This window comes from Coregonus lavaretus (assembly GCF_964263955.1).
Source record: "Coregonus lavaretus genome assembly, chromosome: 1".
Classification (NCBI taxonomy): domain Eukaryota; kingdom Metazoa; phylum Chordata; class Actinopteri; order Salmoniformes; family Salmonidae; genus Coregonus; species Coregonus lavaretus.
The window spans coordinates 46,311,845-46,456,023 of record NC_139988.1 but is presented as its reverse complement, the minus strand read 5'-3'; the positions used below and the strand labels follow the sequence as shown (position 1 = coordinate 46,456,023).

At 42.8% G+C, this 144,179-nt stretch overlaps 2 protein-coding genes across 2 annotated transcripts; both read right to left on the bottom strand.

The window, feature by feature from the left end:
* Positions 1-21,747: 21,747 nt before the first annotated feature.
* Positions 21,748-40,808, bottom strand: LOC311145729 (sialin-like). Its single transcript, XM_084182016.1, has 11 exons — positions 40,495-40,808; positions 32,355-32,548; positions 31,635-31,868; positions 31,372-31,459; positions 30,844-30,930; positions 30,335-30,453; positions 26,370-26,531; positions 26,149-26,278; positions 25,758-25,905; positions 25,472-25,562; positions 21,748-23,743 (listed from the first exon to the last, which is right to left on the bottom strand). The coding sequence occupies exons 1-11, from the start codon at positions 40,571-40,573 to the stop codon at positions 23,591-23,593; spliced, it is 1,485 nt and encodes a 494-aa protein (XP_084038142.1). The 5' UTR covers positions 40,574-40,808; the 3' UTR covers positions 21,748-23,590.
* A 9,397-nt stretch (positions 40,809-50,205) lies between these two features.
* LOC311133284 (ras and Rab interactor 2-like) lies at positions 50,206-135,056 on the bottom strand (the record flags this gene model as incomplete). Its single annotated transcript, XM_084166772.1, has 16 exons — positions 50,206-53,893; positions 54,001-54,164; positions 54,501-54,632; positions 58,051-58,359; positions 64,305-65,882; positions 72,256-72,347; positions 79,194-79,266; positions 81,188-81,299; positions 83,013-83,223; positions 85,637-85,737; positions 104,100-104,186; positions 126,168-126,226; positions 126,695-126,854; positions 126,942-127,186; positions 134,355-134,367; positions 134,820-135,056. 16 exons carry the CDS (start codon positions 135,054-135,056, stop codon positions 53,438-53,440), a joined length of 4,029 nt encoding a protein of 1,342 aa, XP_084022898.1. The 3' UTR covers positions 50,206-53,437.
* Positions 135,057-144,179: the final 9,123 nt, after the last annotated feature.

Here is a 144,179-nt window from a genome sequence, read left to right as displayed (position 1 = left end):
CGAAGCACAGGCAAAATCCTAGAGGAAAATCTGGTTCAGTCTGCTTTCCACCAGACACTGGGAGATGAATTCACCTTTCAGCAGGACAATAACCTAAAACACAAGGGCAAATCTACACTGCGGTTGCTTACCAAGAAGACAGTGAATGTTCCTGAGTGGCCGAGTTACAGTTTTTACTTCAATCTACTTGAAAATCTATGGCAAGACCTGAAAATGGTTGCCTATAAATGATCAAAAATCGATTTGACAGAGCTTGAAGAATTTTGAAAAGAATAATAGGCAAATAGGACAATTCAGGTGTGGAAAGCTCTTAGATACAGTACTTACCCAGAAAGACTCAAAGCTGTAATTGATGCCAAAGTTGCTTCTACAAAGTATTGACTCAGGGGTGTGAATACTTATGTAAATTAGTTATTTCTGTATTTAATTTTCAATAAATTAGCAACATTTTCTAAAAACATGTTTTCACTTTGTAATTATGGTGTATTGTGTGTATATACAGTGGGGAAAAAAAGTATTTAGTCAGCCACCAATTGTGCAAGTTCTCCCACTTAAAAAGATGAGAGAGGCCTGTAATTTTCATCATAGGTACACGTCAACTATGACAGACAAAATGAGAAAAAAAAATCCATAAAATCACATTGTAGGATTTTTAATGAATTTATTTGCAAATTATGGTGGAAAATAAGTATTTGGTCACCTACAAACAAGCAAGATTTCTGGCTCTCACAGACCTGTAACTTCTTCTTTAAGAGGCTCCTCTGTCCTCCACTCGTTACCTGTATTAATGGCACCTGTTTGAACTTGTTATCAGTATAAAAGACACCTGTCCACAACCTCAAACAGTCACACTCCAAACTCCACTATGGCCAAGACCAAAGAGCTGTCAAAGGACACCAGAAACAAAATTGTAGACCTGCACCAGGCTGGGAAGACTGAATCTGCAATAGGTAAGCAGCTTGGTTTGAAGAAATCAACTGTGGGAGCAATTATTAGGAAATGGAAGACGTACAAGACCACTGATAATCTCCCTCGATCTGGGGCTCCACGCAAGATCTCACCCCGTGGGGTCAAAATGATCACAAGAACGGTGAGCAAAAATCCCAGAACCACACAGGGGGACCTAGTGAATGACCTGCAGAGAGCTGGGACCAAAGTAACAAAGACTACCATCAGTAACACACTACGCCGCCAGGGACTCAAATCCTGCAGTGCCAGACGTGTCCCCCTGCTGAAGCCAGTACATGTCCAGGCCCGTCTGAAGTTTGCTAGAGTGCATTTGTATGATCCAGAAGAGGATTGGGAGAATGTCATATGGTCAGATGAAACCAAAATAGCATGGGGGTGGAAACATCATGCTTTGGGGCTGTTTTTCTGCAAAGGGACCAGGACGACTGATCCGTGTAAAGGAAAGAATGAATGGGGCCATGTATCGTCAGATTTTTTGTGAAAACCTCCTTTCATCAGCAAGGGCATTGAAGATGAAACGTGGCTGGGTCTTTCAGCATGACAATGATCCCAAACACACCGCCCGGGCAACGAAGGAGTGGCTTCGTAAGAAGCATTTCAAGGTCCTGGAGTGGCCTAGCCAGTCTCCAGATCTCAACCCCATAGAAAATCTTTGGAGGGAGTTGAAAGTCCGTGTTGCCCAGCGACAGCCCCAAAACATCACTGCTCTAGAGGAGATCTGCATGGAGGAATGGGCCAAAATACCAGCAACAGTGTGTGAAAACCTTGTGAAGTCTTACAGAAAACGTTTGACCTGTGTCATTGCCAACAAAGGGTATATAACAAAGTATTGAGAAACTTTTGTTATTGACCAAATACTTATTTTCCACCATAATTTGCAAATACATTCATTAAAAATCCTACAATGTGATTTTCTGGATTTTTTTCCCTCATTTTGTCTGTCATAGTTGACGTGTACCTATGATGAAAATTACAGGCCTCTCTCATCTTTTTAAGTGGGAGAACTTGCACAATTGGTGGCTGACTAAATACTTTTTTTCCCCACTGTAGGTGAGAAAAAACTAACAATTTAATCCATTTGGAATTCAGTTTGTAACAACAAAATATGAATACTTTCTGACGGTACTGTACCAGGGAAATTGTGTTTTAGATGGGGCTGACAATGAGCAGAACATCCTCTGCATAATCAAAACAGTCGCTTTGTGAGAAAGTGTTACATTTCCCAGTTAGCCATTGTTTTGTAAATGATGCTGGAGCCATGGGCCAGTGAGACATGGGTGCCAGCCCGCGTAGATGGAAACAAAAAAGTCAGAGTGTACCCATAATGAAAAGTAATACAGTATATGGCCATTATTATAAAAAAATGTGACATATATTTTAAAATATCTGTTCATATATTTAAAACCCATATATAAACGTGACATATATTTCGAAACCTTAATGACTTGGAGAAGATCTGCAAAGAGGAGTGGGACAAAATCCCTCCTGAGATGTGTGCAAACCTGGTGGCCAACTACAAGAAACGTCTGACCTCTGTGATATCCAACAAGGGTTTTGCCACTAAGTACTAAGTCATGTTTTGCAGAGGGGTCAAATACTTATTTCCCTCATTAAAATGCAAATCAATTTATACAATTTTGGACATTTGTTTTTCTGGATATTGTTGTTGTTATTCTGTCTCTCACTGTTCAAATAAACCTACCATTAAAATTATAGACTGATCATGTCTTTGTCAGTGGGCAAACGTACAAAATCAGCAGGGGATAAAATACTTTTTTCCCTCACTGTATGTTATCGTTTGTATGCATGTGTCTGTGCCTATGTTTGTGTTGCTTCACAGTCCCCGCTGTTCCATAAGGTGTATTTTTATCTGTTTTTTAAATCTAATTTTACTGCTTGCATGAGTTACTTGATGTGGAATAGAGTTCCATGTAGTCATGGCTCTATGTAGTACTGTGCGCCTCCCATAGTCTGTTCTGGACTTGGGAACTGTGAAGAGACCTCTGGTGGCATGTCTTGTGGGGTATGCATGGGTGTCCAAGCTGTGTGCCAGTAGTTCAAACAGACTGCTCGGTACGTTCAACATGTCAATACCTCTCACAAATACAAGTAGTGATAAAGTTAATCTCTCCTCCACTTTGAGCCAGGAGAGATTGACATGCATATTATTAATGTTAGCTCTCTGTGTACATCAAAGGGCCAGCCGTGCTGCCCTGTTCTGAGCCAATTGCAATTTTCCTAAGTCCCTCTTTGTGGCACCTGACCACACGACTGAACAGTAGTCCAGGTGCAACAAAACGAGGGCCTGTAGGACCTGCCTTGTTGATAGTGCTATTAAGAAAGTAGAGCAGCGCTTTATTATGGACAGACTTCTCCCCATCCAAGCTACTGTTGTATCAATATGTTTTGACCATGAGAGTTTACAATCCAGGGTTACTCCAAGCAGTTTAGTCTCCTCAACTTGCTCAATTACCACATTATTCATTACAAGATTTAGTTGAGGTTTAGGGTTTAGTGAATACAATGCTTTTAGTTTTAGAAATATTTAGGACTAACTTATTCCTTGCCACCCATTCTGAAACTAACTGCAGCTCTTTGTTAATTGTTACAGTCATTTCAGTCGCTGTAGTAGCTGACGTGTATAGTGTTGAGTCATCCGCATACATAGACACACTGGCTATACTCAAAGCCAGTGGCATGTCGTTAGTAAAGATTGAAAAAAGTAAGGGGCCTAGACAGCTGCCCTGGGGAATTCCTGATTCTACCTGGATTTTGTTGGAGAGGCTTCCATTAAAGAACATCCTCTGTGTTCTGTAAGACAGGTAACTCTTTATCCACAATATAGCAGGGGGTGAAAAGCCATAACACATACATTTTTTCAGCAACAGACTATAATTGATCATGTCAAAAGCCACACTGAAGTCTAACAAAACAGCCTCCACAATCTTTTTATCATCAATTTCTCTCAGCCAATCATCAGTAATTTGTGTAAGTGCTGTGCTTGTTGAATGTGCTTCCCTATTAGCGTGCTGAAAGTCTGTTGTCAATTTGTTTACTGTAAAATAGCATTTTATCTGCTCAAACACAATTCTTTCCAAAAGTTCACAAAGAATTGGTAACAGGCTGATTGGTCAGCTACAGTACCAGTCAAAAGTTTGGACACACCTACTAATTCAAGAGTTTTTCTTTATTTTGACGATTTTCTACATTGTAGAATAATAGTGAAGACATCAAAACTATGAAATAACACATATGGAATCATGTACAAGCATTTCGCTACACCCGCAATAACATCTGCTAAACACGTGTATGTGACAAATACAATTTGATTTGATTTGATGTAGTAACCAAAAAAGTGTTAAACAAATCAAAATATATTTTATATTTGAGATTCTTCAAATAGCCACACTTTGCCTTGATGACAGCTTTGCACACTCTTGGCATTCTCTCAACCAGCTTCATCTGGAATGCTTTTCCAACAGTCTTGAAGGAGTTCCCACATAATTTATGCTGAGCACTTGTTGGCTGCTTTTCCTTCACTCTGCCGTCCGACTCATCCCAAACCATCTCAATTGGGTTGAGGTAGGGTGATTGTGGAGGCCAGGTCATCTGTTGCAGCACTCCATTACTCTCCTTCTTGGTCAAATAGCCCTTACACAGCCTGGAGGTGTGTTGGGTCATTGTCCTGTTGAAAAACAAATTATAGTCCCACTAAGCCCAAACCAGATGGGATGGCGTTTCGCTGCAGAATGCTGTGATAGCCATGCTGGTTTAGTGTGCCTTGAATTCTAAATAAATCACAGACAGTGTCACCAGCAAAGCACCTCCACACCATAACACCTCCTCCTCCATGCTTTACGGTGGGAACTACACATGCAGAGATCATCCGTTCACCCACACCGCGTCTCACAAAGACACGCGGTTGGAACAAAACATCTCAAATTTGGTCTCCAGACCAAAGGACAAATTTCCACCAGTCTAATGTCCATTGCTCGTGTTTCTTGGCCCAAGTAGGTCTCTTCTTCTTATTGGTGTCCTTTAGTAGTGGTGTCTTTGCAGCAATTCGACCATGAAAGCCTGATACACACAGTAAAAAAATGTTTTTGCCACATGCGCCGAATACAACAGGTGTAGACATTACCGTGAAATGCTTACTTACAGCCCTTAACCAACAATGGATTTAATTTTTTATAAAAAAGTAAAATAAAACAACAACAACAAAAAAGTGTTGAGAAAAAAAGAGCAGAAGTAAAATAAAATAACAGTAGGGAAGCTATATACAGGGGGGTACCGGTGCAGAGTCAATGTGCGGGGGCACCGGCTAGTTGAGCTAGTTGAGGTAATATGTACAGTTGAAGTCGGAAGTTTACATACACCTTAGCCAAATACATTTCAACTCAGTTTTTCACAATTCCTGACATTTAATCCTAGTAAAATGTCCCTTTCTTAGGATCAACACTTTATTTTAAGAATGTGAAATGTCAGGATAATAGTAAAGAGAATGATTTATTTCAGCTTTTATTTATTTCATCACATTCCCAGTGGGTCAGAAGTTTACATACACTCAATTAGTATTTGGTAGCATTGCCTTTAAATTGTTTAACTTGGGTCAAATGTTTCGGGTAGCCTTCCACAAGCTTCCCACAATAAGTTGGGTGAATTTTGGCACATTCCTCCTGACAGAGCTGGTGTAACTGAGTCAGGTTTGTAGGCCTCCTTGCTCGCACACACTTTTTCAGTTCTGTCCACACATTTTCTATAGTATTGAGGTCAGGGCTTTGTGATGGCCACTCCAATACCTTGACTTTGTTGTCCTTAAGCCATTTTGCCACAACTTTGGATGTATGCTTGGGGTCATTGTCCATTTGGAAGACCCAAGCGTTAACTTCCTGACTGATGTCTTGAGATGTTTCTTCAATATATCCACATAATTTTCCTTCCTCATGATGCCATCTATTTTGTGAAGTGCACCAGTCCTAACGATGGTCATTATGGCCAAACAGTTCTATTTTTGTTTCATCAGACCAGAGGACATTTCTCCAAAAAGTACAATCTTTGTCCCCATGTGCATTTGCAAACCGTAGTCTACCTTTTTTATGGCGGTTTTGGAGCAGTGGCTTCTTCCTTGCTGAGCGGCCTTTCAGGTTATGTCGATATAGGACTCGTTTTACTGTGGATATAGATCATTTTCCTCCAGCATCTTCATAAGGTCCTTTGCTGTTGTTCTGGGATTGATTTGCACTTTTCGCACCAAAGTACATTTATCTCTAGGAGACAGAACGCATCTCCTTTCTGAGCGGTATGACGGCTGCGTGGTCCCATGGTGTTTATACTTGCATACTATTGTTTGTACAGATGAACATGTTACCTTCAGGCGTTTGGAAATTGCTCCCAAGGATGAACCAGACTTGTGGAGGTCTACAAATTGTTTTGAGGTCTTGGCTGATTTCTTTTGATTTTCCCATGATGTCAAGCAAAGAGGCACTGCATTTGAAGGTAGGCATTGAAATACATCCATAGGTACACCTCCAATTGACTCAAATGATGTCAATTAGCCTATCAGAAGCTTCTAACGTCATGACATCATTTTCTGGAATTTTCCAAGCTGTTTAAAGGCACAGTCAACTTAGTGTATGTAAACTTCTGACCCACTGGAATTGTGAGACAGTGAATTATAAGTGAAATAAAATGTCTGTAAACAATTGTTGGAAAGATTACTTGTGTCATGCACAAAGTAGATTAACCGACTTGCCAAAACTTTTTTGTTGACAAGACATTTGTGGAGTGGTTGAAAAACGAGTTGTAATGACTCCAACCTAAGTGTATGTAAACTTCCGACTTCAACTGTACATGTGGGTAGAGTTAAAGTGACTATGCATAAATAATTAACAGAGTAGCAGCAGTGTAAACAGATGGGGTGGGGGTGTGTGGGCAGTGCAAATAGTCCGGGTAGCCATGATTAGCTGTTCAGGAGTCTTATGGCTTGGGGGTAGAAGCTGTTGAGAAGCCTTTTGGACCTAGACTTGGCACTCCGGTACCGCTTGCCGTGCGGCAGCAGAGAGAAAAGTCCCCTCTGAACAGTTGATGTTGGGATGTGTCTGTTACTTGAACTCTGTGAAGCATTTATTTGGGCTGCAATTTCTGAGGCTGGTAACTCTAATGAACTTATCCTCTGCAGCAGAGGTAACTCTGGGTCTTCCATTCCTGTGCCGGTCCTCATGAGAGCCAGTTTCATCATAGCGCTTGATTGTTTTTGCGAATGCACTTGAAGAAACTTTCAAAATTCTTGAAATGTTCCATATTGACTGACCTTCATGTCTTAAAGTAATGATGGACTGTCATTTCTCTTTGCTTATTTGAGCTGTTCTTGCCATAATATGGACTTGTTATTTCACCTAATAGGGATATCTTCTGTATACCCCCCCCTACCTTGTCACAACACAACTGATTGGCTGAAACGCATTAAGAAGGAAAGAAATTCCACAAATTAACTTTTAAGAAGGCACACCTGTTAATTGAAATGCATTCCAGGTGACTACCTCATGAAGCTGGTTGAGAGAGCGCCAAGAGTGTGCAAAGCTGTCATCAAGGCAAAGGGTGGCTATTTGAAGAATCTCAAATATATTTTGATTTGTTTAACACGTTCTTGGTTACTACATGATTCCATATGTGTTATTTCACAGATTTGATGTCTTCACTATTATTCTACAATGTAGAAAATAGTAAAGATATAGAAAAACCCTTGAATGAGTAGGTGTGTCCAAACTTTTGACTGGTAGTGTATTTGAGACAGTAAAGGGGGCTTTACTATCCTTAGGTAGGGGAATAACTTTTGCTTCCCTCCAGGCCTGCGGGCACACACTTTCTAGTACGCTTAAATTGAAGATATGGCAAATAGGAGTGGCAATATCGTCCGCTATTATCCTCAGTAATTTTCCATCCAAGTTGTCAGACCCTGGTGGCTTGTCATTGTTGATAGACAAATCGCCTTACAGCATGTTAGTAATACAATTAGCCAGACTAAGCAAAAAACATACGCTGCAGCCCATTGGTCAATTTGGGATCCCCAACTTCCAAACAGGGATTTCAACCAAGTTGCAAGCGTCCACTCTAGCTGTGGGGAATTGTTCTTAGCCACAGTAGCAAAGTATTCGGCAAGATCAGCAACATTAGAGTACCGATCTGGGACAAAAGTGCAACACATCTCCAATTATTGCACAAGTTACCCCTTGACCTGCCAAAAGATAGTCAAGGACCTCTCTATTTTGCAGAGCCAACTTACGCAAATCTTTTAGGTCCCCATTCAATTGTTCCAGGTCATTTCGAGTAGCACGAATTTGGTCTAGGGCACATGCAACTCCATACCCAGGGAAAAACACACCAAAGAACCTGGAGGCAGGTGCTTGAGTGTGAGTGATGTCAGCCAGAGACCTCTTATCTCTCCTCATTACATGAGGTTTGTATTCTCTAAACAGAGCCTTTAGATTCTTGTCATTGTTTGAAACAGTTCTCATAGCTACCACCACAAACCCAACAGTACAAGTACCAATTCAGGGTAAGGCTATAGAAAGCCATCTTACCACACAACCAATAGGTGCCATTTGGGGCTCCTCTCAAAGGGATAAGAACATTATAGACTGAAATACCAGAAGTAACAGGTATTCACCCAAATGATGATCTCCTTCTCCTCTAATACACCAAATGGCTGTCATCACTACTGCTACTGAAATGGGTGTGAGTAAACTATTATCTGGCCTAGCAAAAGATGGTGGGCCTGTGTGGTTGTATAATGCAAAAAAACGTCATGGGGTCAGGGTTACGTGGTAGCTCTACTACGAATGGTACATCCATTTGCATAGTCAATTTTTACCCCTATGGGGAACTCCCACAAGTGGTAAACCTGCTCCTACCTTAACTGCGCCACTCGGGAGAGTGGAACAGATTGTCCTCATGGTTATGAGGGCCCAGCAGGGCTCTCCTTCTCCGATGACCATCTACTTCTGGGCTACTACTCTGGGCCTGTGTTGGTCCCTTTGGCTCAGGACTCATCTCACCCTCTGTCAGGTTTCCTACAAGAGGACAACCTACTGTTCTTATTAGCCCTCCTGTGCTAATGCACAGGAGGGCCACACTGCACCACCGTAACTGGCGAGGCCCCATCTTCTCCTGGATCAGGAACTCGTCTGCAGTGCGACACGTGGATCCAGGTATCTCTCTCAGCATTGTTCTGCAAACACAGTAAAACCTACTGTACACCTATATTTATTTACAAGATCCACCATCCCTCTTGACTCATGGTCTTGAGCATGTGACAATTTGGCAAGGAATTGGAAAGTACAACGGGGCATGGCAGGTCCCTCTATTCTTCCACAATGTTCCAAAATCATGCACTACACTAAACGCATATCTACTTTCAGTGTAAATGTTAACAGAGCTGTCCTTTCCCAAAATGCAAGCTCTAGTCAAGCCAAATAGTTCTGCAGCCTGGGCAGATAAGTGTGAGGGGAGTCTAGCACTCTCCACAATGGTTCCCCTTTTTCATTTCTCTGAGCAGACACATCTACAAAAAACTCAAAGTCTGAATTGTCTAACGGGTTGTCTCTCAAGTCCAATCTAGGGCTACAGTCAACTTCAATAGCTAAGCGACAGTCATGGTCTTCACCAGCATCTGCTGTAGGGAGATGAGTTGAAGGGTTAAGAATTGGACATTGTTTCAGAGTAACATGGGACATTGTCAACAGAATGTTCTGATAGTCTAGCACTCGCAGTTGTCAAATGAGCCGTTCTTGCCTGTGTAATAATTGCGTACACAGCATGTGGCACATGTACGGTTAGAGGAAATATTGCCACAATATCAAAACATGCCAAAACAGCCTCAGTAGCAGCCGCTACCGATCTCAAACAGGAAACCATTCCCCTGATCACAGTATCCAGTCTTTTAGAATAATAACCAACAGGTCTATATCCCACCCCATGATACTGTGTCAAAACTGCGGACATAAACCCACCCGTCTCCGAAACAAAGAGATGGAAGTGTTTAGTATGGTCTGGCAAACCCAAGCAAGGGGTAGACATGAATGTTTGTTTCAATTTTACCAATGCCACCTCAGCCTCATCAGTCCAGACCACAACTTCACTCGCCTCCATCTTTCTCCCATAAATACAATCCTACAGCGGTTGAACGATCTCTGCATAGTCTTTCAACCACGGACGACAGTAACCAGCCACACCCAACAAAGACATCATGTGCTACTTGGTAACAGGTTCAGGCAAAGGTTTAATTGCCTCTAATCTATCTTTGGAGAGGGCGCAAACCGCAGAAGTAATGTCATGACCGAAATATTTAACGGAGCTCCGGCATAATTGCATCGTACTGGGGGAAACTTTGTGACAATTTTCTGCCATAAAAATCAACAATGCCCGAGTGTCCTCGGGACATTGTCCTGCCCTCACTCTAGCCTTCTTCTAAGCCTAGTTCTATCCTTCTTCTAAGACTATGGTACATTTCTAAATTTTTAGGTTTAGTTTTATTTCTTAATTTTTTTATACAAATTCATTTAAATTGACTAACTGAAATTCAGTAGACGTGTCCCTCAGAGGTTCGCAGATCAGGTATCTGTCTTTGGTCAGATTGGAATTTCCCTCACGCCTTTACACGGAATGCGCCACCGGTGTTCCCTCGCAGACCTTCACTGGGATGCTCCACAGGTGGAATCACTGATCCTGTTCGTTGATGCCAAGAATGTGGTGGAAATTCAACACCAGGGACACCTCTTTATTATCAGTCAACTGGAGAGGTTACAACAAACACACATACAAAGTACAAGTCTGCCACAAGCTCCGCCAGGGCGGTCCCTTGAGTCCTCTTATATACTGCTACACAAAAAAGCTACATAGGCATGCATGTTTCATAGGGTTGGTTCCTGCAGATGACTGGCTGTTATCGTGCAGCCTCAGAAACTGAGCAATGTCTCCGATCTTAACTTCCACAACATATTCTGGGCGTTCTGCCAATTGGTCTGAGGAAGAAGTCACCTGCACGAACCAAGATAGGGTGAGAGAAGATGCATACCGTGTACATTCAAGGCTATCTCTTCAGACTATAAAATGTTCCCTTACACCCTCTTTATACTTCTATTGCTAAATTTTTAAGCTAGGACAGCCGGGAGGTGTGGTGCCCCAGTACAGTAGGTGGTGGTAATGCACCATAACGTTGGATGCCAACCTCTGATAAACCCCACAGAAGAAGAAACGGTGAGGGTGAGGTGCTTTGAAGAGCCAGGGGAGAGCAATGGCGGAAGCGGAAGTATTGTGCGATTCTGTTGGCGTGAGTCAAGTTGGTGAGAATGAGTGGACGACGGTGAAGAAGAATGGAGCTAAAAAGGCTAAAGTTGGAAATGAACAGCAGTTTATTGTTGGAGTGCGATTCACGAGCAAGGATGATTTTTTTGTGACCCGTTGTCAAAGATAGTGAAGGACGAATTGGGAAAAGTGGAATCGGTCAGAGTGAACAGGAGTGGTATGATGCTGATTTTGTGTTTGTCAAAAGAGCAAAAGGAGAAAGCTCCATGGCTCTACAAGCTACAAAAACCACTGCAGTGTTTCAATTGTAAAAGGTTTGGACACATGGCAAGTGTTTGCAAAAGGAATACATAAAGTGCCATGCAAAAGTATTCATCCCCTTTGGCGTTTTTCCTTTTTTTGTTGCATTACAACCTACAATTTAAATTGATATTTATTTGGATTTCATGTAATAGTCCAAATTGGTGAAGTGAAATGAAAAAAATAACTTGTTTCAAGAAATTCTAGAAAATAAATAACGGAAAAGAGGTGCGTGCATATGTATTCGCCCCCTTTGCTATGAAGCCCCTAAATAAGATCTGGGGCAACCAATTACCTTCAGAAGTCAAATAATTAGTTAAATAAAGTCCACCTGCGTGCAATCTAAGTGTCACATGATCTGTCACATGATCTCAGTATATATACACCTGTTCTGAAAGGCCCCAGAGTCTGCAACACCACTAAGCAAGGGGCACCACCAAGCAAGCGGCGCCATGAAGAACAAGGAGCTCTCCAAATAGATCAGGGACAAAGTTGTAGAGAAGTACAGATCAGTGTTGGGTTACAAAAAAATATCAGAAACTTTGAACATCCCACGGAGCACCATTAAAATTGAAAGAATATGGCACCACAACAAACCTGCCAAGAGAGGGCCGCCCACCAAAACCCACGGACCAGGCATGGAGGGCATTAATCAGAGAGGCAACAAAGACACCAAAGATAACCCTGAAGGAGCTGCAAAGCTCCACAGCAGAGATTGGAGTATCTGTCCATAGGACCACTTTAAGCCGTACACTCCACAGAGCTGGGCTTTACAGAAGAGTGGCCAGTAAAAAGCCATTGCTTAAAGAAAAAAATAAGCAAACACGTTTGGTGTTCACCAAACGGCATGTGGGAGACTCCCCAAACATATGTAAGAAGGTACTCTGGTCAGATGAGACTAAAATGGAGCTTTTTGGCCATCAAGGAAAACGCTATGTCTGGCGCAAACCCAACACCTCTCATCACCCCGAGAACACCATTCCCACAGTGAAACATGGTGGTGGCAGCATCATGCTGTGGGGATGTTTTTCATCGGCAGGGACTGGGAAACTGGTCAGAATTGAAGGAATGATGGATGGCGCTAAATACAGGGAAATTCTTAAGGGAAACCTGTTTCAGTCTTCCAGAGATTTGAGACTGGGACGAAGGTTCACCTTCCAGCAGGAGAATGACCCTAAGCATACTGCTAAAGCAACACTCAAGTGGTTTAAGGGGAAACATTTAAATGTCTTGGAATGGCCTAGTCAAAGCCCAGACCTCAATCCAATTGAGAATCTGTGGTATGACTTAAAGATTGCTGTACACCAGCGGAACCCATCCAACTTGAAGGAGCTGGAGCAGTTTTGGCTTGAAGAATGGGCAAAATTCCCAGTGGCTAGATGTGTCAAGCTTATAGAGACATACCCCAAGAGTGCAGGTTAAGTGTATAAAACATTTTTCTTTTCGAGGTGAGGAGGATTATTTAAGATACTGTTTGAAGAAGTAGGGTTTCAGATGTTTTCGGAAGATGGGCATGGACTCTGCTGTCCTAGCTTCAGGGGGAAGCTGGTTACACCATTGTCATGCCAGGACAGAGAAGAGCTTAGACTGGGCTGAGCGGGAGGGCAAAGAGACCTGAGGTGGTAGAACGGAGTGCTCGGGTTGGGGTGTAGGTTTGAGCATAGCCTGAAGGTAGGGAGGGGCAGTTCCTCTTGCTGTTCCGTAGGTAAGCACCATGGTCTTGTAATGATTGCGAGCTTCAACTGGATGCCAGTGGAGTGTGTGGAGAAGCGGGGTGACATGAGAGAACTTGGGAAGGTTGAACACCAGGCAGGCTGCTGCGTTCTGGATCAGTTGCATGGGTTTGATGGCACAAGCGGGCAGCCCAGCCAACAGCGAGTTGCAGTAGTCCAGATGGGAGAGGACAAGTGCCTGGATTAGGACCTGCGCCGCTTCCTGTGTGAGGTAGGTTTGTACTCTACGGATGTTGTAGAGCATGAACCTGCAGGAGCGGGTCACTGCTTTGATGTTTGCAGAGAACGACAGGGTGTTGTCTAGGGTCACGCCAAGGTTCTTTGCACTCTGGGAGGGTGACACTGTGGAATTGTCAACCGTGATGGAGAGGTCTTTGAGTGGGCAGGCCTTCCCCGGGAAGAAGAGCAGTTCCGTCTTGTCGAGGTTGAGCTTGAGGTGGTGGGCCGACATCCAAGTTGAGATATGACAGAGCCGAGTGACTTGGTGTATAGAGAGAAGAGGAGAGGGCCTAGAACCGAGCCATGGTGGACACCAGTAGTGAGAGTATGTGATGCAGACACAGATCCTCTCCCCGTCACCTGGTAGGAGCAGCCTGACAGGTAGGATGCAATCCAAGAGTGTGCATAGCCTGAGACGCCCAGCCCTGAGAAGGTGGAGAGGAGGATCTGATGGTTCACGGTGTCAAAGGCAGAGGATAGATCTAGGAGGATGAGAACAGAGGAGAGAGAGTCAGCTTTGGCAGTGCGGAGAGCCTCCGTGACACAGAGAAGAGCAGTCTCGGTTGAGTGACCCATTTTGAAGCCTGACTGGTTAGTGTCAAGAAGATCGTTCTGAGAGAGATAACAAGAAAGTTTTGGAAAGAAAGTGTTTTGGAAAGAAAAGAAAGAAGGGATACAGATCTATATTATTCGACGTCAGATGAGTCGAGTGTTGGTTTCTTGAGGAGGGGAGCAACTCGGCCATTTTGAAGTCAGAGGGGACGCAACCAGTGGTCAGGGATGAGTTGATAAGGGAAATGAGGAATGGGAGAAGGTCTCCAGAGATGGTCTGGAGAAAGGAGGAGGGGATGGGGTCGAGCGGGCAGGTTGTCGGGCGGCCAGACCTCACTAGTCGCAGGATGTCATCTGGAGAGAGAGGGGAGAAAGAGGTCAAGGCGTAGGGTAGTTCTGTGTGAGTGAGACCAGTGGACTCAATAGGCTGAGTGAAAGAGTAGCGGATGTCGTCAACCTTTTTTTCAAAGAGGTTGACAAAGTCGTCCGCAGAGAGGGAGGAGGGAGGGGGTGGATGATAAAAGAGGGAGGAGAAGGTGGAAAATAGTTTCCTAGGGTTAGAGGCAGACGCTTGAAATGTAGAGTGGTAGAAAGTGGCTTTAGCAGCGGATACAGAGGAAGAGAAAGTAGAGAGGAGGGAGTGAAGGGATGATGGGTCCTCCAGAAGTTTAGTTTTCCTCAATTTTCGCTCAGCTGCCTGCAGCCCTGTTCTGTAAGCTCGCAATGAGTCACTCAGCCACGGAGCAGGAGGGGAGGGCCGAGCCGGCCGGGAGGAAAGGGGACAGTGAGAGTCATAGGATGCGGAAAGGGAGGAGAGTAGGGTCGAAGAGGCAGAATCAGGAGACAGAAGGGAGAAGGATTTAGCAGAAGGGAGCGATGATAGGATAGAAGAGGAGAGAGAGAGCGAAGATTGCGACGGCGCATGACCATCTGGGTAGGGGCTGAGTGGTTAGGGTTGGAGGAAAGGGAGACAGAAAAGGAAACAAAGTAGTGATCAGAGACCTGGAGGGGAGTTGTAGTGAAATTAGTAGGTGAACAGCCTCTAGTAAAGATGAGGTCAAGCATATTGCCTGCCTTGTGAGTTGGAGGGGATTGGGAAAGGGTGAGGTCAAAAGAGGCAAGGAGGGGAAAGAGAGAGTTGGAAAGAAATTAATCGAAGGCAGACGTCGGGAGGTTGAAGTCGGCAAGTACGAAGAGTGGTGAGCGATCCTCAGATAATTAGCTTATCAAGGTGTCAAGCTCATTGAAGAACTCTCCAAGGGCACCTGGTAGGCGATATATGACAATAATGTTAAGCTTGAGTGGACAAGTGACAGTGACAGCATGGAATTCAAATGAGGAGATGGACAGGTGAGAGAAAATAGAAAATCTCCACTTAGGAGAAATGAGTGTGCCACCACCACGACGACCAGATGCTCTCGGACTATGAGAGAAAACATAGTCAGATGAAGAAAGAGCAGCAGGAATAGCAGTGTTCTCTGGGGTATTCCATGTCTCCGTCAGGGCCAAAAAGTCAAGGGACTGAAGGGTAGCATAGGCTGAGATGAACTCAGTGTTCTTGACTGCAGATCGGCAGTTCCAAACACTGCCAGAGTGTCACGCCCTGGCTCTGGGGACTCTTAAATGTTGAGCCAGGGTGTGGAGTTTCTATGTCATATTTTCTATGTTGTGTTTTCTAGATCATGTAGATCTATGTTGGCCAGGGTGGTTCCCAATCAGAGGCAGCTGTAGCTCGTTGTCTCTGATTGGACACCATACTTAGGCAGCCGTTTGGCACCAGTCTGGGTGGGATCTTGTTCCGTTAAGGTTTGTTTTGTGTAACCTAGGACTTCACGTTTCGTTTGTTTGTTGTTTTGTCGTGAGTCAAGTACTTAATAAAATGTACGCTTATCACGCTGTGCCTTGGTCCGTATCTTCCATAAACGATCGTGACACAGAGACCGGAATTCCACATGGGTTGTGCGCACAGGGTACACTAAATTAGAAGGGTTGCAGCCAAGGGGTGGGGAGCGTCTGTAAAGCCTACAGGGAGAGGTGCGAACAGGTATAGAAAACACACACATAGTAGACAAAGCTACAATAGAGCAAAATTAGATAATCAGTAAATAACTAGGTAAGATACTCAAGTGAGAGTATCTTGTGGGGGGAACAACATTCCCAAGTTCCCTGTAAGGGTGAAGGAGGTCATAGTAGCTAGGATCAGGGCTATCGAGCAGGTCTTTTATGTGGAGGCAGTACAAATAGCTGAAGGAGCGAGTGGAGTAGAGATGGTAGTGGATGCCCCACAGCCTGTAGTGAATGTCGTTCATAAAAGGGATCCTGAAATACTACTAGTTAAGATGGACTTTGTTGCGTTTATTGCACAAGTGATAAATTGCAAAGGACAAATTAATAAAAAATTGAAGAAACTTTATTGTGAAGGCGTAGAAAATATTTTGGTATCTCCAGGACTTCACGGCTGAAACAAAGATGAAGATGTTCCCCCTCTCATGCTCCTGAGCCTGTGTAGGGATGTGAGTAGACATTTGAAATCCGACTGAAGGAGTACATTTTTTTGTTTCCATGTTTGCTTTTGGAATATTTGGAGTATGATTTTTCACCCTTCCCCTGTAAAAATGTTAAAGTTTCTCAGTTTTCACCCCATCAAGTAGGCGGCGGCATGCACCTCTAACGTTTGTTTGCGGACCGCCATAATAACATAGAAGAAGAAGAAGGCGAAGAAGAAGAGGCGGTGAGGACGACAACAGTAGACATGCAGGAACAAATGGGATGCTCAATGGGCGTGAACCTATTCAAGTAAGTCAATACATCTTGAAAATGTTTTAAAAAACAATGTACAGCAGGCCACTGTGTGTAGGCTAATGAGCTGCTAGCTAGCTAGCCAACTTTACATATTATAGCTAAGTGAAATATCATCAGCTACCTAACTTCATATTATTAGCTTGTTATCTTGATGTAGGCCTATTTATCATTGTAAATTAAAAACACATGTTCCATATGCATTTGTAGATAAAAGCAATGGAAGAGGGTGAAAGGATTTGCTGCTCCAGCTGTCAGAAAACGGGAGTAGGTGTACTAGTTAGATAGGGTTGTGGGATGACATTATGAAAATATTCTCCAGTTCTAGTCCTTAGAGAGGAAAACTATGAAGACAAAGAGAGAGATAATAGTCAGGGTTGTCTAATTGTAATATAATGAAGCCTGTTTCTTTGTGATGTTGTCTGTCCACAGATATGGAGAGCTGCGAAAGCCTGTCTGAACATGAAGAGGTCCCAGTGAATGTCCCAAGAGACATCCTTGTATGCCATGGGTTGTATGTGTACTTATGTTAGCAAATGTTGTTTACAACAAGACAGTTAAAAGTCACACACAATGTAGGCTACAAACTTATTACAACTGGAGCAAGCCGATCCTGCTCCTGGAGGTATGCTGGGTGTGCAGGCTTCTGTTCCAGCCCAAAACTAACACACCTGATTTAACTTATCAAACCTAATACGTTGATAATAATGTGTATTATTGCCGGGCAGGAATAGGTCTGCTCACCTAGTAGATCAGGGAGTGGAGCGAGGTTGGCCACCTCTGGTATTGACTATTTTTTGTTCACCCGAAATTATGCTTTAGTAATAATAGCTTACTTACTAACATTTTACATTTTAGTCATTTAGCAGACGCTCTAATCCAGAGCGATTTACAGGAGCAATTAGGGTTAAGTGCCTTGCTCAAGGGCACATCGACAGATTTTTTCACCTAGTCGGCTCGGGGATTAGAACCAGCGACCTTTCGGTTACTGGCACAACGCTCTTAACCACTAAGCTACCTGTCTAACATTTACAAACGAGTTAGCTTATTTGTACATTTTGAAATTATATGTTGATTAATTGAAGTGTTCAAATATGTTTTAAAATGAACTAGTGTTAACCCTGTCAGTCCCGAGACCCCAGCAATAATCGGCTTTTCATTTATCTGCATGTCCATCCCTTATATTTAGCCTCACAATGAAGTGTTTTACCATTTTCTTTTCAGGACAACCAGGGCTACAAGTAGAATACAAAACAATTTGACATGAATAGTTATATTCATGAGTTCTATTGACAAATGTCAATAAATAAGGTCCGCCAAAGCAAAAACCTGAGCTAGCTATATGGTCTCAATTTAAAATGATACCAGTAGATATGAGGCTAACCGTAAGCCAGATTTTTTCGGACATTAAATTGTTCAGTGCAAATCCAACCCTTGTATTCTAGGTACAGTACTGTAAATAAATATAAGGAGCTGACAATTTATAGGGTAAATAAAAATGTTGAAAAGGAGCTTGGGGCGCGTAATTCTAACTCGTTTATTTGCTGAGAATGATTTTAGAATACAAGGTCAATGGCATGGAGGAGGATTGCAGAGATTTTTGGTGTTGACAATGGGTGAAGAGAGCTTTGCACAATGTTTGCAAGTCAAAGCCACAATTTCCATCACCTAAAGTACCCATTAATGTGCATTTTACATGTAGGCCTATTTATTTTACAGGAAGTGAGCTATAACACAGGTATCATGAAAGAGCCATAAGCTATAATATATGAGAATCATGATGTTAAGATACCATAATTCAATTGCTAGCATATTACATTGGAAATTCATGCCCGGTGTTTCATTTACAATGTTGTGTGTGTTACTGGTGATTTATATCCTTTGGTGGACTAATTTAATTTAATTTAGTCAACAGATTCACAAATGGTGGCTTTGATCACAGTTTTGAGGTTTAGATTGATTGAGGTTCATAGCTAGCTAATAGCACAAGCAAACATAGTTGTGCAAATCTCTCTTCACCCACCATCAACACCAACAATATCTGCAATCCTCCTCCATGCCATTGACCTTCTGATTTTGTCTGTATTCTAGCAAAGCGACATCATATAGAATTGGAAAACCAGACACAGCAATGATTGGCTTTCCACCATCTTTTTTGGTTTTCCTAATGGCAGGCGGAACTATGTTTCATGAACGTAAGATTTTCAAGCAAACATACAGTACCAGTCAAAGGTTTGGACACACCTACTCATTCAAGGGGTTTTCTTTATTTTTACTATTTTCTACATTGTAGAATATAAGTGAAGACATCAAAACTATGAAATAACACATATGGAATAATGTAGTAATAATAAAAGTGTTAAACAAATCAAAATATATTTTATATTTGAGATTCTTCAAATAGACACCATTTGCCTTGATGACAGCTTTGCACACTCTTGGCATTCTCTCAACCAGCTTCACCTGGAATGCTTTTCCAACAGTCTTGAAGGAGTTCCCACATATGCTGATCACTTGTTGGCTGCTTTTCCTTCACTCTGCCGTCCGACTCATCCCAAACCATCTCAATTGGGTTGAGGTTGGAGGATTGTGGAGGCCAGGTAATCTGATGCAGCACTCCATCACTCTCCTGCTTGGTCAAATAGCCCTTAGACAGCCTGGAGGTGTGTTGGGTCATTGTCCTGTTGAAAAACAAATGATAGTCCCACTAAGCCCAAACCAGATGGGATGGCGTATCGCTGTGGTAGCCATGCTGGTTAAGTGTGCCTTGAATTATAAATAAATCACAGACAGTGTCACCAGAAAAGCACCCCCACACCTCCTCCTCAATGCTTTACGGTGGGAAATACACATGCGGAGATCATCTGTTCACCCACACCGCATCTCACAAAGACACGGCGGTTAGAACCAAAAATCTCAAATTTGGACTCCAGACCAAAGGACACATTTCCAACGGTCTAATGTCCATTGCTCGTGTTTCTTGGCCCAAGCAGGTCTCTTCTTATTATTGGTGTCCTTTAGTAGTGGTTTCTTTGCAGCAATTCGACCATGAAGGCCTGATTCACACAGACCCCTCTGAACAGTTGATGATGAGATGTGTCTGTGACTTGAACTCTATTAAGCATTTATTTGGGCTGCAATTTCTGAGGCTGGTAACTCTAACTTATCCTCTGCAGCAGAGGTAACTCTGGGTCTTTCATTCCTGTGGCGGTCCTCATGAGAGCCAGTTTCATCATAGCGCTTTATGTTTTTTTGCGACTGCACTTGAAGAAACTTTCAAAATTCTTGAAATGTTCCGTATTGACTGACCTTCATGTCTTAAAGTAATGATGGACTGTCGTTTCACTTTGCTTATTTGAGCTGTTCTTGCCATAATATGGACTTTGTCTTTTACCAAATAGGGCTATCTTCTGTATACCCCCCCTACCTTGTCACAACACAACCGATTGGCTCAAACGCATTAAGGAAAAGAAAATCCACAAATTAACTTTTAAGAAGGCACACCTGTTATTTGAAATGCATTCCAGGTGACTACCTCATGAAGCTGGTTGAGAGAATACAAAGATTGTGCAAAGCTGTCATCAAGGCAAAGGGTGGCTATTTGAAAACTCTCAAATATAAAATATATTTTGATTTGTTTAACACTTTTTTGGTGACTACATTATTCCATATGTGTTATTCATAGTTTTGATGTCTTCAGTATTATTCTACAATGTAAAAAAATAGTAAAAATTAAGAAAAACCCTTGAATGAGTAGGTGTCCAGACTTTTGACTGGTAGTGTATGCTCCTCACCTGATTGGTTAACGGCAGCTGTGGCCACGTGCAATTTGCATTAAGTAGAGCAGAGCTGAACTTGTTCTACTGCTTTGCTAGTAGGGTTCTCACCGCTCGCTGCTCACCTTCCCACAATCCCATGCACATTGTTCCGCGTTCCCCCTTCGAAAATGAATGGGGGCGGGACTTTATCTGACGAATTCAGAAGTGGTGAAAACGATATGTTATCAAGTACCACTTCCTCCCGATTCGGCCCATACCTGGAGCGAACTCGGGACATTTTCCTTACAAGCACACGTGACTGCCCTCCTGAAGCGTCTTACCAGTCGGCACCAAGCAAAAAACTAGCTATTCTCTGGCGCAAGTGGGGACACTTCAGGCTGTGGAGAAGTTTCACACATCCCCATGTGCTACACTTGCATGCAGAGCAACTCTTACAAGCACCATATATTTTTTTTTACAACTACAAAACTTTTGTAGCTAAATTAGTGACAAAAGTCGAGTGCGCAGATTCGACATCGGCAAATGTAGTTCTGCTTCACAGAAGATTCATCAGTCGCAAGTTCAGTGAATGAGTTGCATTCATTCTCAAATTGAGTTGCATTCTTGCAAATCTTATTGAATTTATTCACATATCAAGTGACATGTTTGCAAGTGTTGTTGGATTTATTTCCACATCATGTTGCGTGCTCGTGAGTTCTTGCATTTATTCACAAAAGCAGGAAATGTTCTTTAATAAATGCAAAATACGCTCAGCCTCATTGTAACATGTGTAGAAGAGCATGATATTAGCTATAAAATTGCACATTTTCCTCTTTGCCCCATGGCAACATTTGGAGAATTGTTGGAAGTTAGCGGTCCCCCCCCCCAAAAAAAATCCTAAATTATTATTTTGTATTTTTGGGGTGGGGAGGGGCTGCGAAACTGCGGTATGCCACAGAGTCCAGCAATATATGACTGCTCTCCATATTTTTGCACAGCAGGTACATGAGCAAACATTATAGCCATACCCTGGTTGGCTTTAGAATGACCCCAAATGAACCACTACCTGCTGTCAGTAATTAAGGGCTAAATGAAGAGTCAAGACACCATGCATATTCAATACGATTTCATTAAAATGTTTTATTAATATAAACTTTTACATTGGTCATTGACTGAAACAAATGGTTGAAATACGTGCTGTTCTTTATTTTGCTTTTTCTTTCTAAAAGATCAAGCATCAAATTCAGCCTGGTATGCCAATATTCACACTTAAATTAAATGTCCCATATTGATTACTTTGAGGTGTACAAACCTTATTCAGAAACAGACCATTTGAGGTCTCTCATAAACATAAGAAGTACAGTTCCTTTAGGTGGGGGAAACAAAGCCTGTGCAATAAATATCGCCCTCACAGAAATTGGCCATAAGAGTAATATACCATGATTGACATAGTATGTAGTGTGTAAAGAATGTTGGTGTGCAGAATATATCTGATGAAAAAATTTAAACATTATCTTAAAAATAAAATAAAAATAAGTAGCTAAGTCCCTTAAACTCCTTCATTGTAGTTGGACCAGCAAGTGACCATAAAACACAATTGATCAGTAACAAAAAACAATTTATGACATTTGCATGGTAGACCGATTCACACAGGGAACACTGCTGTTTGTATCTGTTTTCTGTCACGTATCGATTAGATGAGATATATATATTTTTTTATATACTGGGTTGATGATGGTCATAGTCCTATACACTCTAGCCCAGTGGTTCTCAACCATTTTTGAACTGTTGCACACCTTGATGGGCAGAAAAATCTGTGGCACAAACTTCTCCTAATAATTTATTGTGTGGTAATGACCTCCATCTCATCTAATCCATACTGTTAATCATCCATTTTCTGTGGCAAATATTTTTCATGGATTAAATAAGGTTTATTTAAAATATTTTCATAGTTTCTTACTCATTATGGTTAATTTGTATGTAAACCTTCAAGAGCGTACCACAAATCTCCAATAGAAACAAAAATGTAGGCTAGCTCCGGTAAAATAGGTCTTACTTTTGAACAAAAAGGTCTAGAGACAAGTGGTTTTCTGCATTGTAAAATGTGCAACCACAGACACAAAAGCCACTCTGTTTTTTTCTATGGCAGAGACTGTGGTACTGTTAAGCCTAATCTAATCTAACCTAATGGTTCTCACAGGCTAAGTAAAATGATTCAAATTATAAATGTAAAAACAGATCCATCGCACCAGACTTGAAACAACAATACAGATGTAACCATCTGTGCCATTCAATGGATTTCTGATGGATTTTCTTTGTAACTGCACTGGTGCTCAAGTCAAAATCCCACTTTTTTTTTTATCACCAGTTGAAAACCACTGCTGTAGCCATCACAATAAGGCACAAGCGGAAGGCCAAAAAAATGAGTTTCTCACAAGTAGAGAAACCCACCAGTGGATGAACTGCACTTGGATTCTATCCTCAGAGATTGTGCTCTTTCAGTTGGCACTAACTGTGCTACATACAAGATCCTTAATTCATATGGCTTCTTGTTTTTTCTGAGCATCTAGCGGAGGAAGCAACAAATTATGACTAAAAGTGGAAATGGTACTTGTCTGATGTCAGTCCATGTAAGACTTCATCAAATGTAAGTGATTTTAGGCACGAGTCCACTAAATCAAGCGCAACCCCCTACCTGTAAACAAAGTAAAAAACTAAAGGGGTTATCATATCACACAAAAAGGCCCCACATAAAGAGTAATATCAATATGATCATTGATAAAAAATGTACTTATCATACCCATTATATTGGTCTACTTACCAAAAATAAACATAAAAATCTTAAAACGTTTTCTTTACAAGGCTGTTTTCCCAATAGCATTGTGCGTAGAGCATCTGGGTTAAGACTGACACAGGAAATTGTGCCATGGCTGTGAGTCCATTTTGGTCCACAGGGGGTCACGCTTTGTCCCCCTCAGCTGCCTTGGGTATGGGGATTGTGGACACCCAGGGTTGAATCTCGCCTCGGCCAAACACAGTATAGAAAGCTGCTCCGAACAGGTTGATCCCAGCAGAGATGTAGAACACTGACTGCCATTCCTCTATAGTGTTCTACAATAGGAAGCAGAGGCATCTGTGAGCCCAATGAAGTAGGTTGAAGTTGCTCCTACCTAAACACTGGTCTAAGGTCAGTGTTGCCTTGTTCCCCATAATACTAGTTAAGGATTTGATGAGGGTATCTGATCTGATCCTAGATATGGGATAACTAGAAACTTCACCCTGGTCTCAGAGCATTTTGTATTATTCTGTACATAAATCTGAGAACTCCATTTAGTATGGATGTCCATCACCCATTTCGAATGATATGTTACGAATTTCAATTCGTATCATATGTTACGAATTTGCAAAACGTTTCATATATGTTACAAATTCTAGCTAGGTGGCTAACATTAGCTAGCTGGCTAACATTAGCTAGCTGGCTAACATTAGCTCGGCTAAGGATTAGGGGTATGTTTAGAAGTTAGGTAAAAGGGTTAAGGTTAGGGAGGGCATAACATTTACTTTTTGGTCCACCAGCCACTGTGGCAGGTAGATATAAAAAAATCTACCAGCCACTCAGATTTTTTACCAGCCCAAATAAAATAAAATAAAATAAAATAAAATCTGCTAAAATTACACCAACAAAACACCAAAAAAACTGATGAGCATACTTTGTAATGTTTAGAAAACAATACAATGTTTTACTAGTAAGAAGTAATGTGGTACAGTATATTGTTAATTTCTTTTTTTTGTGACCCGAGTCTTTTAAGCAAAATATCACAGATGAGACAAACATTTTCACCTGCCCCTTTTACTGGCGGGAGGTTACCGTGGTAGCGTGACTCGAGTTATGTTTGTGCCTGTGAGATTGAGTCTGACTAGTAGAAGCGTTGTCTTCTCTTCCCTAGCAGTTGAAACTCAAACATAGAAAAAAACCTAGCTTGTAAACAAAACAATGTAAATAGCCAAGAAACACAAGGACAAAGTCTCACTTCAGAAGAAATTAGTTTCAAGTAAATTAGACCAACTTTTATGCCTGTGCGCAGCGCTTCTAAAAATGAATCTTTCACTCAGCTCTTCATGTGCGCACAGCCAACAGCCAGGCAGTGTTGCAGCGCGAGGTGGAATAGGCTATAAAGGATTTGTACATCTTTGACTTTGTGAGATTAATTTACCAACTATGAAACAAAACGGCAGAAATACCTTTTACTATAAATGTGATCATACTTGACTATTTTTATTCACAAATGCGAGTGAAATGCTCGCACTGTGGAGCCCTGACCACACGCCAATAGACATTTTACCCGCCAATGCCAAAATCTACCCACATTTGGCAAGTGGCGGGTGTTAATTTTAGGCCCTGAGGTTAGGGGAAGGGTTAGCTAACATGCTAAGTAGTTGTAAAGTAGCTAAACATTGGTAAATATTTGAAAAGTTGCTAATTTGCTAAAATGCCAAAGATGTCTGTGAGGACATTCGAACTCGCAACCTGCCATCCACCCCGACCAACCACCCTACTTTCGTTTTTGCCTTAAGTAACCATCTGTCTTATGTAACCATACCAAACGCAACATATCATACTAATTTGAGTGTCATGGATTTACATTTACTATGTTACGTCTAGTCTATGAGACCAGGCTGGCAACTTTTACCTGCATCCTGAGCCCATCATGTCTTAAATTTAACTTTGCTACACTTACAACAATCATGAGTTTTGAAAAGTGTTTTATGATACTGTACTTTCATTATCTGAAAGATATTAAATGAAAACAGATATACGTGATAAAAACAGATTCTTACATGTTTGGTCAGGGCTCTTGCTATGACTGGTCCCACCATACCAGGTATCGTGGCAAAGGAGTTGGTGATTCCCAACAAAATTCCAGCATAGCTAAAAGGGAAAAGGAACATTCACACAGATTTTAGACAATTACACACATCTCACAACAAGACAATAATTCAATGGCTATTACTCTGTTATAACCATTTTACTATGCTATTTCTAAGTACATTCCTGGTCATTTCTCTCTCTAAAAATTAAGTGCTACCATAGTAACAGTATCAATAGTGATGAGCAGTATCTTACGGGGGGGCAATGTCGAGGTGATTGATGTTGAAGCCGGAGGCTACGAATCCTCCCAGGGAGGAAGAGATTGTGAGGAAGGCAACTGCCAGGATGTAGTTACAGCCTGTATATCCAGCAGCCACGATGAACACCGCCGGCCCAATCATACCTACATACACCCACCGAATATGGTAAACATAGGATACATGGATGTACTAGATTTATCCAAATATAGAGGTAGAGGTAAAGTGAGATACAGCTAGAAGATAGAGACAGTGTTGGTATTTGAACGTGTTTGAATTTGTGGATTGTGAGCATGTCTTGTGTGAGCATGAATGTATGTGTGGGTGAGTGTGTATGTGTGCTCATCTGTGAGTGTCTCTCTCTATCCCCTTATAATGCTGCTCCTCACCTATGAGACTGAAGGCCTTCCTGACGACCACAGTGCGGTAGAAGTTCTCCCTCAGGTAGTCAGCTAGCTGGCCCCCCAGCACAGCCAGCAGCACACAGCCGATGTAGGGCAGAGCCGACAGGGCACCGTTCTAACAGGGGACCACATACAACAAACAACACTGGGTTAATGACAGAGACTGTGTGGGTGGGTGTGTGACCAGAACAAGCATATAAACTCACCTCTTTGATACTGAAGCCCAATACATCATTCATGTATGTGGGCAGCAGAGTGAGTAGTGTGTAGAAGGTCCAGTTGTAGGAGAAGTGAGCCACCACTATGGCCCACAGCGGCATGGACTTCAAGATGGACCCCCAGGGGATGTGGTCCCCCGTCGGCGACATCTGAAAAAGAGAATATCAAAGATGGCCATCTTAAAATACCACTAGACTTGCACATGTGAAATATCACTTTTATCACAGGCTTATTTGAGTGTGGCTGAGAAAAGCGCTTTGTGGATGTTTGGCTAGAAACACTTTTTTTTTCAATGTCTCAATGTCTGCCAAGTGTTGTACAACAAATGTGAAGTAAAAATATAATACAAGTTATGTGATCGCAGTAAAAGGCTTGCATATAACAGGTTGCATATACAGTGGGGGAAAAAAGTATTTAGTCAGCCACCAATTGTGCAAGTTCTCCCACTTAAAAAGATGAGAGAGGCCTGTAATTTTCATCATAGGTACACGTCAACTATGACAGACAAATTGAGAAAAAAAAAATCCATAAAATCACATTGTAGGATTTTGAATGAATTTATTTGCAAATTATGGTGGAAAATAAGTATTTGGTCACCTACAAACAAGCAAGATTTCTGGCTCTCACAGACCTGTAACTTCTTCTTTAAGAGGCTCCTCTGTCCTCCACTCGTTACCTGTATTAATGGCACCTGTTTGAACTTGTTATCAGTATAAAAAGACACCTGTCCACAACCTCAAACAGTCACACTCCAAACTCCACTATGGCCAAGACCAAAGAGCTGTCAAAGGACACCAGAAACAAAATTGTAGACCTGCACCAGGCTGGGAAGACTGAATCTGCAATAGGTAAGCAGCTTGGTTTGAAGAAATCAACTGTGGGAGCAATTATTAAGAAATGGAAGACATACAAGACCACTGATAATCTCCCTCGATCTGGGGCTCCACGCAAGATCTCACCCCGTGGGGTCAAAATGATCACAAGAACGGTGAGCAAAAATCCCAGAACCACACGGGGGGACCTAGTGAATGACCTGCAGAGAGCTGGGACCAAAGTAACAAAGCCTACCATCAGTAACACACTATGCCGCCAGGGACTCAAATCCTGCAGTGCCAGACGTGTCCCCCTGCTTAAGCCAGTACATGTCCAGGCCCGTTTGAAGTTTCCTAGAGTGCATTTGGATGATCCAGAAGAGGATTGGGAAAATGTCATATGGTCAGATGAAACCAAAATATAACTTTTTGGTAAAAACTCAACTCGTCGTGTTTGGAGGACAAAGAATGCTGAGTTGCATCCAAAGAACACCATACCTACTGTGAAGCATGGGGTTGGAAACATCATGCTTTGGGGCTGTTTTTCTGCAAAGGGACCAGGATGACTGATCCGTGTAAAGGAAAGAATGAATGGGGCCATGTATCGTGAGATTTTGAGTGAAAACCTCCTTCCATCAGCAAGGCCACTGAAGATGAAACGTGGCTGGGTCTTTCAGCATGACAATGATCTCAAACACACCGCCCGGGCAACGAAGGAGTGGCTTCGTAAGAAGCATTTCAAGGTCCTGGAGTGAAAGTCCGTGTTGCCCAGCGACAGCCCCAAAACATCACTGCTCTAGAGGAGATCTGCATGGAGGAATGTGCCAAAATACCAGCAACAGTGTGTGAAAACCTTGTGAAGACTTACAGAAAACGTTTGACCTGTGTCATTGCCAACAAAGCGTATATAACAAAGTATTGAGAAACTTTTGTTATTGACCAAATACTTATTTTCCACCATAATTTGCAAATAAATTCATTAAAAATCCTACAATGTGATTTTCTGGATTTTTCTCCTCATTTTGTCTGTCATAGTTGACGTGTACCTATGATGAAAATTACAGGCCTCTCTCATCTTTTTAAGTGGGAGAACTTGCACAATTGGTGGCTGACTAAATACTTTTTTCCCCCACTGTAACAGTGTTCATAAAAAGTTAGTTCCTCCTGTTGAGATTGTTGTAGCACCAAATAGTGTGCCAGTTTACACTGGTACTGTACGGAGGACAAAAATAAATACAAAATTGCTGTACATACATGACCAGTCAAAAGTTTGGACACACCTACTCATTCACAGGTTTTTCTTTATTTGTATTATTTCTACATTGTAGAATAATAGTGAAGACATCAAAACTATGAAATAACACATATGGAATCATGTAGTAACCCAAAAAGTGTTAAACAAATTAAAATATATTTTAGATTCTTCAAATAGCCACCCTTTGCCGTGATGACAGCTTTGCACACTCTTGGCATTCTCTCAACCAGCTTCACCTGGAATGCTTTTCCAACAGCCTTGAAGGAGTTCCCACATATGCTGAACACTTGCTGGCTGCTTTTCCTTCACTCTGCCGTCCGACTCATCCCAAACCATCTCAATTGGTTTGAGGTCGGGGGACTGTGGAAGCCAGGTCATCTGATGCAGCACTCCATCACTCTCCTTCTTGGTAAAATTGCCCTTACACAGCCTGGAAGTGTGTTGGGTAATTGTCCTGTTGAAAAACAAATGATAGTCCCACTATCACTGTCCTGCTGTGGTAGCCATGCTGGTTAAGTGTGCCTTGAATTCTAAATAAATCACAGACAGTGTAATCAGCAAAACACCCCCACACCATAACACCTCCTCCTCCATGCTTTACGGTGAGATCATCCGTTCACCCACAACGTGTCTCACAAAGACACGGCGGTTGGAACCAAAAATCACCAATTTGGACTCCAGACCAAAGGACATATTTCCAACGGTCTAATGTCCATTGCTCGTGTTTCTTGGTCCAAGCAGGTCTCTTCTTCTTATTGGTGTCCTTTAGTAGTGGTTTCTTTGCAGCAATTCGACCATGAAGAGCATGGCGTTTGCAACGCCAGGGTTGTGGGTTCGATTCCCACGGGGGGCCAGTATAAAAAATAAATAAAATATGTATTCACTAACTGTAAGTCGCTCTGGATAAGAGCGTCTGCTAAATGACTAAAATGTAATGTAAAATGTAAATGAACGCCAGATTCACACAGTCCCCTCTGAAAAGTTGATGTTGAGATGTGTCTGTGACTTGAACTCTGTTAAGCATTTATTTGGGCTGCAATTTCTGAGGCTGGTAACTAATGAACTTATCCTCTGCAGCAGAGGTAACTCTGGGTCTTCCATTCCTATGGTGGTCCTCATGAGAGCCAGTTTCATCATAGCGCTTGATGATTTTTGCGACTGCACTTGAAGAAACGTACAAAGTTCTTCCGATTTTCAGTATTGACTGACCCTCATGTCTTAAAGTAATGATGGACTGCATTTTCTCTTTGCTTATTTGAGCTGTTCTTGCCATAATATGGACTTGGTCTTTTACCAAATAGGGCTATCTTCTGTATACCCCCCCTACCTTGTCACAACACAACCAGTATGAAAATGTATGCAACCACTAACTGTAAGTCGCTCTGGATAAGAGCGTCTGCTAAATCACTAAAATGTAAAAATGTAAATGTAACTGATTGGCTCAAACACATTAAAAAAGATTTTTTTTTCACAAATTAACTTTTAAGAAGGCACACCTGTTAATTTAAATGCATTCCAGGTGTCTACCTCATGAAGCTGGTAAAGCTGTCATCAAGGCAAAGGGTGGCTATTTGAAGAATCTCAAATATAAAATACATTTTGATTTGTTTAACACTTTTGGTCACTACATGATTCCATAGTTTTGATTTCTTCATTATTATTCTACAATGTAAAAAATTGTAAAAAAATGAAGAAAAACACTTGAATGAGTAGGTGTCCAAACATTTGACTGGTAGTGTAACTTCACCGCGTATATGACCACTGTATTCTACATTTATGTACTTAATGTTCATGAGCCTGACACAACCATAGTCTGTTTACAAAGAGATTGGGCCTTAGAGATAAAGTTCAGACACTACAATTCCCAGCTGCTTTTGCAACATACCTCCTTATTCAGGGTAGAAGTGATGTAGAGTCTCTCCTGTTCTGAGATCCGCGGATGTGTGCTGGGAGTGTTACTGACAAGGAGCGCCCACAGGATGAACCACACAATCCCCACAATACCTAAACACACACACAGACACAGTCAAATAATGCACTAATGGTCAATAATGCACTACCTGTACGTTTCTCTGGATAAGAGCGTCTGCTAAATGACTAAAATGTAAACAGACACACACGGACATGCGCACAAGCTTTGCTTGTGACATGCACTTAAATTCCCCCCAATTATATTTCCCACTAACTGTTTTCCACTTTATGTTCCCTAAAAAAGGAATGCATTAAGGAAATAGTGTCTGTATTCATTGCATTGCATGAGCAAAGAAAAAACTGTCTCTCCAGACAAAACTGCACAAAGATGACACTACGGAAAACCTGTGTGTGTGAAATGGTTCAAATGCTGAAACGCCCAGTTTCACATCTTCTCTGTTTCAAACCCTCTGCCGGCCTTACCAAATATATAAAAGACCCAGGTCCAGTCGAGGTAGAAGCAGATCTGACCAGACAGGGGAAGGGCGACCACGGTACCCAGCTGAGCACCTGGAGAGAGGAGTTTTTTATTAAGTTGCCTTGTGAAGAAAATCACCTCACAGTTCGCCTAATTTCAGTTTATGTGACAAAACAAGCACTGTAGAGAATCATTGTACCATCTAAACCACTGTGAAATATATTTTCATTAACCAACAATATTGTATTTTCAGCTGTTTGAAGCTGGTGTACAAAACCTAAAGTAAAAGTAAAATTAAACTTAAGCACGGGAAGCATCAAAATAGCGCACATATAACAGCTCTACCGCTACTTAGACTTGCTTTCAATGAGAATGACAGATCTATAACTCACATTTCTATGTCAATTTGGTCAGGTCGCCCAAAAAGTTATATATTGTAGCTTTAAGAAAGATAATATGGTACACATGTAAACATGAGTGAGTCCCCAGAATAAGAAATGTTGTGTGTGCAGGGTGGGGTAGGTGTGCAATACCAGTGTAAGCGATGGTGAGCAATCGGCTCCTCTCCATTGGTGGGGCCCAAGATGCCCACATGGCGTGCATGGCTGGAAACGTCACTCCCTGTTGACAAACACAAAAATATCCCTGGTTACGACTGGACACAGACTCAGGACACACTGAGAAGTAATCCGATTAACATTGCAAAGGAACTACTTTAAAACATATATATGTAATTAGAGGTTCTCATGAGTACTTAACAGAGCTTATAGCAGTCTTGCGTGTACAAACACAATACCTCTCCGATGCCCTCTAGCACTCTGACAACGATGAGGTAGCCTGCGCCCATGTCGGCAGCCACGGGGGTGAGGAGGGTGAAGACTACAGTTCCCAGGATTCCTAGGCCCAGCAGCCATTTGGCCCCATACTTGAGTGCCAGGTAGCCCCCTGGGATCTGAGTCAGGATGTAGCCATAGAAGAAGGAGCCCAGGATCCAGCCCTGGGTCTCAGAGTCCCAGTTGTACACACTGGCCTACCAGACACACACAAACACACAGATAATCCTTACGTCTGACAAGAGCAAACAGGAGAGTCAACAGTTATGTATGCTCATTTTAGTCATTTAGCAGACGCTCTTATCCAGAGCAACTTCCAATTAGTGAGTGCATACATTTTTCATACTGGCCCCCCATGGGAATCGAACCCACAACCCTTGCGTTGCAAGCGCCATGCTCTACCAACTGAGCTACAGGAGGGCCATCATGTGGTGTTGTGATTAAGCGTTACAGTCACAGTGAGGTTGTGTAATGTGTGCAGTCATAGTGGTTGCAGTATTACATTATTACTCACAATGTGGTTGTGTTTAGTGCGAGTAGGGGTGGTGGGACTCACAGTGTGGTTGTGTTTGGGGTGAGCAGGGCTGGGGTGCTCACAGTGTGGTTGTGTTTGGGTTGAGCAGGGCTGGGGTGGTGGTACTCACAGTGTGGTGTTTGGGGCAAGCAGGGCTGGTGGTACTCACAGTGTGGTTGTGCTTGGGGCGAGCAGGGCTGGAGTGTGCAGGACACACTGATGTGCTGGTGTTGCCGCTGGCGTCTGTGTTGTTAAGCATGTCAACCATGGCAACGCTGAGGTTGACCCTAAGGGCATAGGCCACAAAGAAACCATAACAGGAGAGCAGGGACAGACCGTACCTCGACGAGCAGCACGCAGGGGCTGAGGGAGAGGAGAGATAGAAGGAGAGGGTGGGGGGGAGACCAGAGAGTTGTAAGATGCCATAATCCATTGGAAATGGACCAGGCACAGTAAAATATCACAAGAATCAATTATTATTAAAGATGTTGTATTGTCACATTCACCTAATGTTGATCATAGAGGATCAACATAATACTATATACTCGTTGTTGGGGTGGGATTGGCATGGGGTGTGGGGGGTCTGTGGGTGGCTTTTGACAATTAATTAGGATTCCTCAAGTCTAATTCATATTGTTAGAAAAACAGTTTGGTCCAAATCAAATGTTAGGTACTATATTTATTGAATATTATATGAATCCTATAAAATGGCCAATTTGGGTGCAATTACCTTCACTTCTCACAGGTGAAATTATATTTCAACAAAATAATGTTGCGGGAATGCTAATCTTATCTGTTTCTAACGACAGAAACAATTCCAGCACAATCTGAGATGGCGGGTGTCGAAATCCTCTTTCTTGTGTTTGTTGAGGTGGAACGAACCGTGAACTAATCTTGGCATAAGACCAAGGTATGAAAACATCTGACAAACTTTGATTTCGAAGTGAACTTTGACTTTAAAGTTTCTTAACTAGCCCTAGCTGATGGTGATGCTTTCTTTCCATCAGCTGATTTTTGTCAACAAAAGGTACAGTGGCTTGCGAAAGTATTCACCCCCCTTGGCATTTTTCCTATTTTGTTGCCTTACAACCTGGAATTAAAATGGATTTTGGGGGGGTTTGTATCATTTGATTTACACAACATGCCTACCACTTTGAAGATGCAAAATATGTTTTATTGTGAAACAAACAAGAAATAAGAAAAAAAGAAAAGAAAACTGGAGCGTGCATAACTATTCAACCCCCCAAAGTCAATACTTTGTAGAGTCACCTTTTGCAGCAATTACAGCTGCAAGTGTCTTGGGGTATGTCTCTATAAGCTTGGCACATCTAGCCACCGGGACTTTTGCCCATTCTTCAAGCCAAAACTGCTCCAGCTACTTCAAGTTGGATGGGTGTACAGCAATATTTAAGTCATACCACAGATTCTGAATTGGATTGAGGTCTGGGCTTTGACTAGGCCATTCTAATACATTTAAATGTTTCCCCTTAAACCACTCGAGTGTTGCTTTAGCAGTATGCTTAGGGTCATTGTCCTGCTGGAAGGTGAACCTCCATCTCAGTCTCAAATATCTGGAAGACTGAAACAGGTTTCCCTCAATAATTTCCCTGTATTTAGCGCTATCCATCATTCCTTCAATTCTGACCAGTTTCCCAGTCCCTCCCGATGAAAAACATCCCCACAGCATGATGCTGCCACCACCATGCTTCACTGTGGGGATGGTGTTCTTGGGGTGATGAGAGGTGTTGGGTTTGCGCCAGATATAGCGGTTTCCTTGATGGCCAAAAAGCTCAATTTTAGTCTCATCTGACCAGAGTACCTTCTTCCATATGTTTGGGGAGTCTCCCACATGCCTTTTGGAGATCACCAAACGTGTTTGCTTATTTTTTTTCTTTAAGCAATGGCTTTTTTCTGGCCACTCTTCCGTAAAGTCCAGCTCTGTGGAGTGTACGGCTTAAAGTGGTCATATGGACAGATACTCCAATCTCCGCTGTGGAGCTTTGCAGCTCCTTCAGGGTTATCTGTGGTCTCTTTGTTGCCTCTCTGATTAATGCCCTCCTTGCCTTGTCCGTGAGTTTTGGTGGGCGGCCCTCTCTTGGATGGTTTGTTGTGGTGTCATATTCTTTCCATTTTTTTAATAATGGATTTTAAATGGTGCTCCGTGGGATGTTCAAAGTTTCAGATATTTTTTTATAACCCAACCCCGATCTGTACTTCTCCACAACTTTGTCCCTTACCTGTTTGGGAGAGCTCTTTGGTCTTCATGGCGCCGCTTCCTTGGTGGTGCCCCTTGCTTAGTGGTGTTGCAGACTCTGGGGCCTGTGTAGCTCAGTTGGTAGAGCACGGCGTTTGCAATGCCAGGGTTGTGGGTTCGTTTCCCACGGGGGGCCAGTATGAAGAAAAAAAAAAAAGTATGCACTCACTAACTGTAAGTCGCTCTGGATAAGAGCGTCTGCTAAATGACTAAAATGTACTTTCAGAACAGGTGTATATATACTGAGATCATGTGACAGATCATGTGACACTTAGATTGCACACAGGTGGACTTTATTTAACTAATTATGTGACTCCTGAAGGTAATTGGTTGCACCAGATCTTATTTAGGGGCTTCATAGCAAAGGGGGTGAATACATATGCACGCACCACTTTTTCGTTATTTATTTTTTAGAATTTGTTTTAAACAAGTTATTTTTTTCATTTCACTTCACCAATTTGGACTATTTTGTGTATGTCCATTACAAGAAATCCAAATAAAAATCCATTTAAAATTACAGGTTGTAATGCAACAAAATAGGAAAAACGCCAAGGGGGATGAATACTTTTGCAAGGCATTGTACACCCACATTGCTAAAATAAAATACAGCCACGTTGCTAACTTCACCTAGCACCCAGGCTACTTCATCAGAGCCTTGGGTAAGAAAAGTTGTGAGGCACCTATGTAGCCTCGCAGGGGAGTGTCCCACTAGCCATGCCAATAATAAATGTCAATGGGCTGATCAAATAAGTAAATCAGTCGATCCAAAAGGTCTTAACGAACAGCTACAGTGCATTCGGAAAGTATTCAGACCCCTTGACCTTTTCCACATGCTGTTACGTTACAACCTTATTCTAAAATTGATTAAATAGCTTTTTCCCCCTCATCAATCTACACACAATACCCCATAATGACAAAGCAAAAACAGGTTTAGACATTTTTGCAAATGTATATATATATATATATATATATATATATATATATATATATATATATATATATATATTTACATAAGTATTCAGACCCTTTACTCAGTACTTTGTTGAAGCACCTTTTGGCAGCGATTACAGCCTCAAATCTTCTTAGGTATGAGGCTACAAGCTTGGCACACCTGTATTTGGGGAGTTTCTCCCATTCCTCTCTGCAGATTCTCTCAAGCTCTGTCAGGTTGGATGGGGAGCATCACAGCCCAGCTATTTTCAGGTCTCTCCAGAGATGTTAGATCGAGTTCAAGTCCGGGCTCTGGCTGGGCCACTCAAGGACATTCAGAGACTTGTCCCGAAGGCACTCATGCGTTGATTTGGCTGTGTGCTTACGGTTGTTGTCCTGTTGGAAGGTGAGCCTTCGCCCCAGTCTGAGGTCCTGAGCGCTCTGGAGCAGGTTTTCATCAAGGATCTCTCTCTACTTTGCTCCGTTCATCTTTCCCTCTATCCTGACTAGTCTACCAGTCCTTGCCGCTGAAAAACATCCCCACAGCATGATGCTGCCACCACCATGCTTCACCATAGGTATGGTGCCAGGTTTCCTCCTGAAGTGACACTTGGCATTCAGGCCAAAGAGTTCAATCTTGGTTTCATCAGACCACAGAATCTTCTTTCTCATTGTCTGAGAGTCGTTTAGGTGCCTTTTGGCAAACTCCAAGCAGGCTGTCATGTGCCTTCTGTGGCTTCTGTCTGGCCACTCTACCATAAAGGCCTGATTGGTGGAGTGCTGCAGAGATAGTTGTCCTTCTGGAAGTTTCTCCCATTTCCACAGAGGAACTCTGGAGCTCTGTCAGAGTGACCATCGGGTTCTTGGTCACCTCCCTGACCAAGGCCCTTCTCCCCCGATTTCTCAGTTTTGCCGGGAGGCCAGCTCTAGGAAGAGTCTTGGTGGTTCCAAACTTCTTCCATTTAAGAATGAAGGAAGCCACTGTGTTGTTGGGGACCTTCAATGCTGCATAAATGTTTTGGTACCCTTCCCCAGATCTGTGCCTCGACACAATTCTGTCTTGGAGCTCTACGGACAACTCTTTCGCCCTCATGGCTTGGTCTTTGCTCTGGCATGCACTGTCAACTGTGGGACCTTATATAGACAGGTGTGTGCCTTTCCGAATCATGTCCAATCAATTTAATTTACCACAGGTGGACTCCAATCAAGTTGTAGAAACATCTCAAGGATGATCAATGGAAACACAATGCAGCTGAGCTCCATTTTGAGTCTCATTGCAAAGGGTCTGAATAGGTACAGTGGGGGAAAAAAGTATTTAGTCAGCCACCAATTGTGCAAGTTCTCCCACTTAAAAAGATGAGAGAGGCCTGTAATTTTCATCATAGGTACACGTCAACTATGACAGACAAAATGAGAAAAGAAAATCCAGAAAATCACATTGTAGGATTTTTTATGAATATATTTGCAAATTATGGTGGAAAATAAGTATTTGGTCAATAACAAAAGTTTCTCAATACTTTGTTATATACCCTTTGTTGGCAATGACACAGGTCAAACGTTTTCTGTAAGTCTTCACAAGGTTTTCACACACTGTTGCTGGTATTTTGGCCCATTCCTCCATGCAGATCTCCTCTAGAGCAGTGATGTTTTGGGGCTGTCGCTGGGTAACACGGACTTTCAACTCCCTCCAAAGATTTTCTATGGGGTTGAGATCTGGAGACTGGCTAGGCCACTCCAGGACCTTGAAATGCTTCTTACGAAGCCACTCCTTCGTTGCCCAGGCGGTGTGTTTGGGATCGTTGTCATGCTGAAAGACCCAGCCACGTTTCATCTTCAATGCCCTTGCTGATGGAAAGAGGTTTTCACTCAAAATGTCACGATACATGGCCCCATTCATTCTTTCCTTTACACAGATCAGTCGTCCTGGTCCCTTTGCAGAAAAACAGCCCCAAAGCATGTAGGTATGGTGTTCTTTGGATGCAACTCAGCATTCTTTGTCCTCCAAACACGACGAGTTGAGTTTTTACCCAAAAGTTATATTTTGGTTTCATCTGACCATATGCCATTCTCCCAATCCTCTTCTGGATCATCCAAATGCACTCTAGCAAACTTCAGACGGGCCTGGACATGTACTGGCTTAAGCAGGGGGACACGTCTGGCACTGCAGGATTTGAGTCCCTGGCGGCGTAGTGTGTTACTGATGGTAGGCTTTGTTACTTTGGTCCCAGCTCTCTGCAGGTCATTCACTAGGTCCCCCTGTGTGGTTCTGGGATTTTTGCTCACCGTTCTTGTGATCATTTTGACCCCACGGGGTGAGATCTTGCGTGGAGCCCCAGATCGAGGGAGATTATCAGTGGTCTTGTATGTCTTCCATTTCCTAATAATTGCTCCCACAGTTGATTTCTTCAAACCAAGCTGCTTACCTATTGCAGATTCAGTCTTCCCAGCCTGGTGCAGGTCTACAATTTTGTTTCTGGTGTCCTTTGACAGCTCTTTGGTCTTGGCCATAGTGGAGTTTGGAGTGTGACTGTTTGAGGTTGTGGACAGGTGTCTTTTATACTGATAACAAGTTCAAACAGGTGCCATTAATACAGGTAACGGGTGGAGGACAGAGGAGCCTCTTAAAGAAGAAGTTACAGGTCTGTGAGAGCCAGAAATCTTGCTTGTTTGTAGGTAACCAAATACTTATTTTCCACCATAATTTGCAAATAAATTCATAAAAAATCCTTCAATGTGATTTTCTGGATATTTCTTCTCTCAATTTGTCTGTCATAGTTGACGTGTACCTATGATGAAAATTACAGGCCTCTCTCATCTTTTTAAGTGGGAGAACTTGCACAATTGGTGGCTGACTAAATACTTTTTCCCCCCACTGTATTTCTGTTTTACATTTTGTAAATAACTGTGCAAACATTTCTGAAAACCTGTTTTCACTTTGTCATTATGGGGTATTGTGTGTAGATTGATGAGGGACATTTTCTATTTAATCAATTTTAGAATAAGGCTGTAAAGTAACTAAATGTGGAAAAAGTCAAGGGGTCTGAATACTTTCCGAATGCACTGTATCTTTCTCATCTTTCTAGCAAATGTTTTATTTTTGTTCATTTCTCTTTATTTTGTTATTATTCAAGTGGAATGTATGTGTAGGACTCTAGTTTAGTAACTTGTTAGATCAGCCCATGTCCATGAGCTATTATTGAAGTATCCTGGGGTAAGGAATGTTTTGGGGATTTTCAAGTCCCTCAGTCGAGCACCAGCATGGGGTGTATTCACTAGGAACCAAACAGAAGCAAACTGAATGAAACAGGGAGGAACGTACCTGAATTTGTCCAATAGAAACTGTTGTTTTCGTTGCAAATCGGAACTGTTTGCAACAATTTGGACTAATGATTACATCCCTGGGGTGCAATCGTTAGTCCAAACCGTAGCAAATGGAAAACATTTTGCAACGAAAACAATTCAGTTAGTTCCCTCCCCGTTTCGTTCCATTTGCTTCCAAGTGACTATACCCCTAGGGCGCGTTCAGCAAGACACACCATTTTGGAATGTTCAGATAAAAATATATTATGTAGAACAAACAACATGTTAAACAAGGAATCATTTTATTATTGCCATTTCTATCTGCAATGTTCGACAAGTGAACGTGGCACAGATTCCCTTTTTTGTTTAAGATGGCCTGAATCGTATTTGGGTATGCTTTCTTTCCATCAGCTGATTTTTGTCAACAAATGGTTAGACAGTTTGCAAGCAACAGAGGCATTAGTTAGCTAATGTTACACACAGAATTTAGCCAAGTAAATGTTTTGAAATTAGCTAGAAGCATAGCAGTGGGAAGTAGTTTGGGGGTGGGGGGGGAGTAGTAAAGGTCCTGCCCTTACAAAAAAGATAGCAGTTTTGAAACTGCAGTAAAAGTGCAGTAACTGCAGTCAACTGTGGCATTTTGGACACAGTAATTGCAGATAAACTGCAGTTGAACTAAAGTTATAATGCAAAATTACTGCATTACATTTTCCATTTTGAACCTAGTATTTTCAACATACTGCAGTTATACTGCACTCTAACTACAGTTATACTACAGTGTACTGCAGTTATACTGCACTCTGACTGCAATTTGTTTTGTAAGGGTGTGAGCTACTTGTGAAAAAATTATTGTTTTTAATAAAATAAAATACATCAGATTTTTCAGGGGGTGCTGCAGCACCCTCAGCACCCCTACATCCCGCTGCTATGTACATAAGGCTCATTCACTACAGAGCAGCGTTAGTGCCGACTTTTCGGGGTTAGCCCCAGAAATATGATGCCAAAATAGCCAGTGTGAAACTGGGGCAAGAACAACACCTAGAATGCTCACTGTCCAATCAGAAAAGCTGCACTGTCACTTAATTTACATATGCTCGTGATGACTGTAATGCGTTCTGTACATTATTTTGATAAGTAAATGCAGAACTATTTCCAACTGAGGACAAAAAAACTAAATACTTTCATCCTTGCTAAAACGTTCGTTGCTATGAATTACAAAAATGGTTGCTATGCAGGATGGCAAACGTCTTCTCACTTAGCCAACTTGTAAAGCTACAAACTCTTCAACTGGAAGGGCAGCAAACGCGCCATTTTCGTCTGTTTTCATAGCTTTTCTATTGACATTTAATTGGGTATAACCATTATAATAATGTTTAATGATTTCGCCTGGATCATAAAAGTTGTTGTCTCGTTCTTGCACATCATTCTGACAGGAGCGAGGTCGAATTTCAAAAGTGAAACATTGTTTACGATGTCAGACTGGCAGTCAGCAAGGTTTATACAAACCATCACTGTTGGAAATCAAATGCTAGGGCAAGAGGTCATGTGTTAATAAATGTCTTATTGCTTTGCTTATAACATTGGTTGCGTGTCAGAGATAGAATGTTGGTTGCATGTGTTTGTCCGTTAGCCCAGGGCTTTGGAATCAAAGTGTGTATTAGCCCAGTGCTAAACCTTAGCCCAGGGGTAACAAATGGCTAAGCTATTTCAGGGCCAGTCTAGCCTGGGGCTAAGATTAACGATGCAGTGTGAAAAGGCCTATAGACGGCTATTTAGAGAGCACAAAGTCAGATTGCTTCAAGCAGCTGTTTCAGCACGCACTCACCTCTTTCAACTTTATCATCTTGTCGACTGAGCAACAATGGTCGTTCTTGGTCATCGGTCTCCGATGCATATCGGTCCATTGCACATCAGAGTTCAATGTTTGTTGTACGAATGGACGGCAACTACGGAGTTGTCATCCCCTGTTCATTGCAGTCAAGTCAGCATTGAATCACGAGAACTGTGAGCAGTAGTTTTGAGGGGAACCCACTGTGGTATGAACCCTTGGCGAAATTTCCGCCTCGTTCATGTACCTATCGGAACTAGGAAACTGACATTTCCGACTTGGTAACTTGTTGTATTTATACACGTGCTGCGTTCAACAAGTTAGCAAGTCGAAAATGTCCGAGTTTCCTAGTTCCGACTAACACGAGAACGTGGATTTCCTTCCGTAGGAAGGCGGTGCCAAATTTGATGAATATCCATGAGTCTCGACATAGAACCCGTCGGGTGATTAATTGAGCCTTCTTGGGGGTGTGACATCACTCTGAGCCCTTACCAAAACATGGCATACAATTTCTCTCGCTTCGGATCTGAAATCAGTACAGTAGTAACCACCAACTTCAATGACAGTTAACATAACATTTAAATAAGAATCAGAAATTCCTGCGCCCCAATGACATTGTCACAGAGGAGGGCTTGCTAGCTCAATAGTGTACAACTGCAGCCCACAATTCTGGGCGTTCCTGCATGTGGGCATTCCCCCTCACATTCTCAAACATGTAACTGATGAGCTGTGAAAAAAAAACATTTTGTAGTTGTATTCGCATTTGCAAACTTGTAAGTTAATATTTGTGAACAATAATTGCATTTGTACACCTACACGTGTACATTTTGCACGTTTAGAGTTTGGGCAGTACTTTAGCGCCCTACCATGACAAAAATATTTGTAGATGTTCAAACCAGTGGCGGTTGGTGCCGTTTAAGAGGGAGGACGTTGCACACTCTTAGAATTCTCTCAACCAGCTTCACCTGAAATGCTTTTCCAACAGTCTTGAAGGAGTTCTCACATATGCTGAGCACTTGTTGGCTGCTTTTCCTTCACTCTGCGGTCTGACTCATCCCAAACCATCTCAATTTGTTTGAGATCGGGTGATTGTGGAGGCCAGGTCATCTGATGCAGCACTCCATCACTCTCCTTCTTGGTAAAATAGCCCTTACACCGCCTGGAGGTGTGTTGGGTCATTCTCCTGTTGAAAAACAAATGATAGTCCCACTAAGACCAAACCAGATGGGATGACATATCGCTGCAGAATGCTGTGGTAGCCATGCTGGTTAAGTGTGCCTTAAATTCAAAATAAATCACAGACAGTGTCAACAGCAAAGCACCCCCACAACATAACACCTCCTACTCCATGCTTTACGGTGGGAAATACACATGCAGAGATCATCCGTTAACCCACACTGCGTCTCACAAAGACACGGCGGTTAGAACCAAAAATCTCCAATTTGGACTCCAGACCAAAGGACAAATTACCACCGGTCTAATGTCTATTGCTCGTGTTTCTTGGCCCAAGCAGGTCTCTTCTTATTATTGGTGTCCTTTAGTAGTGGTTTCTTTGCAGCAATTCAACCATGAAGGCCTGATTCACATAGTCCCCTCTGAACAGTTGATGTTGCGATGTGTCTGTTACTTGAACTCTGTGAAGCATTTATTTGGGCTGCAATTTCTGAGGCTGGTAACTCTAATGAACTTATCCTCTGCAGAGGTAACTATGGGTCTTTCATTCCTGTGGCGGTCCTCATGAGAGCCAGTTTCATCATAGCGCTTGATGGTTTTTGCAACTGTACTTGAATAAACTTTCAAAGTTCTTGACATTTTCAGTATTGACTGACCTTCATTTCTAAAAGTAATGATGGACTGTCGTTTCTCTTTGCTTATTTGAGCTGTTCTTGCTATAATATAGACTTGGTCTTTTACCAAATAGGGCTATCTTCTGTGTACCCGCCCTACCTTGTCACAGCACAACTGATTGGCTCAAACGCATTAAGGAAGAAAGAAATTCCACGAATTAACTTTTAAGAAGGCACACCTGTTAATTGAAATGCATTCCAGGTGACTACCTCATGAAGCTGGTTGAGAGAATGCCAAGAGTGTGCAAAGCTGTCATCAAGGCAAAGGGTGGCTATTTGAAGAATCTCAAATATAAAATAAATTTTGATTTGTTTAACACTTTTTTGGTTACTACATAATTCCATATGTGTTATTTCATAGTTTTGATGTCTTCACTATTATTCTACAATGTAGAAAATAGTAATAATAAAGAAAAACCCTTGAATGAGTAGGTGTGTCCAAACTTTTGACTGGTAGTGTGTGTATGTATATATATACATATATATATATATATATATATATACACAGTGGGGGAAAAAATTATTTAGTCAGCCACCAATTGTGCAAGTTCTCCCACTTAAAAAGATGAGAGAGGCCTGTAATTTTCATCATAGGTACACGTCAACTATGACAGACAAATTGAGAAAGAAAAATCCAGAAAATCACATTGTAGGATTTTTTATGAATTTATTTGCAAATTATGGTGGAAAATAAGTATTTGGTCACCTACAAACAAGCAAGATTTCTGTCTCTCACAGACCTGTAACTTCTTCTTTAAGAGGCTCCTCTGTCCTCCACTCGTTACCTGTATTAATGGCACCTGTTTGAACTTGTTATCAGTATAAAAAACACCTGTCCACAACCTCAAACAGTCACACTCCAAACTCCACTATGGCCAAGACCAAAGAGCTGTCAAAGGACACCAGAAACAAAATTGTAGACCTGCACCAGGCTGGGAAGACTGAATATGCAATAGGTAAGCAGCTTGGTTTAAAGAAATCAACTGTGGGAGCAATTATTAGGACATGGAATACATACAAGACCACTGATAATCTCCCTCGATCTGGGGCTCCACGCAAAATCTCACCCTGTGGGGTCAAAATGATCACAAGAATGGTGAGCAAAAATCCCAGAACCACACGGGGGGACCTAGTGAATGACCTGCAGAGAGCTGGGACCAAAGTAACAAAGCCTACCATCAGTAACACACTACGCCGCCAGGGACTCAAATCCTGCAGTGCCAGACGTGTCCCCCTGCTTAAGCCAGTACATGTCCAGGCCCATCTGAAGTTTGCTAGAGTGCATTTGGATGATCCAGAAGAGGATTGGGAGAATGTCATATGGTCAGATGAAACCAAAATATAACTTTTTGGTAAAAACTCAACTCGTCGTGTTTGGAGGACAAAGAATGCTGAGTTGCATCCAAACAACACCATACCTACTGTGAAGCATGGGGGTGGAAACATAATGCTTTGGGGCTGTTTTTCTGCAAAGGGACCAGGACGACTGATCCGTGTAAAGGAAAGAATGAATGGGGCCATGTATCGTGAGATTTTGAGTGAAAACCTCCTTCCATCAGCAAGGCCATTGAGGATGAAACGTGGCTGGGTCTTTCAGCATGACAATGATCCCAAACACACCGCCCGGGCAACGAAGGAGTGGCTTCGTAAGAAGCATTTCAAGGTCCTGGAGTGGCCTAGCCAGTCTCCAGATCTCAACCCCATAGAAAATCTTTGGAGGGAGTTGAAAGTCCGTGTTGCCCAGCGACAGCCCCAAAACATCACTGCTCTAGAGGAGATCTGCATGGAGGAATGGGCCAAAATACCAGCAACAGTGTGTGAAAACCTTGTGAAGACTTACAGAAAACGTTTGACCTGTGTCATTGCCAACAAAGGGTATATAACAAAGTATTGAGAAACTTTTGTTATTGACCAAATACTTATTTTCCACCATAATTTGCAAATAAATTCATTAAAAATCCTACAATGTGATTTTCTGGATTGTTTTTTCTAATTTTGTCTGTCATAGTTGACGTGTACCTATGATGAAAATTACAGGCCTCTCTCATCTTTTTAAGTGGGAGAACTTGCACAATTGGTGGCTGACCAAATACTTTTTCCCCCCACTGTATATATATATATATATATATATATATATATATATATATATATATATATATATATATATATATAGACACACACATATACACACACACACAGTTGAAGTCGGAAGTTTACATACACTTAGGTTGGAGTCATTAAAACTCATTTTTCAACCACTCCACAAATTTCTTGTTAACAAACTATAGTTTTGGCAAGTCGGTTAGGACATCTACTTTGTGCATGACACAAGTAATTTTTCCAACAATTGTTTACAGACAGATTATTTCACTTAGAATTCACTGTATCACAATTCCAGTGGGTCAAAAGTTTACATACACTAAGTTGACTGTGCCTTTAAACAGCTTGGAAAATTCCAGAAAATGATGTCATGGCTTTAGAAGCTTCTGATAGGCTAATTTACATCATTTGAGTCAATTGGAGGTGTACCGGTGGATGTATTTCAAGGCCTACCTTCAAACTCAGTGCCTCTTTGCTTGACATCATGGGAAAATCAAAAGAAATCAGCCAAGACCTCAGAAAAAATATTGTAGACCTCCACAAGTCTGGTTCATCCTTGGGAGCAATTTCCAAACGCCTGAAGGTACCACGTTCATCTGTACAAACAATAGTACGCAAGTATAAACACCACGGGACTACGCAGCCGTCATACCGCTCAGGAAGGAGACGCGTTCTGTCTCCTAGAAATGAACGTACTTTGGTGCAAATGAATCCCAGAACAACAGCGAGGAACTTTGTGAAGATGCTGGAGAAAACAGGTACAAAAGTATCTATATCCACAGTAAAACGAGTCCTATATCGACATAACCTGAAAGGCCGCTCAGCAAGAAAGAAGCCACTGCTCCAAAACCGCCATAAAAAAGCTAGACCACGGATTGCAACTGCACATGGGGCCAAAGATTGTACTTTTTGGAGAAATGTCCTCTGGTCTGATGAAACAAAAATAGAACTGTTTGGCCATAATGACCATCGTTATGTTTGGAGGAAAAAGGGTAAGCCTTGCAAGCCGAAGAACACCATCCCAACCGTGAAGCACGGGGGTGGCAGCATCATGCTGTGGGGGTGTTTTGCTGCAGGAGGGACTGGTGCACTTCACAAAATAGATGGCATCATGAGGAAGGAAATTATGTGGATATATTGAAGCAACATCTCAAGACATCAGTCAGGAAGTTAAAGCTTGGTCGCAAATGGGTCTTCCAAATGGACAATGACCCCAAGCATACATCCAAAGTTGTGGCAAAATGGCTTAAGGACAACAAAGTCAAGGTATTTGAGTGGCCATCACAAAGCCCTGACCTCAATCCTATAGAACATTTGTGGGCAGAACTGAAAAAGCGTGTGCGAGCAAGGAGGCCTACAAACCTGACTCAGTCACACCAGCTCTGTCAGGAGGAATGGGCCAAAATTCACCCAACTTATTGTGGGAAGCTTGTGGAAGGCTACCTAAAACGTTTGACCCAAGTTAAACAATTTAAAGGCAATGCTGCCAAATACAAATTGAGTGTATGTAAACTTCTGACCCACTGGAACTGTGATGAAAGAAATAAAAGCTGAAATAAATCATTCTCTCTACTATTATTCTGACATTTCACATTCTTAAAATAAAGTTGTGATCCTAACTGACCTAAAACAGGGAATTTGTACTCAGATTAAATGCCAGGAATTGTGAAAAACTGAGTTTAAATGTATTTGGCTAAGGCGTATGTAAACTTCCGATTTCAACTGTATATATATATATATATATATACAGTGTGGAGAACAGGTATTTGATACACTGCCGATTTTGCAGGTTTTCCTACTTACAAAGCATGTAGAGGTCTGTAATTTTTATCATAGGTACACTTCAATTGTGAGATACGGAATCTAAAACAAAAATCCAGAAAATCACATTGTATGATTTTTAAGTAATTAGTTTGCATTTTATTGCATGACATAAGTATTTGATACATCAGAAAAGCAGAACTTAATATTTGGTACAGAAACCTTTGTTTGCAATTACAGAGATCATACGTTTCCTGTAGGTCTTGACCAGGTTTGCACACACTGCAGCAGGGATTTTGGCCCACTCCTCCATACAGACCTTCTCCAGATCCTTCAGGTTTCGGGGCTGTCGCTGGGCAATACGGACTTTCAGCTCCCTCCAAAGATATTCTATTGGGTTCAGGTCTGGAGACTGGCTATGCCACTCCTGGACCTTGAGATGCTTCTTACGGAGCCACTCCTTAGTTGCCCTGGCTGTGTGTTTCGGGTCATTGTCATGCTGGAAGACCCAGCCACGACCCATCTTCAATGCTCTTACTGAGGGAAGGAGGTTGTTGGCCAAGATCTCGCGATACATGGCCCCATCCATCCTCCCCTCAATATGGTGCAGTCGTCCTGTCCCCTTTGCAGAAAAGCATCCCCAACGAATGATGTTTCCAACTCCATGCTTCACGGTTGGGATGATGTTCTTGGGGTTGTACTCATCCTTCTTCTTCCTCCAAACACGGTGAGTGGATTTTAGACCACAAAGCTCTATTTTTCTCATCAGACCACATGACCTTCTCCCATTCCTCCTCTGGATCATCCAGATGGTCATTGGCAAACTTCAGACGGGCCTGGACATGCGCTGGCTTGAGCAGGGGGACCTTGCGTGCGCTGCAGGATTTTAATCCATGACGGCGTAGTGTGTTACTAATGGGTTTCTTTGAGACTGTGGTCCCAGCTCTCTTCAGGTCATTGACCAGGTCCTGCCGTGTAGTTCTGGGCTGATCCCTCACCTTCCTCATGATAATTGATGCCCCACGAGGTGAGATCTTGTATGTAGCCCCAGACCGAGGGTGATTGACCGTCATCTTGAACTTCTTCCATTTGCTAATAATTGCGCCAACAGTTGTTGCCTTCTCACCAAGCTGCTTGCCTATTGTCCTGTAGCCCATCCCAGCCTTGTGCAGGTCTACAATTTTATCCCTGATGTCCTTACACAGCTCTCTGGTCTTGGCCATTGTGGAGAGGTTGGAGTCTGTTTGATTGAGTGTGTGGACAGGTGTCTTTTATACAGGTAACGAGTTCAAACAGGTGCAGTTAATACAGATAATGAGTGGAGAACAGGAGGGCTTTTTAAAGAAAAACTAACAGGTCTGTGAGAGCCGGAATTCTTACTGGTTGGTAGGTGATCAAATACTTATGTCATGCAATAAAATGCAAATTAATTACTTAAAAATCATACAATGTGATTTTCTGGATTTTTGTTTTAGATTCTGTCTCTAACAGTTGAAGTCTGTACAAAATTACAGACCTCTACATGCTTTGTAAGTAGGAAAACCTGCAAAATCTGCAGTGTATCAAATACTTGTTCTCCCCACTGTATGTATATATATATATCTATATATATATATATATATATATATATACACACACAACAAAGTATAGCTAGCTCTCTCTCGCTTCTCCATAATTTTGGAAGAAATTAATTTGTTCAAAACTGTTCAACTATTGTCTTTCTCTCCGAGTCAGCTACTCACCACATTATATGCAATGCAGTGCTAGCTAGCTGTAGCTTATGCTTTCAGTACTAGATGAATTGTCTGATCCTTTGATTGGGTGGACAACATGTCAGTTCTTGCTACTAAAGTTCTGAGAGGTTGGAGAACGTCCTTCGGAAGTTGTTATAAATACTGTGTAAGTCTATGGAAGGGGGTGAGAACCATGAGCCTCCTAGGTTTTGTATTGAAGTTAATGTACCCAGAGGGGGACAGAAGCTAGCTGTCCTCCGATTACACCATGGTGCTACACTACAGCGTGCTGCTGAGGCTACTGTAGACCTTTCATTGCAAAACAGTGTTTTAATCTATTATTTGGTGACATTTTAATATATTTTGTATAGTTTTATCTAAAAAGTATAATTTTATTGTTTCACTTTTTTTTCTTCTGAAATTCACTGAGGATGGTCCTCCCCTGAGGAGCCTCCACTGGTGCAAACAGCGATTTGCAAGCAAGGAGACCGAGAGAGAGCAGGAGGGTCGTCATTCGTCACTAGTTACCACAGCCACAATGTCATAAACCTTGCCTATTTTATGGAGTCAAATTCGATTCAAAAGTCAAACTGGCACGAGATGGCGCATGCGAGCAAGAGGAAACATCATTGCACTAGTAAACACTTCAGTGGAGAGAACAAATGTGGTCGAGCGATCAGAGGACGGGTCCCGCAAGCGCAGGCCAGCGTGGTGCACGTAAATTAAACTTGAGCTTGCGAGTGTGACTTTGAGCGAGCAAAACTGCATTGCTGGCACACAGTTCCCCCTGAAGACATACTTAGTACATGTCAAGACTCAGAAATTACTGCACTCTCAAAAATACACGGCGTCCCCACACCGATGTCCACTCCCTCTCACACCAATTTTCCAGTTTGATCGTGAAAATTAATTTTGTTCTCGCAACTGGTTGTCACTAGTTACCACAAACTCAGTCATAAGGCCCGCCTACTCGACCAATCAGATGAGGGAGTGTTGACGCGTATGCCGGCTCGCGGGACCTGTCCTCTGCTCGCTCGACCACATGTTCTCTCTCGACTCGTTTGCTTGTGCAATGATGATTAATCTTGCTCGCACGCCATCTCACGCCAACTTTTGAATCGGATTTAAAAATCAGCAGAATGTCGGCCTAGTTCCATCTCGCACCATACTCTCCCTCTGCTGGCCACTGGGCTTCTTCTCCTCACCATATTTGATGGGATGTGGAAATTCCAACTGGATGCTTCAGATTTATACATCCGGTGAAACATCTGACTCCTTGTTCTATCTGTGGCGCCATTGAGTCCATCTCCATTTTGAAGTAGTCAATTTTCTTATTCTACTACTTCTGAGTTGGCAAACAAACTGAAAGGGTGCACACTGCCACCTAGAGTGTCGTTTGAACAGGTATAAAAGCAAAGGTTGGTGATTTACTGCCACCTGGAATGTTTGTTCACAAGTATAATTCATTGGCTGATCCTTCCTGGTGACCTGGATGGAACTATGTGATCCTTCCTTAACCTATATATGAAGTCCCACCCAGTTAACTACTTCAAAATGGTGAAAGTCCTCGATGGTGCAGCCCATGCGAAAACGGGCTTTTGGCCACTAGAATCCTCTATCTCTATGATCAGATCACAACTCTGGGGATACATTTGGTTGAGGTCATTCATTTCAATTAAAGAATGGGAAAATCATCACTTAAAAGGTAGACTCAGCGAAATGATGTTGCCACGACAACACTGGAGCTAGATATGAGTGAGATGCAACACTTCGCTCTCACACAGCGACACACAGTTTATGCGCATGCGCACGGGTTTGCTTCAAGCTGTTCACTTCAAACTGTTCACAGCGTGGTAGCCAGGCACCAAAATAGCAGAGAGGTTGAGCCTCACACATCAACACTCTTAGTTGTTGCGGAAATTGACCCACGATGCTGTTTACTTTATGCATCTAAATTACTTTTTTCAAATTCTAATAGTTTGAAATGGAATGGATCAGAGCATATTGGCTCGAAACTGATGCTGACCCTAAAGGACCAAGCCAGAATTAAAACAACACATTTCTGTTGAATCAGAGTCCTACTGGAAACTTGTAGGAGTAGAAATTACAGTTCACACACACAACAGACTGTATGTCTCCAATGCGTGAGGGTGTACTGTTTACACACACACACACACACACACACACACACAACGGACCGATGGTAATAGTCATGACCAAAATGTATTGAGTGCAAAATAATATAATTCAATGATGCACAGACAGCATAGGAACATAAGGACATGTATTGTTGATCTGGGACAACTGCAATATGACAGACATGGAAAAAGCCATCTGTGAAAAATCCCAGCACAGATACATAAATACTAACATTTGTATCATTTAAACTATCTTGTTAGAGTAGCAATTGTATTAGAGTACAAGTCTATCAAAAAAAGGATAACACCTATAATAGTTTAATATATAGTTCAATATATTTGAACTAACATTATAAGCTACATAGTGTTTCTAACAACCATGCTCTGGCTACTCACAACCTTTTCTCTCAATCACATTTCCCTCTACAGCACCAGCAATGCCCAAGTTTACATTTCATAATATAAACATTAAAGTACTGATTCAATAGAATATCATTTGTTAACATTATTTGTGTTAAGTTAAAGAACATTACAGCCTGTGTACAGTGCCTTGCAAAAGTATTCATCCCCCTTGGCGTTTTTCCTATGTTGTTGCATTACAACCTGTCATTTAAATGGATTTTTATTTGGATTTCATGTAATGGACATACACAAAATAGTCCAAATTGGTGAAGTGAAATGAAAAAAATAACTTGTTTCAAAAAATTCAAAAAAATAAATAACGGAAAAGTGGTGCGTGCATATATATTCACCCCCTTTGCTATGAAGCCCCTAAATAAGATCTGGTGCAACCAATTACCTTCAGAAGTCACATAATTAGTTAAATAAAGTCCACCTGTTTGCAATCTAAGTGTCACATGATCTGTCACATGATCTCAGTATATATACACCTGTTCTGAAATAGCCCAGAATCTGCAACACCACTAAGCAAGGGGCACCACCAAGCAAGCGGCACCATGAAGACCAAGGAGCTCTCCAAACAGGTCAGGGACAAAGTTGTGGAGAAGTACAGATCAGGGCTGGGTTATAAAAAAATATCAGAAACTTTCACAGAGCACCATTAAATCCATTATTATTTTTTTAAAAGAATATGGCACCACAACAAACCTGCCAAGAGAGGGCCGCCCACCAAAACTCACAGACCAGGGACCAGGCAAGGAGGGCATTAATCAGAGGCAACAAAGAGACCACAGATAACCCTGAAGGAGCTGCAAAGCTCCACAGCGGAGATCAGCACCACTTTAAGCCATACACTCCACAGAGCTGGGCTTTACGGAAGAGTGGCCAGAAAAAAGCCATTGCTTAAAGAAACAGATAAGCAAACACGTTTGGTGTTCGCCAAAAGGCATGTGGGAGACTCCCCAAACATATGGAAGAAGGTACTCTGGTCAGATGAGACTAAAATTGAGCTTTTTGGCAATCATGGAAAACGCTATGTCTGGCGCAAACCCAACACATCTCATCACCCTGAGAACACCATCCCCACAGTGAAGCATGGTGGTGGCAGCATCATGCTGTGGGCATATTTTTAATCTGCAGGGACTGGGAAACTGGTCAGAATTGAAGTAATGATGGATAGTGCTAAATACAGGGAAATTCTTGAGGGAAACCTGTTTCAGTCTTCCAGAGATTTGAGACTGAGATGGAGGTTCACCTTCCAGCAGGACAATGACCCTAAGCATACTGCTAAAGCAACACTCGAGTGGTTTAAGGGGAAACATTTAAATGTATTGGAATGGCCTAGTCAAAGCCCAGACCTCAATCCAAATGAGAATCTGTGGTATGACTTAAAGATTGCTGTACACCAGCGGAACCCATCCAACTTGAAGGAGCTGGAGCAGTTTTGGCTTGAAGAATGGGCAAAAATCCCAGTGGCTAGATGTGCCAAGCTTACCCCAAGAGACTTGCAGCTGTAATTGCTGCAAAAGGTGGCTCTACAAAGTATTGACTTTGGGGGGCTGAATAGTTATGCACGCTCAAGTTTCCTGTTTTTCTGTCTTATTTCTTGTTCGTTTCACCCCAAAAAATATTTAGCATCTTCAAAGTGGTAGGCATGTTGTGTAAATCAAATGATACAAACCCCCAAAAAATCTATTTTAATTCCAGGTTGTAAGGCAACAAAATAGAAAAAATGCCAAGGGGGGTGAATACTTTCGCAAGCCACTGTATTTTATTAATGATTCAGTTCTACTTCTCTTCTCATTCCTTTCCCTTCTCTTTCCATCTTTTAAATCTGCGTCCTCACAAATCTGCATCCTCTCATACTCAACGCTTTAAATCTTACCAGTCAAGAGCCTAAACACACACAAGTTTGTGTGTGTTTGTGTGTGTGCAGAATCTCAGACCAGCTTGAGAATCGACACACAAAATTTCACAAGGCAACTTTTAATATTATTTCAGTAGTACAATATTTCATGACCTTGTCGGAGATTTGATGGTGGTACCGTACACCAAGCCAGTCAATCACATATCTTATGATCACACACGGCAGTGATGACCTCGATTAACTAAAGAGGGAAGTACAGTATTATATCATATCTCCTGGATAATCAAAAAAACATTAAGTTCATCATTTCATCACTGGCAGACATGCCTGCTCCTAACATTTTACTTTAACAAAGAAAAGCAATGATACAACATTAATTCCATAAAAACACACAATGCAGTTTACCAGCAACTGCAACAAGTAATTCATAATAGAAGTATCACCCAGATAAAATAATTGCTGTATATTTGCTATAAAGACTGGTAGGCTCTTTTCTGCCTGAAGAGGCACATTTTCAGTCTGAAGAAAAAGTTAATGGACTGAACAAGTACATCACTAGACGGGAACCAATGCAGATAAATGTTAACTGATATCAGATCTGTGGATAGGGTTTTCCCTTTACTTATCCTATGCTTCACCACTAGGAGTAACAAACCAAAAACTGACCCTGAATCTGCACATTCAGACACTTTTGGAATATGACCACAGACTGACTGTCTGTGTCTGTAACAAGACTATTTCAAAACCTTTATCCATCTTTTTTTCGAGTTGCGTTTGCCCTCACGTGTGCTCCTCGTGTGCCATGTCCCAAAAGTTTACAAATAGAGCTGCAAAATAACCCCATCTGTCACATTTCCTTCCCTCTTTCTCTCCTTTCCTCCTGTACTCAGACAAAGCTTTACACTTAGAGGATTCCCTGCAAGAAAGAAGAATCACCAAAAGGGGAAGTTTTTTTTGGCTGAGCTCAGCATGACTCAGCTTAACCCAGTTAGGCCCAGTTCAGTCCAGTTAAACACAGTTCGCCAAGTTTTGTTGGGGTACAGTAAGAATGACGGTTGTCCAGATGGGGGGTTTCAACTCTCCAGCCCTGTAGTCTCAGATAGATATGGAGTTGCCATTGTGCTGGTTGGGGGGTAGACTGAGGCTGAGACTGGGACCCAGGTTGAGATTGGGCTGGGGGTCAGAAGGGGTCAAGGCCACACCATTAAAGTTGGGCTCAGATTCTGTGGTAAGTGTGAAGTTGGACTGGGGATCAAACGAGGTCACGGGCAGGTCATTGAGGTTAGCCACACGACAGAAGACGAAGTGAAAAGGTGTGGCCTGGGGTCGACTGTGGAGCTCAGCTTTGATCTTCTGGGGGTGTGTGTCGGGGGCTAGTTGCTGGCATGAGCCCTCAGTGAGCAGGATTAGGGTGTAATTCTCAGGGTCGGGAACTTTAAACTTGCAGGCGCAGATCTGGCAGATTTCCTCAGTGGTGGCATAGGGCTGCACCTGCAGGGTTTTGGCCGTGCAGCCGCTGTCCAGCTTCTGGAGCGCTACTCGCAGGTAGTTCTGAGGAAAATTAAAAAGATACTGTTGTTTAGCAGATGCATTTATTCAGGGACTTAGTTATGCATCCAGTGTGTGTGTGTGTGTGTGTGTGTGTGTGTGTGTGTTACCTGGAAGTCATCGACGGAGGGCACAGTGCGCTGCGTGGTGCGGCGACGGTGCCACTGGTGGAGTGTGTTGTGTGTTTCAGAACTGAGTACACAAGCTGCTTGCTCCTCTTGGAAGTTCCTGATGAGGGACATGGCTCCGTATGCACTGGTCAGGTAGTACCCACCTGGAACAAGACAGGAGAGAGAGAGAGGAGGGTCAAACATCTCTGCAGCATGACACTGCTACAACAGCGGTCAATAACACTGACAATCAAGATTTAGTTTAGTTTATTTGAACATTACGATTGACAATAAAATGGTTGAAGGGAAAGTTTAGTCATTAGTCATTTAGTCATTTAGCAGACGCTCTTATCCAGAGCGACTTACAGTTAGTGCATACATTATTTTATCGAACCCACAACCCTGGCGTTGCAAACGCCATGCTCTACCAACTGAGCTACATCCCCTAGTTAGGAAGGAAGGAAGGAAATACATGTAAAGCAGATAGGGGTGTGCTGTACCTTCTCCATGGAGCAGAGAGGGGTCCAGCAGCTCCATCATGTAGAGGATCTCGTTGTCTAGTTGAGGCATGTCACACTGGACCAACACATAGGTCAACATGGGCAGGAAGTCATCTGCCCCATACAGATGACCTGAGACACACACACAGCATTGATATTAGCTATCATCCAGAAGGCGAGGTCAGTACAGGTGCATCAAAGCTGGGACCGAGAGAAAGAAAAACAACTTCTATCTCAAGGCCATCAGACTATTAAATAGCCATCACTAGCCGGCCTCCACCCAGTTCCCTGCCCTGAACTTAGTCACTGTCACTTGCCGGCTACCACCCGATAACTCAACCCTGCACAGAGGATGCTACTTTATGTACATAGACATGGAACACTGGTCACTTTAATAATGTTTACATACTGTTTTACTCATTTCATACCATCATACCGTATTCTAGTCAATGCCATTCTATTCAACAATTGCTGTATATATACTATTCTATCCTATGTATTCTACAGATATGCTAAACATTCTATCCACATAATGTCCAAAATGTCTATACATCCCATCACACACATATACAGTTGAAGTCGGAAGTTTACATATACTTAGGTTTGAGTCATTAAAAGTTTTGGCAAGTCGGTTAGGACATCTACTTTGTGCATGACACAAGTAATTTTTCCAGCAATTGTTTACAGACAGATTATTTCACTGTATCACAATTCCAGTGGGTCAGAAGTTTACATACACTAGGTTAACTGTGCCTTTAAACAGCTTGGAACATTCCAGAAAATGATGTCATGGCTTTAGAAGCTTCTGATAGGCTAATTTACATATTTTGAGTCAATTGGAGGTGTACCTGTGGATGTATTTCAAGGCCTACCTTCAAACTCAGTGCCTCTTTGCTTGACATCATGGGAAAATCAAAATAAATCAGCCAAGACATCAGAAAAAAATATTGTAGACCTCCACAAGTCTAGTTCATCATTGGGAGCAATTTCCAAACGCCTGAAGGTACCACGTTCATCTGTACAAACAATAGTACGCAAGTATAAACACCATGGGACCACGTAGCCATCATACCGCTCAGGAAGGAGACGCGTTCTGTCTCCTAGAGATGAACGTCTTTGGTGCGAAAAGTGCAAACATTGTTATGTTTGGAGGAAAAAGGGTAAGGCTTGCAAGCCGAAGAACACCATCCCAACTGTGAAGCATGGGGGTGGCAGCATCATGCTGTGGGGATGTTTTGCTGCAGGAGGGACTGGTGCACTTCACAAAATAGATGGCATCATGAGGAAGGAAAATTATGTGGATATATTGAAGCAACATCACAAGACATCAGTCAGGAAGTTAAAGCTTGGTCGCAAATGGGTCTTCCAAATGGACAATGACCCCAAGCATTCTTCCAAAGTTGTGGCAAAATGGCTTAAGGACAACAAAGTGAAGGTATTGGAGTGGCCATCACAAAGCCCTGACCTCAATCCTATAGAACATTTGTGGGCAGAACTGAAAAAGCGTGTGCGAGCAAGGAGGCCTACAAGCTTGTGAAAGGCTACCCGAAACATTTCACCCAAGTTAAACAATTTAAAGGCAATGCTACCAAAATCTAATTGAGTGTATGTAAACTTCTGACCCACTGGGAATGTTATGAAATAAATAAAAGCTGAAATAAATAATTCTCTCTACTATTATTCTGACATTTCACATTCTTAAAATAAAGTGGTGATCCTAACTGACCTAAGACAGGCAATGTTTACTAAGATTAAATGTCAGGAATTGTGAAAAACTGAGTTTAAATGTATTTGTCTAAGGTGTATGTAAACTTCCGACTTCAACTGTATATATAGAGTACCAGTCAAATGTTTTGGACACACCTAGTCATTAAAAGGGTTTTTCTTTATTTTAACTATTTTTTACATTGTAGAATAATAGTGAAGACATCAAAACTATGAAATAACACATATGGAATCATGTAGTAACCAAATAAGTGTTAAACAAATCAAAATATATGTTATATTTGAGATTCTTCAAATAGCCACACTTTGCCTTAATGACAGCTTTGCACACTCTTGGCATTCTCTCAACCAGCTTCATGAGGAATGCTTTTCCAACAGTCTTGAAGGAGTTCCCACATATGCTGAGCACTTGTTGAAAGCTTTTCCTACACTCTGTCGTCCAACTCATCCCAAACCATCTCAGTTGGGTTGAGGTCGGGTGATTGTGGAGGCCAAGTCATCTGATGCAGCACTCCATCACTCTCCTTGGTCAAATAGCCCTTACACAGCTTGGAGGTGTGTTTTGGTCATTGTCCTGTTGAAAAGCAAATGATAGTCCCACTAAGCGCAAACCAGATGGGATGGCGTATCGCTGCAGAATGCTGTGGTAGACATGCTATTTAAGTGTGCCTTGAATTCTAAACAAATCACGACAGTGTCACCAGCAAAGCACCCCCACACCATCACACCTCCTCCTCCATGCTTCAAGGTGGGAACCACACATGTGGAGATCATCCATTCACCTACTCTGCGTCTCACAAAGACACGGTGGTTGGAACCAAACATCTCCAATTTGGACTCATCAGACCAAAAGGACAGATTTCCACCGGTCTAATGTCCATTGCTCGTGTTTCTTGGCCTAAGCAAGTCTCTTCTTATTATTATTGGTGTGCTTTATTAGTGGTTTCTTTGCAGCAATTCGACTATGAAGGCCTGATTCACACAGTCCTCTGAACAGTTGATGTTGAGATGTGTCTGTTACTTGAACTCTGTGAAGCATTTATTTGGGCTGCAATCTGAGGTGCAGTTAACTCTAATGAACTTATCCTCTGCAGCAGAGGTAACTCTGGGTCTTCCTTTCCTGTGGCGGTCCTCATGAGATCCGGTTTCATCATAGCGCTTGATGTTTTTTGCGACTGCATTTGAAGAAACTTTCAAAGTTCTTGAAATTTTCCAGATTGACTGACCATGTCTTAAAGTAATGATGGACTGTAATTTCTCTTTGCTTATTTGAGCTGTTCTTGCCATAATATGGACTTGGTATTTTACCAAATATATATACCACCCCTACCTTGTCACAACACAACTGATTGGCTCAAACGCATTATGGAAAGAAATTCCACATATTAACTTTTAACAAGGCACAGCTGTTAATTGAAATGCATTCCAGGTGACTACCTCATGAAGCTGGTTGAGAGAATGCCAACAGTGTGCAAAGCTGTCATCAAGGCAAAGGGTGGCTACTTTGAAGAATCTCAAATATAAAATATATTTTGATTTTTTAACACTTTTTTGGTTACTACATGATTCCATGTGTGTTATTTCATAGTTTTGATGTCTTGACTATTATTCTACAATGAGTAGGTGTGTCCAAACCTTTGACTGGTACTGTATATACATTAGCAAACATTTCTAAAATCCTGTTTTTGCTTTGTCATTATGGGTATTGTGTGTAGAAAAAAACAATGTAATTAATTTTAGAATAAGGCTGTAACTTAACAAAATGTGGAAAAAGTCAAGGGGTCTGAATACTTTCCGAAGGCACTGTACGTGTGTTACTATGTACCTGATTTGTCCTCCATGATGGTATAGATGAGTTTACACACGCGCAGCAGCATGGTCACCTTCTTCTCAGGTGAATAGAGTTTACACATGGTGTGGAACTTGTGCCGGATTTTCTCTATGGCAACTGGATCTGGAGGGAAGGCGATGGCCACGCCCATTTCCTGGGGCTGCCGGGCCTTGGCCAATGAGAGGTTCTCCTTGAGCTCCTGCCACACCCCGCTGCGGACCTGGAACTCCTGGAGGGCCGCCCCCACCACACCTTTCAGGGGCTTCAGGACTATCTTATGCATGGCCTTCTCTAGGACATAGTCTGTATGGGGGAGAGCGGGAGAAAGATACTATTATTTTAACAGCAAATACTGAAAAGGCACCATCCATCTGTATGATGAATGAATTGCTGAAGTCTTACTAGATTACTGGTAGCAGTAGGAGTGGGATTCAATCCATATCATGTCATCAAGACATTATGTAGACCTCAGCTTTTACAAGTTTACACAAAGAGACTGGCTAATAGGAGCCATGGTATCATAATACACACAGGATTAATGCAGAGAGGGAGTCCAAGCCACAGAGCTGAATAAGCCCCACAGAGAGAGATAGTACTGACTGTGCAGTTGAATGGGGCAAACTCAGCAGGATTATACAGAAGATCTGCAGACTGAGCCACAGCTTCCTCCAACACTGAATTTTCAACACCCACTTTTCTTTCTTTCCTTTCCCCTGTGGCAGATTTTGTCAGGGGTGAGTCTCTAGTCCCAAGTTACGACTCAGTCTCAGAATGTGCGTATCAACAAGTCTTTCTTCCTTGTTCCGTAAGTCAAGATAAGCAACACATTTCCTTGTAGGTGTTACATCACTGTATCATTATCAAAATTATTTTCCAGTAAGCAGTATAACTAACCAACTGGTTAAACCAGACTTGTGACACTTCACTGGCAATCAATCAGATTTCAAAGCACACACATCAACTTGGATAGCACCCTGTCATCTTTTATGAAGTCAGCCTCTCTCCGTCTCTGCACGGAAAAGACAGGGAAGGGACAGAGGTAGAGCAAGCCTGGTACCATATAGTTCTGTTAAAGTGGTTAAAAGCCCTGGAATGCAGTGCCAGCATTTCAAGACCTCAGGCCTGCAGTAGGGCTCAGCGCATGTGTTTCCCAGCGGGAGCACATATGTACACACGCACGCACGCAAACCTAATCCCCCGTGGCCTTGTTTTTCCATTTCCGCTGGAAAGTACGGTAGCCTCCAGCTACCGTACTTCCTTACATACTGGTACTGCTCATAACTCTTGTCATTAGGACTGTGGAATGTAATAACATGTAACCATGGAGTGTTAGCATGTAATCCTGTATTGTAGGCCTACTAATGCAGTTAAACCGGCCTAAGTGAGGGAAAAAAGTATTTGATCCCCTTCTGATTTTGTACGTTTGCCCACTGACAAAGAAATGATCAGTCTATAATTTTAATGGTCGTTTTATTTGAACAGTGAGAGACAGAATAACAACAAGAAAATCCAGAAACACGCATGTCAAAAATGTTATAAATTGATTTGCATTTTAATGAGGGAAAGAAGGATTTGACCCCCTCTCAATCAGAAAGATTTCTGGCTCCCAGGTGTCTTTTATACAGGTAACAAGCTGAGATTAGGAGCACACTCTTAAAGGGAGTGCTCCTAATCTCAGTTTGTTACCTGTATAAAAGACACCTGTCCACAGAAGCAATCAATCAATCAGATTCCAAACTCTCCACCATGGCCAAGACCAAAGAGCTCTCCAAGGATGTCAGGGACAAGATTGTAGACCTACACAAGGCTGGAATGGGCTACAAGACCATCGCCAAGCAGCTTGGTGAGAAGGTGACAACAGTTGGTGCGATTATTCGCAAATGGAAGAAACACAAAATAACTGTCAATCTCCCTCGGCCTGGGGCTCCATGCAAGATCTCACCTCGTGGAGTTGCAATGATCATGAGAATGGTGAGGAATCATCCCAGAACTACACAGGAGGATCTTGTCAATGATCTCAAGTTAGCTGGGACCATAGTGGTCCTCTGTAGCTCAGCTGGTAGAGCACAGCGCTTGTAACGCCAAGGTAGTGGGTTCGATCCCCGGGACCACCCTTACACAAAAAAAAAAATGTATGCACGCATGACTGTAAGTCGCTTTGGATAAAAGCGTCTGCTAAATGGCATATTATATTATTATTATTATAGTCACCAAGAAAACAATTGGACTGAAATCTTGCAGCGCCCACAAGGTCCCCCTGCTCAAGAAAGCACATATACAGGCCCGTCTGAAGTTTGCCAATGAACATCTGAATGATTCAGAGGAGAACTGGGTGAAAGTGTTGTGGTCAGATGAGACCAAAATCGAGCTCTTTGGCATCAACTCAACTCGCCGTGTTTGGAGGAGGAGGAATGCTGCCTATGACGCCAAGAACACCATCCCCACCGTCAAACATGGAGGTGGAAACATTATGCTTTGGGGGTGTTTTTCTGCTAAGGGGACAGGACAACTTCACCGCATCAAAGGGACGATGGACGGGGCCATGTACCGTCAAATCTTAGGTGAGAACCTCCTTCCCTCAGCCAGGTCATTGAAAATGGGTCGTGGATGGGTATTCCAGCATGACAATGACCCAAAACAGACGGCCAAGGCAACAAAGGAGTGGCTCAAGAAGAAGCACATTAAGGTCCTGGAGTGGCCTAGCCAGTCTCCAGACCTTAATCCCGTTAAAAATCTGTGGAGGGAGCTGAAGGTTCGAGTTGCCAAACGTCAGGCTCAAAACCTTAATGACTTGGAGAAGATCTGCAAAGAGGAGTGTGACAAAATCCCTCCTGAGATGTGTGCAAACCTGGTGGCCAACTACAAGAAACGTCTGACCTCGGTGGCAAAACCCTTGTTGGCAATCACAAAGTACTAAGTCATGTGGCGCAGTGGTCTAAGGCACTGCATCGCAGTGCTAGCTGTGCCACTAGAGATCCTGGTTCGAATCCAGGCTCTGTCGTAGCCGGCCGCGACCGGGAGACCCATGGGGCGGCGCACAATTGGTCCAGGGTAGGGGAGGGAATGGCCGGCAGGGATGTAGCTCAGTTGGTAGAGCATGGTGTTTGCAATGCCAGGGTTGTGGGTTCGATTCCCATGGGGGGCCAGTATGAAAAAAATAAAATAACAATGTATGCACTCGCATACAGTCGCTCTGGATAAGAGCGTCTACTAAAATGTAAATGTAAAATGTTGCAGAGGGGTCAAATACTTATTTCCCTCATTAAAATGCAATCAATTTATAACATTTTTGACATGCGTTTTTCTGGATTTTTTTGTTGTTATTCTGTCTCTCACTGTTCAAATAAACCTACCATAAAAATTATAGACTGATCATGTCTTTGTCAGTGGGCAAACGTACAAAATCAGCAGGGGATCAAATACTTTTTTCCCCTCACTGTATGGCTTATAGGCTATAGCACATGCTAGATGTGTAAATGCTTTAGTAGTGCTGGGAATTGCCAGGGACATCACAATACAATCACAATACTTAGGTGCCGATACCATATGTATTGCGATTCGATACTGTGATTTCGATGTTCCAAACATATTGCTCACCATATGTCTGCTGCAGGGACAAGAGAGAGCCATGAGAAAACGAGTTTTGATCGGTCATGGGGAAAAAAGTGCTGAAAATGAATCGGCTCCCTATTTAAAAAGAAGATGGAGAACAAGGTATGAAGGAAAAATACTGGAGTTCTGGTACAGCCAACTAGCTTTAAAATAATATTGCAATATTGTCAAAACTATACGATATATTGTCAGAAAGTTATATCCCGATATGTAACTGTATAGATTTTTCCCCCATCACTAGTCTTTAGAGAAGTTGGGAGGTCAATGTGTGTTGACCCTATGTAAACAGTATTGCTTCTGTCCCTCTCCTTGCCCCAACCTGGGCTTGAACCAGGGACCCTCTGCACACATCGACAATAGTCACCCTCGAAGCATAATGAACTATTGCTCCACAAAAGCCCAGGTTGGGGCAAGGAGAGGGAAACAACTACTTCAAGGTCTCAGAGCGAGTGACGTCACCAATTGAAACGCTACTAGCGCGCACTGCTAAATAGCTAGCCATTTCACACCGGTTACACCTACAGTAAGTAAGTGATGAGTGGTGTGGTATGGTGTGACAGAGAGGACAGATAGAGACACAGAGGCGCAAGCCCACTTAGGAATGAGTTATCACCAGCCAAGGTCACACACTTATTTATGGGGGGGCTACTTTCCAACCACACAAACTTATGCAAACATGCAGTTTGTACTATCTAAGAGGGCCCTTCCACTTCCAATAAACATCCTCCCACAAAAACATCCTCCCTCGCCCCTAATCTCACTCAAAACATCCTCCCTGCAGAGCTTCCACGTGGACCTGAGTTATGTACTGTTATGTACAGGCAAGTAGACAAACAGGCAGACAGAGCTGGAGAGGAGAAGTGAATCCATTCACACATCCCACACTGATCGTGCCACCACAGTGACATATAGCCTCAATGTGCGTCAAAGAGCAGCAAACACACACAGCGCAAACATTCCATTTGGAATTGGGCAATAACGTCTCCCTTCCGCAAACTCCTCACAAACAGAGCTTCAAAACATTATATTGCTCAACTTGGCACTGAGCATAGAAATGAAGGCAATAGAAGGAAAAAAACTGCTATGTTGGTTAAAGAGACAAGGGTCCCCATTCTCCTCTCTCCATGCTCTTTCCTCACACACCCAGAGACATATGCGAGTGTTGTCAACACAGTAAGAGAGGGAGAGAAAAAGAGGGAGAGAGATTTAGGGGCTCGCAATAAAGGTTTTATCTGTGATTGGAGGAGTGGGAGAGATGGAGAGAGGGATAGAAAGAGGAGAGCGAAGAGAAGTAATGGTCACATGGGAGAGGGTGCCTACATGGCAAACAGCCACTGAAGCACATCTGGAGAGAGAATTCATTCAGCTAAACTGAAAACACTTTCTGCTGCTACAAATACATTGCGAAACAACTCCGATATCAAACACTGCAGAAAAAGTAATTGTGATGTAGCCTATGAAATTCTTAGATTAGTTGTCAATCAAGAATATTTAAGAAACCAGAATGATTTACTGTCTTTGTCTTAAAGAGTGACATCGCTCTGATGATTGTTCCTGGCAAACAGGAGAATGGTTGTGCATGGATCAAAAGATGCCTCCCATGTGTGTTACTGCTTCACAATATTCTGTCTTCTTCCCCTGCCAACGCTTTCCAAAGGACCAGTGGGAACAGGTTAGTTCATGTTAGCTAGTTCACAGAATTATCCTCTAGCCGAAAAAGGCTTTGTTTTCACTGTTTACAATTTGAGCCAGTTTCCAACCCCAATAATGCCCACACATGAATACCTTGGCCTATTTTTAAGCCCCTCCCCTAGGCAGGTGTTTGACATGCCAGTGTTACAAAGAACTGTAAATTGGTTCAGTACACATCACTGCATTCTGTATCAAAAAGTAGGCTGGCCCTCTTTGAAGTCTCGTAGATCGATGCATTGCACTCTTCTTGTTTATAAAGCCCTTCTGCATGAACTTTCGCCGTACCTTACTTCATTGTTGCTTACAGAGATGTATGAGATACCAGACCCGGTATCGGGGATGGCTAACTCTGGAGATCCCTTCCATCTCCACGGAGTTACATAAATCTGCTTTTAGTGTTTTTGCACCTTACTTGTGGAATAATCTCCAAGGCTCTCTAAAATTGGATGAATTGGTGCCTCTACGGCAATTCAAAAGTCTGAGGACCTTTTTAGTGAAGAATGTGTTTGTTTTCTATGATTATGTTTTGCTTTTCGTGTATATATTGGTGTAGATTTGATACAGGACTTCCCTGTCAAAATCAAGGTACAAAAATATATCATCCTGACCACAATGGCCAGCTCACACACACATGCGTACAGACTTGCATACTGAGCTGCTCTCGCCCTGTCTATAGGCATACACAGTCTTGTCCAGTTTGTATATTTTCATATCTGATAGTTTAATATTTTCATTAGCTGTTTGGTTGTGGCAATGTCAACTAATTAACCATTTCAAAGATGACAATGGAACAACTTCGAAGTTCAACGTACATTTTTACTGTGACGTCTAGCAAATTAGCAACTAGCAACAGTAATCAACATTAATTGGTCTGATATACAACATTTCTGCTACTATTTGACAACATAAAAAACACATATTTGCACACACCCCTCCCCACTCACCGATTTGGTCCTCTGGGATGAGTGACTCGATGGGGGGCTCCAGCTCAGAGCTCTGCCGCAGGTAGCTCTTCATCTGGGTGATAAACTGGCGTAGCGTCTGCAGCAGCTCCAGCCCTGAAGTGTGGCACTGCCAGGCCTGGCTGCCCCCTCCCTCCTGCAGGAAGCTCAGGTAGTCCTGCACTAGGCAGCCAAAGTATGAGCCCTTATCCCTGGACAGCTCCAGGACTCTCTGTATGGCCCGTTTCTCAGGGGTTAGGAGGGAGTTGAACATTCCACTCATCTTACGGAGGTGGCCCCTGAGGGCCCGCTGGATGACCATGGCCCCGGCACTGGCTCGCCGTTTGGTGCGCAGCCCGGGAGGGGTGAGGGTCAGGTCCTGGTCTTGGTCGTTCTCCAGGCTCACGCCGAAGTCCGCTTCGTCTTCGTCATCATCGTCTTCCTCCATGCTGCTGTAGGGGTGGGTGAGGAGGGGCAGCACCAGGTTATTGGTGGTGGGTGGGCTGGGTTCAGGGAGTGGGGGGAAGAAGCCCTGGGACAAGTCTACTGAGTCAGTGGAGGAGTCGGTGGAAAGGCTCATGTCGCTCAGGCGCTGGACGCAGTCCCCTTCTCTTCCGCCTCTTCCACTTCCTCCTCCTTCCTCTCGGCGGGTGCGGGCTTGGTCTTGAGTGGACGGACTGTTTCCCTCTGTGTTGTCATCGGGGGTGGTGGTGTTTCTCAGTGACAGCTTAGCCAGACTGAGAGATATGGCATTCTCAATAGTCTGGTCATCGAGAGCAAGATGGCAGTCGACGTCACTTGGGGAGGGGAGGGACAGGGGGATGGAGATGGGGGCACTGATGCTGAGCTTCTTGGGAGGGGTGGATGAGAGGAAAGAGGAAGAGGAGGAGAGGAAAGGAGAGGAAGGGCTGATGCTGAGAGAGGAGCCCAGGCGGGAGAGAAGTCTACTGCCATTCTCCCTCTCTCCTCCTTTCTCCCTCTCTCCTCCTTTCTCCCTCTCTCCCACCCTCTCCGGCTCTTTGGGCGGGTTGATCCAGGATATCTTCTCAGGCATGCTGTGCTGCCGTTGAGGGGAGGCAGGGCGAAGGGGGGCACAGCAGGGAGGTGGGGGGCGAGGAGGTGGCGGGCGGGAAACTCTGTTAGCCAGGCTCACGCTCACACTTACACAGCTGTTATGATGCTGGGGGCTGTTGCCAGGGCTATCACTCTGAGGGCTGTCGCTATGGGGTTGAGGGCTGTCGTTAAGTTGCTCTGGGTTGCTGGTACAGTGCTGTTGTTGTACGTGTACAGTTGTAGCTGTAGTTGTACTGTTGTTGTTTAGGTGCTGGGGGTTGTTGTTGTGGCTGGTGGAGGAGGGAGGGGTGTGGTTGCCCCCCTCTGGGTGGTGAACCTTTAGGAAAAGGGGGTTGATGAAGCAGAGAGCCCTATTGGACTGGGAACACTCCAGCTGGGACGGGGTGCGGGTGACCAGGGGTGTGGAAACAGATCTCTGCCTCAGGCTAGGTGATTGGTCGTGGGTGGTTGTCCTGGACAACCAGGAGACAGAACTCCTCCTACGGCAATGTTCAGAGTCACAGAATCCTGCAGGAGAGAGAGAGGATCAGACACTAAAACAGCAACATTACTGTAACATAACACTAACTTTACATTAACATCATGCCAATATTACGGCAACATTACCTAACTCACAATAACATTACTGGTCAAACGCTGTCGGAGTCATCCTGATATTACACAACAGCGAAACATCAGGGTAACATGATACTGTAATATAATATCAACACAAAGTAACTGTTCTACATTAAATGGATAGTTCAGGATTTTGGCAATGAGGCCCTTTATATACAGTACCAGTCAAAAGTTTGGACACACCTACTCATTCAAGGGTTTTTCTTTATTTTTACTATTTTCTACATTGTAGAAAAATAGTGAAGACAGCAAAACTATGAAATAACACATATGGAATCATGTAGTAACCAAAAAAGTGTTAAACAAATCAAAATATATTTGAGATTCTTCAAAATAGCCACCCTTTGCCTTGATGACAGCTTTGCACACTCTTGGCATTCTCTCAACCAGCTTCACCTGGAATGCTTTACCAACAGTCTTGAAGGAGTTCCCACATATGTTGGCTGCTTTTCCTTCACTCTGCGGTCCAACTCATCCCAAACCATGTTAATTGGGTTGAGGTCGGGTGATTGTGGAGGCCAGGTCATCTGATGCAGCACTCCATCGCTCTCCTTGGTCAAATAGCCCTGGAGGTGTGTTTTGGGTCATTGTCCTGTTGAAAAAGAAATGATAGTCCCACTAAGCCCAAACCAGATGGGATGGCGTATCGCTGCAGAATGCTGTGGTAGCCGTGCTGGTTAAGTGTGCCTTGAATTCTAAATATATCACTGACAGTGTCACCAGCAAAGCACCCCCACACCTCCTCCTCCATGCTTCACTGTGGGAACCACACATGCAGAGATCATCCGTTCACCTACTCTGCGTCTCACAAAGACACAGCGGTTGGAACCAAAAATCTCAAATTTGGACTCATCAGACCAAAGGACAGATTTCCACCAGTCTAATGTCCATTGCTCGCGTTTCTTGGCCCAAACAAGTCTCTTCTTATTGGTATCCTTTAGTAGTGGTTTCTTTGCAGCAATTCGACCATGAAGGCCTGATTCACGCAGTCTCCTCTGAACAGTTGATGTTGAGATGTGTCTGTTACTTGAACTCTGTGAAGCATTAATTTGGGCTGCAATTTCTGAGGCTGGTAACTCTAATGAACTTATCCTCTGCAGCAGAGGTAACTCTGGGTCTTCCTTTCCTGTGGTGGTCCTCATGAGAACCAGTTTCATCATAGCGCTTGATGGTTTCTTTCAAAGTTCTTGAATTTTCGGATTGACTGACCTTCACGTCTTAAAGTAATGATGGACTGTCGTTTGAGCTGTTCTTGCCATAATATGGACTTTTACCAAATAGGGCTATCTTCTGTATACCACCCCTTGTCACAACACAACGGATTAGCTCAAACGCATTAAGGAAATAAATTCCACAAATTAACAAGGCACACCTGTTAATCGAAATGCATTCCAGGTGACTACCTCATGAAGCTGGTTGAGAGAATGCCAAGAGTGTGCAAAGCTGTCATCAAGGCAAAGGGTGGCTATTTGAAGAATCTCAAATATAAAATATATTTTGATTTGTTTAACACTTCTTTGGTTACTACATGATCCCATATGTGTTATTTCATAGTTTTGATATCTTCACTATTATTCTACAACGTAGAAAACAGTACAAATAAAGAAAAACCCTGGAATGAGTAGGTGTGTTCAAACTTTTGACTGGTACTGTACTTCCCCAGTATAAGATGAATTTGTGGATACCATTTTTATGTCTCTGCATTCAGAAGTTGCTAACATTCTTTAGCGCAATGACTGGAAGTCTACAGGAACAGCTAGCATTGGCTCGCGAAACTACCTGTAACTTCCCTCATATTGGAGCAGATCAGTGGCGACCCGTCATTCAGGGCACCTGATTTGAGCCCCACCTGTTCAGCTAAATAAATATGTTTTTCATGTTATTTTCGTATTAATACGGGTCACGTCAGTTTTCAAACAATACAAATAAAAATAAATCATTGAGTTAATAAAGCCGCCGGGGGGGGGGGGGGGGGGCTTTACTTGGCTCATCGCGCTCTAGCGACTCCTTGTGGCGGGCCGGGCGCCTGCAGACTGACTTCGGTCGTCAGTTGAACGGCGTTTCCTCCGACACATTAGTGCTTCCGGGTTAAGCGGGCGGGTGTTATGGAGCGCGGTTTGGCGGGTCATGTTTCGGAGGACGCATGACTCGACCTTCGCCTCTCCCGAGCCCGTTGGGGAGTTGCTGCGATGAGACAAGATCGCAATTGGATATCACAAAATTGGGGAGAAAGAGAGGGGTAAAATACAAACAAACAAAAAAATTATAAACATTCAACATTGGCCATGCTGTCAATCCAGCATGACTTCTGCCACGTTCAAAACTGGAAACTCGGAACTCTGGAAAAAAACGAGCTCTGACTGGGAAAATAAGTTTTGAACGGTCATCCAACTCAGAATTGCAAGTCGGGAACTCGGGCCTCTTTCTAGAGCTCCGACCTGAAGATCACTGACGTCATGATTTGGCCTTGTTTTTTTGTTTTTAGAGTTCCCAGTTGTCTTGAAAGCACCATAAATCCAGAGAATGCCAGACTTTGATGGCAAAGTTTGATGACTAAATTTGCCCACAAAGGACCGCCGCACAACAAGGTGAGTCCATAAATGTATTGTATGCTGCTGTATAAATGATGTAATATGCCAGGGAGATATGTATACTGTAGCTATGTTAGTAACCAATGTGCCTCACCCTAATAATTTGGTCCCTTTCCCATTCTTAATTTCACCTTCTGTTCTGACTTGGTGGTGAACATGTAGCCTATAACCTATTTTAGAGAAATGGCATAATCGAATATTGTAAGAGCTTTCATTGTCTGTTTATATGCCCCCTTTATTTATCCTACGGTTCTGACTTGGTGTACAGGGACAATACTGTAAGAACAGCCCATGTTCTGAATTCTGTCGCTGTACATTTCAAAAGTGCTGAACAAATAGTTATATTGACTACGTCCGTCCTAGCTCGCTCATTAATGTCTTAATCGAAATTACAGATTGCCTCTTATCCGCTCGTCGTCCCCTTATGCCATAGTTTGTACATCTCAATTGTCAGTAGAAACCACATTTGTTTAAGCAAGTCAGCCATATCAGCTGAAAGTGTTTTGCTGCCAGTCAAGGATCTGCTGATAGCCAGGTGTAGCAGTGGTAAGGTGTTGGGACTGCTGTTGGGACTCAGCTGTTGGGACAGCTTTATGTAGGTCCTAACAGTTTGTGTGCACCGTTTGTCACTGTCATAGTGCAATTAATGAATTGTTTAGTGTTGTGTTGTGGGCATGCATTTTTTTTTTTTTATGTTTGAGTTTGCCCCACCAAGATTTACATGCTAAAATGTCCACTGGAGCAGATACATACAAATTGAATGGTATCGAGGAGTTAATCTGACTCTGGGGAAGTAGATAAATCCTGAACTATCCCTTTTAAATCGAGGCTACAATAGCCTGATATTAACACTGATGCAGCTACTGAGAAGAAGTAGACACAACAATGTCAATACACATCAACATAACACCATCGAGTCAATTAAGCTACTGTTATCATACCACGTTGCCAGTGCCTATTAGCTACATCACAAGAGCATTGTTGCAAATAAATACAACCATACCGGCATAATGCCAAAACAGAAACGTTCCAATCAGTACGATATAACCATAAAGGATTTACGAAGAACATCGCTGGACACTACTGTACACAGACACCGACTTAGCAACCAAAGCCATATACCAAAACAATGATACTCTATGACAGAACTAAACCTACTGCTATATGAGACACGTCCAACTGAAGTGCTCATACAACAGAGCTGTACTAGACAGACTCTATAGAACAATAAAAGACAAAGCCGTACCAGACACAGCCAACGGTCACATCACAATGTAAGAGCAGAGAAACATTGACTTACTGTACTCACATCAATTTACAGCAGACAAAGACCAGCTCCGATTTTAGCTTATCGTAGTTTTACTAGTGTGAGAACTTTAGAGCACACTGCTGCCTCTGTCCAGCCTTGCTGTCTTGTCTCACACACTGACTATGTTATGACTCACACATGCTAAATGAGTACGTAGGGGCTGAATGTCAACACAGCATTCTCTCCTCCCCCAGTCACTCCCTCACTCGCGCGCCAGCTCTCAGTCAAGGTTTTTCCTACCCCACTCCTCCTCCAGACTTATTTTTCTTTGCTGTTTTTCGTTATTCTTTCATTAAGCAGCTCTTTGTTTTCTGAATCAGTTACTTTTACAGTCCATTTTTGTTCGTTGTCAACGATAGCACAGTGGTATTTGATCTTTGATATTTCTGATAAAAGTTCTGAGAAGACGTGGTGGCAGCAGCATACCACCCTGCATCCCACTGCTGGCTTGCCTCTGAAGTTAAGCAGGGTCGGTGCTGGTCAATCCCTGGATGGGAGACCAGATACTGCTGGAAGTGGTATTGGAGGGCCAGTAGGGGGCACTCTTCCTTCTGGTTTTAAACGGCCTGTGTGGCATCCATATGAGTCAGAAACATTAATTCTAGGTGTCAAAATTGACTACAATGTGTAAATAGGATAGGATAATTTTGGTCATAAAGTCTCATCCAAAATGGAGTTTGGCAAGTGAATACGTCATGTGGGGGTTGTTTTAGATTACAATTATATCAACAATTCATGCCCTCTTTTGCCTATTAACACGTGGTGGCACCACATTTTCTGGGAAAAGACTGGGCAAGTTCGCTTTGCATGGCCAGGTACCCCGGGCAGGCAGGCACCTCTCCTTAGGAAGACCAATGGAATGGTTTTAAAGGAGCAAACCCACCCACCGGCAAATCGGGCCATGCGAAACTAATTCACCAGACAACACAGTGTATCTTTGGCAGTAGCTTAATCTGCAATGCACATATTGATCGGAAAATAGTTACTCTAGTGAAAATGGGCTTCCGTAAAGTTGTTAAACAATCAGATGGCCAGGATCTGGATTACATCCAACTCTAGACACACGTTCAAACGTGGAGACTGTGCCTGGTGTTGTTGATGACAGCGAGTTGGTTACACTAGCTAGCTAGCTACATTATTTGATAATCTTGTCTCACAGGTAACACACCTGAGGCACTGGGAGGGTGTGGCCTAATGAGGAAATGTTCTGGTCTAAAACTGTCAGCTGGGAAAATCTAGGGTGAGCTGAGGACTATGAGGCGAGCGAAACCTGAAATACAGGCAGCTGATGACAGAGTGAATAAATACTGCCAAAGTTCAGCCTCTTGGTAAAGAAAGAGAAATGTCTGCTAATGGTTCACTGCTTGAAAAACGTATTTATCAAGCATCTGCTAGTATGTCCAGCTACTGTGCACTTCTTTTTCAATCAAACTCATCTTCTGCTGGTCTGTTAACCAGACAAATGGCTGAATAGACAGACAGAATGAAAGAAAGTATACTTTCTCTGAAGCATAGATTGACACAGCCCCACTGTATTGAATCAGACCCATGTCACAGGTACGGTTACCGATCCAGACGTCATAACTCAGCACTGGTGTCTTTTGTTATGTCCAAAGCCATATTTTAGTGACGCGACATAGCCTACCTACACACGGCTCATCGAGCATGGTCACCTATATGAACGTCATTCAAATCCATGTGAACCTTCACTGACGCGCATCTACCTCAACACACAGACAAACCCAAGCATTGTTTAAGTCTCAATGCAGTCTCCTCATGTTCATCAGAGGGAAAAGCTACACAGTGAGCCTGTTGTGTGTGAAGATCACTCGAAACCACACCAAAGGAAGTATGTTATCAAATCAGTGTGTCAACGAGCCTAGTATAGGCCTATACATTGGCTCTTTCAGATGCAGAGCGAAATTACGGCTTTGGCACAGAGAGCACATTGCACAGTGACTGAGTTAGAGGTCTAAGACCACAGTGAGGCCTACTTAGGGTTCCAGGGCTCCAGTGCTCCCCTGATCATGCGCCCAGCCAAGCAGCACTGATGCCTCAGAGAGGCATTGTTCCTATGGGTGACTCATGGAGCCATGTCATTTTGGGCTTTTACTAATTTAACTTGGAGAATGTGGTTAAATGTGATTTACAAGAACAGCCTAAGGAAGAACATTTGCTTGGTTTTAAACAGAACGCATGTGGGATTAGACCTAAGGTACTCACAAAACTTTTCTAAAGCGACTACAGTCAACTAGCAGGTAGTCAATGACCATCCAGCTACAGAGTGAGGCTACACTTTTAATCTTCATGCTTCAGATATGCATTATCGATACAAATGTACAGTATCAGTCTAGTGGACACTCACCTGCTCCTAGCTTGGCCACCTCCTCCAAGTCTGTTGGCGTCCTGGCTGCAGAGATGGCTTCAGGAAGCTTTAGAGTGAATGGCAAGACATCCCTAAGAGAGAGGCAGACAAGAGTCAATATGTGAGATGAATGAGAGAGATAGAAAGAGGGAATTAATCCCTGTCCCTGCTGTGAGTCATTTCATTAGGGTGACCAAACAGCCCTTCCATAACTAGTGTTTGTCGTGAGTGAGTGAGTGAGTGACAGACAGACAGACAGAGCGAGCCTTCAGAAAATATTCAGACCCCTTTACATTTTTCACATTTTGTTATGTTACAGCCTTATTCTAAAATGGATTAAATAAATACAAATCCTCAGCAATCTACACACAATACCCCATAATGACAAAGTGAAAGGTTTTTAGAAAGTTGTGCAAATGTAAACACAATGAGACTCACAATTGAGCTCAGGTGCATCCTGTTTCCATTGATCATCCTTGAAATGTTTCTACAAATTGATTGGACATGATTTGGAAAGGCACACACCTGTCTATATAAAGTCCCACAGTTAACAGTGGGAACAGAACAGAAACCAAGTCAGAACAGAAACCAAGCCATGAGGTCGAAGGAATTGTCCGTAGAGCTCCGAGACAGGATTGTGTCGAGGCACAGATCTGGGGAAGTGTACCAAAACATTTCTGCAGCATTGAAGGTCCCCAAGAACACAGTGGCCTCCATCATTCTTAAATGGAAGAATTTTGGAACCACCAAGACTCTTCCTAGAGCTGGCCAATCGGGGGAGAAGGGCCTTGGTCAGGGAGGTGACCAAGAACCTGATGGTCACTCTGACAGAGCTCTAGAGTTCCTCTGTGGAGATGGGAGAACCTTCCAGAAGTACAACCATCTCTGCAGCATTCCACCAATCAGGCCTTTATGGTAGAGTGGCCAGACGGAAGCAACTCCTCAGTAAAAGGCACATGACAGCCCACTTGGAGTTTGCCAAAAGGCACCTAAAGACTCTCAGACCATGAGAAACAACATTCTCTGCTCTGATGAAACCAAGATTGAACTCTTTGGCCTGAATGCGAAGCGTCATGTCTGGAGGAAACCTGGCACCATCTCTACGGTGAAGCATGGTGGTAGCAGCATCATGCTGTGGGGATGTTTTTCAGCGGCAGGGACTGGGAGACTAGTCAGGATCGAGGCAAAGATGAACGGAGCAAAGTACAGAGAGATCCTTGATGAAAACCTGCTCCAGAGCGCTCAGGATCTCAGACTGGGTCGAAGGTTCACCTTTCTAAAGGACAACGACCCTAAGCACACAGCAAAGACAACGCAGGAGTGGCTTCGGGACAAGTCTCTGAATGTCCTTGAGTGGCCCAGCCAGAGCCTGGACTTGAACCCGATCTAACATCTCTGGAGGGACCTGAAAATAGCTGTGCAATAACGCTCCCCATTCAACCTGACAGAGCTTGAGAGGATCTGCACAGAAGAATGGGAGAAACTCCCCAAATACAGGTGTGCCATGCTTGTAGCGTCATACCCAAGAATAATCGATGCTCTAATCACTGCCAAAGGTGCTTAAACAAAGTACTGAGTAAAGGGTCTGAATACATATGTAAATGTCGTATTCCCTTTTTTATTTTTGTATACATTAGCAAAAATGTGTTATTATGGGGTATTGTCTGATTAAAACAATTTAATCAATTTTTGAATAAGACTAACGCAACAAAATGTGGAAAAAGTCAAGGGGTCTGAATACTTTCCGAAGGCACTGTATGTATGTATGTATTTATATACAGTACCAGTAAGAAGTTTGGACACACCTACTCATTCAAGGGTTTTTCTTTATTTTTACTATTTTCTACATTGTAGAATAATAGTGAAGACATCAAAACAATGAAATAACACGTGGAATCATGTAGTAACCAAAAAAGTGTTACTTATATTTTAGATTCTTCAAAGTATCCTTGATGACAACTTTGCACACTCTTGGCATTCTCTCAACCAGCTTCACCTGGAATGCTTTTCCAACAGTCTTGAAGGAGTTCCCACATATGCTGAGCACTTGTAGGCGGCTTTTTCTTCACTCTGCGGTCTAACTCATCCCAAACCATCTCAATTGGGTTGAGGTCGGGTGATTGTGGAGGCCAGGTCATCTGAGGCAGCACTCCATCACTCTCCTTCTTGGTCAAATAGCCCTTACACAGCCTGGAGGTGTGTTGGGTCATTGTCCTGTTTAAAAACAAATGATAGTCCCACTAAGCGCAAATCAGATGGGATGGCATGGTAGCCATGCTGGTTAAGTGTGCCTTGAATTCTAAACAAATCACCTACAGTGTCACCAGCAAAGCACCCCCACACCATCACACCTCCTCCTCCATGCTACACGGTGGGAACCACACATGTGGAGATCATCCGTTCACCTACTCTGCGTCTCACAAAGACACGGCGGTTAGAACCAAAAATCTCAAATTTGGACTCATCAGACCAAAGGATAGATTTCCACCGGTCTAATGTCCATTGCTCGTGTTTCTTGGCCCAAGCAAGTCTCTTCTTATTATTGGTGTACTTTAGTAGTGCTTTCTTTGCAGCAATTCGACCATGAAGGACTGATTCACGCAGTCTCCTCTGAACAGTTGATGTTGAGATGTGTCTGTGACTCGAACTCTGTGAAGCATTTATTTGGGCTGCAATTTCTGAGGCTGGTAACTCTAATGAACGTATCCCCTGCAGCAGAGGTAACTCTGGGTCTTTCTTTCCTGTGGCGGTCCTCATGAGAGCCAGTTTCATCATAGCGCTAGGTTTTTGCGACTGCACTTGAAGAAACTTTCAATGTTCTTGACATTTTCGGGATTGACTAACCTTCATGTCTTACAGTAATGATGGACTGTCGTTTCTCTTTGCTTATTTGAGCTGTTCTTGCCATAACATGGACTTTTACCAAATAGGGCTATCTTCTGTATACCACCCCTACCTTGTCACAACACAACTGATTTGCTCAAACGCATTAAGGAGGAAAGAAATTCCACAAATTAACTTTAAACAAGGCACACCTGTTAATTGAAATGCATTCAAGGTGACTACCTCATGAAGCTGGTTGAGAGAATGCAAAGCTGTCATCAAGGCAAAGGGTGGCTACTTTGAAGAATCTCAAATATAAAATATATTTTGATTTGTTTAACACTTTTTTGGTTACTACATGATTCCATTTGTGTTATTTCATAGTGTTGATGTCTTCACTATTATTCTACAATGTAGAAAATAGTAAAAATTAAGAAAAACCCTGGAGTGAGTAGGTGTGTCCAAACTTTTGACTGGTACTATAAATAAATAAATAAGAGCGAGCTAGAGAGAGAGCGAGCGAGCCTTAGTAGGGTCAAGCACAGGCCAAGAGGCTCAGCACCCCACCCTGTTTCTTCCTGTGTCTCAAATAACTTTTACAAGTCTGAAGTTTGTAAACATTTCTTAAGCTCTAATTGACTAAGACAAACATAATCATGGCAACAAATGTAACCAACATCGTTCAGAGAGCAGAATCAGGCTGCTATTCACAACAGAATTGAGATCTTATAGCCATGCACACATTTGGCTCAAAGTCAGTCAAAATACTGTACACTCGAAGTTCATGATCATCTTCGACCCCTTGTGTTTTGTTTTTGCGGTTTTGTTCCTGTCTCCATATGTAAACACAAGCTACAGACAGTACAAGGCCTGTCTTCTTCCTCATAGACAATTCCTGCTTGTCTCCCCCATGTTGATTTGTGGCCTTGTCATGTTGCCATTCACCACCACCAGACAGGAATATGTTTTCAATCAAGCACAACCTCGAAGTTTTATCCAAGATTATTAGCATAGTTTGAATAGCCTCGAGTTTCAAAAGAAAAGGCCTTTCGTGACCCCTTGTATACAAACCAAACCAACGTAAAAAATGGTAGTGCTGAGCGATAAGTGCTTTTTGAGGACTGTTCGGTTAAAATAATTATGGTTTTCGATTTCTATGATTTTTTTTTACACATTAAATGCATTATGAAATAATGACAATAAAATGATTAGAGCTTTTTAATGGAAATTCCAAAGCCAAAAATAGTGAACATCAATTGCCAAAACATTGAAAATATTCCATTGTCTCTTTCAGGTCCACATAGCAAAATAGGAAATTACTATGAAATAATAAAATATTTCAGTTCTGTACATTACTTAGTTGTATTTGATGATTTTATAATTTTTCATTCCTTAAAGTAATCTCATCTCTGCTCAGGCAGTAGCAGCCAGCCAGCCCAGCCTGGTCTCATTGACTAGATGTAACATAGGAAACGTAAATCCGGGACACTGAAATGTGTATGATATGTCACGTTTGGTATGGTTACATAAGACAGATGGTTACATAGTAGGGTGGGTGGTTGGTTGGGGCGGGTGGGTGGGCATCTAGCAACCCAAAGGTTGTGAGTTTGAATCTCATCATGGACAACTTTAGCATTTGAGCTAATTCACTACTTTTCAACTACTTGCTAATTTTTAGCTACTTTGCAACTACTTAGCATATTAGCTAACCCTAACCCTTTTAGCTAACCCTTCCCCTAACCGTAAGCCACTAACCTAACTCCTAAATTTAACCTTAACCCCTATCCTAGCTAACATTAACCACCTAGCTAGAATTTGTAACATACCATACGTTTAGCAAATTCGTAACATATCGTAAGTTTTGCTAATTCGTAACATATTGTACATTATGCAAATTTGTAACATATAATACGAATTGTAATTAGTAACATATCATACTAAATGGAGTGTCTCGGATTTACGTACAGAATAATATGTAATGCTCTGAGACCAGGTTGGCCAGCCAGACAACCATCTAATGTCTCTCTGTACTGTACTGTCTTTAGTCATCCTAGGCTAGCCTGCCTAAGTATGCTGGAGAGCTGTATTACAATATTTGTACTACTTTTTCAAAGTAGATAAGGCATACTTTCACGTACTGTCTTGTGTTGTCTACATTCCTCTCACATGCGGCGGCATATGCGTAAAAGTGTATCCATCTCTGTCCGAGCCAGAAAAGAACAGGCGCAATGGATGATGGTCATTGTAGTTAATTCAGTAGCGGTGCGTGGGTAAAATCACTGGGGAAGCCAAGCCAGAAAAAAAAGGTCATATTACAACCTATGTGTTGTGATAATTGCGTTGTTTGCGCTATAACCTGTTAGTTCATATGCCTTGCGGCCATGATATATAGGCCTAAGGCCCGAGACAATAAGAAGACAGTGGCAGAATAAATTCAACCACATTTGTTTAATCACAAAACCGGAGCGCAACCTCTGTCCGGTGAAGTCCACAAAGCATATAGCATGTAACAAACAGTTACAATCAAGTTGATATTTCCGACATTTTCGAACCACTAAACAACTATTGCTTTAGAACCATGGAGAGTTACCGCAAGTCGCAAAGAAAACAGGAGCTGCCTCCACTATTCCAGCACCATTTCAGCTTCAACATCATCAAATCACCTATGCTTAGTCTAATACATTGACAACTTAAAGATACCAAAAACAATTTAGTCCAATCAACATAAGCTAAATATGATGTGGCTGTCCATGTTTCTGATTTCTGTGTGCGTGCGCATTTGTGCAATTAGAAAAAACATGTTGACTCACCCTACTTTTAGAGAAACGCCAATGCCATCCTCTCTTTCATGTTGACGAAATGGTCTATCACTCTGTCATACAGTACACACTATATATTTTTTGTCTTAGGCTACCTGGCTAAAATGCTTGCTCGCTAGCCTAACTTCCTTCCATGGGCAACGTTAGCTAGTTAACATTAGCCTTCTACATCTAGCTAAATATTGAACTTCCATCATCTCAGGCCATGGGCACAATGTATTAATTAATGGTTGTATCAGAATCACTGTTATAATCATTGGCCAGTACGGAGAATTAAGTAAAACGACAAGTCCAAAACCCTATCTCCATCCATGGCTAATTTAGGAAAGGGCCAATTTTAGCTAGCTAGCTTGCCACTGGAGGACAACAACACAACAGGTTGCAACAATTCAAGTTGTTTCTGTCAATGACGTATGCTCTCGATGTAATTTGATAGAAGTGACGACAAATCCAAACTGGCTTCCCTTGACACTTTTTTGGTGCACCAGGACCATTCACTGTTGAGCTTGACCAAATGCTCGCTGGCTGCCCTTGCATTCAATGCTATGGGCGACAGCAATGTCATTCTATTTTGGACCAGACAGCATCAGATAGATGGCCTACACATACATAGACAGAGGGGCACTGTTTCGCTCGCTCGGATGCTTTCTCCGGTGAGACACTGTACATGCAGCCTCTTGCGAATGTAAGGAAAATTATGAAACACGGAGAGACGAAAGATGCATGTTTTTTTCTTGGTACATTTTTTGGGGAAGCCTGGCTTCCCTTGGCATCCATGAATACACGCCACTGAGTTAATTAACATGTTTCTGCGCTGAAATAGCTGAAATATTTGCTTAAATGAAAACTACAGCTCCCTTCAACTCAGCGTCCCACATAGTTCGACTTAAATTCTCTCATGAATTGTTTGATTTCTCTATAGAAAAACTGCGTGTTGGGCTCACAAAAAAACAGAACTAAATGTAATTGAAGTAATTGAGCCGATGTCAGTAAATTAGTTGTTTAATACCCCCCCCACCCCAACAAAAAAAACGACATTTTGGTTAATTGCTCAACACTAGTAAATGGAATTGTTATAGTGCAGACTAGACTGACATTGATCGTTTTTGAAGAAAACAGTGCAATAGTCTCATATAACATTAACTGATGAGGTGCCCAGTAAATGCCATTCTCTGAACTTTAACTGATTCATGGTTCTTTCAGTAACCTCTGGGCTCCATGTGTTTGTCTTCAAAAGGAATAGGTGATTTATAGCTGGGATGGGAAAGGTACAGTTTTTTGGTGTGTGTGTGTTACCTGCTGATGCAGCAGAAAGCCACAAGACGGAACAGGTCTGCAAAGCTGAGGCCCGATCCCTCCAAGGAGAACGCTGTGGAGACATTTATATTTAAGGAACCATGAGACATTTCCATAGGCTATTCCCATAATCAGAACAACAGCAGGGCAACAATCCTAGATGAGAGAAGGAGTGATGTTTTCACTTGGGAACTACAGTGACATACCATACACACACAAGTAGCATTATCGCGAGTAGTTAACTTATCACTGTTTCCCAATGTTTTTCATTCCATTATGGTCTACTGAGAGACAACTTTGTAGAAAAACTGTTGCTCACACGTTTGGGTCACTCTACTAAGACAATGGAGTACACATCTGGTGCCTTGCTGGTTCATTTGCCAAGGCATGAAGAGCCAGACACAAAGGCAACTGTATACAACAAGTCTTTAATAACCCATAAACCTGTCCCAGATCTGGAAAAGAGGGATGGACAAAGACAGAGAATTTACATTTTAATTGAGATTGGGTTATGCAGGAAGTGATACAAAGATGAAGAGAAAGAATGAGGCAGAGCGAGTGAGTGAGGGGGAAAGATAATGTGGATTCACATTTAAGAGGGGAAATTGGGGAAGTGGGTTAAATCCAGACATATCAGCTAGCTGCAGGCCAGCGAGCCGAGAGCAGTCCCCATCTGCACACTCTGAGCTCCATTACTAATGCTTAACTTGGACGAACTCTGAGCTTGAGAAGAGCAACAGGATGTCAAAGTCTGCTGTGCAATGTGAAAACATTATGTCCACATTTATATACAGTACTCTACATTTGCAAATTTCTAGCATGGATCCTTGACTGTTGCTGCATCAAACAGTACTCAAGTTAGTGGAAAAAACGGACTTAAGATCAGCATCTTTACTGAACAAAAATATAAAAACGCAACATGGAACAATTTCAAATAATTTAATGAGTTACAGTTCATATAAGGAAATCAGTCAATTGAAATAAATACATTCGGCCCTAATCTATGGATTTCACATGACTGGGCAGGGGTGCAGCCATGGGTGGGTCTTGGAGGGCTTAAGCCCACCCCCTTGGCAGCCAGGCCCACCAACTGGGGAGCCAGGCCCAGCCAATCAGTGTACATATGGACAACGTCACCACTCTCCAACAACATGATTGTTCCATAGCCAAACAATGCCCAGTTAGCTGCCTAGCTCAGTGAGGCTTTTTTCAGGAGAGAAGTAAGTGTTTTCCTGGCAGGCTGGCATGGCTGAGTGTGCCTACACCTAGTACAACCGTTTACAGAGAACCAGAGAGCAAGCTGCAACAGGCCATCACAAGTACCAGGCTACATCACATTAAGAAAGAAACCATTCAAAATACCTGGTCAGCCATTTTCTGGGACAACACCCAACAAATAGCTTAAATCAGATTGTTCTATTCAACCCAAGAACATCAAAAGAGAGGCAGCTATATAAAGCCTGGTTTAAGAAGTGAATCTTTGTGTGACTAAACTGCATAACACATACCTACGTTCACTAGGTAAGTATTGGGAAATAGGCTTGGGGAAACTCCCAGTGCTCTCTGCATCGACCTCACGAGTAGAGAGAGAATAATGTTGAGGCCCAGGTAGAGAAACGCCACATACTGTACTGTGACAGAAACATGTCAACACTGGTGTTGATTTAGAAGGGGGAAAAACCCAAGGGGAAATTAGAGCAAAAGGGATATAATATATTCAAATAGAACATTCAAATGATCAGAGGAAAAATTCTTTTTTTGTGTGTTGAGAAGCTAATAATTGAGAAGATTAGAATTTGTATTTGTATTTATTAAGGATCCCAGCTACTCTTCCTGGGGTCCTGCAACATCAAGGCAGTTATATACAATTTAAAATATTACATTACATTATATTTCATAACACTTTACCCAATACATTTAGTAACACAGGTCTATGGGGATACATTTGGATGATAAAGATCCATAATAGATAGGAATTAACAGGCCGTGCTTACTGTATTGACACTCCGTCACAGGGAAATTTTTGACGGGTGTCTCAGAGTCCTGGTGCATCCGCAGAGAGATCACCTTCCTCTGCAGGGTAGTCGACTTTCTCACCAGAAACGTCTGCAGCCAGGGGGAAAAAGCCCATTGAGAAACACAGACATCAATAAAAACGTATTTTGCAGCTAGTTCCAAGACCAAGGAGCATTATAGGAACATTTGATTTTTTCCATTTCCATCCTGGCCTTAGGTACCGTGAAAGATACTAGCAGCTGAGAGCGGAGACTAAATTTGTGATGACCTTGTATGTTTGTGATGACCTTGTAAGTGAGGATCACAGATAAGTAGGCAATACTCCAAGCACTGCTTTGTACACAAAGATGTACCAGTGCATCAGCCTTCTCATAGGAAGAGAGGGCCACTTCATCATGTCATATATACTGAGTGTACAAACCATTAGGAACACCTTCCTAATATTTAGTTGCACCCCCTTTTCCCCTCAGAACAACCTCAATTCGTTGGGTCCTGGATTCTACAAGGTGTGGAAAGCGTTCCACAGTGATGCTGGCCCATGTTGACTCCAATGCTTCCCACAGTTGTGTCAAGTTGGCTGGATGTCCTTTGGGTGGACCATTCTTGATACACACGGGAAACGTTTGAGCGTGAAAAACCCAGCAGCGTTGCAGTTCTTGACACACTCAAACCGGTGCGCCTAGCACCTACTACCATACCCCATTCAAAGGCACTTAAAAATGTTGTCTTGCCCATTCACCCTCTGAATGGCTCACATACACAATCCATGTATCAATTGTATTGAGGCTTAAAAATTGTTCTTTAACCTGTCTCCTTTCCTTCATCTACACTGATTGAAGTGGATTTAACAAGTGACATCAATAAGGGATCATAGCTTTCGTCTGGATAATCTATGTCATGGAAAGAGCAGGTGTTCCAAATGTTTTGTACACTCAGTGGTTCTGGGGTACGCGAGGGTTCGGCATGGGGGGCGCAGGGGGTCCCTAAAGGAACTCACTCCAGCGTTCAACTTACTCCTGAAAGTTGCAAAAGTGTAAGTAAGCTGAGTAAAAAAGTGTGGGAGCACCTGCTATAGATCACAGTGATGGGTGAGTGGTCTTGCCTTTGTTATAAATTTAAGCGCCCCGTGATACAGTGTCTAGTATCTTAAGGGTGCTGGCTGAGGCTTGCGTCTAAACAATACCACTATAATCTCTATTGACACACCCACCCGTCAATCTAATGAACATAGAAAAATCCCCATAAAAATCGGTCAGTTTAAGCTAGAGATGTTTCTTGCATGGGCCGTATCGCAATTCACCGCATCTGCCTATGTTGGCCTTCCGCATCTGCGTTGGAAAGTGGCAGAGCTACAGCGCTGTTTGTCAGACCAGGAGACATCCTGAAAATCGGTCTTCTCATGAAACGTCTGTAGTGTCCGAACGGTTTGGCCTACTAACTAATATGACCCCTCTATGGAAAGGGGAGACTGCCATTTGGCGTGCAGCACGTTGGCAGTGCTTGCTGTGACTTGTAGTGCAGCGCATTACAGGTGGTATGGAAGCGGGCCAAAATGAATTGAAATGTGTCATGGGCTGGATTCGGCCTGTGGGCCTTGTGTTTGCCACATGTGACTTGAGCCACTCCTGTGTCACAACTCCTGTGTCACAATCAGTTCTTCTGAGAATGAAAAAGAAATGGAATGACAATGGCCAATCAGAGGAGGGCGTTTCACCTTACATTCAGATAAAGTGAACCCGCAGTTTGACTATCTGTAATTGATTGAATTGGGTCCTGTGACTAGGTGAGTGCATCTGGTCTTACCCCAGTGGGCTGTGGTTGCAGTTTGCATGTGGCTTCTGCATGGCTCAGTCCCAGCTGCAGCCACACAGCGTGCGTTTGCACCAGCCTGTCCAGCACACTCATCCTTCTATGCAAAGAGTTGTAGCCCGAATCCCTCGCTCCAGCAAGCCCCGCCCTCACGCCAACACAGGGAGGAGCCTGTAGGAACAGACCTCCCACCTCCCTATCCAGCCTGAGAGGGAGAGAAAGGAAGACCAAATTAGAAATAAACCATTTAAATCCCCTATTTGTTTACTGATAGTGGTATCCACACGTACAGACACATGCATGCACACACAGAAAACTATTCACGCGCAAGTGCACACACACATAATAAAAACTAGAAAGTAATACATCAGCATGAGAGCCAATTAGTATTATTGAGTTGAATCATAGTTATAAATGGATTTCAATACTAATAATAGAAAAGCATAATGGCCCAGGTAATTCAGTACTTCAGTGTAAGACACATGTACCCAACAACTTCTAATAATGAAATGACTCAAAGCAAGTACGCCTACGGAGGCCCTTATACATCACCACTCATACTTCTTCAGAAAGGGGTGCTTTTTCAATTCAACAGAAACTGCTTCAACATCCTATCTGGGCTCAACAGACTGCTAGCGCCACTGATATTGACTAATCACCATTGGTGTGAATATTTAGCAATCTTCATATGAGGCTGAAATTGGTATATTATTATACACTGAGTGTACAAAACATTAGGAACACCTGCTCTTTCAACAGGTTGACCAGGTGAAAGCTATGATCCCTTATTGATGTCACGGGCCATATTGAAAAAAACGATGAATTCGCGGGCCAGACATAGCCCATTATGTTTTCTTTTTACAAAAAAAACGTGCATACAACTGCTAGCCAAACTGGCCATTGTTTTATTTGAAAAGATATGGCCCTTTATAATGTCCATAGGACATAGCATGCTGTATATAGCATTTTAATGAACGAGATGGAGACCCGCACACTGTCGAAAAAGAGGAATAAATCTATATAGCATTAACATATTAAAACAAAATAAGAAGCACTCAAAATGTGTTGTAGCCAGCCAAGGCTACTGCTCAACTGTTGCTGTAGTAGGCTTACATGTTTCTCATTTGCATGGTGTTTTGTTGCAGGTTTAGTTTTTTGGTTATTCATTGTCAAGCTTTAAAAACCGAAGCCTGCAACATTTTAGTAGCCTAGCGAGGACTGTGACACGTGTCTACACAATTTCCTTCTGCTGCGAGCTGTGAACGGGACACACTAAAGCAGCGCAATTGACGTTGAATTCACCGATGCGAGCGCAACAGGCTGTAATTTCATAACATAGAGGACTCAACTGTTGACTCACTTACACTCGCTTGTGTGTCCGATTGTACGTTAGTAGTAATTTATACCCGCGTGTGAATCCTATATCATATAACTTTTTGACAACCAAGATGACATTTTTTGTAGGCTACAGCAATGACCCGTTGGAATCTAAACTTGGCATGGACATTTAGCCAACACATTTAAACTTTCGGTTTGGTAGAAGATTCGGTCAGTGCCATTACTGACGATATATTACAGCGCACTGGCTGGCTCATGTGTGAGGGGTGTGTGTGTGTCGCAATGCACTGCCATTTGGCGTGCAGCACTTTGGCAGTGCTTGCTGCGACTTGTAGTGCAGTGCATTACGGGTGGTATTACGGGGGCCAAAATTAATTGAAATGTGTAATGGGTCGGATTCGGCCTGTGGGCCTTGTGTTTGACACATGTGGTGTAGATGAAGGGGAGGAGACAGTTGCTCAACAGTTTCTCGTGTGTATCAAGAATGGTCCACCACCCAAACGACATACAGCCAACTTGACACAACTGTGGGAAGCATTGGAGTAAACATGGGCCAGCATCCATGTGGAACGGTTTCCACACCTTGTAGAGTCCATGCCCTGACAAATTGAGGGTGTTCTGAGGGCAAAAGGTGTGCAACTCCATATTAGGAAGATGTTCCTAATGTTTTGTACACCCAGTTTAATCTACATGTCATTATGCACCTAATATCAGGTAACCTGTAACCCATTTTTTGTAACCATAATCTAATTTACACAAATATGCTTGGTGTTCACTTTGGAAATCCCTGATACGCTTTCCACCGTTCCCTCTGACATCTGGTCAACACAATGACATCATGAAACTCATCTACGTGAATGACCAGAGCACACTATCCCCACTTGCTGGTGGACACTGGAAACTACAGAACTCCAATCAACGTTACTCAAACTGACACTCATCATCATCATCATCATCATCATCATCATCATCATCATCCTCATTAATCTTTCTCATCAAACATCCAGTAACAATGAATTCAACATCTGTTATTACAAACTGAAAGTGGTCTGAAAGGGAATTCTACTCGTTCCTCAAGGAAACAATCACTGTTTTAATGTCTTCCTCCTTTTCCCCTCCCTCTAACATGCACAGCTAACGTTAGTTTTACATCAGCCCATGAAAAGGCTGAAGCAAGTCTGCTCATCGTACCACTACTAGAGTAAACGGATGGACAGACAGATGGACAGAAATAACAATTCTTTTAGTCAGTTTGTCTGTCGGTTTTAACACACACTTACCCCTGTAGTATTACAGGCTCTGGGTCTCCCTCTGCTACCTCAGCCTTTTGCACCATCTCCTTCTTCAGATTCCCGATCTCCCAGACAAACGAGTCGATCAGCTATAGCACAGAAAGACAGGAGGACGAGTCGATTAGTGACGAGGGACAGAGAGAGGGAGTAAGAGGCAAACAAGTTGAGAATGTGTGTGTATATTTATTTTTGTCCCTGACATTTAATTTGTATGTATATATATATTATATATCTATCTCGACTGAGTCGTCTGTTCATTCGAGTAATTGATTGGTTGAAATGTTAAAATGTGTATTTTTCCATATAGAATGTGTTTTAATACAATCAATTATATACACTGAGCTTGTCTGATGCTTTAAGTGCACTGTTTGATTAAATAATTAAGACACACAAATAACTGAAGAGGGAGCCCGACAGCAATTGATTTAGAGTGTCAACTCTGTGGATTTGGAAACTAGAAGTGCTCCTGAGTAGAATGGGCCCCCCAATAACTTTAACACAATCGTACCACTCTCCCTCAGTTTAAGTTTTATGTCCCAATATAAAAATAGCAAAACATTTAAAATGATCGAGTGGCAGGCTGCGCTGTGTCAGCACAATGGACAGAGCGCGCTGCAGTGTGTGTAGGGGGGCTATGGAAAGCCACTGGGCGGTTAGGTATGACTCCTTTGGGTTTCCATAAAAAGCAGGGAAAAACACTTCTGACCTCTGTGGTAGGCTAAGTGAATAACTTCACTCAACTTTGTCTCACGTCCCACCACTACAGAGTTTAATTAGCTGCTTAGCTAGCTGTAAAAAGCGTTAGTGTTGTAAGCCTTAGTTTATTTAGCTAACTCGAATCAGCTAATCTGCCACGATGGATATCAGAAACTGGCTTGGCCAAAGTACCCAAACAAAGGAGAAGGAGAGCGATAAGCATCAGCATCAAACCAGAGGGCCGCCGCCAAGCCCAGCAGAGATGATGCTGCCGAGCTCCAGCTATCTCCACGTGCAGAGCCTACCCACCCTTCCACAAGCACCGCCAGGATAATGGCTCTACAGCCACCTCTACCTCCGACTGTTCCTGATGATCTTGGAACAGAGGAGCCAGCCCAGATTAGCCTAGAATCCCACCCTAGGCGCAGGTTCTGTCCAAAAACATTAATTTAATAGCAACAACTGGTTCATAGGAAGAGAGTGGCTGGAATACTCGGTTACAGCAAACGCGGCATTTTGTTTCCCATGTCGAAAGTATGTGTTGGGTCCAATGCTAACGCAGACAATGCTGGGTATTCTAACTGGAAGAATGCTATTGATAGTACCAAAGGATTTGCTACGCCCGCATCAAGCAAAGAGCATTTTAAATGCACTGCACTGTTGAAAGAAAGATTTGTTCAAAGTGCTATGGGAACATCAGGGTCAACACTTGTTTATAATGTGCAGCTGGCAAGAAATTGCATGTATTTGCCGGCGATTGTGGACATTATCGAGTTCCTTGTTTCAAACCAGCAACCACTGAGGGGAACATTGGATGCAATAGAGTCAAGAGGGGCAGTGGATTTTTTTGGGTCTATGATGGAATATACTCGCCGAAAAGACAAGGAACTTGCCAATGTGTTTAGCACCATACCCCGCAATGCCACATACACATGACACGATATTGAAAATGAAATCCTAGGGCTCATGAGTGAGATTGTCACTGAGGAAATAGTTAAAGAAGTCGGAGAATCTTGGTACACATTGAAGGTAGATGGGACCAAGGATCCTAATGGATGTGAAAATAGAGAGAGCCATGACTTTCTATCTATGAAAAAGATGAAACCACTGCTGGATCTAAGCAAAGCCGATTTGGTGGAAGCTGAGTTTAGTGTCGCTCGCCAGTTTTTGCAGACTGAAATCGCCCGCTCTGGCTCCAATGAGGACAAATGGACCCCACTTGATATCCTGCAATGCTTCTCTGGGCCCCTCTCCGCTATGCCGACCGTGCTTACTGCACTGAAACATGGACTGACTTTTGGGGCGTCCACAGCTACATGTGAGAACTCATTTTCCACCTTTGACAAACGTGTTCAGTCAGCACCGAAGAAGCATGTTACACCCGAGGAAAGCTCAACTAGTACAACTGGCATTTGAGGGGGATCTTACAAGATTCCGGGGAGAATGGAATGATCGATTACTCAGGAAGTTCCACAGAAAATCAAGGAGCTGGTTGTTGTCTAGCTGGTTGTTTTTTTATCAAAATCTTGCTTTGGAGTGTAGGGCGCTGTCCATGTTGCTGATAGAGCGCATCAGCGATTTCGTGCCATTGAACCTGTCACTTCTTGGTCAAAAGCATTTGAACGTATGTTTATTGTGGTATAGCGTGACATAAGCAAAATTCAATAGAATTCCAATGCAAGAATCCAAATGACGCCCCTGGGTATAGCTACATATCGATATGTTTCTTACATTTTACATTTTAGTCATTTAGCAGACGCTCTTATCCAGAGCATACTTTTTTTTTTTTACATTAGTTACAAGCGAGATGGGTGGGACGAAAGTAACAATGTAAACTGATGTTGAAAACGTAGTAATTGACTTGAGCATGTTTTAGTATATTTATAATTATATATCAAAGGGGGCCTGTCTCTGACACAAAATGTTTCCATAAGGGTGAGATGGGAGGCATGTGTTAGAGCTAATTGATTGTAAACTACTGCCCTATGACACTGTCTTATAGCTTCACTGTTTTTATATCATTATATTCTCTCAATATGTTTTGCATCATTACATTCACTTGAGTACGAATGGGTTGCTTCTTCTCAAATTGCTCTTTGTGTACGAGTCCGGATAATTAACAATGGACTGAGTCAGGCTGCAAGAATGTATACTCCCTAGTCTCAAAGCTTCTCCTGACTGATAAGTAGACCGGGAGATGCAAAGGTTCCGTACTCGGGTTGGGACGATAACACCACCTGCCTAGCCACAGAGATGCATTGTATATCCTAGACTCTGGGGGGGTCTTGTCTGGAAAGAGGGTACAAATATATGTGCGTGTATAATAATACTTTGTCTTTGCAGCTGTATGACCCTGAGTGGTTTAATACATCTAGCCTGAGCTTTCTTCGGACTCCGACTGGAATTTGTACCAGAATCTTAGAACCTAACACTGATGACCTGGAATAAAATAAAACCATTTAAGCACATGCCATTGTCTCTAGTTGATATTGCTTTTATAATGTTAACAAAATAGCAACTTGACTGAATGTTTGAAAATTGACATCATTAGAACTATGCCTTAAGCAATTCACTTGAGCTTATAATCAACAGGTTAGTGGTTAAAAAAACACTATGATTCTGTGGGTCAATTACCTTTTGTCAAGCCATAGAAATGTGATAAACATGATGAGTTTGCCGTTTGTGAAGAGAATAAAGACAGTTATTTTATCACGACATGCGGAGCGCCCATGACAAGGACAGCTGGAGCACACCTGATTGGTAGGGCTAAGCATGAATAGTCATTGATAAATGGTGAAAAACATCTCCTACTACATTCCCATTAAAGTGAGATGAGAAAATGATGGTTACTATAGCTATTATGTGATCCATTTTAGTCTGATTGCAAAATATTGTGGTTGTTACTTTAGTCCCAAGGTTGTGTTACTCCCGCCCAGCTGGCAGGTACAAAAGTAACGTTGCGGTAGTTATGTTCTCGGTCTATTTAAATTTCAACTCATTTACCCTAGAAATGACATATATAATTGGTTTGTCATAAAATATGGTGTCTCTAGCTCTATCGATGTCTGAGTAAACAACAAAAACGAATGACTTTCGGCCCTGTTCTCTCCTATAGGAGCGAGCGCTGCGTGCGTATTATGCGTAACAAACAGGTGCTGTTGGATTACAATCTTATTTTTTTTTAAACAGCAGAATTTGTGAAACTGCTTTATCCGACATGAGGCTTGGAACTCACTGAATCAGTAGGCTATTAAACAAACACTCAAACAGGCAACAGAAGCAGGATCTGTGTTAATTCTGTAGATACAGTGCCTTCAGAAAGTATTCACACCCTTTTTCCACATTTTGTGTTACAGCATAATTTTAATTTGGATTAAATTTAGATTTTGTGTCACTGGCCTACACACACACACAATACCCCATGACAATGTGGAATTATGTTTTTAGAAATCTTTACAAATTACTAAAAAATGTAAAGCTGAAATGTGAGTCAATAAGTATTTAACCCCTTTGTTATGGCAAGCCTAAATATGTTCAGGAGTAAAAATGTGCTCAACAAATCACATAATAAGTTGCATGGACTCACTGTGTGCAATAATAGTGTTTAACACGATTTTCGAATGACTACTTAAACTCTGTACCCCACACATACAATTATCTGTAAGGTCCCTTCGTCCAGCATTGTCCTTTCAGAAGAACAACAACCTAAAACACAAGGCCAAATATACACTGGAATTTGATTACTAAGACGACATTGAATATTCCTGAGTGGCCTAGTTACAGTTTAGACTTAAATCTGCTTGAAAATGTATGGCAAGACTTAAAAATGGCTGCCTAGCAATGATCAACAACCAACTTGACAGAGCTTGAAGAATTTAAAAATTGTACAATCCAGGTGTGCAAAGCTCTTAGTAACTTATCCGGAAAGACTCAAAGCTGTAATCGCTGCAAAGGTGATTCTAACATGTATTGACTCAGGGGGTTGAATACTTAACTAATTAAGATATTCCTTTTTTATTTTTCATTTTGTATTTGACAAATGTTAGAATATTTCTTCCACTTTGACATTAGAGTATTTTGTGTAGATCATTGACAAAATACTACGATTAAATCCATTTTAATCCCACTTGCTAAAACAACAACATTGGAAAAAGTCAAGGGGTGTGAATACTTTCTGAAGGCCCAGTATATATGGATGATTTATAAAGCCAGGAACATTTAACAGTTAGGCTACTGATTAGCCTATAGGCCTAATTAAGTTGGGGTTTCCTCTCTCCTCACTTTTCTTAGACAATTAAGGCATGGGCTGTTTCCTTGTCTCCTCACTCCGCTGCTGCCTCTGCCACAGGAGACTTCTAAGGGGAGGACGGCTCATAATAAATGTCTGGAACGGCGCGAATGGATTAGCATCAAACACATGGAAACCATGTGTTTGATCCCATTCCACTCATTCCGCTCTAGCCATTACCACAAGCCCGTCTTCCCCAATTAAGGTGCCACCAACCTGTGGCCTCCACCACATTTTTCTCAACACTAATATGCTGTTTAACTTTGCTTTTATGCATTTACATACATTTTACATTTTAGTCATTTAGCAGACGCTCTTATCCAGAGCGACTTACAGGAGCAATTAGGGTTAAGTGCCTTGCTCAAGGGCACATTAACGTCATTTAGCAGACGCTCTTAGCCAGAGCGACTCACAAATTGGTGCGTTCACCCTATAGCCAGTGGGATAACCACTTTACAATTTGGGGGGGGGGGGGGGGGGGGGGTTAGAAGGAACACTTTATCCTATCCCAGGTATTCCTTAAAGAGGTGGGGTTTCAAATGTCTCCGGAAGGTGGTGAGTGACTCCGCTGTCCTGGCGTCGTGAGGGAGCTTGTTCCACCATTGGGGTGCCAGAGCAGCGAACAGTTTTGACTGGGCTGAGCGGGAGCTATGCTTCCGCAGAGGAAGGGGAGCCAGCAGGCCAGAGGTGGATGAACGCAATGCCCTCGTTTGGGTGTAGGGACTGATCAGAGCCTGAAGGTACAGAGGTGCCGTTCCCCTCACTGCTCCATAGGCAAGCACCATGGTCTTGTAGCGGATGCGAGCTTCAACTGGAAGCCAGTGGAGTGTGCGGAGGAGGGGGGTGACGTGAGAGAACTTGGGAAGGTTGAACACCAGACGGGCTGCGGCATTCTGGATGAGTTGTAGGGGTTTAATGGCACAGGCAGGGAGGCCAGCCAACAGCGAGTTGCAGTAGTCCAGACGGGAGATGACAAGTGCCTGGATTAGGACCTGTGCCGCTTCCTGTGTAAGGCAGGGTCGTACTCTCCGAATGTTGTAGAGCATGAACCTGCAGGAGCGGGTCACCGCCTTGATGTTGGCGGAGAACGACAGGGTGTTGTCCAGGGTCACGCCTAGGCTCTTCGCACTCTGGGAGGAGGACACAGCGGAGTTGTCAACCGTGATGGCGAGATCATGGAACGGGCAGTCCTTCCCCGGGAGGAAGAGCAGCTCCGTCTTGCCAGGGTTCAGCTTGAGGTGGTGATCCGTCATCCATACTGATATGTCTGCCAGACATGCAGAGATGCGATTCGCCACCTGGTTATCAGAAGGGGGAAAGCACATAGCAACATGGTCTAGCAACATGGTCTAGGGAAAGGCACCAATTCAACGGCGCACTGAAGATTATGTTTCAGAACCTCTGACAGCGACTGCTATCAAATGCGGGAAAAAGCGCATTTGTTATAAAAAAATCTTATTTTTATTAGCTTTGCACCATTGTTCTTACGTAATATAACCATATACAATTTCAGTAGCACGTCTTAGAGTGATGGACTGTGCCATCCCCACGGCCTCCACAATGGATTAGTCCACTGAGAGAGGCACAAATCAGACAGGTGTCTTGTGCGCCATGAAAAAAAACTAAAACAATTTGCCACTGTTAAACAAATAAAATCTCAGTCGACCAACAGCCTATCGACCAAACAGTCCACCAGTCGACTAAATGGAGTCAGCCCTAGTCACCTCCCAGTGTGTGTGTCAGAGGAGGCTGGTGGAAGGAGCTCTAGGAGGACGGGGTCATTGTAATGGCTGGAATGGAATAAATGGAACAGTATCAAACACAAAAATATGGAAACCACGTTTGACTGTTCCATTTATTCCATTCAAGCAATTGACCCTTTATAACCGTTTAACTGCGTCCTTTTCTGTCACTCTGTAGCAGAAATATCCAATCAGGACACGTTAACACACAACCAGCAATTTAATTTCGGTTATTAGTTCATGTACAGGCATATTGCCATATTTTGACTATAAAATGATTCACTGAATCTCAGAAGAGCCACTTCCCCTTTACGGACTGACCAAGACGACAAGGAAAGAGAAACAGAGAAAAGAAAAGCAAGACAAAATGCCCATTAATAGACAACAAACCAGAAGATACTTGCATAACAACCTCTAACCTAAAACATCTAACACTGATACTGACGTTTACTAGGAGAAATAAACAGCCATGCAAAACAAAGTCCAAACCAGTCAACTCCAGTAGAGGTCACTGTTTCAAACATGAATACAATGAACTGAGCAGATTTCACACCACTGTGAAATCGGACTGGACTCACACGCACCCCAGAGCCCATCCTAGCACCGCTGAGTCTGTTCTTCTACAGCCTTTCCTTGCTCCTACAGTGGCTTTTCATTTCCACAAATACTCACAGGGTTGTTATAGTCTAACCCTAACTGAACCCCAGTCAGCAAACCACACGCACCCAAGCACTCACTCACACACGCAATGAAAACAAACACACACAGCACTGGGTCTGCTTGTCCCTCTCCAGCTCACTGCCAAGACACAGACAGAAAATAGAAAACTGACAATGTAGCTTTAACCCATTCTTAACCCTAGAATCCAAAGGATTTAGACAATACAACAGTTGCTGAACAACCACATTTTCCATGCATAAGCTAATGTACATCAGCTATTGAGGTAAATTACTTACAATAGCTCACTATATATGTACAGTGTAAATATCTGCTTACCTTGAAAGTGTAAAATAATAATAGGTAAAATAAGCAAAATTCTAACATCATTAGTAAAGAAATAAGACCACAGTTTGCCAGCAGTCACTTCTGGGTGTTTTCATTTCATATGAGGCGATAAATGTCTTCCTGAAAATCAAAAGTGATGTGATTGCTCAATTACATATACATGGATGCGCACACATACACACTCACAAGCACGAGTGTCACTTGTTCCATTTCCCAATACTATAACAAAAAAGGCCCGTTTTTTAATATAGAATAGATGTTGTGCAACTTGGTTCAGCTGCTCTAGCGCAGGGTAGAGGGAGTCAAAGAACATAGTGAAAACCACAATTCTAAGAGTTTCCAAGAGCACAGCAAATTCCTTTCCTCCTGCACTAGGCAGCAGTTATACAGGAAGACAGTCAGTATGACACATTTACCAGAAGTTCTGCAACTGGCCTCCATGTTGGCAACAAATGCCCCATAAGATATAAGTAAAACTTGCATCCACACATCTAATGAGATGTTTTTTTAAGGAGATTTTAAAGGCCAGTGAACTTGCACTCTCCTTCAGTATTTCATTGTTTTTCCAATGACAGATACCGTGTGAAATGAAAGAGAGACCAAGAGAAGGGATACACAAAGAAGGACCGGTATGTGCCGGGATTCGTACCACGCAGGAGGTAGAATCGTACATGTGCTGAGGGTTGTGGCCTTAACAAGATCACCACTCAGGCACTCCAATTAGTTTTTAAAAACCAAGGGTAATGCAGAATGTGGGCTCTAAAATCTAGAGCATGGCTATATTCTGAAATAAAACATTTCACATGAATTTAACATTAAATATATTATTATGAATATCTCAAAAGTACCATTTATGATTTTGCTAATTACACAACTTCCCCAGGCTTTTATAGCCTATCGGCTATAACACGGAAAACAATGTTTTGTGATAAATGAACTGTGATTTTGATTAAGCGGGGAAAATAACAGTTTTTCAGTTAGGGATGTTTCTTAACGTTAAGGATCCCAACTTCGTCTATTTGATACAATATACTCTTCAAAACACATAACATTTCCACAGTGGGCTCACTGCTACTTTTGTAGAAATTATACATTTTAATACATATAAATGTACATTATAGGTCATTAACCAATCACAGTAGGATTGCACTTTCAGCAAATCACCAGCAAAGGGAGTTCCCTTTTAATAAATTTTTCCATTCACTGGGTTGGTAGTGCTCATAAAATATATCATAAGCAGCAGAGAGCCCACTCTGAAAATGTGATGTAGTCTAAAGTGTTAATGTTGAATAAATTGATGTATAAAATTGTAATTCAGAATGTAGCGATACTCCATATTTTAGAGCACACTATTAGGAGTATAATGACACCAAGGTGTTGTCTGCATCATGTACGGTTCACAGATCATTGGTCTTACAGGGGGCATGTAAAGAGCCTATACATGGTTTGTGTTACAAATGTAAAAAGTATATTAAACATCCTTCCTCCCAATGAAGTTTATGTTAGAATTGCCAGAACAATCTGACATAACAAAAATATTTTCAGGCTATGGCATAGAATCACCAAGTAAGAGAATAAGATGTGGTTGGCTTTTTCTCTACCTCTTAGGAGTTTTATAAGGAAAGTCTGATGCCTGCTGTGGCCAGTGTTGGCTAGACTGGAGTTGACTAGCATAATGGCATAGCATAAAATCAGGGGCCAGCTCCATATAGATATACAGCGCATTCTGAAAATATTCAGAGCGCTTCACTTTTTCCACATTTTGTTACGTTACAACCTTATTCTAAAATGGATTGAATAGTTCCCCCCCCACCCTCATCAATCTACACACAATACCCCACAAAGACAAAGAACGGAAAAAAACGGAAATATGACATTTACATAAGTATTCAGACCCTTTACTCACTTTGTTGGCAGCGATGGCAGCCTCAAGTCTTCTTAGGTATGACGCTACAAGCTTGGCACGCCTGTATTTGGGGAATTTCTCCCATTCTTCTCTGCAGATCCTCTCAAGCTGTCAGGTTGGATGGGGAGCGTCGCTGCACAGCTATTTTCAGGACTCTCCAGAGATGTTCGATCGAGTTCAAGTCCGGGCTCAGGCTGGGCCACTCAAGGACATTCAGAGACTTGTCCCGATGCCACTTGTCATGGTTGTGTGCTTAGGGTCGTTGTCCTGTTGGAAGGTGAACCTTCGCCCCAGTCTGAGGTCCTGGGCACTCTGGAGCAGGTTTTCATCAAGGATCTCTCTGTACTTTGCTCCGTTCATCCTTGCCTCGATCCTGACTAGTCTCCCAGTCCCTGCCGCTGAAAAACATCCCCACAGCATGATGCTGCCACAATCATGCTTCACCATAGGGATGGTGCGAGGTTTCCTCCAGGCGTGATGCTTGGCATTCAGGCCAAAGAGTTCAATCTTGGTTTCATCAGACCAGAGAATCTTGTTTCTCATGGTCTGAGAGTCCTTTAGGTGCCTTTTGGTAAACTCCAAGCGGGCTGCAGAGATGGTTGTCCTTCTGTAAGGTTCTCCCATCTCCACAGAGGAACTCTGGAGCTCTGTCCGAGTGACCATCGGGTTCTTGGTCACCTCCCTGACCAAGGCCCTTCTCCCCTCATGAAGCAGACCTATTTCACGCTATTGCTTGAAGCAAAACTGGAACAAAAAAGGTCTGGTTCTCTGGTTTCGTCATCTCTGAAAGACTAATTACCGCTGCCCTGTGTGTCTGATCTTGGTGAATGCTAAGGCTGCCCTCATTCAGCCCAGCTGAACAGTAAGTGTACATTTGACAAGCGGATGCCCATACATGAGTATGTTCTGAAGGTCTTTAGCCTTTGAGCTATCCCCTTTTTCACCCCCTTCATTTGTATCACACATACAGTGGGGAGAACAAGTATTTGATACACTGCCGATTTTGCAGGTTTTCCTACTTACAAAGCATGTAGAGGTCTGTAATTTTTATCATAGGTACACTTCAACTGTGAGAGACGAAAATCCAGAAAATCACATTGTATGATTTTTAAGTAATTAATTTGCATTTTATTGCATGACATAAGTATTTGATACATCAGAAAAGCAGAACTTAATATTTGGTACAGAAACCTTTGTTTGCAATTACAGAGATCATACGTTTCCTGTAGGTCTTGACCAGGTTTGCACACACTGCAGCAGGGATTTTGGCCCACTCCTCCATACAGACCTTCTCCAGATCCTTCAGGTTTCGGGGCTGTCGCTGGGCAATACGGACTTTCAGCTCCCTCCAAAGATTTTCTATTGGGTTCAGGTCTGGAGACTGGCTAGGCCACTCTAGGACCTTGAGATGCTTCTTACGGAGCCACTCCTTAGTTGCCCTGGCTGTGTGTTTCGGGTCGTTGTCATGCTGGAAGACCCAGCCACGACCCATCTTCAATGCTCTTACTGAGGGAAGAAGGTTGTTGGCCAAGATCTCGCAATACATGGCCCCATCCATCCTCCCCTCAATACGGTGCAGTCGTCCTGTCCCCTTTGCAGAAAAGCATCCCCAAAGAATGATGTTTCCACCTCTATGCTTCACGGTTGGGATGGTGTTCTTGGGGTTGTACTTATCCTTCTTCTTCCTCCAAACACGGCGAGTGGAGCTTAGACCAAAAAGCTCTATTTTTGTCTCATCAGACCACATGACCTTCTCCCATTCCTCCTCTGGATCATCCAGATAGTCATTGGCAAACTTCAGACTGGCCTGGACATGCGCTGGCTTGAGCAGGGGGACCTTGCGTGCGCTGCAGGATTTTAATCCATGACGGCGTAGTGTGTTACTAATGGTTTTCTTTGAGACTGTGGTCCCAGCTCTCTTCAGGTCATTGACCAGGTCCTGCCGTGTAGTTCTGGGCTGATCCCTCACCTTCCTCATGATCATTGATGCCCCACGAGGTGAGATCTTGCATGGAGCCCTAGACCAAGGGTGATTGACCGTCATCTTGAACTTCTTCAATTTTCTAATAATTGCACCAACAGTTGTTGCCTTCTCACCAAGCTGCTTGCCTATTGTCCTGTAGCCCATCCCAGCCTTGTGCAGGTCTACAATTGTATCCCTGATGTCCTTACACAGCTCTCTGGTCTTGGCCATTGTGGAGAGGTTGGAGTCTGTTTGATTGAGTGTGTGGACAGGTGTCTTTTATACAGGTAACGAGTTCAAACAGGTGCAGTTAACACGGGTAATGAGTGGAGAACAGGAGGGCTTCTTAAAGAAAAACTAACGGGTCTGTGAGAGCCGGAATTCTTACTGGTTGGTAGGCGATCAAATACTTATGTCATGCAATAAAATGCAAATTAATTACTTAAAAATCATACAATGTGATTTTCTGGATTTTTGTTTTAGATTCCGTCTCTCACAGTTGAAGTGTACCTATGATAAAAATTACAGACCTCTACATGTTTTGTAAGTAGGAAAACCTGCAAAATCAGCAGTGTATCAAATACTTGTTCTCCCCACTGTACATTGCACGGACATGGAGCCATCTGCTCGTATTATCAGCTTTTTGTCTATTTTGCCAATCTGGCTGCGCGTAGAGTGCTTTCTAAACAGTATCTCTCCCACTGGATTGTGAAAGCTATTCCCTTGCCGTATAACAGCAAGGGGCAGGGGTTACCTAGCGGGGTGCCGCACTTATTCCACCAGGGGAATGGCAGCATCATAGGCATTATTGAAGGACTTATCTGTTAATGATATCTGTGGAGCAGCCAGTTGGGCATCTCCTCACTCTTTTGTGAGGTTCTATCGCTTGGACGTCACTGCTCCCAGTGTGGATCACTGTGTGCTTACTGCAGGGACAGAAGGGGGGCACTAGGCAGCACGCCTTCGTGCACTATACCCAGGCTTCCGCATCTTGTGCAAGTCGGAGTGTTGGGTGGTCTGTCGCAAGCCGTTGTCAATTGCTATTGCTGTGGTCGTCTTGGGGCGTGATTGTATGGGAGCAATTCCACGATAACAGAATGACGCTGAGACTCCAATTTTTCATTTAAAAGTATGCCAAACAAAAACCATTTACTGCAAAGTTAAACAAAGTCGACTGCAAAGTCGACAAAATCATTGTCATGTGGTTAATCAAAATTCTATAAATATCCTATAAAACACATCGATTACGCATGGCCTGTCTGCAACGAACTTGAAACATTGCATCAACTATTAACTTGGGTCAGGCCCAAAGCTTGCGCTAGTGAACTTGCAACATTGTATAAAATATTTCCAGCGCCAGTGAGCTCGGGACAGACACAGCTGTAGGCTATTTGCGCAAGGGATAAGAGGCAGGACTTGGGCAGGAGCTCACCAGAGCGGAGTACCGATACCTAAAATGTTCTACTGCTTGAGCTCCTGTTCCTCTTATAGAATATTAGCTCAAAAAGTATTGTGGAGCTCCTGCACCTAAATATAAACAGTACCCAAAATGAGTAGCGGAACCTATTTCAGTCCAAGTCAAGCACTGATAAGAAGTAATCAGGTAGGCCTATTTTATGATGTTTCCACTGGATCAGAGCATGACATTTTTCCCTTTCACACTGAGTGGTTATTGAAAGGGAGAGAGCTGGAAAGATTTTTCAAATACATTGAGGAACGATTGTCATTCTCAATGGATGTAAAAACAGACCTTGTTTGCTTGCTGATTGAGGTTAAGAAAACATCACTTTGAGAAGCTCCACAACTCATTAGTGGTGGTGCGTTAAGCCAATCAGAAATACTATCAGATCCCCAACTGTGGGACCTTATATAGACAGGTGTGTGCCTTTCCGAATAATGTCCTAACAATTGAATTTACCACAGGTGGACTCCAATCAAGTTGTAGAAACATCTCAGGATGATCAATGGAAACAGGATGCACCAGAGCTCAATTTGGAGTCTCGTAGCAAAGGGTCTGAATACTTATGTAAATAAGGTATTTATGTTGTTGTTTTTTTGGATACATTTGCAAATATTTATAAAAACCTGTTTTCCCTTTGTCATTATGGAGTATTGTGTGCAGATTGATGAGGGGAAAATATTATTTAATCCATTTTAGAATAAGACTGTAACGTAACAAAATGTGGAAAAGGTCAAGGGGTTTGAATACTTTCCGAATGCACTGGAGATAGATACACAGAGACAGATGCATAGATCTAGATAGATAGATGCATAGATCTAGACGCATAGATATAGATAGATAAATAGATACAGAGATAGATGCACATATGCATAGATAGATGCATAGATAGACCGATACATACAGTACATAGATAAATTTGCTACTGCTCAACTAAAAAAATCTCGGTCGACCAACAGCCTATCGACCAAATAATCGACTAAATCGGGGTCAGCCCTAGTAGAAATGGTAGGATAATTTGGCATTCCACATGACAAAGGTTGCCAACTCCTCGTGTAGCCCATTACCGGCAACTTCAGGAGATTAATGGCACAATCTGCGAAAGCCAGCAGGAGTGAGAGGAGGATGATCGGGTCAGCTTAAGGTTTTTTTCTTCTGGTTATCCTGATATCTGGCTCACTCGAGTGATTTGTGTCTTATTTCATCAAACAGTGCACTTAAAGCATCTAACAAGCTCAATGCATATAGTTGATTTTTATTAAAATACATGTTTTAAAATGTTGACCAATCGATTCAGTCGACCAAGATTTTTTGGGGTCGGGGACAGCCCTATAGAGCACAGTAGAGTACAGTACAGCACAGTAAAGTAGAGTTCATTACAGTATAGCTCAGTCCAGTACAGTAAAATACACTACTCTAGTGTACTTTACTGTATTGTACTGACCTCTACTTTTAATTTACTGTACTGTGCTGTCCAAACTTGAAACGGACTTCTATGATTGGTTCAGATTTGGACTAAGTCGCTCTGGATAATATCCTCTGCTAAATGACTCAAATGTAAATGTAAATAAAAGAGGGAGCTTATGGGTAGGTGCCAGTAAGAGCCGGGAAAGGTGACTTTAAAGGAATAATCCACTCAAAAAGTATATTTTGGAGAAGAGAAAAAAATAATATTGGTCCACTGCTGATACAGTCCCAAAATATTTTGCATGTCAGCAATCAAGTTTTCAATATATATGACTTTCAAAAAGCAAATTGTAAACTTCCACATCTTCATGATGATGCGTTCTGCATCAAATGATGCATTTTGCATCTTCATCATGATGATGATTCCTGGAGACAGGGATCGAGAGAGGGAGGAGTTGTCCAGACTGTTTTCAAACGCTTGCTTTGACCACCACACGACAGAAAGAGAAAGAAACAGTTGAGCTGAACATTACAGTATGCCAGTGGAGTGGATGAAAGTAGCAGGTGTGGTTTGTGACTACTATGAATTCCCATTGTAGCCAATTCAATTGCATTCAATTCTGTTACAGATATTTTTAGTCATCCTGTTAAGGATTTGGTAACAGAATGACACGTTTTAATGACTTTATAAACCAAATTGTTATCAGTAAAAACACTCCCTAAATTGGTAGGACTACCTTCACTTGTTTCTTCTGTGAACTTTCATTATCCTCCCGCTTACAAAATATCTTAAAGATATGTGGGTTTTTGGTAACAGAATGACAAGACTATCCAATATTTCTTAAACTTATAGAAGGCAAATAAGTTCTGCAAAACTAAATAAATGTTGATATTAGTTGTCAGGGGTCTTTACTTCAACAGTGTTTTGATGCATTTCTAATCCCTTAAGACTTTTTCTACCAGATGTTTTCTAAGACCCCTTTTCCATCTGTTTGACCAGAAATCAAAGCCTTTAATAATTTGTAATTTTTTGTCTTGAAAATTGTTGAAAAAAACGTATATATGCCTTAATAAAAAAAAAAGATAGACTCTTAGCTTTCATTTGACACCAAGTTTAATGTGCTCCTATGAACGTCGCATTAGTGCTCATGGGGCTTTTTACATGGATATGCCCATGTCCCCATAGCTGTGTTGTACCGAGTAAACTAACTGAAAGGGAACGTAAAGTTATGACTAGGGCTGTGGTGGTCATGAAATTTTGTTAGCCGGTTATTGTCATGCAAAATCATTTAAGGAAGTACACTACATGACCAAAAGTATGTGGACAACTGCTCGTCGAACATCTCATTCCAAAATCATGGGCATAGTTATGGAGTTGGTCCCCCCCTTTGCTGCTATAACAGCCTCCACTCTTCTGGGAAGGACTTCCACTAGATGTTGAAACATTGCTGCAGGGACTTGCTTCCATTCAGCCACAAGAGCATTAGTGAGGTCAGGCACTGATGTTGGGCGATTAGGCCTAGCTCGCAGTCAGCGTTCCAATTCATCCCAAAGGTGTTTGATGGGGTTGAGGTCAGGCTCTGTGCAGACCAGTCAAGTTCTTCCACACCGATCGACAAACCGTTTCTGTATGGACCTCGCTTTGTGCACGGGGGCATTGTCATGCTGAAACAGGAAAGGAACTTCCCCAAACTGTTGCCACAAAGTTGGAAACACAGAATCGTCTAGAATGTCATTGTCTGCTGTAGAGTTAAGATGTCCCTTCACTAGAACTAAGGCCAGCCCGAACCATGAAAAACAGCCCCAGACCATTATTCCTCCTCCACCAAACTTTACAGTTGGCACTATGCATTGGGGCAGGTAGCGTTCTCCTAGCATTCGCCAAACCCAGATTCGTCCGTCCGTCGGACTGCCAGGTGGTGAAGTGTGATTCATCACTCCAGAGTCCAATTGCAGCGAGCTTTACACCACGCCGAGACTTGGCATTGCGCATGGTGATCTTAGGCTTGTGTGCGGCTGCTCAGCCATGGAAACCCATTTCATGAAGCTCCCGACAAACAGTTATTGTGCTGATGTTGCTTCCAGAGGCAGTTTGGAACTCGGTAGTGAGTGTTTTTACACGCTACGCGCCTCAGTGGTCCCGTTCTGCGAGCTTGTGTGGCCTACCACTTCGCGGCTGAGCCGTTGTTGCTCCTAGACGTTGCCCCCTAGACGTTGTTTGATGTGATTTCCGATTGCATTTGCATTGATGTCAGAGTGGTTAGAAGGACAGTAGAGCCCTGAGTACCAGGCTATTAGGACCTGATGGTCATTAGCATGTTGGGTACTACCAAAGCATGTCCAGAGTGCATAAAAGGAGATTACCGTGACTCAACAGTCACATGGAATTTGACTGCGGTCATGATTCATGACTGGCAGTAATACGGTCACTGCAACAGCCCTAGTTATGACTATAACTACTGTTCCCTGAAGGAAGGGAATGAGGTACTACAATTATTTCCCACAAGCCACCCTGTCTATGCTCGGTGAAGCAAGGTAGTGAATTGAGGGAATGAGACTATAGCCCCTGATTTATTCACCTGTGCGGGGCTACCCATGGGGCAGAGTTCTAATTGGCCTGGTCAGGCGTGATTGTAAGGTTCCTCAGATGAGCTTGTGAGAGTGTGACTCGCCCATAGCTGTGTTGTACCTTGTTCCCTTCCTTCAGGGAACAGTAGTAATAACTTTACGTTATTATTGATGTCAGCACCATATGTATTTGGACATCTCTGTACTCCAGTATTTAGAATTTGAAATCAAATGTTTCATGACATGATATACAGAATGTCACCTTTTATGTGAGGGTATTTTCATACATATCTCATATTTTAGATATAAAAGCACTTCATGTTTCTAGTCCCCCCCATTTGAATAAATATATGTTTTAGCTTCACTGTCCAAATACATATGGTAAGGACTGTTTATAGCCTTTCATCTTTCTCTTTGTATGTGAAGCAACATGAACAGGAACTGATTTATGACTGGACTGATAAGACTCAGGTTGAAGTCAGACAGATTCCTGGAATTTCAGTCTGAAGTGGACCTAGTGATTCTATTCCTATTTCCTCATTCTCCTCTCTATTCTCATCTGCCCTCGTCTTTCTTCTTGTTGACATCTCATCCCCCTTTCTCTTCTTCCCTCCTTCCCTGCTATCAAACATCAGCCTTACTGTAACTCCTATTGAATGCACAACCCCATCAGAGCCTTTGATTTACTATCTGAAATGAATGGCTTCAAAGTGTGAGAAATTGACTGGTCTCAAAATAGAGGGTGTGTTCTATGCACACAGTTCATTAGAGAGTAACCTATATCCCATTCAGAGTGAGGATATATAAAGCGTTGATTTGGAATCAGTAGATATTCTACCCCTCTTCACAAAAACTGAGGAGAGGTGTGGTGGTAGTATGGAGTGTGCAGGTCTATAATTACTCCCCCCCACCCCACACCCTGAAGCATTTTTAGGCTAAAGAGGCTCGCTAGCTAAGCAGTTCCCAGCACATAACCAACCCCCAGATCTATTGAAAGAGGAGCTTCACTGAGTTCACAGCTTAAATTTGGTTGATGTTGTTACTACAGAGACATAGAGGCTCGAACCCACAGCTCAGAGACTAATTATCGTAAGCCACAACTTATGGAGTGTATTTATCATAAATCTGATGCATGGACATTGAGAGGCGAAAATGAAAGAACATGGGGACTTGTTTATTTCAATAACATAACTAACCCCAACTTCCTCTCAAATAAGTATCAGTTGATGATCTTAACAGACAAAACAACTAGAACAGGCCGTTACAGACACAGATGGACATACTGACAACGACAGAACAAAAACCACAAGGACAGTTTCAAAAAGGCTCCTCCCTCTCTCCTTCTCCCGCTTGCGCCCCCATAATTAAAATCTTCTCCCTCATTTACTCCCCCTTCCCTCCCTCCCTCCCTCCATACCTTGAAGTAGTTCCCTTTCTTCTCCTCGCTGGGTTTGATGGTGGACATGCTATCCTCCTGTCCTTCGTCGTGCCTGTGTGTCTGTCTCTGCGGGGGAGAAAAATAATATAATTCTCAGTCCTGTAGGCTACACTCCAGCACAGCCCAGTACTGTCTAGTTAGTATATCCCAGTAAAGCCCAGTTCAACACAATATAACCCAGAACTATTATTTTTGAATGCAAAGATAAATACATTTTTCGCTCTTCTCACTAATGGCAAATGATTACATCTTGTTATTATATTTAGCTAGGCATACCTGTTCTTTTGTTATGAATAAGAGTTATCATATTTTCCATTTGCACAAGGCTACTACTAAGCTACTTTTGCCTTCTTGCAATGCAATCAATCAATCAATCAATTTTATTTTATATAGCCCTTCTTACATCAGCTAATATCTCGAAGTGCTGTACAGAAACCCAGCCTAAAACCCCAAACAGCTAGTAATGCAGGTGTAGAAGCACGGTGGCTAGGAAAAACTCCCTAGAAAGGCGAAAACCTAGGAAGAAACCTAGAGAGGAACCAGGCTATGAGGGGTGGCCAGTCCTCTTCTGGCTGTGCCGGGTGGAGATTATAACAGAACCATGCCAAGATGTTCAAAAATGTTCATAAGTGACAAGCATGGTAAAATAATAATCAGGAATAAATCTCAGTTGGCTTTTCATAGCCGATCATTAAGAGTTGAAAACAGCAGGTCTGGGACAGGTAGGGGTTCCATAACCGCAGGCAGAACAGTTGAAACTGGAATAGCAGCAAGGCCAGGCGGACTGGGGACAGCAAGGAGTCACCACGGCCGGTAGTCCCGACGTATGGTCCTAGGGCTCAGGTCTCTCAGTTGGCTTTTCATAGCCGATCATTAAGAGTTGAAAACAGCAGGTCTGGGACAGGTAGGGGTTTCGTAGCCGCAGGCAGAACAGTTGAAACTGGAATAGCAGCAAGGCCAGGCGGACTGGGGACAGCAAGGTGTCATCATGCCCGGTAGTCCTGACGTATGGTCCTAGGGCTCAGGTTCTCAGAGAGAAAGAGAGAACGAGAGAATTAGAGAGAGCATACTTAAATTCACACAGGACACTGGATAAGACAGGAGAAGTACTCCAGGTATAACCAACTAACCCCAGCCCCCCGACACATAAACTACTGCAGCATAAATACTGGAGGCTGAGACAGGAGCGGTCCGGAGACACTGTGGCCCCATCCGAAGAAACCCCCGGACAGGGCCAAACAGGAAGGATATAACCCCACCCACTCCGCCAAAGCACAGCCCCCGCACCACTAGAGGGATATCCCCAACCACCAACTTACAATCCTGAGACAAGGCCGAGTATAGCCCACAGAGGTCTCCACCACAGCACAAACCAAGGGGGGGGGCGCCAACCCAGACAGGAAGATCACGTCAGTAACTCAACCCACTCAAGTGACGCACCCCTCCCAGGGACGGCATGAAAGAGCACCAGCAAGCCAGTGACTCAGCCCCTGCAACAGGGTTAGAGGCAGAGAACCCCAGTGGAGAGGGGAACCGGCCTGGCAGAGACAGCAAGGGCTGTTCGTTGCTCCAGCCTTTCCGTTCACCTTCACACTCCTGGGCCAGACTACACTCAATCATATGACCTACTGAAGAGATAAGTCTTCAGTAAAGACTTAAAGGTTGAGACCGAGTCTGCGTCTCTCACATGGGTAGGCAGACTGTTCCATAAAAATGGAGATCTATAGGAGAAAGCCCTGCCTCCCGCTGTTTGCTTAGAAATTCTAGGGACAATTAGGAGGCCTGCGTCTTGTGACCGTAGCGTACGTATTGGTATGTACGGCAGGACCAACTCGGAAAGATAGGTAGGAGCAAGCCCATGTAACGCTTTATAGGTTAACAGTAAAACCTTGAAATCAGCCCTTGCCTTAACAGGAAGCCAGTGTAGGGAAGCTAGCACTGGAGTAATATGATCAAATTTCTTGGTTCTAGTCAGGATTCTAGCAGCCGTATTTAGCACTAACTGAAGTTTATTTAGTGCTTTATCCGGGTAGCCGGAAAATAGAGCATTGCAGTAGTCTAACCTAGAAGTAACAAATGCATGGATTAATTTTTCTGCATCATTTTTGGACAGAAAATTTCTGATTTTTGCAATGTTACGTAGATGGAAAAAAGCTGTCCTTGAAACAGTCTTGATATGTTCGTCAAAAGAGAGATCAGGGTCAAGAGTAACGCCGAGGTCCTTCACAGTTTTATTTGAGACGACTTTACAACCATCAAGATGAATTGTCAGATTTAACAGAAGATCTCTTTGTTTCTTGGGACCTAGAACAAGCATCTCTGTTTTGTCCGAGTTTAAAAGTAAAAAGTTTTCAGCCATCCACTTCCTTATGTCTGAAACACAGGCTTCTAGCGAGGGCAATTTTGGGGCTTCACCATGTTTCATTGAAATGTACAGCTGTGTGTCATCCGCATAGCAGTGAAAGTTAACATTATGTTTTCGAATAACATCCCCAAGAGGTAAAATATATAGTGAAAACAATAGTGGTCCTAAAACGGAACCTTGAGGAACACCGAAATGTACAGTTGATTTGTCGGAGGACAGACCATTCACAGAGACAAACTGATATCTTTCCGACAGGTAGGATCTAAACCAGGCCAGAACTTGTCCGTGTAGACCAATTTGGGTTTCCAGTCTCTCCAAAAGAATGCAAGACTTCAGTGAGAATGCAAGTGAGAATGCAAGACTTCAACCACTAGAAAATGTGTGCGCGCATTGGTCTAAAGTTTGCGGGAAGATAAGCACATTCTCACGTCAAGTTTAGTTTTGATAAATGCCAACTTTTACTGGCGCACGCATGTTCTGGGGCATATTTTGTGCGTACACAACGTTTATAAATGAGACCCCAGCTCTCCAGCCCCGCAGCCCAGAGAGAGCAGGCATGTGAATAAAACCCATCATCACTGTGTCTATCTGAAAGGACTACAGTCCCTCTTTCTACATTGATGTTTTGTATCGTAACTGTAGGAGACTACTTCAGTCTCAGACCTGTCTATCTAGTTGTAATAGCGCCTGCTAGTGGCTACTGTTTGGGGTTAAAAGGTGAACGGGTAGTTTTGCTTTTTTTGGAAACCAGGAAAAACACCTGCAGCTCAGGCCCTACCCAGACTAGCTTTGATCTGACAGCCAGGACTAGGGCTGTACAAACATACATTTTCTGACTTTCTCACACACATCCACACTCTCTCGGTTTCCGGGTCTGTGACCAGACCACTGTTGTCAATCATTGCACGCTGCAGTATGGACTCTCCAGCTTCTGGGACAGAAAACCCCCACTGAAAGAACAGGATTAGATTTCCAGGTTATGGTGCGTTCCTCAGGAAATACCAGAGGAGAGCGAGGGAGAAAGGGAAAGAGGGAGTGGAGGAGGTTCGGTTGGCTATTAAAGGTATTTCCTGAAAAGCACCAACAGCCAGTGAGAGATTTGACTCAGTTCTTTCATTTTTATGTCTCTTATGTTGTTGTTGCTCTGAAACATCCCCATGTTTTTCCATCTTTTCATGTGAAAATATGTATGTGTGTGTGTGTGTGTCTCACACACACTGTACAGACATGCAAAGAGCATCAAAACAAACACACACTGCAAAGGGCCAGGTAAACAGGAAAGCTCCTGCGGTTGACATTTGAGGCAAAATAACCTAGAGTGGTAATTACAGTAACAAACAGAATCACTGACTCAGAGCCGTGCATGGGTATAAATAAATGACCAACTAAACAGAATGAATTAAAAAACAAAACAGGCCTAGAGTTTTTCTAGGTTACGTCACAGTGTCAGGAAAAAACAACCCTAGTTATAGCAAAGCACAATTCACTGCCAGGGTTGCTGTCTATTCCAATTACATTCAGTCAATTCAGAAGTGAATCAAATAATGGAGAATAAATGGCACTTATTATTGATTGCTAGTGTTGATGGCATCAAAAGGTAGGAACCTACACTGAGTATACCAAACATTAGGAACACCTTCCTAATATTGCGTTGCACCCCCTTTTGACCTCAGAACAGCCTCAATTCGTCGGGACATGGACTCTACAAGGTGTCGAAAGCATTCCACAGGGATGCTGGCCCATGTTGACTCCAATGCATCCCACAGTTGTGTCAAGTTGGCTGGATGTCCTTTGGGTGGTGGACCATTCTTCATACACATGGAAAACTGTTGAGCGTGGAAAACCCAGAAGCATTTTTAGTAATGGCGCAGGAGGGGATGACTGCCGTTTTACGGGCTCCTAACCAATTGTGCTATTCTGTGTGTTTTTTCCGCATTGTTTGTAACTTTTTCTGCCACAGTCTCTAATGACCGAAAAGAGCTTCTGGACATCAGAATAGCGTTTACTCACCTCGGACTGGACAAATCATTTTTCTTTAACGAATCGGAAGCTAAATATTTACGGTTCCCCCCGGACCAGGCCCAAATCCCAGTCATTGGCATGAAGAGGAGGCGCCGATACAGGGGGCGCAGATCAGGGTGCTTGGTGAGAATTTGTCGGCGAGTGGATAATCCGCCTTTACCGTCTGTCCTACTGGTGAACGTGTAACCACTGGAGAATGAACTGGATGAGCTCCATTGGAGTCTATCCTACCAATGGGACATTAAAAACGGTAATATCTTATGTTTCACCGAGTTGTGGCTGAACGAGGACATGGATGATATACAGTTGGCTGGGTTTTCAGTGCATTGGAAAGACAGAACAGCAACCTCCGGTAAGGGGTGGTGGTCTGTGTGTCAACAACAGCTGGTGCGCCATCTCTAATATTAAGGAGGTAGAGGTAGAGTACCTCATGATAAGCTGTAAACCACACTATTTAACAGGGGTTTTCATCTATATTTTTCGTAGCTGTCTATTTACCACCACATACCGATGCAGGCACTCAGACCGCACTCAACGAGCTGAATAAGGCCATAAGCAAACAAGAGAATGCTCACCCAGAAGCGGCGCTCCTAGTGGCCGGTGATTTTAAGGCAGGAAAACTTGAATCAGTTTGACCTCATTTCTACCAGCATGTCACATGTGCAACCCAAAAAAATAAAAATAAAAAACATCTAGACCACCTTTACACCACACACAGAGATGCATACAAAGCTCTCCCTCGCCCTCCATTTGGCAAATCTGACCATAATTGTATCCTCCTGATTCCTGCTTACAAGCAAAAACTCAAGCAGGAAGTACCAGTGACTCGCTCAATACGGAAGTGGTCTGATGATGCGGATGCTAGCCTACAGGACTGTTTTGCTAGCACAGACTGGAATATATTCCAGGATTCATCCGATGGCATTGAGGAGTATACCACATCTGTCACAGGCTTCATCAATAAGTACATCAACGACATTCTCCCCACAGTGACCGTACATACATGTCCCAACCAGAAGCTATTGATTACAGGCAACATCTGCACTGAGCTAAAGGTTAGAGCCACCGCTTTCAAGGAGCGGGACACTAATCCGGACGCTTGTAAGAAATCCCGCTATGCCCTTTGATGAACCATCAAACGGGCAAAGCGTCAATACAGGACTAAGATTGAATCCTACTACACTGGCTCTGACGCTCGTCGGATGTGGCAGGGCATGCAAACTATTACGGACTACAAAGGGAAACTCACCCACGAGCTGCCCAGTGACTTGAGCCTACCAGACGAGCTAATTGCCTTTTATGTTCTCGTCAAGGCAAGCAACACTGAACCATGCATGAGAGCACCAGCTGTTCTGGACGACTGTGTGATCACGCTCTCCGTAGTCGATGTGAGTTAGACCTTTAAACAGGTCAACATTCAGGGCCACAGAGCCAGACGGATTACCAGGACGCGTACTCAGAGCATGCGCTGACCAACTGGCAAGTGTCTTCACTGACATTTTCAACCTCTCCTGACCGAGTCTGTAATACCTACATGCTTCAAGCAGACCGCCATAGTCCCTGTGCACAAGAACGCCAAGGTAACCTGCCTAAATTATTACCGCCCCGTAGCACTCACATAGCCATGAAGTGCTTTGAAAGGCTGGTCATGGCTCACAACACCATCATCACAGAAAACCTAGACCCACTACAATTCGCATACTGCCCCAACAGATCCACAGATGACACAATCTCCGTTGCACTCCACACTGCCCTTTCCCACCTGCACAAAAAGAACACCTATGTGAGAATGCTGTTCGTTGACTACAGCTCAGCGTTCAACACCATAGTTCCCTCAAAGCTCATCACTAAGCTAAGGACCCTTGGACTAAACACCTCCCTCTGCAACAGGATCCTGGAGTTCCTGAAGCCACCAGGTGGTAAGGGTAGGCAACAACACATCCGCCACGCTGATCCTCAACACGGGGGCCCCTCAGGGGTGCATGCTTAGTCCCCGACTGTACTCCCTGTTCACCCACGACTGCGTGGCCACGCATGACTCCAACACCATCATTAAGTTTGCCAACGACACAACGGTGGTATGCCTGATCACTGACAATGATGAGACAGCCTACTGGGAGGATGTCAGAGACCTGGCAGTGTGGTGCCACAACAACAACCTCTCCCTCAACGTGAGCAAGACAAAAGAGCTGATTGTGGACATCGACGGGGCTGTAGTGGATCGGGTCGAGAGCTTCAAGTTCCACATCAGTAACAAACTATCATGGTCCAAACATACCAAGACAGTCGTGAAGAGGGCACGATAATGAAAAATGTGGCATTGGTCCGCAGATCATCAAAAACTTATATAGCTGCACAAGAGAGCATCCTGACTGGTTGCATTACCACTTGCTATGGCAACTGCTCGGCATCCGACTGCAAGTCACTACAGAGGGTAGTGCGTACAGCCCAGTACATCACTGGGGCCAAGCTTCCTGCCATCCAGGACCTCTATACCAGGCGGTGTCAGAGGAAGGCCCTAAAAATTGTCAAAGACTCCAGCCACCCTAGTCATAGACTGTTCTCTCTACTGCCGCACGGCAAGCGGTACCGGAGCGCCAAATTTAGTTCCAAAAGGCTCCTTAACAGCTTCTACCCCCAAGCCATAAGACTGCTAAACAGTTAATCAAATGGCCACCCTGACTATTTGCATTCACCCTCTTTTTTACTCTGCTGCTACTCTCTGTTTATTACCTATGCATTGTCACTTTACCCCTACCTACTCTTTGTTTATTACCTATGCATAGTCACTTTACACCTACCTACTCTCTGTTTATTACCTATGCATAGTCACTTTACCCCTACCTACTCTCTGTTTATTACCTATGCATAGTCACTTTACCCCTACCTACTCTTTGTTTATTACCTATGCATAGTCACTTTACCCCTACCTACATGTACATATTACCTTGACTAATCTGTCTGTACCCCTGCACATTGACTCGGTACTGGTACCCCCTGTATATAGCCTCGTTATTTGATTGTGTTACTTTATTTTATATATATATTTTTTTTTTGTATTTTTGCTAATATTTTCGTTCTTTAAAAAAAAAATCTGCATTGTTCGTTAAGGGCTTGTAAGTAAGCATTTCATGGTAAGGTCTACACCTGTTGTATTTGGCGCATGTGACATATAAAATTAGATTTGAGGGTTGCAGTTCTTGACACAAACCGATGCACCTGTCACCATACCCCGTTCAAAGACAGTTACATTTTGATTCACCTGGTCAGTCTATGTAATGGAAAGAGCATGTCATGGAAAACATGTTCTTAATGTTTTGTATACTCAGTGTATATGAACTGCCAAATTACTTCATACCCACTAGACTGGCCTCTTACGCCTGAAAGGATACATCTGTGTAAGGACCTGAAATACTCGCACTAGGTCCCAAGCAACCACCCCCACTCCACCACTCACACACAAACATTTGAACTCTCCTGTACAAAGTCCATCTGTGCCAAAGAATACCCACAGCCAATCCCTTTCTGATCCTCTCCTCTCTCCCCGAGTGCTTAAACAGGTGGAACCACAAGGGGTCTGCCGCAGCCCGGGGACTGACTGCTGACGGAGACAGACATGTGAGGTCACAGGCTGATTGAAAAACACAGACAATCACTAGGAGTCAAATTATGTCAAACAGAAATTGTCTAACACTAAGCATAACAGTGACCAACCCCAGTCCTTTACATTATATTTGAGAATAGACATGCATGCATTCATGTACAGACACATGCACAAGAGCATACACGTGCGGTAACACACAGTTCATGTGGTAGTATAGGTTGTACAGTAGAAAGAGAACAGAGTAGCAATCTTGAGTTATGGAGTTCACACAGTTCAAGTGGAGGAAGGCGGGGCTTACACAAACACGCTCTCTGAAACACACACACACTTGGTGTTTCTGCTCAGTGATCTATATCTGTCATTTTCAAGGAATTAACTTTTTTAGAAATGTGATAGGATAAGTCCACATTTAGCGAGGGAGAGGAAGAGGGGCCTCATTTATATTTTTTAAGTAATTGTGATTGAACAAGTTTAATATTTCATGTAAAATGTTTAGGAAGAATGAGACAGTGGGATAATCAACATGTTAGAGATGTGTTTGATGATGTGAATGTGTATTGGTGCGGTTTGTCTTTCCATTATATAATTGAGATGTATTTCCCCCCCACCGTTTTAGTTGAGTTCTGTCTCAGAATTCTACAACATTAAATCTACAGGTAACTGCCAAAATAAAGGAAACACGAACATAAAGATTATTAATAGGGCGTTGGGCCACCACGAGCTAGAACAGCTTCAATGCACCTTGGCATAGATTCCACAAGTGTCTGGAACTCTATTGTAGAGATGCGACAACATTCTTCCACAAGAAATTCTATAATTTGGCGTTTTGTTGATGGTGGTGGAAATCGCTGTCTCAGGCGCTGCTCCAGAATCTCCCATAAGTGTTCAATTGGGTTGAGATCTGGTGACTGAGACAGCCATTGCATATGGTTTACATCATTTTCATGCTCATCAAACCATTCAGTGACCACTCGTGCCCTGTGGATAGGGGAATCATCATCCTATGGGGGCATAGCCATGGTAGCCAAAAGAATGGCCAAAAGAATGGCCAGCCCAGCATTTTTATACATGACCCTAAGCATGGGATCTTAATTGCTTAATTATCACAGGAACCACACCTGTGTGGAAGCACCTGCTTTCAATATACTTTGTATCCCTCATTTACTGAAGTGTTTCCATTATTTTGGCAGTTACCTGTATATGATGTCCTCTATAAATAAAAACGGAAATAAAGCAACAATGGGTTAATTCTGGATAATTATTGTGTGTTGGAGTGTCAACGCTTGGGGCCAAATGTGGCTCCCTCAAAGAGTCACATTCAGCCTGTTTCCACTTGGATTAGGTATGTGTGTCCCTGCTTGCATAGGAGGTCTCAGCCACTAAGACTCACAGGAATCACACACACACACACACACACACACACACACACACACACACACACAGACAAGAGGGAGTTATCCTAAGACAGTGGTTGCCCTTCTAAAGTTCTAACGACACTACCAGCTATCAAAGCATCCCACGTAACACCCTACAATCTCAACTCCACACCCAACTCCCTGCACCTCTCTCCACACCGCAAACTGCTGAGCTTTGCATCTCCAGCTGTATTTCAGTAGGGTTGGATAAAATAACACAGTGAAGGGGGTCTAACAGCAGGCTTTAACTCAAAAGCTGCTTGTTTGTCCCCACCAAAATGTGAACTGACTGGTTCTTGCTCTAACAGCAACAGATTTCCTGCACTGGCACATCTACAGTAGTAGTTAGTTGGGGCTAGCAGACAGATGGGTGCGGTGAATACTACTACAGGTTTATTGGTTGTACTGTTGTCATGGCTTGTTATGGTAGGCTTTATGCCAAACTCCTTATGACACCATTTATGGCTACTATTCTCAGAGGTCGAAGTGTTCTCCCTCTCCTTCAGAACTGAATCCTAACTTGAGATTCGAATGTGAAACTCCAACTTCTGACCAAGTCTCCCATAAAGGGTGTTTTTTTGTAGTAGTATATCTCCTAGGCTTTCTGTGGTTGGAGTCTGAAGTGATGACAAGCATTTCTCTATTGGTGATCTGCACGCAACCACAGCAGACTTCTGGGGGAAGAAACTGACAGGCAAAATAAAGAAAACTACAGCCAGTTACAATATGGTAATGGGGAGAAATCATGCCTTGGACAGTAATATGGGGCTGAGTGTGCATGTTTTGGGGGAGCAGGTTACTCCTAATAACTGGTCTAGGGCAGATATGTCAGAATGTTATAGGGCAACAGTGACAGGAACAATGGTAGAAGATAGCTAGCTACTGTATATTATGCTGTTAGAGACATGCATATTCAATAAGGTGTACATTATTTTCTAGTTGTTTCACCAATGGCACACGCAATATTTCATTGATTCAATTACTAAGGAAATACAGCCTAACTACATCTACAGGCCAATTATCTATTCCACACTGAATTTCTTCTAAGGATTCATTCCAATATTTGAAACGTTGTGGTTAGTTACCTTGCCATTGGCCAACTGAGTATACCCCAAGAGCACACACCTTGGCTCCAACTGCTCCAAGAATACCCACAATCCACTGCTAAGCTACACTGTAACCTTGACAACATGTGACATAGAACAAATCGCCCCTGCAGGAAGCTTTGACCACAGGGATCCTGCTAGTCTGTAAAGGAGAGAGGGGAAAACGAACTATTGGCTAAGTAATAAACTGCCAGTCTTGGCACACTTCTTCAAATTCTAACCTGTGACTGAAGTTCTACGTAACAACACCAGTCTGTTTTCCCCCAAAGCTAATTTTAAGCATATTAACAGATTTCAGAGCAGACTGGAAAACTGGCACCTTAGTATGTAATTAACAAAAAAGGTCACTTTTGCTGTGATGAGTGTGATAGGAGGAGTCAGGCGCAGGAGGGTAATCACAGAATGCAGAGTTTATTCCGTCGTACACAAATAGCGCTGGATAGCGACAAACGAAACAGGCACAGGGGAAAATCTACCCTGGCAATACAAGGTAACGGTAGCTCCAACAATAACAGGCAAAGCGGAAATATCTACCCCGGCAATAACAAGGTACGAGTAGCTCCACCGAGCTACACTACTCTCAAGAATAAACAATCACCCACACGGACAAAGGGGGTAGAGGGAACACTTATACACGGACTAATGAGGGGATAAGAACCAGGTGTGTGTAATTAACAAGACAAGACAAATGGAATGATGAATTATGGAGCAGCAGTGGCTAGTAAGCCGGTGACGACGAACGCCGAAGCCTGCCCGAACAAGGAGGGGAGGCAGCCTCGGCGGAAGTCGTGACATTTGCTGAGAAAGTGAGAGGTGGTAAAATAATGAAAACATGTTTTGAATCTAGTTTGGAAATCTACCAACTGAAGATAATTTTTTGATCAGAAACTGGAATGGTTGAACACTAGAACAGAAGTAATGCAGAAATTGAACCACTTGTTAGATCAAACACTCACCTGAAGGCTTATCAGTAAGTCCCTCTTATGACTCACCCTGCTGAACAGAAAGCGAACCTCCCAGTACTGAGTCAATGAGCTTGCACCTCTATAACTCCTTTGTATTCTCCATACTTACTCTGGATTCATATGGTGAAATAAAACACAGCTGATCACTTAGAGGCAATTTAGAGGGCGATGAGAGGGTAAATTGGGATAAGTACACACTATCTATATACTATTTCTATGATAAGTAAAAGTTGGTTAGAGCTTTCTTAGGCATAGGTCTTCATACCTCTTACCATAAAGGCCCACTACAATAGGCCTACTTCAATATTCCAATGTACAGTAGGCTATACACAATCCAGCCATGGTTCATGGCAACACACAGTATTGAGAGTCCCTACTCCCTAGAGTGAATTGCACAGAATATAAGTGAGCACATGGAGTTGGCTACTGTTTCAATTTACGTTTACAATATCGCTATCCCTGACCGAAGTGTCTCGTCGCTCGCTACATTGTATTTCTCTATCGAAGCTGAGACAGCGGGCAACAGGTGGTGAATAAGCTATTGCGAGGGTTAGCCTACTTTCTAAATGTAATCTGTTACAGTTGCTAGTTATCTGTCCAAAATTGTAATCAGTAACGTCACTTTTCAACCTGTTCTCAGAGCATTTTGTATTATTCTGTATGTAAATCCGAGACACTCCATTTAGTATGATATGTTACATTTCATATGGTATGTATTAATTTGTGGATGTCCATCACCCAATTCGTATATGTTACGAATTACAATTCGTATTATATGTTACAAATTTGCAAAACGTATTATATACATCCAGAACAATGAGCTAATGAGGCGCGATTTCGCCTGGCATAGAAAATTTACTCACTCGTCAGGACATGGTTGTTCAGAGGAGCTAGCCAACAACACAGCTACAGTAACACAATCACTTCAAACTGAAGCTGGAAAGACTGCAAATTAGCTGTGTTTCATTTTACCTTTTTTCAATTTACCTTTTTTTGTATATATCCATAAAAATGATGCCAGCTGATTCATGATTTCGACTGGCTGAGAAACGCTGCTTGTCTGTCTCGTCCCGACCCGTTCATTACTATGGGAAAGCTGGAGATCAAATTTCAATATTGAAACAATCTTGCAAATGTCGGAGACAGACAGCAAGGTTTATGCAAATCTCCGCTGTTGAAAATGAACTGTTAGTCTAAATGAAAATGTGAGATAATGTCTAGATGCTTTTTATAGTGGAGATCAAGTTTAAATTGCCTGGCTGGGCTGATGAGACAGTGGATTGTGCAGTCAGATGGAACAGAGTAAATAGGCATTTAAACGTCATAGATTTAGCCAGCGGTAACTTGTGGAATAGACACCGGCTGGAATGTGGTTTTAACCAATCAGCATTCAGGATTAGACCCACCCGTTGTATAATAAGAATTATAAACTGGGTGGTTCGAGCCCTGAATGCTGTTTGGCTGACAGCAGACCGTATACCCCGGGTATGACAAAACATTTATTTTTACGTTGGTAACCAGTTTATAATAGCAATAAGGCACCTTAGGGGTTTGTGGTATATGGCCAATATACCACAGCTAAGAGCTGTATCCAGGCACTCCACGTTGCATTGTGCTTAAGAACAGCCCTTAGCCGTGGTATATAGGCCATATACCTCACCCCCTCGTGCCTTATTGCTTAATTCTAACTAGGTGGCTAGCATTAGCTAGGCTAGGGGTTAGCTTTAGGGGTTAGGGTTAAGGTTAGAAGTTAGGTTAAAGGGTTAGGGGAAGGGTTAGCTAACATGCTAAGTAGTTGCAAAGTAGCTAAAAAGTAGCAAGTAGTTGAAAAGTTGCTAATTAGCTAAAATGGTCCGTGATAAGATTCGAACTCACAACCTTTGGGTTGCTAGATGTTCGCATTACATGCCCGACCAACCACCCTACTTTCGTTTTTGCCATACCAAACGTACCATATCATACTAACTTGACTGTCCCGGATTTGATTTTACTATGTTACATCTAATCTACGAGACCAGGCTGCACTTTAGGATTACCCAAACTAAGTAACAATCTGATTACTTTTGGATTACTTTCCCCTTAAGAGGCATTAGAAGACAAAAAAATTAACCATCAAACACATTTGGTGTGTCATCATAGTGGTCTCTGACTTGTGGTCAGACTTGTTTAGGTGGAACAAATTTTAAATGTGTCTTTTTTCAATGCTGAATTGAATGTCATTTAGAAAAACAGAAAGGTGTCAATGTTTTTTTTTAAAGTACATCAACAAAAAAAAAAGTAATCTATTAGGCAATGGTGTAAAGTACTTAAGTTAAAATACTTTAAAGTACTACTTAAGTAGTTATTTTGTGTATCTGTACTGTACCATTTATATTTTTGCCAACTTTTACTTCACTACATTCCTAAAGAGAATAATGTTATTTTTACTCCATACATTTTCCCTGACACCCAAAAGTACTCTTACATTTTGACAGGAAAATGGTCCAATTCACACACTTATCAAGAGAACATCCCTGGTCATCCCTACTGCCTCTGATCTGGCGGACTCACTAAACACAAATGCTTCATTTGTAAATTATGTCTGAGTGTTGGAGTGTGCCCCTGGCTATCCATCAATAAAAAATACAAGAAAATTGTGCCACCTGGTTTGCTTAATATAAGGAATTTGAAATGGTTTATACTTTTACTTTTGATACTTAAGTACATTTTAGCAATTCCATTTACTTTGATAGTTAAGTATATTTAAAACCAAATACTTTTAGACTTTTACTCATGTAGTATTTTACTGGGTGACTTTCACTTTTACTTGAGTCATTTTCTATTAAGGTATCTTTACTTTTACTCAAGTATGACAATTGAGTACTTTTTCCACCACTGCCATTAAGTAAATATGTAGTTTTTCAAAAGTATGTAATCGGATATATTTGTATTATTGCTGGTAACGTAGCTAACTGTTTACTTACCGTTTCTTTGTAATGAGATTATATGTACGGTAACTGAATGTAATCAGTTACTCCCCAGACCATTTCTGAGATATTCCGTTTCTATCCAAACAGAAGGATAAGTGGGAACTATTTTCGGGGACAATACTTCTGTGGGCTAAAATAACTGGCGACCATAAATACATAGGGCCTATTGCCTACTTTCAAAATATGCCGTTTAAGATTTACGGACAGGCTTGCTGGCATGGAAATTGAGAAATAAATTGAGAAAGATTATATCGGCAATGCTGCAAACTGTCAACACAATGAAAACATACCTCTTTCAGGCGTACCCAGCCGGCAGAATTGAGCTCCTAAACCGACAACCCTGATGTATGTTTACAATTGCCTGCCATTGTGATGTAAAATATGTAACTTTTATGTCATTCAAATGACGGAGTATTCATAGTTCGTCGTAGAAGTTGGGCTCCGCTCCTTTCCCGAGTCGGCTGCGTCCATGATTTGCCCTAGGTCCCGTCTTTCCTTCCTGAACAGTGCAATGCGCATTCGACCTCTCAGGTAACAACAGCAAGATAACTTAAGTAAAATCAGTGCTGGCTTCACGTCACGTGTCTTCGCCTTGGATTACTTGCGCAGGGGTACACCCCGTTTTGTTGGTATGGTGTTCTGTTTTCTAGCAAACGTTTAAACTTGTTCTTGTGTATGTGCAGGCGCATAACTTGCGGGGGACCATGAGCCCCTCCAATATTAGAGACAGGTACATTTGACCCCCTCAATAATATACCAAAATTATAAAAAATCCCACTGTAAAGCGCCATGCAGCTACTGGCTTTCCATGTCTTCTTACACCACACAATGCTACTAAAATCATCATTTTATGATTGGATCCATCCCGCTGCCAATTATGCTTTTGGTTTGGTCCAGTCCTCAGAGGCCATGATTAGTGAAGGGAAAAACAGTTGAGCAAGGCTAAGGAGAATGGAGAAACTCACAATATCTCCTCTCTTTCTCTCTTTTTAACAAACCCTCTAATCTGTGAGCTAACATGGAACAAATAAAAGAGTACAGTCAAATGTAACATTGTATATTCATAAGCACGAATAAGAATTATTTAGAAAATTATATTTTTTTAAATGGAGAAAGTTTCTATTGAAAATGAAGAAATGAGCATCTCGTGTGTGAATGCTAATTCTCAAAACGAGTGATAATTGGTAACGGTTATATTGGGCTCAATTTGGAGAGTTCAAATACAACTTTGGCAGTATTATAAACCTTAAAATATATAGTTTCTAGTAGGCTACACAATTAGAGAAGGGCTGTTTCTATTAACCTCAGGCAGTAGGCTCAAGCAACCCTGTTTCTCTCCCCAGTCAGAGGCAGTGGCTGTCTCCCCAACCTGGACTCAGGGGTAGACATAACTTAGTAAAAGTAAATCCAGGGGACTCCAACTAGTATGATATGTTACATTTTGTATGGTATGTATTAATTTGTGGATGTCCATCATCTTTTTCGGATGAAATGTTGTGAATTGCAATTCGTACATTATGTTACGAATTACAATTCGTACAATATGTAATGATTTTGTAAAACGTATGATTTGTTTACGAATTCCAATTTGCTGTGACTAAAGTTAGCTAGCTAGGTGGCTAACACTAACGTTAGCTAGGTGACTAACGGTACATAGGCTAAGGGTTAGGGTTAAGGTTAGGATTTAGGTAAAAGGTTAAAGGTTAGGGTAAGGGTTAGCTAACATGGTAAGTAGTTGCAAAGTAGCTAAAAAGTAACAAGTAGTTGCTAAATATACAAAACAAAAATATAAACGCAACATGTAAAGTGTTGGTCCCATGTTTCATGAGCTTAAATAAAAGATCCCAGAAATGTTCCATACGCACAAAAAGTATATTTCTCTCAAATCATGTGCACAAATTTGTTTATGTCCCTATTAGTGAGCATTTCTCCTTTGCCAAGATAATCCATTCACCTGACAGGTGTGGCATATCAAGAAGCTGATTAAACAGCATGGTCATTACACAGGTGTCCTTGTACTGGGGACAATAAAAGGCCAATCTAAAATGTGCCATTTTGTCACACAACACAATGCCACAGATGTCTGAAGTTTTGAGGGAGCGTGCAATTGGCATGCTGTCTGGAGGAATGTCCACCAGAGCTGTTGCCAGATAATTGAATGTTAATTTCTCTACCATAAGCCGCTTCCAACGCTGTTTTAGAGAATTTGGCAGTACGCCCAACCGGCCTCACAACCGCAGGCCAAGTGTAACCATGCCAGCCCAGGACCTCCACATCCAGCTTCTTCAGCCGCGGGATCATCTGAGACCAGCCACCCGGATAGCTGATGAAACTGTGGGTTTGCATAACCAAAGAATTTCTGCACAAACTGTCAGAAACCGTCTCAGGGAAGCTCATCTGCATGCTCGTCGTCCTCACCAGAGTCTTGACCTGACTGCAGTTTGGCATCGTAACCGACTTCAGTGGGCAACTGTTAACCGAATCCATGGCGCCGGAGGAGATGGCTGCCATTTTACGGGCTCCTAACCACTTGTGCTATTGTGTGTGTTTTTCTGCCACCGTCTCTTATGACCGAAAAGAGCATCTGGATATCAGGACAGTGATTACTCACCTCGTACTGGACGAAGATTTTTCTTTAATGAGTCAGACGCAAAGGATTTACTTCAGACACCCAACAAGGCCCAAATCCCCTTCATTCGCATGAAGAAAAGACAGAGATATCGTGGACGTAGGTCGGGGTGCCTTGAAAGGATCCGACGCCGAGTGGGTAATCTGCCTCTACAATCAGTCCTATTAGCCAACGTACAATCATTGGATAATAAAATGGATTAGCTCCGATCAAGAATATCCTACCAGCTGGACATTAAAAACTGCAATATCTTGTGTTTCACCAAGTCATGGCTGAACGACAACATGGATAACATACAGCTGGCAGGGTTTCCGGTGCATCGGCAAGATAGAACAGCTGCCTCCGGTAAGACAAGGGGTGGCGGTGTGTATATATTTGTAAATAACAGCTGGTGCACGAAATCTAATATTAAGGAAGTCTCGAGGTTTTGCTCGCCTGAGGTGGAGTATATCATGATAAGCTGTAGACCACACTATTTACCAAGAGAGTTTATCTATATTTTTCGTAGCTGTCTATTTACCACCACAAACCGATGCTGGCACTAAGACTGCACTCAACGAGCTGTATAAGGCCATAAGCAAACAAGAAAATGCTCATCCAGAGGCGGCGCTCCTAGTGGCCGGGGACTTTAATGCAGGGAAACTTAAATCCGTTTTACCTAATTTCTACCAGAATGTTAAATGTGAAAACCAGAGAAAAAAAAACTAGACCACCTTTACTACACACACAGGGACACGTTAAAGCTCTCCCTCGCCCTCCATTTGGCAAATCTGACCATAATTCTATCCTCCTGATTCCTGCTTACAAGTAAGAACTAAACCAGGAAGTACCAGTGACTCGCTCAATACAGAAGTGGTCAGATGACGCAGATGCTAAGCTACAGGACTGTTTTGCTAGCACAGACTGGAATATGTTCCGGGATTCTTCCGATGGCATTGAGGAGTACACCACATCAGTCACTGGCTTCATCAATAAGTGCATCGATGACGTCGTCCCCACAGTGACCATATGTACATGCCCCAACCAGAAGCCATGTATTACAGGCAACATCTGCACTGAGCTAAAGGGTAGAGCTGCCGCTTTCAAGGAGCGGGACGCTAACCCGGACACTTATTAGAAATCCCGCTATGCCCTCCGACGAACCATCAAACAGGCAAAGGGTCAATACAGGATTAAGAATGAATCGTACTACACCGGCTCCAACGCTCGTCGGATATGGCAGGGCTTGCAAACTATTACGGACTACAACGGGAAGCACAGCTGCAAGCTGCCCAGTGACACGAGCCTACCAGATGAGCTAAATTACTTTCATGCTCGCTTCGAGGCAAGCAACACTAAAGCATGCATGAGAGCATCAGCTGTTCTGGACGACTGTGTGATCATGCTCTCTGTAGCCGATGTGAGTAAGACCTTTAAACAGGTCAACATTCACAAGGCCGCAGGGCCAGACGGATTACCAGGACGTGTATTCTGAGCATGCGCTGACCAACTGGCAAATGTCTACACTGACATTTTCAACCTGTCCCTGACTGAGTCTGTAATACCAACATGTTTCAAGCAGACCACCATAGTCCCTGTGCCCAAGAACACTAAGGAAACCTGCCTAAATTACTACAGCTCCATAGCACTCACGTCTGTAGCCATGAAGTGCTTTGAAAGGCTGGTCATGGCTCACATCAACACCATTATCCCAGAAACCCTAGACCCACCCTAATTTGCATACCGCCCCAACAGATCCACAGATGATGCAATCTCTATTGCACTCCACACTGCCCTTTCCCACCTGGACAAAAGGAACACCTACGTGAGAATGCTATTCATTGACTACAGCTCAGCATTCAACACCATAGTGCCCTCAAAGCTCATCACTAAGCTAAGGACCCTGGGACTAAACACTTCCCTCTGCAACTGGATCCTGGACTTCCTGACGGACCACCCCCAGGTGGTAAGGGTAGGTAACAACACATCTGCCACGCTGATCCTCAACACGGGGGCCCCTCAGGGGTGCGTGCTCAGTCCCCTCCCGTACATGACTGCATGGCCAAGCACGACTCCAACACCATCATTAAGTTTGACGACGACACAACAATGGTAGGCCTGATCACCGACAACGATGAGACAGCCTATAGTGAGGAGGTCAGAGACCTGGCCTTGTGGTGCCAGGAAAACAACCTCTCCCTCAACGTGACCAAGACAAAGGAGATGATTGTGGACTACATGAAAAGGAGGACCGAGCATGCCCCCATTCTCATCGACGGGGCTGGTGTCCACATCATCAACAAACTATTATGGTCCAAACACACCAAGACAGTCGTGAAGTGGGCACGACAAAGCCTATTCCCCCTCAGGAGACGGAAACGATTTGGCATGGGTCATCAGATCCTCAAAAAGTTCTACAGCTGCACCATCGAGAGCATACTGACAGGTTGCATCACCGCCTGGAATGGCAACTGATCGGCCTCAGACTGCAAGGCACTACAGAGGGTAGTGCGTACTGCCCAGTACATCACTGGGGCCAAGCTTCCTGCCATTCAGGATCTCTATACCAGGCGGTGTCAGAGAAAGGCCCTAAAAATTGCCAAAGACTCCAGCCACCCTAATCATGGACTGTTCTCTCTGCTACCGCACGGCAAGCGGTACCGGAGCGCCAAGTCTACGTCCAAAAGGCTTCTTAACAGCTTCTACCCTCAAGACTCCTGAACAGCTAATCAAATGGCTACCCAGACTATTTTCATTGGTTAAGGGCTTGTAAGTAAGCATTTCACTGTAAGGTCTACACCTTTTGTATTCGGTGCATGTGACAAATGCAATTTGATTTGATTTGATTTGAACTGCTCACCTTCGATGGCCACTGGAAGTGTGCTCTTCACGGATGAATCCTGGTTTCAACTATACCGGGCAGATGGCAGACAGCGTGTATGTCGTCATGTGGGCGAGCAGGTTGCTAAAGTCAACGTTGTGAACAGAGTGCCCCATGGTGGCGATGGGGTTATGGTATGGGCAGGCAAAAACTACAGACAACGAACACAATTAAATTGTATCAATGGCAATTTGAATGTACAGGGATACCGTGACGAGATCCTGAGGCCCATTGTCGTGCCATTCATCCACCACCATCACCTCATGTTTCAGCATGATAATGCACAGCCCATTTCGAAAGGATCTGTACACAATTCCTGGAAGCTGAAAATGTCCCAGTTCTTCCATGGCCTGCATACTCACCAGACATGTCACCCATTGAGCATTTTTGGGATGCTCTGGATCGACGTGTACGACAGCGTATTCCAGTTCCAGCCAATATCCAGCGATTTCGCCCAGCCATTGAAGAGGAGTGGGACAACATTCCACAGGCCTCAATCAACAGCCTGATCAACTGTCGCGCTGCATGAGGCCAATGATGGTCACACCAGATACTGTCTGGTTTTCTGATCCATGCTCCTACCTTGTTTTTAAGGTATCTGTGACCAACAGATGCATATCTGTTTTCCCAGTCATGTGAAATCCATAGATTAGGGCCTAAAGTGTTAATTTAAATTGACAGATTTCCTTATATGAACTGTAACTCAGTCAAATATTTCAGTTGTTCGTGATGCTAAAGTTGTTCGTGATGAGATTCAAACACGCAACCTTTGGGTTTTTGCCTTAAGTAACCTTCTGTCTTGTCTAACCATACGAAACCTAACATATCATACTAATTTGAGTGTCCCAGATTTACATTTACTATGTTATGTCTAGTCTATGACACAAGGCTGGGTGGGCACAAGATGTTCGCCCATGATGAAAGGGGGGCATAACTGAAAAAGGTTGGGAAGCACTGATCTAGCTAATGATTAGCACAAATACAGATAGGCAACCCCATGATTCAGCCTATTTATTTATAGCCACTGTGCTGCATCAGTTGGCTACAGGTGATAATGCTTCTTGCTAAATAACACAGCAGCCTGATAATATGGACCAATATGTTGTTAGGCTCATTTCTGGAGGGTAAAATTATATTTTAGATAATGTCAGCATCATTTTACTTTAATTCATTTTGGAGTAGAAAGGAAGAACAATGTGCAGAAAGTGGTCATCTGAATGACCCGGAAGCCTGCGTCTTTATAAGGATGAAAACGTCATAGGCCTACTACAAACTGCAATGTTCATGCCATATGTTATCAGCCATGCAGGCCAATTGGGTTAAATATATATTTGCCCATATTCTCATTAGTGGGGTAAGACAAAATCTGCAGGAAAGCTTTCTAATCAGTAGCTTCAAAGTATTAAATGCAATACACAACTTTTATCAACAGGTTTTGCAGTAGTATTTGGTTTGAATTAATCACACAGGTATTAATCAAGGATAACAAACAACCCACCACACCTGACAGATCTGTGATGGTGAGGAGTGTCATGGGATGTGTCTCTATTGCATTGTGGGCAGAATTTTGAGAACTGTGTGAGAAACTGGACTTTGAGTATAAATCTTCAATTTACATCACGGGTGTCAAACTCATTCCATGGAGTGCCTAGTGTCTGCAGGTTTTTCTAAGACCTAGAAAACCAGGTGACTGGAGTCATTTACTAATTAGTGACCTTAATTCATCAATCAAGTACAAGGGAGGAGCGAAAACCCGCAGACACTCGACCCTCCGTGGAATGAGTTTGGCACGTAATTTACATCATTGCATGATTTATGCAGGGGTACAAGTTACTCTAGCAGATCACATGTTCGGCCCTGTATGAAGTAACATGGGCCAAACCGCATGTATTCACATTCAAATAGCATTTCTTCTTTACAATGTAACAAACGTAAAATAAATACTGAAATGTTAAACAATGGAATATATTTAAATAAGCTGATTGTGAGTTACTGTGGATGTGTAGGCTGATCTACACATTCCTTTGGACACAGGAACTCAACAGGTGGTTTGTAATGCCGTTGACCACTCCCTCCCTGTCTGAACGGGGCGAACCGCAGCCATTTCTTTACCACGTTTGCAAACTGGTGATGTGTGGCCTCTTTGCCCACCGGGGTTCTTTTCAGAGCACCTATAGTGATAGAGAAGTAGTGAGGTCATTGCTGCAATTCACTTCAGTGGTTTACATTTTACATTTTAGTCATTTAGCAGACGCTCTTATCCATAGCGACTTACAGTTAGTGAGTGCATACATTATTTTTTACTTTTTTGTTTTCATACTGGCCCCCCGTGGGAAGCGAACGCACAACCCTGGCGTTGCAAACGCCATGCTCTACCAACTGAGCTACATCCCTGCCGGCCATTCCCTCCCCTACCCTGGACGATGCTGGGCCAATTGTGCACCGCCCCATGGGTCTCCCGGTCGCGGCCGGCTACGACAGAGCCTGGATTCCACTGCGCCACTCGGAAGGCTAATTCCAAATGTCTATGGAGACTGATCTGAGTCCTTCGCATGATCCATCCATCCATGCATCCATCTAGCCATGAATCCCTCTCTCCATCCCTCCCAGTATGTGTAAGGTATGGTACCGGTACTTACAGAAGAGAACCCCTTGGAGGCGGGTGTTTCTGAAGCTCCTTTTCTGGCCATGGCCCACCCAGTTGAGCTCAGAGCCCACAGCGAAAGATAGCACTGCCTGCATGAGCCTTCGCACCGCATCATCAAACGTGGCCCCACCCATTCGCGACAGGTGAGACACCTGTCATAGATAGACACATACACCATTAATAACACAATCACTTACCATTATGTAGCAGTATGTAATGTGCTTGTCGCTGGTTCAAGCCTTTGCGGATCCACCTAACATTCTCTTCTGTGCTCCTGCATCATCCAGGTGCCTCTCTGTGTCATCTAGCTGCTCCATAGTCCTCAGAGGGATGTCGATGTCTAGAGCCTCCACCTCTTCCTCTACCTCCGGAAAGCTCTGGCCCTGAACCCTGGCCTGCATCTCCTTCAAAACGCCCCACTGTCTCTGCTGCTCCTCCTTAATCTCCACCAGCAGGGAGATGATTTTACGCTGGGCAGCCGTCTCTGAGGAACAGTGGATAGAAACTGATTTGGGATAACACAGGGTCAAGGTAGGGGCCAATTCCATACAATGGAAGATGATTACAGAATAGGGACTATTAATTGACATTTCAGATGGAAACTATAAAACATGATTATTATTATTTTCAAGGATGTGTTCTTTTCTTGAGAATTGGAGAGAAAAAATAATTGGAATTTCAAGAATTTACTGAATTGACATATTATGTGTCACATTTTAGAACAGTGACAGGCCTAGGTGTAGTCATTTATTTTCCCCATCAATCTAAAACAACGAGTGAGTGTCATTTGCTACTGTAACTCTTCAGCCAATTAGAAATGTAGCCTGGGGTGCGATGTTACTCCTGTGAATCTGATTGGTCACACAGCTGAATTATTCCTGGGATTCATAGTTTTTTTCCCGATACTTGTTACTTCCAAGAAAATACAAAACAAAGTGGGAAATTCACTTTAATAACATAACTATAGTTAATCAGGCAAGGGTAAAACGTTACCTGCTGATGATGAGGTGCCTGGCATTGACAATTTTTCCCCAACACCACCTGTGCTAAACATTGCACTCAGCGACTCAACGTCAAAGTTTACATCTGTGCGTCTTGGAATATCATATTTGGGAACATCCTCCGAGCGTCTCGAAACATGTTCCGCAAGATTGTTCATTTTGTTGGACACAGCTGATAGTCTCTGCTGGAGTCTTTCTAGTGCTATGTCTGCCATGTGTTTGTTGAGCAAACCTTCCATTCGTCGCTGCATCGACCAGCTAGAAGTATCTCCATTATTATGCTCCATACATTTCTCAACCTGTCAAGCTCCTAAACGTGAGTTTTAACCAACAAAAACCATTCTACAATGTCTTTACTATCTTTCTAGGTAAATGCAAATGGAGACCTGTTAGGGGAAAAAAAGCGGAAGTGGTTATCAAACAGTCCACAGCCAGCGCACGATATCACGTTGCAACAACAATACAGTAATGTTGCGAGAACATTGGGAAGGCCAGAAGAACTACATTTCCCAACCGCAACAATCAACAAATTGCTTTCCCATGGGTTGACTGCATATTTATCTTGAAAGTTTTTAGTTCATGGAAAAATGCCAATTATCTTTGCATGGACACTGAATGTAGCCATAACAGTAACATTGTAGGCCGCAGATAGAAATTGTTACATTGTAGGCTACATTTGATGTAACACAATGTAGTGATCATCAAGGTTTAACAATTTCACGTAGCAATTTTTTGTGCCAGCTGTGAGTTATTGGGCACGTTCAAGGGAATGGTCACTGCCTTTCAAAGTGTGTTGCACTATGCTGTTAAACATTGACTGACTTTGGCCTACATGTTGACTGCATTACATTTACAAAAATCCTGTGATCAAAGGTCATGAAGTTTTGACTGCAAGTTTTGGCTGTCGGAGATGCACCTCCCCCGACTTCGACTTGTCTACAGTCGGTTGCTTTCACCTTACTACTCAAACACGACCAATATTTAGGAAACAGTTGTGTTCCCCTGCCAAAGATTATCTATTACAGGACCCTGTTCTTCGAGCGCTACCGTCCTGTAGGTTTTTCACTCCAACCCTAATCTAGCCCACCTGATTCTAATAATTAGATCCTTAAGGTTAATCAATTGAATCAGGTTAGTTACAACTGGGGTTGGAGCAAAACCCTACAGGAGGGTAGCTCTCCAGGAACAGGGTTGAAGAGCCCTGATCTATTGTATTGACAAGATAGTCGAGTGACCACTATAACAATAGAAATACATGATCTCAAAGATGGAAGGCAGGTGGGAGGAGGAGAGAGCAGGTGGGACCATAGATAGATAGAGTACTCATCTTTGTATCTGTGCCATTATAGTGTCTGTGACAGCATGGGCAGCGCCATTGAGGCTACAACCCATAGGAATCCCCACCGAGTTGACTACTTTGACTACTTTAAAATGGCAGAAGCATGGTGGAAGCCTTCAATGGCGCTGCCCATGCTAAAACGGCCTTTTGGCCACTAGAGGTCTCTATCATTTTCTATGGCTATGAACCCAGTGTGAACTGGCAGGAATTCACCCATGGGTTGTTGCCTCGCCTCGCCCACAGAGGAAGAAGCGAAGCGAGAGGGATAACTGTGCCCAAAATCCATTTTTTCCAGCAGGTGGCGTCTTTTTTTCGCTCACCAACCAAGGAGTTTTTGTATGGAGGTCAATGAGAGAGTGTCGAATTTGGTTAACAAAATATGTAATGGCTTATTTGCTACGTGTGGCTTATTTTATCGAATATATGTTTCATAATGCTTAGGTTGTTATGAGTGTACTGATATAAGTAGGACATGTGACATCCCGGCAACTTTGAGAAAAACCACCATTGGCTAGAATGGTCCCACCTGATCTTGCCCCCTCCCGACTTTGAAGACATTTCTTTCCATTGTTAGAGCGGCCACTTGAGTATCTTGTCAATATAATGGATAATCTGTGCCTTGCCTGAGCAGGGAAGAGAGGAAGAGCGGCGAAGAGGTGAAGCGAGGAAAATTATTCCGCCCAAAATCTGTCTGTGTGAGATGAGCAGACCAACTAGGGATTTTTTGTATTGAGGTCTATGAGAGCATGTCAAAGTCTGTGAGGCTTATTTGATCGATTAGAAGTTTCGTAATGTTGATGGTGTTTAATCATTTTCTGATATAAGTGGATGTACGTGGCATTCCAGCAACTTTGCGAAAAACTACATAGTTGTGCCTATTGTTCACATGCGTATCTGCCCTCTCATTGTCTAGAACGGCCCCACCAATAGAGAATGATAGAGGCCTCTAGTGGCCAAAAGGCCGTTTTAGTATGGACAGTGCCATTGAGGGCTTCCACCATTTTAATGTAGTCAACTGGGTGGGACTTCCAACTTCTTCATTGGCTGACCCCTCCTGATGACCCGGTTGGAGTAATGTTATCAGGAGGGATCAGCCAATCGTGATTTTATTTTTGACCATTTCAAAATGGAGATTGCCTCAATGGCGCTTCCCGTGCGCTCACAGACGCTATTATAGGAACTATATAGGGATGCTTTCGCTATCATTCTCTATGGGACTGCTTAGTTCATTGACTTCCATTGAACCAGAATAAATTAGGGAGTGGGATGGGTCCCGGGGGTGTCGAATATGGAGAATGAGGACAGGAGGTTGATAGGCGTCAAGTACAAAATTAAGCTAGCCTGAGTCAAGTACTTTTCAGACTGGGCTATACACAATGTGCCAAACTAGCCTGACACAGCAGTGAAATTGTGCCTTTACAAACATCGCATGCCACAGATTTAGGACCTGAATGTAGAAATTGTGGTCTGCTGGCCATTACCCAAAATCCCTATGTTACATCCCTGCATGTCAGTCCTTTTCAGACGATCCCCCTATAACTGTTGGTCCTCCTCAGTGACCTTACGGCTGAGGGTTTTAACTTTCCTCTTGAGAATTAGAATCAGTACAGTTATAGAGCTCGTCGCAATACTTCACCTCTTCGGGCAAATAGTACCCTAGACTGTCTTGATCATCTAGTTGAGCATTCCAGATAATTCCTCCATCCCAGCAGTAATGCCACATCCACATAGTAGTATTTTAGATGTGCAGATAGACCAAAGCCCTATTTTACCGTTACTATAGTCAAGTCTGTGGGTTATGGTATTTTAATATATGCAGTGCATTCGGAAAGTATTCAGACCCCATGATTTTTTACACATATTTTTTATGTTACAGCCTTATTCTCAAATACACACAATACCCCATAATGACAACGCAAAAGCAGGTTTTTCGAAATTCTTGCACATTTATTACAAATAAGAAACTGAAATATTACATTTACATAAGTATTGAGACCCTTTACTCAGTACTTTGTTGAAGCACCTTTGGCAGCAGTTACAGCCTCAAGTCTTCTTGGGTATGACGCTACAAGCTTGGCACACCTGTATTTGGGGAGTTTCTCCCATTCCTCTCTGGGGAGTGTCGCTGCACAGCTATTTTCAGGTCTCTCCAGAGATGTTCGATCGGGTTCATGTCCGGGCTCTGGCTGGTCCACTCAAGGACATTCAGAGACTTGTCCCGAAGCCACTCCTGCATTGTCTTGGCTGTGTGCTTAGGGTTGTTGTCCTGTTGGAAGGTGCCTTTTGGCAAACTCCAAGCGGGAGTTCATGTGCCTTTTACTGAGAAGTGGCTTCCATCTGGCCATTCTACCATAAAGGCCTGATTGGTGGAGTGCTGCAGAGATGGATGTTCTTCCGGAAGGTTATCCCATCTCCACAGAGGAACTCTGGAGCTCTGTCAGAGTGACCATCAGGTTCTTGGTCACCTCCCTGACCAAGGCCCTTCTCCCCCGATTGCTCTGTTTGGCCGGACATCCAGCTCTAGGAAGAGTCTTGGTGGTTCCAAACTTCTTCCATTTAAGAATTATGGAGGCCACTGTGTTCTTGGGGACCTTCAGTGCTGCAGAAATGTTTTGGTACCCTTCCCCAGATCTGTGCCTTGACACAAACATGTCTCGGAGCTCTATGGACAATTCCTTCAACCTCTTGGCTTGTTTTTTGCTCGGACATGCATTGTCAACTGTGGGACCTTATATAGACAGGTGTGTGCCTTTCCAAATCATGTCCATTGAATTGACCACAGATGGACTCCAATCAAGTTGTAGAAACATCCCAAAGATGATCAATGGAAACAGAAAGATTTTTTTTTTTTCAACTTTATTTAACCAGGTAAGCCAGTTGAGAACAAGTTCTCATTTACAACTGCAACCTGGCCAAGATAAAGCAAAGCAGTGCGATAAAAACAACAACAACACAGAGTTACATATGGGATAAACAAAACGTACGGTCAAAAACACAACAGAAGATCTATATACAGTGTGTGCAAATGTAGTAAGTTATGGAGGTAAGGCAATAAATAGGCCATAGTGCAAAATAATTACAATTTAGTATTAACACTGGAGTGATAGCTGTGCAAAAGATGATGTGCAAATAGAGATACTGGGGTGCAAAAATAAATAACAATACGGGGATGAGGTAGTTGGGTGGGCTAATTACAGATGGGCTGTGTACAGGTGCAGTGATCAGTAAGCTACTCTGACAACTGATGCTTAAAGTTAGTGAGGGAGATAAGAGTCTCCAGCTTCAGAGATTTTTGCAGTTCGTTCCAGTCATTGGCAGCAGAGAACTGGAAGGAATGGCGGCCAAAGGAGGTGTTGGCTTTCGGGATGACCAGTGAGATATACCTGCTGGAACGCATACTACGGGTGGGTGTTGCTATGCTGACCAATGAGCTAAGGTAATGCGGGGATTTGCCTAGCAGTGATTTATAGATGACCTGGAGCCAGTGGGTTTGGCGACGAATATGTAGTGAGGGCCAGCCAACGAGAGCGTACAGGTCACAATGGTGGGTAGTATGTGGGGCTTTGGTGACAAAACGGATGGCACTGTAATAGATTACATCCAATTTGCTGAGTAGAGTGTTGGAAGCTATTTTGTAAATGACATCGCCGAAGTCAAGGATCGGTAGGATAGTCAGTTTTACGAGGGCATGTGTGGCAGCATGAGTGAAGGAGGCTTTGTTGCGAAATAAGAAGCCGATTCTAGATTTAACTTTGGATTGGAGATGCTTAATGTGAGTCTGGAAGGAGAGTTTACGGTCTAACCAGACACCTAGGTATTTGTAGTTGTCCACGTATTCTAAGTCAGACCCGCCGAGAGTAGTGATTCTAGTCAGGCGGGCGGGTGCAAGCAGCGTTCGATTGAAGAGCATGCATTTAGTTTTACTAGCGTTTAAGAGCAGTTGGAGGCTACGGAAGGAGTGTTGTATGGCATTGAAGCTCGTTTGGAGGTTTGTTAACACAGTGTCCAATGAAGGGCCAGATGTAAACAAAATGGTGTCGTCTGCGTAGAGGTGGATCTGAGAGTCACCAGCAGCAAGAGCGACATCATTGATATACACAGAGAATAGAGTCTGCCCAAGAATTGAACCCTGTGGCACCCCCATAGAGACTGCCAGAGGTCCAGACAACAGGCCCTCCAATTTGACACATTGAACTCTATCTGAGAAGTAGTTGGTGAACCAGGCGAGGCAGGGCAAGTTGCAGCAGAGGGTGCAGAGCTGGTGGCCGGGCTAGTGGTAGCCAGGTGGAAAGCATGGCCAGCCGTAGCAAAATGCTTGTTGAAATTCTCGATTATCGTACATTTATCGGTGGTGACAGTGTTTCCTAGCCTCAGTGCAGTGGGCAGCTGGGAGGAGGTGCTCTTAATCTCCATGGACTTTACAGTGTCCCAAAACTTTTTGGAGTTAGTGCTACAGGATGCACATTTCTGTTTGAAAAAGCTAGCCTTTGATTTCCTAACTGATTGTGTATATTGGTTCCTGACTTCCCTGAAAAGTTGCATATCGCGGGGGCTATTCGATGCTAATGCAGTACGCCACAGGATGTTTTTGTGCTGGTCAAGGGCAGTCAAGTCTGAGGTGAACTAGTCAGGATGATATATATGAGGGTGCCCATGTTTACAGATTTAGGGTTGTACCTGGTAGGTTCCTTGATAATTTGTGTGAGATTGAGTCTCATAGCAAAGGCTCTGAATTCTTATGCAAATGCATTTTGTTTTCGCAAACATTTCTAAAAACCTATTTTCGCTTTGTCATTATGGGGTATTGTGAATAGATTGATGAGTAAAAATATGAATTGAATCCATTAGAATAAGGCTGTAACGTAACAAAGTGGAAAAGGTCAAGGGGTCTGAATACTTTGCAATGTGAATTGTTGTACTACTGAATGAAACTGAGGAGATGCACTCAGACCAGCCTTTGTGATTGAACTTACGTTAACTACATTACTTTAGTTAGCTGCTTTGAGCAAAACTTGAATGGAATATAATCTTTTCTAGGAGCCTTTTGTTTGTGTATGATCTATTCAGTGTTCACTTGTTTTTCAACAATGTCAGGTACAGGCAGGGATGACTGGGACCTTCAGCAAGTAAGACACAGGGGGTAAGAAAGAATTTGAACATCACAGTTATAAATTCCCACTGTGCCCATGATAAAGTTAACTACATTACTTTAGTTGGCTGCTTTGAGCAAAACATGTATGTAATATAACCTTTTCTGTGAGCGTAGTGTGTGTGTATGAAGTATGTGGAATATTTTTGGACCATTGGTTTACCTGAAAACAGGTACTGACAGGAGGAGCAATATGAGTCTGTCAGAGGTCGTCACACTGATGGGGATGGTGTTGGAGGCTTTGGGGGTCCACACAACGAAGAAGCAGGTGTCCCTTCCAGTGATGTGGAGCTGACCTTGTACCTGGTGCCAGTAAGGATGGTCTTCATGGGTGCTTGATATAGAAATCCTTTGACTTCGCTTCCTTTGACTTCGCTGCCTCTTCAATTGTAAGGTCCCTTGCACTATAGGGACACTTGACCACCACCACTGCTGCTGTGATGCCCACCAGACCATCCGGTGAGGCACCCAGGATCCCAGACCTCGTGACCCAAAACCCTGACTCCTGCACATCCCTGTACCCATTTGAATGGCTTGATGCCCTCCTCTTCGTTATCAGTACACCCCATCCAACGATTGATCTGAGGACCCTTTTTAGCAGTGATGGAGTAACGCGTTTGGCCCTAACCACTGCTTCGTAATTGCTGGCCGTCAACTTCCCTCTCCTCATAGTGTGCCAGTTGGGGTTGGTGCGCTGTCCAACTGTTGCCTGCCATATAGCCTCCTGCTGCTCCACCGACAGCGTCATGCCAGCCAGGATGTCTGCATGCCCCAGGTGCCCTTGTTTTTTAACAATGTCCGGTACAGACAGGGATGACAGGGAGGGTAGCGGTTGTTCTGGCTCAGGTTCAAGGAGACGTGCCATTCCGCTGAACCTGCCCCGGAGACGGTTCCTTAGCCAAGATCCTCCTCTGTGGGCTCTCGGGACAGAGGGTTGTAGTCTTCGGCCGGGTACAGGTCCTCCACTGACTGCACCTGGTTGGGCACGGCTGGCTTCCTCCACTTGCATTCCACATCCGTATGGCCGATATTGTGAACTGCCAAAATAGGCTACATGGCTACTGTAGTGTCGAGAAAACGTTGCTAATTATGCTGTGAGACCCAGGAAATCCGCTGACACTGTACTTTGATTATAAAGGTTTATTATATCAGAGTATTTCAGCGTCAATTTACAGATATCTGCCGATATCTGGAGAATAATCGCCCCATCTCAAATATGATTATTCTGTCCTCCTTTGTCTTAACTGTGGTATTTATATCCTATGCCCTATGTAATATAATATGGGTGGTTTTTCCTACCAACCAATCCCAGGAGGCCACCTAACAGACTTCCTCAGCTTTAGGATGCCCCTATAGAACTACTCCCCAGATGCAGCCTTTAAGCTTAGTCAACATCCTCTAAAACCATTTGAAACCATTAGCAAAGTCATAAATTCCTCAGATACTACACTACACTTATGTGCTACACGGAGGCATTCGCATGTGGTATAGAGAATCCCCTGGTCAGTTATAGAGACCTGCCTAGAGGAAGGATGTTAAGGAAAAATCCACCCCAAACCACTAATTCGTTTAATTTACAGTGTTAAATAACACTAATATGTGAGAACAATATTTTTGGTGAACAAATGTTTTATTTTGGCGTTATAATAAGGTTGGTAGCAACACGGAAAATAATTGTGGAAATCTGTCGCAACTCAAGTCGACTACAAAATCCACAATGCAATGCTCTCTCTATGGGCTGGCTGGCTAGCAAGCAAATGTAGCTACACACAATAATATCAAAGACAATATCAGCATGTAACGTAGCTAGTAAGCTGTAAATTCGCCTAAACAAGGGTTGCTCTCCTTCAAGGAGTGAATGGGAGTTTATTGGGTGATAGCTCAAAAACCCAACATTAGCACAAATTCTGTCAACAAGACAAGAAAACAAATATTTTCCAAGGTGTGAGATAATTAATTTGCAATCTGTAGTATTGCATCGTATATCTTTGGAATCGTAACATTATGTACTTTCGAGGAAAATAGGCACGTTTCTCGACATATACATTGACTTTGAGAAGGGATTTAATTTAGCAACCGTGTGACACAGCATGAAAATGTGAACGTGATTGGTCGACAGTCTGCTGTGTGGGGCGTTATACGTTCCTTCATTCATTGGATTCCTATCTCCTTTCTATAATATCTCTGGAAACGGCACCATCCAATGCACCCTGGACTAAACAGGCAGACAAATAGGAAAAATGTTCTAGACCAGGGGTGTCAAACGTACGGCCCGCGGGCCGGATCAGGCCCGCAAACGGGTTTAATCCGGCCCGCGAGATGATTTTGAAAAAAATATATATAAATAAAAAATTGTTTTTGTAAAGTATAAAAATGCGCTGCAATTTTTCAATAAAATAAACTGCTGTTCCAATTGCGTCCACTGGATGGCGCAATAGCAATTGTGTTAAGCAAGCAAACTGTTTATACCGGGGCAGAGCAAGTAGGTCAAGCACGTGCAGCCAATGAGCTACTTTGTTTTGCCCGCAATATTTATTACGGCTTCTACTTTTAACATTATGTGCTTTGGCACCCTCATTGCCCCAATATGTCTCTGTCAAAAAAGAGAAAAGTGGACGCAGAGTGCAGAGTGTTCCAAGAAAAATGGTCATCCTATTTAATCACGGAATTGAATGGGAAAGCTGTATGTTTGGTGTGTTCAGAGCATGTTGCAGTGCTGAAAGAATATAACCTTCGTCGCCACTATGTGAGTCTTCATGCCGACAAATATGACAACTTTCAAGGACAGCGGAGATGAGAGAAGGTGAATGAACTGTTGGCGGGTCTGAAGAAACAGCAGTCTGTGTTTACTCACAGCCGAGACATCAGTGACGCTGCAGTGAAAGCTAGCTACCTCATTGCTAATGAAATCGCAGTGGCTTCAAAACCATTTAGTGAGGGTGAATTTGTAAAAACATGCATGATGAAGGCAGCGGAGATTGTGTGCCCTGAAAAGCGGCAGGCTTTTGCAAATATCAGCCTGACAAGAAACACAGTTGCAGACAGGATTTCCGATCTTTCAGTGGATTTGGACAGCCAGTTGAAGCAAAAAGTAAAGTCATTTATTGCGTTTTCAGTTGCAATTGATGAAAGCACGGACATTACAGATGTTGCACAACTGGCCATTTTTTCATCCGCGGAGTTGATGACACATTGACCGTCACCGAGGAGTTCGTGGAGTTGGTGCCGATGACAGATACAACGACAGCAGCTGATATTTTTACCGCACTCGTCGGCGCGCTGGACAGGGTCGGAGTGGACTGGTCCCGCGCTGTCAGCCTGGCTACAGATGGTGCGCCCTCAATGATCGGGAAAAAAGCAGGAGTTGTGACAAAGTTCAGAGAGAAAGTGCAATCTGCAAATGGAGGACGTGATTTTTTGACTTTTCACTGTATTTTGCACCAGGAGGCTTTGTGTTGCAAGTCATTAAAGATGGATAACGTCATGAAGGTGGTCATCCAAACTGTTAATTTCATCTGATCCAGAAGCCTGAATCACCGTCAGTTTGACAGCCTTCTCAGAGAGAAAGACCACATCTATGGCCTGCCATACCACACTGAGGTAAGATGGTTAAGCCGAGGTGCTGTGCTGAGGCGTTTCTTTGATTTACGAGAAGAAATTGAACAGTTCATGGAAGAAAAGGGCAAACCAGTGTTAGAATTTCATTCCGCAGAATGGATGCCGGACCTTGCATTTATGGTGGATGTTACAGAGCACCTGAATAACTTGAACAAACAGCTGCAAGGGCGCAACAAAGTTGTCACGCAGTATTATGACAGCATACGTTCTTTCAAGTTGAAGCTGTCATTGTGGGAGACGCAACTTGCCGGTGGTGATGCAGCTCACTTCCCCTGTCTGAAAAATGTGTGCGCGACCCAACATGTGGCAGACATGAAGCGGTTCAAAGATAAAATAACGGGACTGTTACGGGAGTTTGAGCAACGCTTTCAGATTTATGTTTATATGTTTTTATGTTGATGTGCTATTATTTTTAATTGATTTTATTTTATTTGTATATTTAACCTATTCTTGACTCTGTGGTTCTTGCACTTGTTTGGGGAACAGGATTTCATTATTTTTATCTACATTTCTGCCTGAGAAATGACACCCTGATATAGTTCTGTGATCTGTGAAACAGTTCTGTTAATCACTGAGGCATTGTGTGTTTGTGTGTTCTTTGTCCTCAGAACTTTCAAATAACTTGAGGTGTTTTATGATTAATAGTGATGTTGTGCTTTTGGACACTGTCCTCAGGCTCCAGCTTTATGTTTATATGTTTTTATGTTGATGTGCTATTGTTTTTAATTGATTTTATTTGTATATTTAACCTATTCTTGACTCTGTGGTTCTTGCACTTGTTTGGGGAACAGGATTTCATTATTTTTATCTACATTTCTGCCTGAGAAATGACACCCTGATATAGTTCTGTGATCTGTGAAACAGTTCTGTTAATCACTGAGGCATTGTGTGTTTGTGTGTTCTTTTTCTTTAGAATTTTCAAATAAACTTGACGTGTTTTATGATTAATAGTGATGTTGTGCTTGTACTATTTTGGACACACTGTCCTCAGGCTCCAGCTTTATGTTGTATGTTGATCGTATTAAAACAAAGAAAACAATCTGAAGTTGTTGTTTTTAAGTTATATATACCATGATTTTTCCGGTCCGGCCCACTTGGGAATAGATTTTCCTCCATGTGGCCCCTGAGCTAAAATGAGTTTGACACCCCTGTTCTAGACCCTCCGTTAAATTACAAATTTCTAGAGGTAGGAATATCGCAAAAAATATGATCAATGGCTCATTTGAGAGAAGACATCCTTCCGAGTTATGACATGTATGATAGACGTTTTCGCGATCTAAAAGTCGTATTCCTATTAACTTCCAGTGTGTAGTGAGAGCGACTTTATCACGGTACTACGTCATACCGGCCGGATTTCTGCCTGCTTGAACGCCAGTAACTCAGATACACATGACAACATGAAATGACCCAGGAATCGATAAGATGCACAAAAACAAAATCATATTCAAAATGGGTGAACCTTTCTTTTAAGTGCCACATGCCTTTCAATGCATGACTTTGAACACCTTGAAATGCATTAGTTGTAAGAAATGTGCTATATAAATAAAGTTTGATTTGATTGATGACATTACAGCTGTAGAATATTTAATAAACTGTAATTTTCACGAGGACAAGTGCAGCTTTCCCATAAACGTTTAATTGATAACTTGGGATTTTATCAATTGGCATATCAATCATATAGTGGGAAAGAGCCTATAAATCAAGATTATGAATGCATGTACCACTCCAAATAAATAAATACTGTGCCTGAAGATTTGTCTCTGGTCATGAAACTACAATACAGGCTGGATGTCTAAACAAAGTCAATTCTGAATGTCAATAGATTTTTACATTCATTCTCATCAATGTCAACATTCTAGAACTGAGTTATCACTCATTCAAGATTGGTATCCGGGGTAATCTGGTTAATGATTATATAATTGATTAAGTGGCTCTTTCCTTGTAGAATGTGGACAGCTGTATAAAACACATTGTATTGCTAAGATGCTCAAACTTAACTTAATAGCTACACTCACCAACACAGGATAAACTTTATCCCTCATGCTGGCCCTGACCAAACCAGTAAATTGCCCTTCACTATAGCTGCACTTCTGGACAGACTTAAAGTGGTCTTCTCCCCTTTTAATGCTCTTATGCTCATCCTTGAAAAATGCCATAAGGTCTGAAATAGACACGAAAGTTGACATACTGTACAAACAATTATCTAGGCTAAGTAAAACAAAAAAATTGTTTGATCTACTGCTCTGCTAGCTAGTTAGCTAGTGTAGTCAGTGGATAGCTAAAACAGTGAAAGGGGACGTAAGAAGTTCATGGATTGGACACAGAAGGTCTCTGACTGCACTGGTAGCTGAGTGTCGGCTACAGATTACCTGCAGGAGCTTCCTGCAGGAATTTGTAGTCTTGCTGAGGTCTTCTCTGTTGCTGATTAGCATTTAGAATTTTTGAGAGTAAATTAAATAAATAACATGCCATTTAGCAGACGCTTTTATCCAAAGCGATTTACAGTCATGTATGCATACATTTTTACATATGGGTGGTCCCGGGGATTGAACCCACTACCCTGTTGTTACGAGCGCCATGCTCTACCAATTGAGCTACAGAGGACCACAAATAAATTGAGGTGAATATATTGATAAAACTCACCTTGTCCAATTACATTTTAGTCATTTAGCAGACGCTCTTATCTAGAGCGATTTACAGTTAGTGAGTGCATACATTATTTTTTTTATTTTTCATACTGGCCCGGTTATCAAAACATCACACCAGGGTAAGCCTACACGAAACACAGACCTTATAATATAATTAAAATCCCAGATGCAAAAATGAATGGTGAAAAAAATATTGGAACCATTACCGGGTTTTACGGCTTTATGGGTATTATGACTCGTTCACTGTGCCGGACTATAGGCAGAGGGTAACATAATTTGTCTGATTCTCTGTAATAATGGTATGGGAATAATAATAAATTTTTTATTTTGTAAAGTGGTTTCTTGCATCAAACAACACTACTTGACCACTGTCTGAAACTTTTACTTAAAGTGGGTACAGCCTCAAAATAATCTTTACAACTTTCAAGTTTGCGGTCAGCGGACCTGAAATGTGCTCAGTGCTGAAAAAAATTAGAGGGAACATTGCGTAGGAGGTGTGAATTGCAGACGACTACCACTTGCCATGTGCTCAGGAAAGAAGCCATTAGCCCAAACAAAGAAAACCATTATTACAAAGTTGGGTGAGTCAACTTATTTGAATGAAAATATTTCATATGATTTAATACAGGGGTGTCAAACTCATTTTAGCTCAGGGGCCACATGGAGGAAAATCTATTCCCAAGTGGGCCGGACCGGAAAAATCATGGTATATATAACTTAAAAACAACAACTTCAGATTGTTTTCTTTGTTTTAATACGATCAACATACAACATAAAGCTGGAGCCTGAGGACAGTGTGTCCAAAATAGTACAAGCACAACATCACTATTAATCATAAAACACGTCAAGTTTATTTGAAAATTCTAAAGAAAAAGAACACACAAACACACAATGCCTCAGTGATTAACAGAACTGTTTCACAGATCACAGAACTATATCAGGGTGTCATTTCTCAGGCAGAAATGTAGATAAAAATAATGAAATCCTGTTCCCCAAACAAGTGCAAGAACCACAGAGTCAAGAATAGGTTAAATATACAAATAAAATCAATTAAAAACAATAGCACATCAACATAAAAACATATAAACATAAAGCTGGAGCCTGAGGACAGTGTCCAAAAGCACAACATCACTATTAATCATAAAACACCTCAAGTTATTTGAAAGTTCTGAGGACAAAGAACACACAAACACACAATGCCTCAGTGATTAACAGAACTGTTTCACAGATCACAGAACTATATCAGGGTGTCATTTCTCAGGCAGAAATGTAGATAAAAATAATGAAATCCTGTTCCCCAAACAAGTGCAAGAACCACAGAGTCAAGAATAGGTTAAATATACAAATAAAATAAAATCAATTAAAAATAATAGCACATCAACATAAAAACATATAAACATAAATCTGAAAGCGTTGCTCAAACTCCCGTAACAGTCCCGTTATTTTATCTTTGAACCGCTTCATGTCTGCCACATGTTGGGTCGCGCACACATTTTTCAGACAGGGGAAGTGAGCTGCATCACCACCGGCAAGTTGCGTCTCCCACAATGACAGCTTCAACTTGAAAGAACGTATGCTGTCATAATACTGCGTGACAACTTTGTTGCGCCCTTGCAGCTGTTTGTTCAAGTTATTCAGGTGCTCTGTAACATCCACCATAAATGCAAGGTCCGGCATCCATTCTGCGGAATGAAATTCTAACACTGGTTTGCCCTTTTCTTCCATGAACTGTTCAATTTCTTCTCGTAAATCAAAGAAACGCCTCAGCACAGCACCTCGGCTTAACCATCTTACCTCAGTGTGGTATGGCAGGCCATAGATGTGGTCTTTCTCTCTGAGAAGGCTGTCAAACTGACGGTGATTCAGGCTTCTGGATCGGATGAAATTAACAGTTTGGATGACCACCTTCATGACGTTATCCATCTTTAATGACTTGCAACACAAAGCCTCCTGGTGCAAAATACAGTGAAAAGTCAAAAAATCACGTCCTCCATTTGCAGATTGCACTTTCTCTCTGAACTTTGTCACAATGCCTGCTTTTTTCCCGATCATTGAGGGCGCACCATCTGTAGCCAGGCTGACAGCGCGGGACCAGTCCACTCCGACCCTGTCCAGCGCGCCGACGAGTGCGGTAAAAATATCAGCTGCTGTCGTTGTATCTGTCATCGGCACCAACTCCACGAACTCCTCGGTGACGGTCAATGTGTCATCAACTCCGCGGATGAAAAAATGGCCAGTTGTGCAACATCTGTAATGTCCGTGCTTTCATCAATTGCAACCGAAAACGCAATAAATGACTTTACTTTTTGCTTCAACTGGCTGTCCAAATCCACTGAAAGATCGGAAATCCTGTCTGCAACTGTGTTTCTTGTCAGGCTGATATTTGCAAAAGCCTGCCGCTTTTCAGGGCACACAATCTCCGCTGCCTTCATCATGCATGTTTTTACAAATTCACCCTCACTAAATGGTTTTGAAGCCACTGCGATTTCATTAGCAATGAGGTAGCTAGCTTTCACTGCAGCGTCACTGATGTCTCGGCTGTGAGTAAACACAGACTGCTGTTTCTTCAGACCCGCCAACAGTTCATTCACCTTCTCTCATCTCCGCTGTCCTTGAAAGTTGTCATATTTGTCGGCATGAAGACTCACATAGTGGCGACGAAGGTTATATTCTTTCAGCACTGCAACATGCTCTGAACACACCAAACATACAGCTTTCCCATTCAATTCCGTGATTAAATAGGATGACCATTTTTCTTGGAACACTCTGCACTCTGCGTCCACTTTTCTCTTTTTTGACAGAGACATATTGGGGCAATGAGGGTGCCAAAGCACATAATGTTAAAAGTAGAAGCCGTAATAAATATCGCGGGCAAAACAAAGTAGCTCATTGGCTGCACGTGCTTGACCTACTTGCTCTGCCCCGGTATAAACAGTTTGCTTGCTTAACACAATTGATATTGCGCCATCCAGTGGACGCAATTGGAACAGCAGTTTATTTTATTGAAAAATTGCAGCGCATTTTTATACTTTACAAAAACTATTTTGTTTTTGTTTTTTTTTGTTTTTTTTTCAAAATCATCTCGCGGGCCGGATTAAACCCGTTTGCGGGCCTGATCCGGCCCGCGGGCCGTACGTTTGACACCCCTGATTTAATACATGTTATTAACAAAGTGTGCTACATTTGAAGTAGAAATCGAAAATAAACGTTCTTACATGAAATTAAACGTTTAATAATTTTGAAACTAAATTAAATAGGTTGATGTATATGTTAAACCAGTGAGGAAGAGGTGAAGCGAGAGGGATAACTGGGCCCAACATCTTTCTTCTCCAGCAGGTGGCGTTTTCTTCTTCATTTTTTCGCTCACAAAGCGAGGAGTTTTTGTATGGAGGGAAATGAGTGTTGAATTTGGTTAAGAGATTTTTTAATGGTTTATTTGCTACGTGTGGCTTATTTGATCGAATATAAGTTTTGTCGGGATTGTTACGACTACTTATATAAGTAGAATGTGACATCCCGGCAACTTTGAGAAAAAACATTATATTTCAGCATTGTGCCTGGTCGTCACTAGTTACCACAGCCACAAAGTCATATACCCTGCCAATTTCTACAATTTCTCTTCTTAAAATGTGATTTTTACCCTAACCTTAACCACACTGCTAACCTTATGCCTAACCTTAAATGAAGAGCAAAAAGCAACAAAAAAATCATGAATTTTTACA

Bases quoted from the DNA above. Each gene is read 5' to 3' on its own strand.
- LOC311145729 (XM_084182016.1), bottom strand. From the start codon at position 40,573: ATGGACCGATATGCATCGGAGACCGATGACCAAGAACGACCATTGTTG. The intron at 32,549-40,494 runs GTGAGTGCGTGC...CCTCTCCCTCAG, and splicing joins AGATGATAAAGTTGAAAGAG to CCCCTGCGTGCTGCTCGTCG. The intron at 31,460-31,634 runs GTATTGTGTTTG...GTTTGTCAACAG, and splicing joins TGCTAGAGGGCATCGGAGAG to GGAGTGACGTTTCCAGCCAT.